The 142,091-nt window shown below is 41.9% G+C and overlaps 4 protein-coding genes across 5 annotated transcripts; all 4 read left to right on the top strand.

The window, feature by feature from the left end:
* Positions 1-10,680: 10,680 nt before the first annotated feature.
* Positions 10,681-30,438, top strand: LOC131592272 (patatin-like phospholipase domain-containing protein 2). Its single transcript, XM_058863677.1, has 9 exons — positions 10,681-10,933; positions 15,758-15,990; positions 16,376-16,441; positions 19,085-19,294; positions 20,349-20,409; positions 25,335-25,553; positions 25,879-26,011; positions 27,193-27,309; positions 28,197-30,438. Exons 1-9 carry the CDS (start codon positions 10,747-10,749, stop codon positions 28,486-28,488), a joined length of 1,518 nt encoding a protein of 505 aa, XP_058719660.1. The 5' UTR covers positions 10,681-10,746; the 3' UTR covers positions 28,489-30,438.
* A 932-nt stretch (positions 30,439-31,370) lies between these two features.
* Positions 31,371-45,060, top strand: LOC131592273 (sorting and assembly machinery component 50 homolog). Its single transcript, XM_058863678.1, has 15 exons — positions 31,371-31,507; positions 32,864-32,974; positions 34,027-34,128; positions 34,573-34,660; positions 35,222-35,328; positions 37,231-37,361; positions 37,565-37,652; positions 38,114-38,242; positions 38,881-38,952; positions 39,980-40,066; positions 41,394-41,464; positions 41,860-41,927; positions 42,753-42,899; positions 43,978-44,119; positions 44,846-45,060. Exons 1-15 carry the CDS (start codon positions 31,487-31,489, stop codon positions 44,889-44,891), a joined length of 1,410 nt encoding a protein of 469 aa, XP_058719661.1. The 5' UTR covers positions 31,371-31,486; the 3' UTR covers positions 44,892-45,060.
* Positions 45,061-51,761: 6,701 nt separating this feature from the next.
* LOC131592274 (beta-parvin) lies at positions 51,762-103,480 on the top strand. 2 transcript variants are annotated; one of them, XM_058863679.1, is made up of 13 exons: positions 51,762-51,927; positions 72,096-72,185; positions 73,956-74,026; positions 80,588-80,690; positions 84,127-84,267; positions 84,620-84,735; positions 89,804-89,862; positions 91,465-91,484; positions 92,696-92,757; positions 93,971-94,039; positions 94,945-95,046; positions 96,625-96,697; positions 100,464-103,480. In XM_058863679.1, the coding sequence occupies exons 1-13, from the start codon at positions 51,813-51,815 to the stop codon at positions 100,538-100,540; spliced, it is 1,098 nt and encodes a 365-aa protein (XP_058719662.1). In that variant the 5' UTR covers positions 51,762-51,812; the 3' UTR covers positions 100,541-103,480. The 2 variants fall into 2 exon arrangements, with proteins under 2 accessions (XP_058719662.1, XP_058719663.1); XM_058863680.1 differs by lacking the exon at positions 51,762-51,927 and adding an exon at positions 69,594-69,736.
* Positions 103,481-104,706: 1,226 nt separating this feature from the next.
* On the top strand, positions 104,707-126,355 carry LOC131592275 (gamma-parvin-like). The gene is made up of 13 exons (XM_058863681.1): positions 104,707-104,842; positions 109,591-109,684; positions 110,190-110,254; positions 113,087-113,189; positions 114,126-114,266; positions 114,612-114,727; positions 115,553-115,608; positions 116,494-116,516; positions 118,451-118,512; positions 118,614-118,682; positions 119,524-119,625; positions 123,448-123,520; positions 125,532-126,355. Exons 2-13 carry the CDS (start codon positions 109,606-109,608, stop codon positions 125,609-125,611), a joined length of 969 nt encoding a protein of 322 aa, XP_058719664.1. The 5' UTR covers positions 104,707-104,842; positions 109,591-109,605; the 3' UTR covers positions 125,612-126,355.
* Positions 126,356-142,091: the final 15,736 nt, after the last annotated feature.

The following is a 142,091-nucleotide window of genomic DNA, read 5'->3' as shown; positions in this document are numbered from 1 at the left end:
CCTTTCTGAGATGGCAAAGAAGGGGTTGATCTGCTGGCAGTCAGAACATCATCTTTTGCTGAAAGCAGGAGCACAGTTCAGTTAAATGTAACAGGGACTGCTCTTTGGGTGTGTGCACATTTAGGAGGTCTCAGTGGAAATCACTGGGCAGCAGGCAGGCAGTGACAGTGTTCTCTGGAAAAGGAGTGAATCAAATTAGGAAGTTTTCTTTTTCAGAACTTGTTCAGTGAGATCAAACTTCATGCTTTGCTTTTGAAATGGACTGAAGCAAATAACCTTGTTTCTTCAGCTGACCAAAGCCAGTATTTAGTTAGGGAAAGTATATCAATTCTAAAATGGTATTTACTCCTATTTTTGGAGTATTATTCATTCCACAGGGGTCAAGTCAGGACAGACATATCACTATGGGTAAATGTGAAGTTAAGAGTTTCTCTGCCTTTACCAGCTAGGAATTAAGATCAGAGTCTGGCTGTTTCACAACATAACTGACATCATGCCACAACCAAATTCCCAACAGCAAGCCAACATTCAGCAGCTGGGAAAGAAGTGGGGGGAATGGTGGCCTAGATTCCTAAATTAGAAGGGGCTAGGGAAGGAAAGTTATTTTGTGCCTTTCCAGTGCATGAACAAAAACTTAAGGCCTGAGGAGATGACAATTACTGTTTTGTACATAATTTAAGATGGTTAAAAGTATAACCAGCATGGCCTTCAACAGCATTTCTCAGAAGGCAGATGTACAGACATCAGGGGCATCTCTCTGGGTTATACAGAGAACAGACTGGGTGGGTAAGAATGGCCAGGGCAAAAAGCCCCTGTCCCTTGGTCACTCTTGTCACAGCACAGCCAGAAACTGCAAAAGGCTCTGGACTTCTGAAAGAACAGGCGCAGCAGCAGCCTGGTTCCCATGGCCATTTCTGGGGAGTGGCAGAGGACAGAGGTGGAGGTCAGTCCCTCTCCACGTCAGAACCAGCTCCCTGACCCACTAAGCAGCTTTAGCTGGCACGCTGTTGTGCTCTCTCTCTTGCACACCCAGGAGAGGGAAGCAGGGGCTGCCCGCAAGTCACAAAATATTTGAAAATGTGCTTCAGCACCCACAGCCTGTGCTTACCCCGCTGTAAGGCTACAGACAGAACCAAGCCACTATGCTGGCTCATGCCAAGGAGGCAGACCCTCCCTCTGGTACCTGCTTACCCTCTCCAATTCAGCTTTCTAACCCAGCTACCTGTTCACTTTTATCTTTCTGAAGTTAGCTAATAGTGTTGGATAAGCCTAAAATCAGAGAAGTGGAAGGAGAAGGAAAGGAAGACAGGGATCATACAAACATGGAAGCAGAGGAGGAAGGAGCAGAGCAATTGAGAGCAGGACAAAGGACAAAAGAGATGAAATATAAAGTAACAGGAAGTGAAAAGTCCTTGGTCTTCCAGCAGAGCAGAGCAGAGCTGGGAAGGATGTCAGGACTCTTGTACAAATTTTATACTGTTTTTCTTACTGGAAAACATCGCTGAAGTAAAAGGGAACCCCTCCAAATAAAAGTATTATTCAAGCAGAACAGTGTTGTAAACCAATTCACCAGGACATTTGAAAAGTGAATGCAATGATTCACAGCAGTTGAAAATCTGGACCTGGAAATTATTTTTAAATCCTAATACCAGTAGATAGGGAGTTGTTGGCATTTCAACAACTGGTGATACTGGGAGTCCCCAGGAGCTTTCTTGCTGATTGTAAATGACTGAATCATTGAGGTTGGAAAAGACCTCCAAGGTCATTGAGTCCAACCTGTAACCAATTCCCACTTTGTGACCCAGCCCAGACCACTGACTGGCATGTCCAGTCTTTTCTTGGATGGGGACTCAACCACCTCCCTGAGCATCTCCTTCCAATGCCTGACCACCCTTGCCATGAAGAAATTCCTCCTGATGTCCAACCTGAACCTCCCCTGGCACAGCTTGAGGACATTTCATCTTGTCTTGTCCCTTGTTCTCTGGGAGCAGAGCCCCAGCTGTCCCCTCCTGTCAGGGAGTTGTGCAGAGCCAGAAGGTTCCCCCTGAGCCTCCTCTTCTCCAGGCTGAGCCTCCCCAGCTCCCTCAGCCCCTCCTGGTGCTCCAAACACTTCCCCAGCTCCATTCCCTTCTCTGGACACGCTCCAGCCCCTCAATGTCCATCTTGTCCTGAGGTTCCCAAGCTGCCCCAGGATCTGAGGTGTGGCCCCAGCAGTGCCCAGCACAGGGACAGTCACTGCCCTGGCCCTGCTGCCACACCACGGCTGGCACAGCCCAGGTGCCTTTGGCCTCTTGCCCCCCTGGGCTCCTGTCCAGCCGCTGTCCCCAGCACCCCCAGGGCCTTTCCCAGCTTTCCAGCCCCTCTGCCCCAGCCTGGAGCTGCAGGGGTTGGTGTGAGCCAAGGGCAGCACCCAGGACCTGGCCTTGTTGACCCTCATACCACTGGCCTGGGCCCATGGATCCAGCCTGTCCAGATCTCTCTGCAGAGTCCTCATATTCTCCTTAAACTTCTTAGGATTCCTGGTTAAGTGGGGAGTTGAACAGGTTATTGGTTTCTGCTGTACTGATTGTTTGCCTAGTAAAAAATTGGATCATATTTACATGACAATGAAACCAATCAATCCAGGTGAAAATTTGACCAACCAAAGAAGTTGAGTATTGTTGCCTTCACCATTTCATCAGCTCTCTTGAAATGCTTGATCCCTTGGCATAAAGTTTACCTATTTTTAAGGTTGTGTCTAAATTTCCTATGCAACATTTGGGTACAATGGTGAATTCTTCAAAATTTACAGCAGCCAGGGCCTTGCACAGGTGGCTGCTTACCTGCAGCCACAGGAGGATGAGGAGAACAGATGTTTACTTTGACCCAGTGAGAGATGCATAGCTTACATGTCTTCCTCATTGGACTTGTACAACATCCTTCCTCTACAAAGAAAGAGAAAAAGATCTCTATTCCTCTTAGAGCAGAGCTACAGGACAAAGAGCCTTCCTCAAATCCTCCTTCTTGAGCTATAATTTAATTATTAAAACAGGTCCAGGCTGAGAAAGGTCACTTAGGACAACTCCTGGAACACAGTGGTGAAACTGTAGCCAGCTCTAATGACTTTAGCCACTCTCCTCAAGCTGTATTCTGGAATAGCTTCTCCAAACTTCCATCTCCACAAACAAGAGCTTTGGAGACTTTCAGGGAAAAGGCAGGCTTCCTAAATTGTCTCTTCTTTCTTTTCTCATAAATTTTTGGAAGCTTGGTGGCTACAGAATGAATTTAGTATAATGGGCCACAATGGGCAGTAGGCAGTTGTCCAACACCTTCACAACATAAGGTTACCTTGAACTAAGTCCCTCAATCCTGCAGCACAGCTGAGTGAGCAGTGAGTGAGTGAGCTGTGCAGCACACAGGGACATCACCCCTGCTGAGGCTGCCTCCCCTCCTACCTCACGTCCCCTCTGCTACGTGCCAGGGAATGACTTTCCCCAGGTCACCTGGCTTACATAAGCCCCAAGGAAGCTTTTCCATGCTGAGGCCACAGGTGGTTTGCTGTTCAGCAGCAGAAAGTTTTAAGTAGACAAACACAGAGGGAAACAGAGGGGGAAAAAGCTATTTCCTGGCACTGCAGTTCTCCCACCCAGTCCACTGCACACTGATGCTCATACAAGCACAGCCAAGGGTGGCAGAGGGCTGTCACTGACTGCCTAGGTTGGTATTGTTGCCCAAAAACTCACTAGAATTTTTTGCTATCCAAGCCAAACTGCATGAAGTCCTTTGGGCAACTTTCTGTGGCAAAGGAAAAGTAAAGTCACTGTCCCTTTTGTGCTGACCTGCGGTTCTGTCAACCAGCCTATGGTTTGGCTTAGCCATCTGCAAGGTGCGATGGGCTTCATACAACTTCCTTCCCTTTTCCAACTGGAAGGGAAAAAACACAGGAATTTCAAATCCCTGGTATTTAAAGAATTAAGAGAACCAGGAACAGAGGCCTACATTTATGCACAGCCTGTATGTTTACATCCCACCCACACACTCTGTTGACAATATCTTTGTCTATGTTCAGCTCCATAATCTCCTCTCTAGAATTTCTTAACGCATTTTCTGATGTTAAGAAGGTGCTAATGCATGCTAAGTGGCTTACTGGTCTCTGTTTACACAAACAATCATTTCATTTTATTACAAATATAAGTTTCATATTTTTCTCATGAACTTTACCTCTCAGGGGTGCTGAATGAAGGACCAGCTATTTCTCTGCAGAATGAGAACCTCTGTAAAGAGGTCTGTATGAAATAATCATGTACATTTCCTGGATAATGGGTCACTGTGCACAAGACAAGATTCGAATGCACCACAACTCTTGGGAAATATTCTGCCAGAGAAAGTATTCCTTATGTACATATCTATATCTAGAATAATTCCCTAAATATTATTGTCTTAGAGTTGGGAAAACAAACATCTAGTCTTCACAGCAATTACAGGTTTGAAGTACTTTCTTAGGTCAAGGCCAAAAGTAATTAATAAAAAAAAGTTTGCAAGTCAGCACTGGGCATGGTCATTGCTGTATCTCATTAGCAGGATGTATAAAGCTACATTGGATCTTTTGTAAGAAACTGTTGTGACATGCATACCAGTCCACAAAGTTATGAAATAAAAATACAGTGAAAATCTTTTTTAAAAAATGGGCCATGTTCCTCTGCAATGGTATTTGGACTACGTTCATGTGAAATAGTTCTACGCTATTTGTTTCATGCAAGAGTTTTGAAATGATGAAGACTACAGGCAATGGCTTTTGATATCAGACCTAAGAAGCAAATTTTAATTCTCAGGATTTTTCTGTTTGGCTTTGAGAAGGACAAACATAGCTCACACCAAGGAATTCAAGATATTAAAATTCTTTGTTTCTCCTATGTGAACCAGTTACACTGGTTTCCAGCCACCCTCAGATATGAAAATGTGCTGAGTGCTGGAGGCTTTTTCCAATAAGTTAACAGAGTAAGTTTACAGTAAGTGCCAGCACTCAGTCATTGTTGTCAGTCCTTTAGCATGAGGTGGAAGCTCTTGATGATTAGTGAGCATGTTACATGCACTGTAATTAAGCAGACTCTGGCCAGTGACACTCAACATGTGCCCTTTGTATGGTGCTCTTCTCTGCCCACTGTCACAGCATGCTCTTGAGAAAGACCTGATTGCAAACAAGTTGGCCAAAGGCAAATGTGCTCTGTATGTTTTTTTTTTAGTTAACACATCCTTTGGATTATCATTTCTAAATTTGCTTTACTGTGTTTCTCCCTCCCACATCACCTAGAGGAAGAAAGGGCTGGCAGTAGAATTTGCATTTCAACGGCTAGAATTTTTAGGGCATTGGGTGCACCTAGATCTGAGAACCTCCCCTATATTTTAAGGTTCAGCAATAGTCACAAAATGGTTTGTGCAAGTAAACTACAAGCCAGGTAGTATTACACTAAGTACTAAACACAAAGCAATCAGAGAAAGTACAATACAGTTTCCAAAATGAAGATCCTCGTTTTGTAGGAGCATACAGCTTGAAACAAGACCTGTAAAGAGATTTTTTCAAAAGCTACCTCTACAATTCCCATGCTTCAGCCACAGAGAGCACAGGGCTCTGCCCCTACTGAATGACTTAGCGTGGGTTCCTAGCAAAAGGTATGTGAAATGGATGCTTGATTTTTGATTTTCTTGTCCTTTGGAAAAGATCATGGCAGAAACCTCTGGAAAATACCAGAGGTTGCTTTATCTATCTGGTTTTAGATTTTGTACTGTCCTTTTCAAACAGATCTTCACAGCTGATTTCCCTTTGCTCAGAGTCTGTTAGTCCACAGTCACAACTGCAAGTCAGAGAAGAAAACTCTTGGCTTAGTTCAAAGGGTTATGCTGTGAAGTTTGGAATCTGCACTAAAACTGCTCAAACTGTCACCATCTACCCTATCAGACATGTACAAACCAATTTTTGAGCTCATACTCTCAAGTTTCTTCAGCTTTACTATACACAAAAATTATGACCTAGAAATAGTCACCAGAACCTGAACTCCCAAATCCATACTCAGATGTTAGAAGATCAGGCCCAAGGGAAAAACAGCTCAGCAGCTTTCATATAAACAATCTCTTGCCAAGGTAACCTGAGAGTAGTTAATCTGAGACCTTTGCAAGCTTAATGGGCCACAAAACACGCAAAGAGAAAAAAATCCCCACCAAGTGCCTGAGTCTTTGCTGTTCCATATGGTTTGAACAGACCTGGAAGCCAATAATGGAACAGGAAGGATGCTTGTGCCAAGTGTAGTTTCTCTGTGAGGTTTACAATAGAGTGTAGTGAAGGGATTTCAGTTGCTGCAAATGGACTAAAAACCACTGAAACTTAACTTGGCAGGACAATTTCAATGTCCCTTCTTCGTCTCTGCTTCCCAGTGTACAGCCCTGCCAGTGGTGAGTGTGCATGTGGGGCCTTGGCACCAGGAATGTAATGACTTCCTTGTCCAGGTTATGGTCTGTATTTGTCCTCAGCTTGCCTCCCTCTTAACTCAACACTTCTCCATTCCTGCCCTGTGGTTCCTCATGCATTTTAAAGAGGAAAAGCTGTTTAACAGTCTCCTGGCCATTGATCTAGTAGAATTTATCTTATTTTATCCAGCCCTGGTGGGATGATCCCATAAAAGAAGTAGAATTAGTATCTGTTATTGATTATAATTTTTGTGACAAGGTAGCATCTTCAGAGGAGCATAAACAGCAGTTACCTGAATAAAAAGGCATATCTCATATTCTTTCTCCCCTGCATGCACTGAAACAAGAGGAGTAAACTTGCAGTATCCCACATAAGAGATCTCAAAGGGAGTGTAAAGCAATCCTTTGGTTTTGCTTTTTGGCAGAGGAGAATAAGGCTTTCTATCATGAACCAAGGCTGCATTGCTCACCAAAGGCACTTAAACTTTGCCAACAAATGCTTTGTGTTTCTGCAGAAAATTTTCACAGCAGAGCATTCCCAGAAAAGTGTTAGGCAGAGATGAGGCTTTGATATTTTTAGATTAGGTAGATGATCACTTGACAAGGTCTCTTGACAAGGACACACACACATGACAGACTGCACTGGCAAGCGTCCTGGGCTCCAGAAATTCTAGCAGGTACTTTGTTATCCTTCTGGAGAAGTTCTAGGCTGTAGATCTGGCTTAGTACTCAGTAAATCAGACTTCCCCTCCAACTTTGAAACTAGACTTGCTGAGTGATACTGGGACAGTTTCATTACTGTACACTTCCCCCATGAAAAAGGCTATTGTGATACATCAATCTCTTTTGAAATGCTTTATTAATGAATCCCTGAAAGTAAAAATAAGAAAAAAAAATCATAAAAAACATTTGCTATTTCCAACCAGGGCTTGATTTCTTGGACTTCTTTCTCTGTCTGATGACAGAAATTGTTGTCAGATTTACACAGCTAGCCAAGATCTCAGACCTGATAATTTGTCACCTGTCCAGTGACTGCTTGCCACCTCCTGCTGGTTCTCCATCCTATGTGGTTCCTTTTCCTATAAATGATGTGCCTTCAGCTACCTGCAGGTACCTAAATGGTACCTTTCTTCTAAGGAGTTAAAGGCACCTTACAAGTGCACTATCAGTTTCTCTCTTTTTGCATGAAAGATTTTATTTAGTCCACATTTTAGGAAAGTGGCCTGCCTGTATCATAATTAACATAGCTGCTAAATGGAAAGGATGAAGGGTGATTAAATGACAAACAGAAGGTGTATCTGTTGAGTTTATGTGCCAGACATTGGGTTGGGTCAGTGTCTGCTTACAGAAGTTTGCAAGCTACGTGCAAGTTTCGTGGTAGGTTATAACACCACTGAAATATATTTGATTTTCCTCAGGAGTTATTTCAGGCCTTACTTCATATTCTTGGAATTATGGGAAAGTTATTATGGCCTTGATTCAGTAAAAGATTTAAGATGTGTCTGCAACACAGATTGCAGCATATAGTACATGAAGTGATACTTGATAAGACCAGGACTTGATACTTGTCAACAATACTTGATATAAACTATAAACTTGATCAAAAACTTGATATAAATCTTGAAACTGCATCTTGTACAATTGCAGTAGGGTTAGCAGTACTTTTGACAAGGTTTTATCACCTTTCTTAGATGGGATCCATCCTGTCGTGCACCTCAGCTTAAATATTTTTGTTGGTTGCCTTTCTCTTTTTTTTTTTTTCTTTTTTTTTTTTTTTTCAGGATGTTATATGCTAAACTAGAGATGATGCAGTGGAGAAATCACACTATCTGTTAGAAGCAGCCCAAGAAGACACAGATACTGAACAAGGCTGGGCATATGTGGGACACCAGTGTTGGAAATAAATTTGGTATTGTGTACTGGGGGAATTGCAATACATTTAAAAATATTGATGTAAATTGAGATAAGGAAGGACCTGGATTTGCCAGTTCATTACAGTAGAAGTAATCAGAATCTGTGATTCAGCTTCCCTAGCAAGGACTGTGTAGAGCTCTAGAGAAGCCCCATCTCTAGAGGAAGGACCAGTTGCTTTACTGGTTGGGGAGCATTTGTAGTACCTGTGTCATGAGAGAAAGCCAGAGGAGCTCAGCTCCCTGAGTGTCATGGAATGGAGAATGAAGGGAATAAAACTCAGCATCCTTACCATTGTCAGAATTATACAGAAGATACTAATGTCAAAGGACCCAAAGCAGAGGAGCAGATAGTTATGAACTGGCCATTTTACAGGAGAAATAAGACTCCTCCTGACTGTTTGGGAAACGTGGTTCAGGAACAGCCTTCTAGTGACAGTTTAGGGACTAAAAAACATTTTCAAACAGAGTTGATATCTACCAGCAAAACTGAACTTAGTCCAGAAAAATCTATTAATGTGATAATGTTCCGAAAATCCCCTGCTTGCCTGCCATTTAATTGGCTCTGTCAGATATCTGTAGATGTCCAGAAATGTCCTTCTCTGAACACCTTGGTGTCCGTTTTCCAAAACATGGATTAAGAAACGATACTCTCCGATACATAAGATCTAAGTAAATAGCGTGAGAGCACACATGAAGCTCTCATTTTGAAATACAAAATACAGCACAGCTGGGTCTTTCCTTTAGAAGAAAATGGAAAAGTTACAGGAGTCACAATCACATTTTTAATGAATGAGGAGTCTCATAGGAAGTGTGAGATGTAGTTTCATCTCTCTTTTCAGATTCTACCTTCCCTGTGAACTGAAGGGGGTTCAATCTCACGCTTTCCTTTTCCCTAAATAAGATGGAGCACTTTAAAGACAGGCAGGATTTGGATTAGGATACTCCCTGCTCTGCTCATTGAAATGGTGAATGAATGAAGCTGTATGGCCCAGCAAGACAAAAGTGGCTACAGAGCTAACTTAGAAGTGGGAAAACTGGAAATATGGCCCAGTGCTTTTGCTGCTCACTTGGAAGCAGAATTACAGCTTCAAGTCCACTCAGATTGAAAAAGAGCTTGAATTCTGCTCTCTTCATGGCAGTGCTTTCTATAAAAAAAAAGGTCTTAAAACATAAGGTGTACTCCTAGGTGTATTTGGAAAGCATTAATTCCTCTTGGACTCTTCCTGAGATAACATCCCATTGTTATGATACAATGTTGCATGCAGGTAGCTAAAGCAGATTTCTGCAGTCCTGAGTGAGGCAATTAAATACTGGAGGATTTCAGACATGCTATTCTCTGATTTATTTTCATAGTCGAGTTTTGGGAAGCTCCCTGCTGGGCAAGGTAACTGTTGTGAATTCACTTCTGAGCTACTCAGTCGCTACCAGCATTGCAGGGTGAGCCTAATGGGAGCTCAGGGATTTGTGGTGACAGAGTCACATATAAATGACAGCTCTTAAAAAAGGAAACCTGCCTCTTTTACAGGGAGCTAAGCCCTACCCAGATGTGTTCAGATGCATTTAAAATGATTATTCTATCATCTTCCCGTTATTAGCCTAGTGTTGTTATCATCACGAATTTCTGTAAGTTTCAGGAGTATTAAACGGAGAAGCTCATGCAGTATGAATGCTTGCACACGCTGGCGCAGTGGATTCCTCTGAGCCGTGGATAATCGGGGTGATTGCTAAGCCCGCACCTCCCACGGCCCGCATAGGCCGGGGGAGCGGTGCCTCCTCCCGCTGCCCTCCGCGCCTGGCAGATGCCGGATCCCCTCCTTTCCTACCTGCGGATCACAGGGCGCGATCCGCCCGGCCGGCTGCCGGCACCCCAGCTCACCGACCCGGACCGCACTGTGCCTCAGGGATCCCAGTCCCCATGTGCCTTGGTGACCCCGGACCCCACCGCTCGCCGTGCGGCTTTGGAAGCGCGGAGGGTGGGCCGCTTCCCTCCGGATCGCTTCGCTCGGGGCGGGAATTCAGAGACAGGGGAGCTGGGGGGCCGGCGGCGGCTGCCCGAGGCAAGGGCTCCGAGTGATCCGAAGGGCCCAAGGGAACCGAGGGGAACGAACGACGGGCGGCTCGGGGCGCGGACCGCATCCGCGGGGGCGCGCCGTGCTCAGGGCGGGGGACGAGGAGGCGGGGCCTTATTTGCATGTGCTCTCTGGTTGGCTGGGACGGCTTGTGCCACCGAGAGGCGGCGTGGGATTGGCTGCGGCGCGGCCGGCGGCGGGGGCGCGGCCGCCGTGTAACACGCAGGCCGGCCCCGCTGAGCGCGCACAGTCGCCGGATAGCGGCCAGCGCCGGCGGAGCGCTCCTGTCCTCGCTGGCCTCAGCGCGCGTCCCGCCGGCCACCATGCTGGACCGCGAGAGCGGCTGGAGCGTGTCCTTCGCCGGCTGCGGCTTCCTGGGTGTCTACCACATCGGCGCCGCCACCTGCCTGCAGGAGCGCGCCCCGCACGTCATCCGCGACGCGCGGCACATCTACGGCGCCTCCGCCGGGGCGCTCGCCGGCGCCGTCCTCGTCGGGGGCGGCTCTCTGGGTCAGCGGCGGGGCCGGGGGGAGCGGGGCCAGGCGGGCGGCGGGGCGAGCCCCAGGGAAGGGGCAGGTGCGGCGGGCAGGGCCCGGTGCGGCGCGTGAGGGTGGGCGCGGCCCCGGGCAGCGTTTGGACCACGGGGTCCCTCGGGCCGGGACGGGCTGCCTTCGATTCTGTGTTTCTCTTCACCCCTAAAACGTGTGCCCGTGGGTGGAATTAAATCCGAACGGGGCCCTTGGCGCAGGGAATGGTGTTGGCGATGCTCTATCCGATTCCCACACTTGAGTAGCTGAGGGGTCGGAGTTTCTCCCGTGCGTGTCCCTCTGGGGGGCTGCTCTCACCGCCGCAGTCCAAAGTCCAGGAATTACCTGGGAGAGTGGGAGGCAGCCGAGCACTAACACTCTCCAGAGCGAGTCAGGCAGCCCTGTCATCAGCTGTAAACAAAGTGTTTGCGCGTCGTTGGGAAATAGAGCATCTCTTTGCACGTTAAGTGCCGGGTAGCTTTATCCGGCTTCCTCCAAAGCTTCTCCTTTCTGGGGTACGGCTAAGAGAGTTAAGGTCAGGGCTTTGGTTAGCTTTAACGTGCTTTTCCTCTAGTCTGAGCGCAGTGAATGTTGCAAAGGTTGCTTAGGTGTATGATCAGAAACAGTGGATTGATTAGAATCACTGATTTTAATTGTCGTTTGAATAATAGAGGTAATCTTGTGTTTGTGCTGGATGTTAATTTGAAACTAAATGTAGTGTGCTTTGTGAAATACACACTTATTTTCTAGCAGTAGGAAAAATACACCTTTTACCTATTTAGGGTTCACAAATATACATTTTTCTAATGAAGTAAGCTCGATAAAAGCTATCAAAATATCAAGGTGTTTAGGATAGGGATTTGATTGTAGTTTAAAAGACTGTATGGAATATCTGGAAATCTGAAAGTGGTTTACTCTTTATACTAAAGAAATCCACTAGGTAACACTTGTCTAGTTCATGACTTCACATCGATTGTTTTTGCTAGCAGCACCCTTGACTGGTTTAGAACTAGAGGATTTTATAAACTCAGATTTCCTCTTAAAGGAGGTGGAGAACAATGAGCACCTGTTTTGAATTTGGAAAGGTTTGTTGGTTTTGCTTTTAAATTTCTGAGCAAGAAATCCACTGACTAAAACAAGCAGAAGTTCTCTATAAGTACAGGAAAGCAATGCTTGTCCCTGCTGCTTTAGCCCCTGAGCTCTAGTACATAAGATTAATTTCGTCAAAGCTTTAGCAGTAAACATATACTACTTAATTTAAGTTTGCTGTAATATCCAAACGTGACACACTTGAGTTATCGTGAGCCTGCCATCAGCTTTTAAAACAAATCATATTTTTCCCCAATAGCTGGTATTTTTAGAACATACCCAATTTTAAGTCTTAAGTCATTGTAAATTATTTGCAAAGGAAGCTGTCTTAAATATTTGAAGCACTCTTAAGCCCAGAAAATGTATATTGTTTATTTGGTAGTATGAGTTAATAACAGCTTTTAAATGACTTAGCACTTTTATAATTAAGTATTATTATTTAATAATTGTAGAATTCAAACTAATGCCTTTCCCAGTTATTACCAATCTCATATGCCAACTGAGTTTTTTTGATTTTCTCTAATAGACTATGCGTGTGGTCACTGTCCAAGGTAGCAGATTCCATGGGCAAGTGTGTTTCTACTGGGAAAAACAAAAGGCATCCCTTGGGAATGTTGAAAGACAATTCAAAACCACCCATATTCTAAAAACTGTGAATTGCTGTAAATTGACGAAACTAATAAGGTATTCCCATGCCAGTTCTCTGAATTTCTGTCTGTGGTATTTTGTGAGTTTGTGTGAAAGCAGAGGATGGTAAATAAGCTCTAAAGAAACACTGTTTTGCAATGACAGGATATATTTTGTGAGTTTGTATGGTATGCCTCTCTTACTCTGATATACTTAAATGTGCAGTATTTGTCATTCCTGCAGTTGGAGGTGTTAGAAAGTCCCATGTTTTTTAACACAGTTGCATTTTACTGTGGGTAGACAGAGCCCAGCTTTTCCCAGAAGTGAGCGGAAGGATGAGAGGCAGCAGGCACAAGCTGGAACCTGGTAAATTCAGATGAGGTGTAAGGAAAAGACAGTTGCTATGAGAGTGGTAAAATAATAGAGCAGGTTCTCAGAGACGTTGTGGGATTTCCACACTTGGAGATGTTTGGGGCTTCCCAGGACCCTGCCCTGAACTGGTCTGTGTGTTGGTGCACGCAAAACAGGGTGTGCAAATCTGTGAGCAGGGGTTGTGGCTGTAATTGAAGAGCATATTCCATTTCTTGCAGCCTTGTAGCCAGATGTTTTAGGTGAAGGGTTTTCTCTTTGATTCAGATTACCTGCTGGATAGGGGGGGAGTCTGTTGAACATCAAGTGTGGATAAATATGATCATTAGCCATTGAATGGGGAAGAAAAGTGTACTTTTGTAGACTGACAAAGAGGTTTCTGTCATTAAATCTGGGGGAGGTTGGGGAGCTTAGCCATGAGTATTGTTTTGAGGATGAAGTGCATTCCAGGCTGTTCCAAACTGGAATGTTAAAGTTGCACTCCTTGGATGTCCTGGAGATCTGGTATTTTGGTGGTCATCCATTCCAGTGAGGCACTTAAAGAGAGCAGGTTTAGTGGAGGCTGCAAATATAAATGTCAAGTTTTAGGGGCAAATGTCTCGGGTTTTACTCTGTGAAACAAATGAATAGTTAACAAACAATTAAAAATAGGAATGCAGAACTATAACAAGGAACAGTTTGAATTTATTAGGAAGATTAATTTCTTTAGCTTTTCTGGGTTTCAAAGCTAAAACAGATGGACCAAGAACTGCCTAAAATCCCAGTTTGACTTAAGCTCTAGCCCTTAGTCCCTTTTGGAGAAGTTCCCGTTTTGGAATACACCAGCCTAAGAGGTAACTGCATTTTAGTCCTGTTGGGAAAGGAAAGGAGAAGGAGGATAAGTTGGACTACTTTGAAGTCTGTTGAATTAATAACAAAAAGCTATGTAAATTTTCAATGTTTTAATATCACATACTCTTAGAACTTTTTTTGGGTTTTTTTTCCCTTCATTTGGAGCCCTTCCTGGGTTTAAAATAGGTAACAATAAATAAAATATGTCAGCTTTTTATTTTTTTTTCCTATAAACTACTTCGAGCATAGAAATTCTTGTATGTGGAGGCGATGGGTAACTGTTAAATCAAATTGCATGTATTTGTTTGCTGTTGGTTTGTATTTTAAAGCAGGCAAATGACTTGCTTGGTGCATAAACTGTCAAAATTGTATTTCTTTTGGGAAAGGTAATTATTGCATATGCTCCAAGACTGCTCTTCCTGGCCAGAGTTCTGGTAGTTCAGTATCTCAGACTCCTGCAACACATCTATTTTTAGAAAGTTTAGAAGACTGAGCACTGCTAAATTAAAAAAAAGGGAGTTGGTAATGAGTATCTGGATGCAGGAAAAATTAGAACTTCTAGAACTGCCTGATTCTGCTTTTGGAAGTAACTTTGTCACTTGTCAGAATGTGACTTGCGCAATTTTTTTATTTGCCTGTAAAATGTGTTTACTAAGATAAACATATATTTGACCATGAGCAGTGAGCTGTGTCTAAATTGTTTGCTGTTGTCTGGGGTGGGTGGTGGTGTCAGGCTACTGGTGTCTGTGGATTTGTGGCCCAAAATTTCCCTCTATGAGGATGGAATGAAAGAATTGAAGTGGTAAAGATAGTGTGTGTCCAATAACCTCAGATTTTTTAGAGATGCTCTTTTGGACATAGACTCTTGGTTGAGAATGATAAATGTTTAGTTATTACTAATTGAGCTGGGGAATAACATTGTAGAAAGGTAATAGTTTTGGAAATTAATCTGAGCTCAAAGGCTTAGGCAGAGTTGATGCCAGTGCAGTGCTCACGTGTAACCTGATAAATTGAATTTTAGCTGTTCTAGTAAGTTCAAGTATGTAAGTTCTGAAAATATTTTTAGAAGACCTTGTAGCCTATCACTCAGATTGATAAGGTGTTACTTTGACCTTTCCTCCCCTCTCGTCTAACAAACAAGCAATTTCCTCAAAGTGTGCCCTGGAGAAATGTGACATTCGAAGTTCAAAAACATTGCAGGTGGATGAGCTGTTCTTCATCCTGTAACAAAATGTTGAAAGGATTTTAGTGTTCTTCAGGAGCAGTCCTGTCTTCTGTAGTGGTTTGAAGTTCCCAAACATAGATTTAATTGGAGATTAAATAGGATTAATAGAGATTAATAAAATAAATAAGATTATTGTGTCTGCTGCTGTAAAAATGCACCTATTTAGGTGGAGATCTGTGTGGTGTATTATGGATCTCCTCCACATTCCTTTCCCATTGCTTTCAAAACTTCCCTCCAGGCATTCCTACTAGATCACACCTCATGCTCCCTTTAGTGTCTTTATGTATCAATGAGGAGAAATGGTGCCCTGAAACCTTAACTTTGGTTCATCTTTTTTGCAAAAAATGCATTTCTGGAATGAGTAATTCCTAATGCAAGTATCTCATATGGGTATTTTACACTTAGAATCTACATCTTAATGACATAGCTTTAATCTTAACTAGCTTTAATCTTTACCAGCAGATCTTTTTGAACATTTTAGGTGAGTTTTTTTCTCTCAGAAACCTCCTAAACTCCTTAACACGTTGGACAGTTACTTAATCGGTTAAAAAGCTCTTGCATTTTCATTCTAGCAATAAGAGAGATAAGTTGGAGCTCTAGATATGCTTTATCAATCCAAGCGTGGGTTGTGGTTCTGCTGTTAAATGCAATGCGTTTTCTTTCCAGCTCAGGCTTGTGCAGATGTTCTGGCATTAGCCAAAGAAGCTAGAAAGCGAAACCTTGGTCCTCTTCATCCTTCCTTTAATGTGATAAAGATAATAAGAGATGGGCTGATGAGAAATCTTCCAGAAAACACGCACCAGTTGTCATCGGGCAGACTGTGTATTTCACTAACCAGAGTATCAGATGGAAAAAATGCCTTGATATCTAATTTTAACTCTAAAGAAGAAGTTATACAGGTATGTTTCTTTTTGGCAACTTTTAGAAATTTCTATAATCCTAGGTACCGTTAACATATACTGTTAGATTTCTGCTTTAAGCACTTCAGGTATTGTTACTCTGACAGTGTAACTTTAAACTCTTCAAAAAAACGCTTAAAAAAAGAGGAATTCAAGCTTTTATACACCAGATTCACGTACTGGTTTTCCCAGTCAATGTTTCTGTGAAGTGTTTTAGGGAGGAGGTGCAAGGGATCAGTCATAAAAAAGGATAAATGCCTTTAAAGTCCAATGGATCTAATGAAACTACAGCCTTAGTGAATAAGAATTTATTTTATAAGGAGAAGTGTTTATGTCAGTAATGGAACAATTAACATTTATTTTTTATGGTCTCGTTTTCTTATAGGCTTTAATCTGTAGTTCATTTGTCCCTATTTATTGTGGCCTCATTCCACCATCGTTTAGAGGTGTGGTAAGTCTCTATTGTTAAGTTCTGAAAATAGTTCTATTCTGAAAATACTAAGAATGCTTGTGGGATTTTTTGTTATCCTACTGTAAAATAAATACCTTCATCATAGTTTCTAGTACTGTAGCTATAACAACGTTCCAAAAAAATTAAGGAACACTGAATATGTGGAAGATACTATGTGTATCTTAACACACATATATTGTCTCTCTGTTCCTCCTCTGTCCCCTGAAATTCATTAATAAAAGAAAAAGATATGATAAGATAATGAGTATGTAACCTATGGGTAAATATTTATTGAGGGAAGTGATGCTCTTTCACCTGCACAAATTTACAGGAAGAGTCATCTATAATTGTTAAAAAAAAATCTTGTTATATATATTATTGTATATCTTTGTGTTCTGGCTGTAGGAAGATCTGCCTTACAACTGGATTAAAGTCCTGGGTTCAGTTAGATGCAAACAAAGCTTTTTAATGCCTTTTGTCATTTGTATGCAGTGTAAGAAAGCTTACTTTTTAGAGGTAAAATATCAGCCTATTCGTATGTTCTATTGCTTCCCAGGAACTGCTGGTTACAAAGCCTCTTAATACTTCATGGCTGTACTGGGCTCTCTGAAATCCACCCTTAAAGAGACAAAAACTGCAGGAAGTTGGCATGGTTTGTTGTAGGTGTTATAATTACAGGTCTGGAAGCAGATCTGCATTTCAAATCAAGGCAGTGACATCGGTGGCTTTTTGTTACCGTGTTTTATTCACTTGAATTTGCATCCCTTCCAACTGTGGTGCTTTTTGCACAAGGAGAAGGGAAAGAAGAAAGAAAACTTTAAACGTCTTTAACAGTGATTACACCCTGTTCTCAAGGCAATTTGCAAGTATTAAAAGGTCAAGAATACACGTGAAATGTATTTTTTTTCCTTCATGCTGAAATTTAAGCAAAAGTGATTAGAACTTTATAGGGATTTTCTTTATCTGTACTTCTAAACCTTGTATGTCTCTTTAAACTCTTCCAGATTAAAGGTGTTATGGAAACAGGCTGTTGGACTGAATCCAAGGTTTCAGTGGATTCAGGCTAATGTGGCAGTTCAGTTCTTGTCACAAGACCACAATGTTATTTTAAAGGGCTTCAGAGTACACAAACATACAAATGATGCTTTATTTGGCCATATTTTGAGGAAAGGAAGGCATCATTCTATTCTATTAATCTTTACAATGATTTTGATATTATTTTAATGCTTAGGAGGCATTTTTGAATGTAACTTGGTAAGAATACCACAGTTACTATGCTTGGCGTGATTCCTGTAGGCTTAAGCACAATAGAATGTCAAAAATGTAAACTTTGTGGCATCTTGCTGTTGACTGCTTGGCATTCCTGCCTGTATACTGTATAACAAAGGCTTAAGGATAACATTTAAAAGGTGTATCTGTCAGTCCAAAAGCTTTTGGGTGTGATGGCTTTTGTTTGGCTTTTTTACTCCTTTCAAACACAGCAGTGGTTTTAGATTTAAAAAATGACTTGGAGAAAGAGCTGAGCAGATACACCAAATCATGAAAATCATTTAGATCAGTAAAACAGTGACTCAGATATGTACTTTCACCTTTTAATAATTTCATGAGGTCTCTTCCAGACCTGTTGTATTTTATTTGTGTCACAAAGGACTTGGAGATTTTACTTGTACTTTAGTGATTGCATTACACACCTAAAGTTTGGCAGGAGCTGCGTGCTGCTGGGTCCAGAGGGTATCCTGGGAAGCTGACAGGTCATGAGCTGCCCTCTTCCTAATTCCTAATGTGCTTCCTAATAATGGTTAGGGCCTGAGTATCAGGGCAGCTGAAACTGATAATCCACATTGCTCCTGCTCAAATCACTGCTCTGTTACATTTATGTTTGACAAGGAGCTACAGTTTGGGTTTGCTGCCCTTTTAGGAAGAAGGAAAAAGCAGCCTCTGAAGCAGCAAAGCTGGTGTTGTGGAACAAACCAGTTCCCTGTGGCCCACTGGAGAGCTGGGTGCTGTGAGTTGTGGAGGGGCTGTCTGTATCCACTGCAGCTGTTGCACTAGGCAGTAGTTACCCCAAGACAGAGCACTTTGGGGCTTGGATCTTAAAATGCCTGAGGTGGTGATGCACTAAAATACAGAAATGGGTGATTCAGTAGGAGGGAGACAAAAGCATAACCTGGAACTTGCACACAAAGAACAGTAGATGTCTGTGACTTGGAAAAGTTCCTGAAGCACTGTCCATTTTTACTCACACTTTCCTTATGTCCAGATCTCTTTTTTGACTCTCTTCTATCAAATTCTAATTATGAAGAGTACTTTTAAGTTAGAATAGCTTACTATATTGGAACTTGAACTTGGAACCGTGGAGCTGCTTTTCTCTGCATGTTATGTAGGATTATTATCTTATCATGATATCTTATTATTATCAGAAAAATCCCAAATGGAATATGCTTGCACTGCCTATGGAACTATAGGTAGAAATGTTTATTGGCGTTAGAGAACAGATCATGTTCTCTACTCACTCAGAATGTTTAGCTTGGGAACACAAGGCTTAAGTTACTGCCTTAAGTAGTGTTGCATTCTTGTGTGGGGGACTCTGCTGGTCAGACATTGTCAGCCCTTGAGATGTGTTGTTTCTGTTCCTTTTGGTAGCGCTACGTGGATGGAGGAATCAGTGACAACTTGCCTCACTATGAGTGTAAGAACACCATCACAGTGTCCCCTTTTGCTGGGGAGTGTGACATCTGTCCCAAGGGGAAGTCAGCTAACTTCCATGAGATGAATGTGACCAACACCAGCATTCAGTTCAGCCTGGGCAACCTTTATCGCTTAACACAAGCGCTCTTTCCACCTGAACCCAAGGTCAGCCCCTGCCTTCCTTTGCTTCATCTCTCCACATGAAAGCTTTTGCAGAAAGTTGCACTGTTTTAGCATTTCATCTAGTCACACAAACTTCTCTGGTGGTGTATCTTATTTCTATTTTTTCATGTTTGTCTGTGTCCTCCTCAATTTTAGTCTCTCTTGGACTAAAAATGCTTATCCTGCTATTGACTTTCAGTATTTATTTGGGAATCATCACAGGTTTCTGTCATAATACCAACACTGAGAAATTAACTACTGTCAATTTGTAGTCCTTTCCTGCTTACCTGCTAAGAAATTGGAAGTTCTAAAGCTTCCTGGTTTTGTAAAGGTCTTAATTAGTACTTGGCACAGGCAAGTTGCCTTTAGACTTTGCTCAGTCTAGATTGCAGATCTGAAGAGGGAATGTTCTTGAATTGCTGTTGTAGAATTGGAAAAAATAAATAAAAGCAGACCTTTTCAATTGGCTTGGGGTATAGTACAGCAAAGGAGCAAATTTTCTGACTGCTACAGATATATTTTAACTGAGTGCTTTTTGATCACTTCAAGACAAGTCTTTAATTCTAATTATGCAGGGGTTTTTTGGGTTTTTTTTAACCTCTGTGTAGGTGAGCTGGTGTTGCATCTGGTAAAACATATTTTCATAGGGAAGATAAATCTGAGCCTGAGCATAAGAATTGCACTGATTTTTGCAAAGCTTTGTAAAGTGATAAGCATTGGGAGGGAAGGAAGGGAATTGGCATACTTTAAACACTGTTTCATTGCTGCAAGCAGCTCCTGATGAGCTAATCAAGGAAACAGGAGGAGACAATCTTCCAAACTGTTTGAAAGCCATCATTCAGTGCATGTGTAATAAATGAAAGATAAGTTGATGTACATGATCATGTATTCATCATCACTAACCATATTAACGTGAATCTGTTGAATTCCAGGAATTATTAAGGTGGCTTTTTTCTTACAAGAGTGGAAAGTGGATGAAAGTGGATTTTCATTCTGCAAACTGTTGATCTGAAGTTGAAACTCTTTTTTGTCTGACTCATTTACTCTATATTTGCAGGTACTTGGAGAGATCTGTGAGCAGGGATATTTGGATGCTCTTAAATTCTTGAAGGAGAATGGTATGTTAAACTTTTAGATAATTATTGATTATATGGTCTTAACCTGAGTTTAAAAAACAAACAAAAAACCCCCAGATCAAAACAAACAAAAATGGTGAGGAGGTTTTGTGTAGCTAAGAAGGGGGTTGGTCTTTGAGAATTTTGGAGGGATCATGATAGTTTCATTCTTGTAGAAATGCCATGGTTGTTGTTCACCTGAGGTGAACTGTGCCACACAAAAATTGAACTTTTGGAGTTTTGTCAAATCTGTGTGAAGTAAATGTTAAGTGAAATTTCCGAAGAATTCCAGGTCTAGGCAAATCATATTATTACTTGACTTTGTCTTAATTGTGCAGGATGAGAATAGGCTACTGCTTTCCACTCCTCTGAAACCTGTATCTTTTATTGCCTCCTCTCTGCTGTCATCCAAGTGATTTTCTAGTAGTCTAGAAGTGGCTAACACCAATAAAAACTCAGTCACAGACAAACTCTCTGTGTGAGAAAAGACTTTGGAAGATGACAATTTACAATGGAGCAGTTGTTGACACCCAGATAAGTTTAGGAAGAAGAATGAGTTCAACCCTACTCCTAGAATTCTAATAGCATGTTTTATATTGATAAATATTACTGTTCTACAATCTTTGAGACAAACAAGTTGAAAACAGTAACTTGATATGATTAATATGTGTTAAATGTGCCTCGGACGTGTAGTTTTTGGATGAAGAAGCAAAGTGGTCCTGGGTCAGATCAGAGGAATGGGAATGGAAACGGGACTTTTGCACTGTTACAGATAGTACCAGCTGCAGGATGTAATGCAGTCATTGATGTACTCTGCTGATGCCTTGTTACTGAATATTCAAGTTGTCTTGAAACAATTCACTGAAGAAACTCACAGTTCTGCTTAAGAGCTTGATTTTCTATAATGTTATTATTAAGTATTATTATTTAATAAGAGAGTCTTGCATTGTAGCTTTTTTGTGATTAAAAGCACAAGCTCTACAAAGAACCTCTGGTTTGTGGCTGTCTGTGCTAAACTGGGTTCTGTTGCTGCCCTGCACCCACAGGTTTGCTGTATGCAGGATTCCATCTGACACTAGTATCTGACATTTCTTGCAGTTTTTCCTTGGTCTCTCTGTTCCATGTTCTCTCTGTATTGCACTATTGTCCTCCTTTTCACACTGCTAATCCTGTGAGCAACTTTGTTTTTATTCTGTCACAGGGTTGTTTTGTTTCAAGCTTAATGAGTGATAATTATAACCTTTCCAGGGTCATTCATTATGCATCACCTTTCTTACTATTTCAGCTGTAGGAATTAATTCTCCCCCTCCACTTCAAATACTTTTCTTTGCTAAATTCACTGTATATTCTTTTGATATTTGTCTTTTACTAGTACTTGCAAGTAGGATATAGCTTGTGTTGTGTTGTCTTTTAAGCAAGGCAAACACCCTGGTTCAAGGAACAGCTCGGTGGCCTCCCCTGGCCACTCGGTCCATTGCCCACAGACACCAATATGATGGATGGCGAAATGGCCTTTATTGCTGGAGAATTTGACATTTTATAACCTAGGTTCACTGTGCTACTCCCATCTGCTTTCATCGCAGCTAGGTGCTATTGGCTAATTGCAGGGGTCATTACCATACTAAAGGGGGGGGGGTTTACCATCTTTCCATTACATTCCGCTATCTTCCGAGCGCTGGGCCTTACTTCTACATATTCCCCCCTCTTTATGCATAATCAAATTTGCTAGAATATAAGGTGTATTAGTCTTAAAAAGTTCTAACGTTATTTTCTATATATCTATCTCTAAACATTTTGTCTAACTTATCTATATTATAAAAAGTTTTAAAAGTAGATATTATAAACTTGAGTAAAATATAGGGTACACTATACTTAACTGAAAGGCTAAAAACTTATAAAATAGATACTGCAGTTTTTCATTAGTAAGCATAAGGCATATGCGGTGACTAAGTGTATTTTTAGAGCATCTGTTGCCTTTCTATAAACAGAATGTTAACTCTTTCTAGTCGGCTCTTAACAAAGGACACAAGCTTATTTAAAATACACAGTCCAAAGATTAACACAAGTAAGATAATCACAACTGGCCCAGTCAGGGTAGACACCAGGGTGGTCAGCCACAGAGATTGGTTGAACCAAGATTGGAACCAGCTTTGCTGGACCTCTCTCTCCGCCTTCCGTTGAGACAGCCTGTCTCGTAGCTCTGCCGTGGTGTCTCTCACTACTCCAGTGTGGTCTGCGTAGAAGCAGCACTCCTCTTTCAGGGCGATGCAGAGGCCTCCTTGCTGCATGAACAGAAGGTCGAGACCTCACCTGTTCTGCAAAACAACTTCAGAGAGTGAGGAGACTGACTTTTCTAGAAAGGATATGGATTTCTCAATTCTCTGTAGATCTTCAATCATCTGTAGCTGAGAGAGACTCTGACTCTGGGTTACCAGAGCGGAAACACCAGTGGCTGCACCGGTCGCTCCCAAGCCGAGCAGCATTGCTATGGTTACACTTGTCACCAGTTCTCTTTTCTGAAGTCAGGTGAGTCTCTCTGCTTGCAGGCTCAACTCCTCACCAGGTGGTACAGGACCCTGGGAACAATCACAACTTGCACACAAAAATCGTTAGAAACACTGAAGTTATAAACTGATAGGCATAGGGTAATCATTGGCTCGTCTGTGCTTATCACCTGGTGCAGGCTGGAGCCTTGCAGTTTAGGATTTATTGGTGAGTGGATCCTCTGTCTCCCCTCTGTTACCTGGACTGGGAACACTAATGCAGCTGAAGGGACCCAGCTGGCACATGTTGCTTTTATTTCTCCCCAGTCTGTGAGAGGGGTATCCTCTCTCAGTTCTTTTTTAATGTGGAGGGGGGTATTTTTGTTTATCTTTGTTGCTTCCTCTTCTAAGGACTCAGCCTCCGACCATTTGTCTTTGCTAGTATCTCTGTCAGAGTTGGAACTTGACTGGCTGGCCATTTCTTGTTTCCCGTACCTTTTTGTTGCACTCCAGCCCCACCTACCACCCTTGTGGGCAGGCTGTTCCCTCCCTCCTGGCTCTCCCTGCCCTTCACTCCGCCTTTCACCCCACCTTTCACTCCGCCCTTCACCCCACCTTTCACCCCACCCTTCACGCTGCCTTTCACTCCACCTTTTACTCCGCCTTTCACTCCACTCTCTGTTCCTCCCTCTGCTCCACCCTCCTCTCCTTTCCCCCTCCCTCACATTCCATTCCTTCTCCCTCTGACTACTTCCCCCGCATCTTATCTCCTTCACTTCAGTTTCTCTTTCTTCTTCACATTCCTTTTCTCTCCCATCCCCCCGACTATGTTCATCTCTCAAAGCCAGTGTTTGTTCTTTGTTCTCACTAAGGACATTCCTTTCCCGCTCTCTGTCTTTTTGCTCAGTGCCATCTTGGGGTACATCTTGGGGCAGTGGTTCCCCCCGGGCTTTTCCCATGGCACCCCTGGCTTTTTCTTTTAACTTTCTTCAAAAATCTTCTGCTCTCTGTTGTTTCTCTGAGAGCAGATAAGGATTCAGGGATTGAGGGGACGTATCGCCCTCTTATGTCCCCTTCGGCTCAGCCGATCCGCTCTCATCTGGGAGCTGTGAAATCTGAGTGGCCGCTCTGACCCCAAATTTCGGGGTGGCCAACAAACAGTTTTTTGCCGCCCTCCAGGTCTCTTTGGCAAGGGTTTTAGTACATCTGTCCCTCACCTTAGGGTGGGTAAACTTTACTAGCTGATTTATGACCCCAATATACAAAAGCCATGCAATAGCAAGAGTAAAAGAATTAGGTTTACAATTTAATTGCAATCCAACCTTTATCAGGGCTTCCATCTTCCTTCTGGTCGCAGGGACGTCTCCCTCGCCAGGACTAGTCCAGCTGTCCTGACCGCTGCTCCCGTTTTCCAGGTAATCCTCGCTTTCTGGGTTTGAATCCCACTTCTTCCCGGGTTTTCGGCACCTAATGTTGTCTTTTAAGCAAGGCAAACACCCTGGTTCAAGGAACAGCACGGTGGCCTCCCCTGGCCACTCGGTCCATTGCCCACAGACACCAATGTGATGGATGGCGAAATGGCCTTTATTGCTGGAGAATTTGACATTTTATAACCTAGGTTCACTGTGCTACTCCCATCTGCTTTCATCACAGCTAAGTGCTATTGGCTAATTGCAGGGGTCATTACCATACTAAAGGGGGGGGGGGGGGTTACCATCTTTCCGTTACATTCTGCTATCTTCCGAACGCCGGGCCTTACTTCTACAGTGTTGTATGCAGGTATAGATTCTAGTCTTTTTTCATATGTAATTTTATAATGATTTTCTGGACACCAAGTGTAAATACACTTCTTGTATTTTTCTCTTTGTACTTATGATCTAGTGCTTGTTTCTAAGGTAGTTATTGTGCTATTTCTTAATTGGCACCAGTTTTGCAATGCAGTCCATGTTGATTTGGATCTGTACTTTGGATACAACTGAAAAAAATATTGTAACCTAGTTACTTTCCCTTTTCAACCCTGTTGTAGTAATACCTCAAAGTATTCTTGTGATACCTGCCATGTCAAATTTTTCATGTATCTGATGTGTTTTAGGTATTCTTTCAAATACATATTAAATCAGTTTTCTTCCTCTCCTTTAAATCCTTTACTTTCTTGCAGGAAAACAACTTTGGTAAATGACTGTATGTTTCCAGGGCAGTTTCACTTAATTGTTCACTTTTTTCCTTTTCTTTAGAACCTGTTTTAAAGTAAGACCTAAACCTTCAGAAGAGCCATCACAGTGGTTAAACATTTGTGGGATCCTAAGAGCCAGGTGCATTTGATGTGGGGTAGAAGATGACGTTCCCTCAGGACAGGTCTTTGTTCAGACACACAGACCTCAGATGCTGTCAGGTACTCAGGAGTCTTGTGGATCAAAGCTAAGTGAAAGCTCTTGACTCTTTCAGGTATTCTGAATGACTCAATTTATATCCACTTGTCCTACACGAAAAGAATCCCTCATGAGGCTGCACAACAACATGTTGACCATGTGAAGAGAAGAAAATTGACAGAAAGTAACAGAGTGGAAACTTTGAAAATGACCAGCTTAAATGACCAGCTAAAGCAAAATTCATGGCCTTTGGAGAAGAGCATATTTGAGAGTCTACCTCCCAGACTTCGTAAAGGTGCATGCTTCAGTCTGCTTACTGTAAATCTGAGTGGCAAATTTTGGTTTTTTGGGTTTTTTTTCCACATTAATTCTTAGATCTATTGCTTAGAAGTTCTGGATAATGTGTATTGTCCCTGTGGCATGAGTCTGTGTTCCCATATTTTAAAATATCATAGAGAAAGTTTGTGGTAAGAGTGCCTTGAGATGAATTCATTCGTTTTCTAACTGAGCCTTATTCAGTAACACTTGATAATGTTGACTGGATATTATAAAACTCTGAGAAAATGATCAAAACTGTTTTCAGACAGTGTAACATCTTTTCCCTAATATTTATTCTTAAGCTCTGCAGGAAGCTTGTAAAGAACAGAATGGATTCTATGCTCAGTTCTCTAAACTCTTCCCCATGCGGGTGATATCCTACCTGATGCTGCCATACACACTCCCAGTGGAGTCCGCTTACTCGGTTGCTTTACGGTAAGGAACTTGTAAAGAACTCTTCTGGAATTATCATCATCTTGGAAATGTACTCATTGAGAGCTTATTCAGCGTTGGCATTCTGGGACTCTACAATTCAAGTGGTAACTGTCAAAAGACCCATTATTTCTACCTACGTGATGCATCCTCCTAAAGCCTATCTAATCCAAAGCTGGATAAACATATTAGGAGATTCTTAAATAACACACTTATTTTACTAATAGCTATCTTATAATTGCTCGAAAGAAGCACCTTTAGTTGTGCTTTCCAGGAGTACGTTCTTCATTGCTATATTCTGCAGGGGTATCTGAACTCTCTCCACATCCTTCTTATGCTTCTTTCTGAAATCAGGAGTGAAATCCACTGTTCACTCACCACGTAAAGTCTCTTACCAGTTCTGTTTAGGTTGACTGAAAGTTATGCTCTTGAAACAGGGCTTAATTTCGTAAGTTTCAATTCTTGTCAAGAAGTTATGCTCAATGAATGCACCATGAATCATAAGCTTTGTGCTTGCTTAAGGGAATTCCAGTCCTTGAGCAGAGGATGTCATGACTATCTTTAGAAAATCTTGAAAAATCAATTCTGGCAATCAAACCATATACAACTCCAGTGAAGTATTTTGTTTATGTGCTGCTGAGTGTAGCACTTCTGTGCCATTTTGTTGGATGGGGAAGAAGCAAGTTTCCCTAGATTCCTGGGTGGGGTTTTCCTCCTTATCCCACTCTGATGTAGCTGACTCCTGTTAAAGGTACCACAAGGAAAAAAAGTATATTTGGGACATTGTTCTTGTTTTGCCTTCTCTTTGTTCTTCCATTGTGCTTTTCTTTTATTTTTCCTTCCTCTTCCACCTTGCTTTAAACTGAGCAGAAAGTTCCTACCACAAAGGTCTTGGAGACAGGAATATTTTGCAGGATCCCTATGCTGGTCACTGGGTGTGGAATGCACACACTGGTCAACCACTCAGAGATGCAGTGATTTGTGCTGCCCCTTTTCATAGCTTATAGAAGAGAGATGAGAGGGCTAGATGGGAATTCAGGGAGGTTGGGAAGAAATGGACACCCTGGTTAGGGGAGTTGATTTGGGGAGAAAAAAGCTGTTTTGGATGTGGGAAAGGGTGTGTAAAAATACAACTCTGATTAAAGCTCTTGCTTACAAAAGCTGTGTTTTGGTTTTGCCTGCAGGTTGGTGAACTGGTTTCCTGACATGCCTGCTGACGTTCGATGGATGCAGGAACAGCTTTTCCGGATTGCTGCCACAGTTTATGCCCAGGCTAAAAGCAAGCTGTTCTGTGCAGCCAGGTAAAGTGGAGTGCTGCTGCATGCAAATGATGCAGTTTTAGAAATTCTCTCTTGCTGAAATGATTTAAGGCCTTTTCTTGAATATCACTAATTGGCTTTTGAGGCATCTCTCTGAGCAAAAATGTAGTTCTTGGTATATATTTGCTATTCATCCTACTATCCTCTCTTCAGTTATTTGACACCACATGTAATGAAGTGTCTTTTCTTCTTTCTTTTCTTAATGATACTTCTGATTCCTTTTTACAATTAATTTGGGGTTCGTCACCTTCCTGCTTTTACCGTTATTTAGCAGTTTCTCATATTCCAGACTTACCAATTGTGAGTCTCATCATCTGAGACAGGCTTTGGGAAGACACAGAATCACAAATTTGTCTCAGAAATAACTTCTAAGAGGGGTTCTTTGGTCATTGCATCATGATTAAACACACTGTTTTTCTTTTTGTGGAAAATCAGCTTAAACACTGTTTAAGTGTCTGTGGATGGCAAGTTGAGGTATTTTTATTTGTGAGAGGTATCATGGCATGTTGGGATTTTGTTGTTTGGGGTTGTTTTTGTTTTGTTTTTTTTCCCCAAAAGCACTGCAAGAGAGAAGAGGAAACTTAAAAAAAATAGGGGATTCTTGGATAAAACATCGGTTTCCTGTGTCTCAGATTGGTAAAGGCTAACCTGGTGATTCAGGTGCTGGTTTAGAGTGTAGCCAAGTTCTGTTCCAGTTGTTCAGGTTGGTGATAACAAACTGATTGTAAAGCGGAATGCAGAGATGGCCTTTGGGAAGGTGAACAACTGTATTTGCTACTTGTAAACATGACAAAAATGCCATTGAAACACTAATAATTTTCCTTCCTTATTTTTAAACTTTCCAATTTTCCTTCCTTCTTTTTAAACAGGAAAGACAATTATGCATCACTAAGAAAATGCCAAACTGTCCCATCTACTGTGGAGTTTCGTTCCTCATACTGCCACCTTAAAATGCCTCACTCTGCTGCACACATTGAGAGCTGGCTCTGGGAATCTTCATGCTTTATGCACTCAACTATGAAAAACGCTTCTGCTGATATCCACGAGCAGTCAGACTTAAAGTCCTATCCTAATTTCCTCACAAAACCTGAGGAGTCTGCATTGGAAATAGATGTTGACTCTTCCTCAGAGACAAGTTTCCAAACTGCTCCAGAGTATTAATTGGGAAGTAGATTCCACAGTTTCCAAAACTTAAATTTGGCACAGAAAATTAAAACCTAGACTAGGGATCACTTTGTTTGTTGCCAATAAGTCTTGGGAAATTACTTGTTTACATCTTCCTGGCAAATCTGCTTTGGGAATTTTACTGTTTCAAGGATTATAAAAACAGTGGCTGCTACACTAAGTAACAGATTATAGCTCTGTTGAAGCACCAGCTCAATGAACTCTACTAAGACTTGTAGTTAAATACTGTCTCTCTGGAAATAAATCTTTTTAAAAATTACTTTCAGCATAAAAATGTAAATTCTGTAAACAGATTGTTAGACAAACAAGCATAGATAACAGAACATTTTTTAAAATGTAATTCTTAACAGTATCAAGTGTTAGGATTACTTTTATAGCACTTAAATGAGATTGAACTTTTACTCCCTTAAGAGGAATACACAAGTGAGTTTCTTAGTGGCCTCCAGTGTCCATTTGCCTTATATTTAAGATTTAAGTACTGTTGTGTTTATGGAAAGTTGTCTCCACAAAACATTGTAGGAACAGTATTATTCTAGGTTGTTGTATGTACTCTGCAGTTCCTAATACCTTTCCTCTATGTCTATTTGCCTCCTGAAATACTTCAGGTGAAAATGACTTGAGAAATGGGGCACCTTCCCCCATAGTATAAACAAGTACACTTTCAATGACTTCAGAGGATTTTTTTTTTTTTTTTTTTTTTTTGGGAACTTAGTATAAAGGCTTAATACTTGCTCAAGTATTGAAAAAGTATTGAAAAGTAGATAAAATAGTGATTGTGGTTAGTAGCAAACAGTATGTGGAGAAGGTGTTAAACTTTACAGAAGATGTTAGATGTTAGTAGGAATCATTGTATAACAAGTGGTGAATGATGTTTAGGTTGTCTCTCTAATTGTTGCCGGATCATTTTTTTATTTTTTCCCCCTCCAGTTTCAGGTTTTTCTTTCCTTCTTTCATTTCCCTGTTGCTAAAGAAAGAAAGGTATTCCTCCTGTCTCAATAAGGTAGGATAACCCAAAGGAAGTTTCCCAAGATTGTCAGGGGCTGCAAAAGTGTAAGACTTGGTGGAAGTATCAATATTCAGGGATCTCTGCAGCTATCTCAAATAACAGGTTGAAAATTTAGCCAAATCATACCTCTATTGAGAGCTGGAAGTTTAAACCATTTCCACTACAAAGATTCTGCATGATTTTAACAACAACAGTGCATCAGTAGATGAGGGCATCTGGGAAGGAAAGTGGTGTTAGGGTTTATTACTGTTCTGATGGTTTTCCAGGTCTTGTACAATTTTTAAGTAGAAGGAAACAATAATGGCTTTAAAGTTGATTTGCACATATGTTTGCGGGTAGCATGTGAAGCTTCCCAGTCAAGAGAGGGAATTCTGTGCAACCCAGGGAAGAGCTGCTTGAAGGCCTCTTGTCCAGGGAAAGGGGTTGGACTGTGATGCTCAGGAGCTGGGGCCATGAGAGTGTGAGCTTTGGGCAAAATGTAGCGCTTGAATTGGGCCTGCCTGTCAAACAGTTGTTTGATTTCCCTAAGCTTGGAGTGCTGCATTTTACAATATTCAGATGGATTTTAGGTTGGGGAGGAAGTGCTGTGCTCTCTATTTCCATGCTCTACAAGGCTGGTGCTACTTAATTTCAACACTTCTGTTCATTCCTGGGGTGTAGATATCCTCAGACTTGCAAAAAAAAGTTGGAATTGTTACTCTAACTACAGTTAAAATATACAAGATCTGTTTTAATTTGTCTTCACTCATTAGTTTACTATTATGTATTAGAATTGAAGCAGGAATGTCAAGTCTTGCTTCTGGTCTTTATTGGAATACTTCTATTAACTACATTTAAATCAACCTTAACCACTTTTTCTGTTAGGCACAGCTCCCATTTTGTCTCCCTTTTCTAAAATAAAAGCACAATCTCTTCTGTTAGCAAGGTCTCTGAGCTTTCTTGAGTGTAATTCACCCTAGTGCATATTATATCAGAATGTGTTGACATCATTGATGGCTCAAAGGTGGTTTTTTTTAAGGGTACTAGTCTCAAGTTGGAGCAATGCTTGTTTATACTCCAGCTGGACATGAATGTCACCTCAATTTAAAATTTTATGGGTTTGGGTTTTTTTGAGTTTTGATAGGATTTTTTGTTTTTTTTCTGCAATCAGTTATTTTACAAATACCTTGTTGCATTTAAACAGAAAAAAAAAAAAACCAGACAAAGTTGGGTCTGAAGGGAGGAAACAAAGGGTGTGTTGTTTCTGAACTAAAATTAACTTAGCAGATAACTAAATAGAAATAATACAATAATAACCTATTAAATAATTTGTTCTGTGAATAATAGAAGATACACTAAAAATAGGTATTTATATTTAATAGAGATATTTAAGAACACATAAAATATATCAGTAATGTAAAATATAACTATAATACGTAACTTTTAAAAGTTATATATAATAACTATATTATCTATAAATATATAATACAAATATAAAAATGAAATATAGAACTATCTAGAGACAACAATTTAATGCAATGTAAAATAATAGTAGTAATAATAATTTACAATACGAGCTTTCAGTTTAAAGTGCCCGATATGATTCCCAGGGTTTGGGACGAATCCCGTGGGCTTGGGATGAAACACGTGCTTTTGGAGGAATCCCCTGGGTTTGGGGTGAATCCCCCGGGTTGGGTGAATCCCCCGGGGTTGGGGTGAATCCCCCGGGGTTGGGTGAATCCCCCGGGGCTGGAGTGAATCCCCCGGGGCTGGAGTGAATCCCCCGCGTTGGGGATGACCCCTGCGTTTGGGTGAATCCCCTTTGGGTGGGTTTGGGGACCCAGCGTTCTCCCTGGTCCCGCCCCTTCCGCCGTCCTGGCCAATGGGCGCTGGGCGGGGCCGCCTGTCATGGCCGCCCCCGTGCTGCGGCCCTGAGCGCCCTGAGCTCGCCAGAGTCGCCGAGGCCGCGCCCGCGCCGCAGCCGCCGCCATGGGCACCGTGCACGCCCGGGTGAGCGCCGGGGCCCTGGGGATCCGCCGTGACGGGACCCGCCGGGGGTGGGACCCAGGCACCCGCCCCGAGGCTCCCCGAAGGTCGCACGGGCCCGCGCTCCCCACCGCGACCTTCGGGCCGGGCACAGCACGACCGGGGCTGCGATCGGGCGCCGTGTCCCGCCTCTGCCGCTCCGAGCCCGCTGCTGCTGCCACAGTCGGGCCGGGGCAGGGAGAAGGGGTCGGAGCCCATGCCTGTGCTCGGAAGTGCCTTCCCAGCTCATTTCTAGGTGTTTTTATAGAGTCATAGATACTGACGGCTTAGAAGCGACCTTTACGGTCATTTGGTCACACGTCCCCCCTGCTGTGGGCAGGGATACCTTCCGCTGTCTCAGGTTGCTCCAAGCCCCGTCCAACCTGACCTTGGTCACTGCCAGGGATGGGGCAGCCGCAGCTCCTCTGGGCAACCTGTGCCAGGGCCTCCCCACCCTCACAAGGGAGAAAAATTTCTTAGTAAGTACAAAATTTCTTCCTAGCCTGGGTCTTTTTCACATCTTTCCTGAAGCTTTCCCAGAGCTGACCTCCCCAGAGGCGTGGGGTGGCAAGAACGAGACTGGGGAAGTGAAAACAGAATCAAAACGACCCAAACCTAACAAAACCCAAAACCAAGCAGCCGAAGAAACGCAGTGCAAAGAGCAGCGCCCCTGGTGAGAACTGGAGGCTGGAGCATTGCGTGACTTGGAGAGGGCTGAGGGGCCTCACCTGCCTGAAATCATTGTGAACAGACACACAAATCTCCAAATCCATCTACCAGTGCTTAAAGAAGAAACGCAAAGTTTCTTCATCCAAGTGTTCAGTTTTAAGGCAAAGAACAGCTGCAGGGAGCTGTCCCCAGTTAAGGCTCTGGAGTATATAAACATCATGACTAATGCAGATTGTGGTTAAAGATTTCTTGCTTGTATTCTCTGTGTCTATCTCTGGTGTGAACTGCTAGACAATATTGTGTGGATACAGAGTGTTTCACACTTGGCTGAAATTTGTGGCAGTCATAGAAGCTTCTGTCTTCCTTTAGATGGATTTTGATATTACACAGGAAGCTTGTCTTAAAAGTTAAGGCTGTTTTTTTGGAAGAGTACAGAGTGGTTTTCAGAAATCATTCAATATGGAAGCTACTTAGCTTTTGTTAAAAATTTTACCAAGCAGGTAGATGTCAAGTGTTCTGGTAATTCCTTTCATTTTAGTTCTCTTTTGCTTTTTTTTTTTTTTTTACCTTAGGATTTGATGAGTCCGCTGTTGAGAACCATGGGTTTTTCTCATTTACAAAAGGCGCAAATCCATGTATCCTATTAAATGCCGTTTTCTTTTATGCTTTCAGAGTTTGGAGCCTCTTCCAATGGCTGGGCCAGATTTTGGTGCTTTGGGAGAGGAAGCTGAGCTGGTTGAAGTTGAACCTGAGACCAAGCAGGAAATTCTTGAAAACAAAGATGTAAGTGCCTGAGCAACATTTTTTTAAATTTTTTTGTGGCGAGAAATAAACATTTGTCTTTTTTTTTTTAAACAATTGGCAGTAATAGTAGGTTGCCGTTGTCTTGCTGTTTTATTATACATGAATACATAGAGTCATACAGATATTTCTGACCGAGGTAGTATAATCTCCATAGTCTCTTTTACAAACTCTGATATAGAATCATAGAATTGTTTAGGTTGGAAAAGACCTCTAAGGTCACAGATTCTTAACTGTTAAGCCAGCACTGCCAAGTCCAGCACTAAACCACGTCCCAAGTGCCACATCTACATGGTTTTTAATCCCCTCAGCGGTGGTTACTGCCCTGGGCAGCCTGTTCCAATCCTTGACAACTATTTAAAGCAGATTTTTTTTTTACATTTACTCTTAAAATTATAATTCACTGAAAAGATTGGAAAAATAAGGGAAATGCAATCTCTGTAGCCCATTTGTTCTCTGGGTAGCGTGATAGGTGCTGTGATTTTTACAATAAAATTGTCTCAGGTGATTATCATGATGAAAGTATAAAACCTCATAATGGAAGTGATTTTCAGCTGCATTTAAAACTGCACTGCTTCTGTGGTGATGATTTTAATGGAGTTTAAATATTTGTGGCTTGTACACTTGTTTGATTTTATTCCTTTGATTCTTTGCTTATGTATAGCTGATAAAAGACATAGCAAACAGCTACAGATAGCTACATAAGTCTGTCTTATGTACTTAATACTTGTTTTCGGCAGTTGCTTCTTTGACCATACAACATTTACAATTAAAACCCCAGCAGCTGCAGTCTATCAGTGTTTCTTCTGCTACAACTATTGTTAGCTTGCTGTTAGAGATCTCTTTTCTCTCATTTTTGTGTTATGGGAACAATGTCCCAGAATCTTAGCACTGATTTCTGATAATGTAGGTTAGCAGGAATTAGCCCTAGGAATCATCAGGGTTTCTCACAATAATTCTTGTGCCTTGGTGACCTTGATCCTTGTTATTAGATGCAAATCCAGTACTTGTGTGTAAAGATTTGTTGTGTTTAGGTGGTGGTTCAGCATGTGCACTTCGATGGACTTGGAAGGACCAAAGATGACATCATCATGTACGAAATCTCTGATGTTTTCAAAGCAAAAAATCTCATTGATGTAAGTGCTGCAGTGCATAACAGACTTGCTGTTTAAAAGCTAATTAAAGCTTTTTCTCTCTTTTTACTGCTTTGGGCTACTGCCTTCAAACATGGGGCAACTCTGTCAAGAACAGGGGCCCTCTAAATAAATTGTAACTACTGGAACCTGTTTGAATAATTGTTTGAACTATTAAAGTAATTAAGAAGCAAACTAACAAAAGGTATGAAGGTTTTGAGCTGGATGCTCTGGTTTAAATTACTTCTGCAGATGCAAGTGTTAAAGTGGTTGTGTTATGTTTTGAAGGTGCACATGTGTGTCTTTATATGTAAAAATCTGTGAATATTTTACGTCTTGGCTCCTCATTGCTATTGTTAACCTCAAAGGGACTAGATTATCTTGAAAGCCCCTTCCAACCCAAATATCCTCTGATTCTATGACTGAACTACTTTTCTCATGCTGTAGGTGATGAGAAAATCTCATGAAGCTCGTGAGAAGTTGCTTCGTCTCGGAATCTTTAGGCAGGTAGACGTTCTGATTGATACCTGCCAAGGTGTGTATTCCCTCATTAATTCTCATTTTTTTATTCTCATGTATTCATACCTGTGAATATTTATTTCCTTGTGTAATAGGCTTGACATTTTTTATGTGTGTAACTTAGTTTTGTATACCTTAAGTATAATTTTAGATGAACACCTGGGTGTGCTGTGGATACAAATGTATCTACATCAGTTATCCCTATGAAGGAAATCTATTTGCATGTGTTTGCATATATGTGGATGTGTATTTAAATATTACTTGTCCATGAGTGAATTTTCAGCACTTAAAATAATTACAGTAAGCTTTCCTTAATCCATAGCTTCAAGGAACATGTGAGGGAAAGCTTGAAAATGTGTCCTGTACTTGTATCGCACCTTGCATGAAATTATTTAAGCCATTTATCCTATGATTGAATCAAATTGTTCCCTCACATCCAAACATTCTTTCCTCAAGTCATTATAACATAGACTCGTATTATGCCTTAACTCAGTTTTCCAATAATTCAAGTAACTTTCTGTCTGCAATTATTAAAATAACTCTTTTGAGATAACATGCACTTCATTTATTTCTTTAGGAGATGATGCCCTTCCAAATGGTTTAGATGTGACCTTTGAGGTAACAGAATTGAGAAGGTTAACTGGGAGCTATAACACCATGGTTGGCAACAATGAAGGCAGCATGGTATGGATTATTTCAAATTATTAGTAATGCCTTTTGATATTCCTCTTGCTTTCAGTTTCAAGGCTAGCAAGGAATTTGGTGATCCAGTCTTAATCTAGCCTTACTAAGACTTTATCAGGCCTTTGTGTCAGGCTTTCATTCAGCAAAAGCCTATTTTGAGCTGGGGGACAATGCTGTAGCTTCCAGCTCAGCATTAGTTCTTTAAGTTTTGAAACTTCTTGAATTATTTCTTGCTACTATTGAAGATGTTTCATCATCTGGAGAGATTAGTAAAGAATTTGGCATTTTGTTTCTATGAGATATACTTGAAGTATTTTTCTTCTCAGTCAAAATGCTTTATATTTGACTTAGAAATTGTTCTTGTTTTTCACTTTTAGCTCAGTAAAAGTTATTCTGGAATGTAGAACACAAGGTTTTCATTAATTCTACAAGCTTTGGAACTTGTTTTCGTATGACTCAATTAAGGATGCATCCGATTAAAATCTTGTGTGACCAGTATTTACCAATTGCCACAGGAAGTACCAGCTGTACTGCTGGTCTATGAATGTGCTTTTACCAGGAGTGCTGCTGTGAGCAGATTTTGCTTTCAGGTGCTCATCCTGCACTCTTTTTGCCTTCTCACTTGCACAGGGCAGCTGTGCCTGGAGCTGGTGGATAAGCCAGATCAAGGGATTCATCCTTTTCCTCTTAGGGGTATTTTTAACCTGTATAAGATCGCACATGTGTCAGGTGATGTTGTTTTGCATGTGGAAGAGGAGCTGGAACTGGGTGAGTTGAGAGTTGGCAGCTCCACTCCAGGACCCAGGTGCAGGGTGTTGTGGCCTGAAGGAAACCAGCAGGGAATTCTACCTGTTGCTTCTGGTGCTGCTCAGAGCTGACTGAAAGCTGCTTGGGTTTCTCTTTTTGTGCTCAGCTTCCTCTTCTATTTGATTTTAATTTATCAAAGAAGTAAAACTTGTGAATACTCTAAAAGCATGACTTGTATACACTGATATTGGCAACACGGATTATGTTCCCTTAAGAGCTGAATACATGTATTTATTCTAATCCCTTAAATTCAGCTGAAGCTTATACATCTAGTACATCATAGTAAAAGCTTTTTCTATTTATGGCATAATAACTATCATTACAAAGTTCAGGTTACTGGTTTGCTTCCAACAGCTGTTAGACAAAGGCAGAGAGGATTTGGGAGATTTTTAGTGTTCTTTTCCAATAGAACACACAACAATAGTACAATGGCAGTGTTTGTGTTGAGAGGAAACCTTCTCCATCTTTTCTGCCAGAGGGCCAAAAGCTGCCTGAGGGATGCAAGGAATTTGTGTCAGAATAGGCGGAAGTGTTTCAGTAGTTTCTGGAGAATTGTAGAATTGTGCTGTACCACCATCAGGTCCAGTTACAAAAGGATCTTGCTCAAAACAGAACTATAGGGAGGTGGCTCCATAATGATAATTCTTCCTTGCTTTGGTTCTGATGAACCCTCCCTGAGGAGTTTTTCCTGAGGATTAGTGGGAGAGTTTGCAGTTTTAGAACAACTGCTTGTTGTGCCGAAGATTTGTTCTCCAGGGCTTTGAGACAGGCTTGGAGATTTTGCTTGAAGTAACACCAGTACTGTTGGCTCAAGTCAGAGTGCAGATTAAGTCAGCAGCTACTTAACAGCAATAAAAGTTGGATGTTTGACTGTAACTTGCGCTGTTGGCTTTTGCTGCCAGTGCAGAGAGAAAACTGAGAAAAAAGCCACATTCAGTTACAAGTATTTTTAAATAACTTCTAATTCTTGTGATGTCCTTGTCTTCAGTGTGTGATTAAGAGGCAAGACAGCAAACAATATAATATGTTATGATGTGAGGAGGTTTTTGGTTGTTTGTCTAGTGTTTTGGGTTTTTTTTAATTTATCTTCTATAGGTGCTTGGGCTCAAGTTCCCAAACCTCTTTGGACGTGCAGAAAAGGTGACCTTCCAGTTCTCCTATGGAACAAAGGAAACTTCATATGGCCTGTCCTTCTTCAAACCACGGCCTGGAAACTTTGAAAGAAAGTAGGGGATGCATTTTTCACTACTTCTTTTTTAGTGAAGGAATATAAAACAGTTAATATCTTTCATAGAGCAAGAATTGCATTTATTCTTTCCTGAGGGTCTGGTAGTGATGTAGCAGAGCTGGTTTCTTAATTTTTGTTGTTATTCAGAGCTGTACCTTAAATAGTTTCTCTTTCAAAACTGCCAGTAATGTTGTGTTTCAGTTTTTCAGTTAATGTATACAAAGTAACTGGACAGTTCCCTTGGAGCTCTCTTCGAGAAACCGACAGAGGAGTATCGACAGAATTTAATGTGAGTGTAGCACAAGTGTAACACATGCTTCATTTACATTTCAGTTGAGCTCTTGGAAATATTTGGTTTACTTTTTGAATGATTGAGTCACTCCTGCACAGGGCTGACTTCTCTTTATTTGAAAGAGGTCAGTGATATGAAAATGACAGAGGTCATGCATCTTAGACTTTTTGTTACAATTCAATCTCATTTTTTTCTTCAATTTTTTTTTAATTATCATTTCACAGAGGCAACTGGCTGCCTAGTTTACTGTATCAGCCCAATTCAAGGTATTTTTCATATGGAATGGATTAGTGTGCATCTAGCTCTCTTGACTGGAGCAGAATTAACATAACTAAAATGGAAAAGGGTTTCTATATTTCAAGAAGTTTGGGAAGAAAGCCATAGACTTAAATATAAAAAAATATTTATTTTAATTTTGTAACAATTGTTTTCATTACTTTCTCAATTCTTTATTGTAGTTTCCTGTCTGGAAGACCAATCATACACTGAAGTGGGAAGGTGTGTGGAGAGAGCTTGGTTGCCTTGCTAGAACAGCATCCTTTTCTGTTCGAGAGGAAAGTGGACACTCTCTAAAATCTTCTCTCTCTGTAAGGCTTTTTCATAATAATATTTTAAAAAACTTGACTTTGAGTCATCTCATCTTAGGAGTGATACCAAAGGAGCTTTTTGTCTTTGGAGAGATTGTGTATTCCTTCAGACATCTTTTGCTGTGTTAGGTCATTGCCGTAGAGTAATCCAGGAGGCCCAAAGGGAGAACAGGGAGTCATAGTTGACTTTTAGGCTTTGGCTTGTTCTCCCTCTGTCTCACCTGCCACCTCTTTTTGCAAAAATGCTTTGTTTTGTAGCAGACAGGAAGAGTAAATTTCCTCATCCTAAGCCTTTGGTAAACATTCCAGTTTCTGGTCACTTGCCATCTTTCACTTGCAGCTTACAAAACTGTAGGAGATAAACTCTTTGCAGATTGGTGTGTTGCAGTTGGGCTGCTGTCCTGTTTCTGGTGCATGCCATGGGCAGAAGATACAAATGTATGGATTTCATGTGGCCTGTAAATGTCAAACAAAGCCAGTCTGTAGGGATATTGCCAAATCCATGTAGCTACACTAATCTTAGCTGGTGCTGTGGTTGTCTTCCACTGATCGCACATTTTGGAAGGAAAATATCGATGTCACTCTGAGGCATTCAACAGATATGAGAACCTAACCCAAATTTTTTTTGTTCTTTTAAGCATGCCATGGTAATTGATTCCCGGAACTCCTCAATCTTGCCAAAACGAGGTGCTTTGCTGAAAATTAATCAGGTAGCTTTAAATCACTTGTGCTGTTTTTGGGGTTTATTTGTGTGTTTGAATAAGTCTTAATTTATGTAATTGAGGTTCGTGTAAAAATGTCTAAAGTTAGAAATTAATCTAAAATTGACTAGGAGACAATGAGGACTGATAATGACATTTTCTGAGTGTGCCTTTTAACATCATGAACCTTTTTTTATGGTGGAAAATTTTCATTTGTGTGCCATTAGTCAGAGAGCACATCCTCTCCATCAGCATTAAATTACTTATTACCTTAGAGACACTATCCCTGGCAGTATTACCACTACACTTTCAGTGGGTATTAATTAGCCCTTCTTTTTTAACACTGTCATGCAGAGATTGCCAGGCTGTAGTCTGGCAAAAAATTTCTGAGACTTAAAAATGAAAGACTGGGTAAAAATAACTCTCCAAGGTATATGCATGTATCATTTTGGCACAGAAAATGATTTTCCTTCTTGTTACAGTCAGAGCTTTTCTAAAAGGTAGCTTTTCTGCTGTATGGATAATAGATCAGAAACATTAATTTCTCTAGTGCTTTAGAGGCAGATTTGAAATGCTACTGGAACTAAAAGTAAGCAGCAGTGAACTGTTGTGAGTGAGAAATTCGGGGTTTAGGTATGGTGTTGTTTGTTAGATCCTGCCCCTAACACTAAGTTAGTTCAGTCACTAAATGAGAACTGGAAATAACAAATAGTGTCATGCCCTTCTTCACCACACGAAGTCTTCTTAGATCTTGGGAAATACAGTCTTGATTTTGGATGCTGAATTTTCCAGCTCCATTCTATCTTCCCTTCATTTACAAAATGGCTTGGAAAGCAATGGAAAAGAAAAAAATGCAGCTCATTCTTTCGACGTTCATGCATGCCTCAGTCCAAAATTCAGCTGCCTCACCATGCCACTGTTTCTGTATTTCTTGTAAAGGAAAACACTGCCTGTGCTGATGCAGACATGCTGAGCTTTAAGAGGAAAGAAACAAATCTAATATCTGCTGCACTTCCATAAATTTATGTCTTTGCAGGAGTTGGCTGGCTATACAGGTGGAGATGTGAGCTTTCTGAAAGAGGATTTTGAGTTTCAGTTGAATAAACAACTTCTCTGGGATTCGGTAATTTTTTTTTAAGATATTTTAGTAATTAACCTGAGGTTTTTCTGGGGCTATTAAATTTCTGTCTTATGATTATTTTTCATTATGGATTAGGAAAAGATTGTGAAAAATGGATGGAGTAGATAAGCTGATTTTGTTTTCTGGAAAATGGACTATCATTATTTTTAACTTTATGTTCCTCCTGTGCACAATCACTTGAAAAGTGGGAATTTTGGAGAAAACTTGTTTCACAGTTAACTGTGAGAATAATTTTCCTTCTAGAAGTGATCTTGGTTATGTCTGTTCCTTGTGGTCCTCCTTAGGAGAGATTTTTCAAAAACCTTGGAAGTTCTTAAAAAACTTAAACATTTTAAAACCTTCATGAATATTCTGTATAATCTTGGTTTAATTTTCTTTTTAATTGAAATGATGAATATATTACTATTTATCTTGGTATCATAGCATATAATTATTTCTTGTGTGTAAGATTATTGGGAAAAATTGGGATGATTGATTTCAACAGCACTGATTTAGTATTAGGGGGAAATAGGATTTTTAATTGAAATACTGAAAAACTGAAATAAGAATTTCAACATATCCACGAATATTTCTAGCTGCATTTAGAAAGAAGTTTTTTATCACATGGAGATCATGCAATAAATTTTTCTCAGAGCTGAATGGGGAATTAAACAGCAACTTGCATCATGAAGATTTAAAAGTCAAGGGTTACAGTAATTTGTATCCCAAAAGTATTGATAATAGATTTCACTGTCTATCAGTAATACTTGTACCTGGCACTTCTACAAGCAGTGAGCAAATTATTAAATCCATTTGTTTCAGTGCTTTGAGTTGCAAGTATTACTTTTCATAGATAAAGAGGAACTCTGTATGTGTACTTGATGTCAGTATATTGAGTTGCAGAAGATGGTTTCGTGTAATTATAAGATTAATTTACAGACAGGTAATAATTGTACATTTTTGGCAGCTGCATGTGGAACTCAGTCTCCTGTGGGTTTCAAATTGCCAGTTAAGGAATAATTGATGGCAGCAGTGCTGTCTTAATTCAAGACATGAAAATTCTCAAGACAAGAGGTGGTGGATGAGGTTGAGTTCTCCCTTAAGCTGTTGTAGCATTTGGTTCAAATGTCCTATATTCACATTTTCAAGGCATAGCACTGCATAAAAGAAAGAGGGCAGCAGCCATCAAGAGTTTCCTGAAAATCCTGTTGCGACTCCAACATAGAGGGTGTGATATCTATGGGGTGTGAGCAGCTGTAACTCTGGGAGACTGATGGGAGCTGTGCTTGCGGAATAAGTACAAATAAACAACTTGTTTTTCTCTCCAAAGGTTATTTCAACATCACTCTGGGGTGGAATGCTGGTACCTATTGGAGACAAGCCATCCAGTATAGCTGATAGGCAAGCTTTTTAAATGTTTGGGGTTTTTTTTCCTGTCAACGTGGTATATATAGAAAAATCTGCACAAAACAGTAGTAGTTCTGAGGACAATAAAATGTTTGTACTTAGCTATAATTACATGTTCATACTCAAGCTCTTTTCATATTGGGCTGGTAAAAATTTGTGATTTGCCATGTAGTAGCTCTGCCTGCCCATATTTATGGTTGCAAAATGGTTTTTACCACCTGCAAAATTCTGTAGGAGGCAGAGGTTTAGACACAAAGCCATATTGTGACTCTGCTCACTCTATAGCCAATTTTGCCTTTTAATGCTGGTGTTTAAAGATCACATTACTAAACCTGTGACAAAGTTACCTCTAAGGGAAGCATTAAATTAAATTTATCTGTATTCACTAGGTTTTACCTTGGTGGACCAACAAGTGTGCGTGGATTCAGTATGTACAGCATTGGACCCCAAAGTGAAGGTCTGGCACTTTTAAATCCCCCTCCTCTGACAATATTGTAGATATTAGTGTGTCAGAAAGTCCTTAAATTTTGTATAACCTGAAAATAGTTACACTCATTCGGTATTTTGAGAAGTGTTACAGTTTTGATCTGTTATTACAGATTAGTGCTCAATGGGATAAAGCCAGGTGGTTCTTAGTTAAGCCATGATTAATTACTAATTTTGTAAACCGTGTGTGTGTTCAGACTTGCACACTTCCAGTGTGTCATTTTAATTAGTAAGTAACCTTCAAGCTAGAGAAGTTCCCAAAACATGTTTATAGCAACAGTTTGTTTGATACAGCCTATGTTCAGGTAGCTTAGAGGAAAGATAATCTGCTCAACAGAGGTGTTTGGAGAGCCAGGAGCTTCCTCAGTTCTATTCCTTACTCTGCTGTTACCAGTGGATTCAATATCCAGTATATTTTGAAGTTAATTATTCAATTATATTAATTGCCCACTTTTAAAACCAGGGGGTGTATTGCAGAGGTGGTGAGGAGGTAATTCTGATGAACTGCCATGAGTAGCTGCATGCCTCGGGCTGTTCTGGTGATGGAAGGCAGAAAAATGCACTTTCCTTGGAAGGTTTAAAGAAATGTGGAAGTGCTGATTTTTCAAACTGAGTTTGGGTAGTGGTGAGTTTGGAGAGAGTTGGAAGGAAATGGGAAGAGTTGTAAAAGGTAGAAGTGGAACATAAACTTATGGAATGTAAAACAACTTATGGATGTGGTTTTGTACCTTTAACAAGTGTTTCTTTTAATATGTTCCACAGTAACTGCCTTTATTCCAACATTTTGCCCAAACAGGTGATTATTTGGGAGGAGAAGCCTACTGGGCTGGAGGAGTGCATCTCTACACCCCTCTCCCTTTCCGTCCTGGCCGTGGAGGGTTTGGAGATCTTTTCCGAACACATTTTTTCCTTAATGCTGGAAATCTCTGCAATCTCAACTATGGTAAGACTCAACAGAATAAAAAGCCTCTCATTTCTTCATAGAAAAGCAGAAAGGAGAATTGTTCTGAGTCTGTTCACTCTGAAGCACTTTGTGTACTGCATATATTTTAGTGCCTTTCAAAAACCTGCTGCTTTTAGCTTATATATTTGAGAGATTGCCAGCAGTTAATTTAGCTCTCTCCATAGTTTCCAGCACAACTTATAGGAAAGAGAACAAGTATTACTTGTAGGGTATGGTAGTGTCTGTGAACAGGTGATGTTTGCAGACCAGTGTGTAACTAACACTTGCTATCTTACACCATTCTGAAGGGAGAATGAAAGATGATGTTTTAGTGGAGTTCTGGTGTTCACTGGGATGAGCAAAAGAAAAAGTGGTAGCATTAGAAGATGAGGGTGTGGTAGCTGGGGGCTCTTTTTCCTCCCATCCCTATCTCTATTCAGGATACATTTCAGTGTATTAATGTATGGCTTTTCAATGTGATTTCAGCCTGTTTTAGAATATAGTGATATTTGATGTCTGCCTCACTTGAGGGAAGAAAGGTGACATCCATTTGGGAGGGAGATACTTCAATCAACTTAAAAATAGCAGAGACCTATTAAATCATAGAACAGGATCCCAGAATGGTTTGGGTTGGAAGGGACCTTAAAGCTCATATTGTTCTCCCACATGTCATGGGCAGGGACACCTTTCACTATCCCAGGTTGCTCCAAGCCACATCCAGCCTGGCCTTGGACACTGCCAGGGATGGGGCAGCCACAGCTGCTCTGGGCAACCTGTGCCAGGGCCTCGCCACCCTCACATTAGGAAGAATTTCCAATCTAAACCTGCTCTCTGTCAATGTGAAGCCATTCCCCCTTGTTCTGTCAATCCAGGCCCTTGTCAGTAGTCTCTAAGTTCTCTTCAGGCACTGGAAGAGACCAATAAAGACATTGAAGTCTTTACTCATTTTCTCCTTCTTGCTGGCAGATGCCCTATAGCGGGACATAGGGACCAGCCAACAATCCAACTAAAATCACAGTATTTTTATTCTAGTTCTGCTCTCTTGCTCTGCTGCTCATCCCTTGGTGTTTGACTACAGGTGACGGTCCTAGGGCGCACTTGCAGAGGCTGGCAGAGTGCATCCGCTGGTCCTATGGCGCCGGAATAGTGCTGCGCCTGGGAAACATCGCCAGGCTGGAGCTCAACTACTGCTTCCCCATGGGAGTACAGGCTGGAGACAGGTTGGTTTAGTACACCTGTTTCTCTAGAGGTTCCTGCACTCCTGTCTGCTTTCTCAGAGAGAGTTCTGCCTTGTGGTTTTGTTTAGTCCATACCAACAGAGACATCTTGGTGATGCTTTCCAAGCCCACTTTATTCACCTTGGTTTCACAGCTGGGTTAAGACTTTGCTTCCCAAGTGCCAGAATTCGTTTATCATGAGAGTATCTGTTGAAATGTGCAAATAGCTGTGCAGAAGCTTCATTTCTTGTGGAGAAGTGATCACTCAAACCATTTGTGGAGTTTTCTTAAGCCTTCTAAATTGGATAAATACCTCATTTGATGTCTTTAATGTCTTTGCTTGAAAAATGGAAATAAGTTTATAGATAAAGAGAAAATAAGAACATTTGTTAGCAACCAATTATCCTGCATCAAGCAAATATCATAATATGCAATAAAAAAGCTTCAGGAGGCCCATTGTTGTCTGAGTATTGTGTGAAATATTCAGTCTTTCATACAGGAGTAGGATTGTGTTTCTATGGGCGATGCGAATGTATAATAGCAATTTCAAAATTATGGGCTTTATTTGGAAATGTAAATGCTCCATATGGATGACAGATTGTCAAAACATTTATTTTTAAAAGCCTTTGTCAGCTAAAACCTTTGGAATTTGTTGATGGGGAGAATTAATTTTCATTTCATCAGTACCTTATATGTCACTTACACTGTTTATTGTTTGTTTCTTTTCAGGATATGTGATGGTGTTCAGTTTGGAGCAGGAATAAGATTTCTATAATACAGAAATATTTTACATCGCTAAATGAAGTTGTGCTCTAGAAATGAAATCAAGACTATAACATACTTCAAAATGGTCTTTTTTCCTTGAAATGCAGATACACAGCTGAGTGATTTACCTCTTGGACTCCACAAGAAACTGCATTAAATAATTATGCTCTAAAGGTTCATTGTACCTCTGATTCTTATCAAACATGGGAGAGTGTTTGTAGAAGTCTATCTTACAGCTTTTAGTTGTTGGGTTTTTACTTGAAGTATTAGAGTTTTGTCAGATATTGGCTCTCGGATATGGTTCGTATCATTAGAGTTTTATTGGTCTGCACAGCCTTCCCTGTTACAACCACAAGTCCTCAAAAAAGCTGTTACATGTCAAAAATGGTGCCATTCTAATGGTTCTAAATGAATCAAAATTGTTTGATTTGAATATATTTCACTATTGTAAATCACCTCTGTTTAAATGCCTCCTACAATCTGAATTGCATACTGTAAAAATTCAAGTCATCTGTCTAGCATAGTAAATACTAAAATTATAATTTTGAAACGTTGAGGGCTCTGAACTTTGACTGTTCTAATGCTCTCAGCAAAGCTGTTGATTTAGGTCTTGCAAAAGCAGCTTTTTGTAGCAGTTGCAAAAAGTTACTCCAGAATATGTGGAACTACCTGGTTTTTCTTTGTGTCTCTCTCCTGACTTGTTGAGATGGTAATTTCACTTCAAAGTTATCTCTGGCTTTGTCACTTGAGGTATATTCCAGTTTATAAAGATGAATTTATTCACTATTTTGGTCCTAACATCTTTGGAGGTAATTGCATACTGATTATTTTTATATGTATCAATCCTGTGTGGTCATGCTGAGATAGTCTTTTTTTTGTTATTAAGTGTTGGAAAGCTTAAAATCACAATACAAAGAAGATTCTGGGGAAACAGAACAGAAATACATGAGCTGCTAAACTCCTGGTGTTTTCTGCGCAGCTAAAGACAGCTTTGGACATGCTGGTGCTCTTCTTTGCTGAATATGTCAGGTCTGCCATGAAAGCTCATTCCCAATCAAGTCAGCACTCAGACCCCTCTTTTTAAAGAGAACACAGTTTTATACATTGCTTTAAGCATTGTTATGAATTGCTGTTGGTGTAATACAGTAACTAAATCTGGTTTAGTTGATAATTCTCTTAAAACGTGAAGGCTAAAATCTGGACTGCCTGGATTTGCAGAGCTCTGTTTGATTAAACATCCTTCCCTCCTTATAAAGTAGCAGCAGTAGGGTTACAGATGTTCAAAATGGTGTGATTGATGGAAGTCAGCTGTTTCAAATAGCAAAATTTGATATTAAAAAAAAAATTCAGTGTTTATCTAACAGATGCTGTAGGAAGTACATATTTAACCAAGCATTTTTGATGATTCTTTCATTGTTATGAGATAAAATATAAAACTATGTTGAGAATGTCAACAAATGTTATTAGTTTTTTCCAGCACTATCAACATTTTGACATTCAAAAATATTTTTAATATGAATGTTTAGATACTAAAATACTGTTAGGGTTTTCTCCTAGGAGCTCAAAACTGTATTCTGCTGCCTTAAGAGTTCTATTTTGTGCACACTGTGTTTTACTCAAGGCTGCTCAAGTGCCATACTTTAGTATGACACCAGAGCCCAAGCTCAGCTGGCTGTTTGAGAGGACTCAGCAGTGTTCTGAGTTGAGCAGGCCTAGGGGAAGAGCCCCAGACTCAGTGTGCACACCACACAGCAGCCAGGCCACAACTGAGCTTCGAGAGAACTCTAAGAAAATCAAAGGAGGAATGGAAGAAACTACTGAAGGCTGAAAAGACTTTTTGAGCACATCTTCTGACAGACCTCACTGTGCCACTCGCCAGGGAATTGTCCAGTCAGATAAAGAGACCAAAATCATGTTCCATGAGGCTCCACCTGGGTCACTGTTTTCCTACTGGCATTGCACTAGGTTGAAAAGTAAAATTTTCTTACAGCATACCACAAGTGCACAAAAGCTATCCAGAACAGAAAGTAGTCTGAATTCCTCTGGAAGAAGCATCTCTATTATGTGGTTGCTTCTATGGAATATTGGTATAATTAATATATTTCCATTTAAATTTTGCTGCAGAGGTCCAGATACTTAAAATGGATAAGGTAGAAATCAGAATTCCAGTAGAAGCTGCCATAGTGCTCAGTGGGAGAACAGCTTTGGACAGATCTGAAGCCATCTTCTCGGTGATTGTGTGTCTGGTCAGAGTTTAAAGGATAAAAGGAGAAAGGCTGTCAGTCAGAACTGTGATTCAGAAGCTTGGTGTTTGTTTAAATGAAGAGTTTTGGTTATCAGTTTACTGTGGAGTACTGAAGATGCTCTTGCTTTTCAGACATGCCACTGTTAGAGACAGCAAGGGGGCAAAGAGTGCCCCCAGACTGCACACCTGGAATGTGCTTGTGGCCTCCTGATTTCATGTGAGCAGTGCTGAGGCTGTAAGTCCCACCAGGCTCACAGAGTCCCTTCAGCTGTGGTCTTAATTCACTGCTTGCAGCCCGTTCTGGGGGCTGAGGGAGGCCTGGGGAGGAGAGGACTGTTTTGGGACAAGGTTTGAAGTCTCAGTTTTGTGTCAGGGCACCTGCAAGCCTGCAAGAAGGTGGCAGTAGCATGTCAGAAATACAGCAAATATTTCCTTCACCACTTCTAAGACCATGGGTGGTTTCCAGCTGTTCTGCTTATATAAAAATGTTTAAATTGCTCTTCATATTTGGAAGATCTGATGTTTTCAGTTGCTGTTAATGAGTAAGTTTCTAGGGGGCTTAGGTGAAGGTGGAAGAGTAAACTGAGGTTGTGAGAATGTAAGGGTTAGGTTTGCTGCCATAGTAAGGGCATAACTGTATTTGATTTGAAAATATAAGCTTTACAAATAAATTACAATTCTGATCTCAATAATACAGAAGTGTGCTTCAACATAAGCACCTTTGCTCTCACTCTGTGCCTTTTTTCATACAGGTCTTGCTGCCAGTCTTTGCAGAGGTGTAGCAACTAAAGTTTAGTATTTCCTACCTACCTCTGTACAATACCTGCTGGTTTTGTGAAGAATCTGTGTAGAAACAATTGTCCCTGCTCTGCCCTTTAAGGGAAGTGTTCCAAGTCTTTCCCATGTGTGATCAAACAGGGAAAAGTGATGGGAGGTCAGGTTGGCTCTCCCTTCTCTGGGCTGGGTGAGCACTCACATGAAAAAGTGAATTTTTACTGTGGTGTTACAGGGAAAGAAAACACCATGAGTCCTATGTGGGACTATTAAGGAGCTGGTCAGATGTCTGGAAGATTATCCTAAATTCTGTATGGAAGAGCATAAGAAAATAATCCCAAAATTACAGAATTTGAGTGTACAGTACAGTTTGTTCTGCTGTTCTTGTTTTCAAGAGGGCTGGAGCCTGCAGCCACAGCTTCAATAGGAATCTTTTCCAGGAGAATTTTTGCACAGCTTCTCAACCATGGCAAACTTGTTGAGATAGTGGATGCATGTTTTGTGAGAGCAGTGCTAAATTGCTGTAAGCTACTGCAATGCTGTTGGATGATTTTACCATAATTGGGGTGAGACTTTGTGCTGAGTGTATCCTGTGCTTTCTTCTCTTGTTATGCAGAAAATACAACCCGGAGCCAATGTCTGCATGGAATAAATGATCTTTGTACAAGCTCTTCAGTTAAATAGAATGCATAATAGAAGGCACTCTGAAGCAAATCAGTGGCATCAGTTGGGCAGTACATTCCTACCTCAGTATTTAAAAAATAACATTATTAATGCTGCAACCCCCCTCAAAGAAAACAAAAAAAAACCCAACCAAACCAAACACCAGCAGTCATGCCCCCAACACATTTTCATTCATCTGGCAGACCAGGAAGAAAAATTGACTCTGTCTTGTGTTTTTAAAACTTCTATCCAAAGTCAGTACAGGTGGTGTTAGAAAAGACTGTAATGATTTGCTGGTTTAAGCAGTGACTAGGTTTGCCTTGCTTCAGTATCTGAGGAAGAGAGACCATATATAAAATGCCACTGTTACTTCGTGATACATCTAATTACAGTAACCTCAGGTAGTCTAAAATTTTGAAAGCAGTATACAGTGCTATGGGATTATAATAAAGGAAGAAACACCTCCATCAAAAAGAAGGTGAGCAATGTTTAAATGAGCAAATGTGGATTCAGGCTTTTAACTGTTCAGCTAAATATTAAAGCAGTAGTTCAGCACTGAAAATAAAAACAGATTTTAAACAAGGCTTAGTCTTTTCAGTGTAATTCTCTAAAATGATGTGTTTATGCTCTGGCAGTTTTCTTAATGAATATACACTCATTATTGGAATGAGTATATTCCAATTGGAATGTATTGAAATGAATATATTCTTACAGAAATGCATAGGAATCTCATCCCTAATGAGAGGAAGGTACCAGAGAGAATTTTCTGGCTGCAGGGGGCTGGTATCTCATTCATTATGGGGGATTTAAACCATGTAGCTGGGCATGCTCTGAGCTGCAGGCCACTGACGTGGTGCAGTGGCAGTTGTGTCCCTGTTAGTAGCCATTAGCAAGTTAAATTACTGCATACTAACACCGATCAAAGCAGCGGTGGAAGCTCTTCATTTCCTGTTTTGAAGAGCCCTATTTGTTTGATGAGTCTTACAAAGGCTCCAGGTTTTGTTTTGATTTTCTGAAGTGCAATTTGATTTTCTGTTACCATGGGCTCTCTCTTGTCTCAAATAACCCTGCCTCCTTTTTCTTTGCAATAGGCTGAATGTTTTTTTTTTACTTAGCTACACGTTGAAGCATTTTATAAATAGATAGGACATCAAAGTCAAAGGTGAATGGATCTATTTGTGTGGCTGTATTTCAATTATTGAAAGACACTTCCTTTTAAATGGGTACATCTTGAGTGCTGTGCTGGAGTCAGTGAAGTTTTATTTACCATTTGTTCTGTGTGTGTAAATTAACCAGTTTGTTTGCTTTTTTGCTCAAAGTTTGTAGTTACACATTTTCTGATTGCAATTTCATTCTAAAAAAATCTGATAGGACAACAGATCGATTTTTATGGGGCTTTTTCCCCCCAGAGGTTGGATAAAATGCTTTTTCCACACTGCCTTAAAGCTAAATGTAATCTCAGACTTCAGTATGCACTTTGTGAAATGAAAATATCCACTCTGCTAGTCCTGTTGCAGATCAACATTAATGTGTGGGTTTTATATGAATTCAGGTTATTGATGAACTGAAAATGAAGCTTGCACTTGTAAAAGGTCTCATGTGGTTTATGCCAGGAGAATGCAGTTGACATCCTTGCTAATTATTTAATTTCGCAAAGTAATTTTGTAACTGGTGTTGATCCCACCCCTGGTAAATTCTCATTTGCAGTGTAAAAGCCTCTGCTATGGGCAACACACTGTTGTTGCAGGAAATGAAACTCATTTGTTCTTCCAAAGAAGAAGTTTCAATAAAGTTCACAAAAGTCTGCACTGCCATTCAAAAGAGTCTTTCCAGCCTGGTCATGTGTGCCCTCCACTTCCCTTCTGCTGGCACTTGTCCTTGAGTGACTTCGTGCTCAGTCACACTGGAAAGCTTGGGCTGGGTGATTTTGGTTTTTGTTTGTTGGGTTGGGTTGAGTTTTTCTTTTAGTTGCCAAAGTGACTGTAGAAAAGCAGCTGGAGGTGAGGGACAACTGGGTCTGGGTGACAGAGGGTATTAGCTTGGGATAAATCTCGAATGAAGCTGACTCAGAAAATGATCGCTGCTACATTCTGCTCTGGATGTGTCCTGCGGTGTTGCTTCTGTGTCAGGTCAAGCCTGCAAATCTGTCCCATATAAGCTAGGTGTGCAGCTCCTGAGCCAAGCTTTGTTGGTTTGAATGTGGTCCTTTGTTTGGGCAAGGGCTGCTGACAGGGAGGCTGCTCACAGGAGCACTGACAAAGGTTGTGCCTGCCTTTGGGGACACAGCAGTCCCGTTAAAATCAGTGTGACCACTTTAGGGGCTAAAACAGGATCAGACCCTAACTCTATAAACTCATCAGGACCTGTCTTTAACGTGTATTCCACAAGGCCCTTATCGTGCTCCTAGCTGCTGTGAAATGATAAGGAATAAGAAATTCTCCCTGTGGGAGCGTCGGTTTGGGGCGTTTCTGCACCCACACACCGTGCTGATGGCAGCAGCAGTGCGGGAACTCCTGGGAGGTGGTGGCTTGGCAAACACAAAGCCTAATGCCCCCTTCTCGATCTTCCCACAAAGGAGATGTCAGACCTGACCGGCAACGTGCCAGGAGGAGAAGGCAGGCTGGTCTGACAGAAGAGGCGCGTGGCTGCAGAATTAAGAGGCGCGTGGCTGCAGAATTAAGAGGCACACCTGAATGAAGCCAGCAAGGAATTGCGGTGCCCTGACAAACGGCACATGCTGAGCGTTTGCCCCCAGTTGTGTCCAACTGTTGCAAAATGTGGAATATATAAAACTGTGCTTAAGAAAGGACGTCATTTCAAGTTGGACCTTCGTGTACTTTCAAGCCCAACACCACTCCGGTCCGGCTGTGGTGGGACCGGGGGTGTTACTTTGCCGCAATGCTTTTTAGCCACTTTTCCTGGCACCCCACGTGGGTCCGGCGCACCAGGTGCCCCCGAGGAGGGGCTAGCCCGCCTGGCCGCAGGTAATGCTCGGGTGGGCTCTGTGCCCGCCCCCGAGGGTGTCCGAGGCTCGTCCCGCCCCCGCCTCCCGCGGACTTCCCGGCCGTGGCAGGGCGCTGTGGTCGCGGCGGCTTCCAGCCCGCCCCCAGCGCTGCCAGCGCACATCGTGGGCTCGCCCCGCTCGCTCGGGCGAGTGATTCCCCGCTCCCGGACTCGGTTCGGCTCCTCGGGCCCCGCAGCCGCCGGGCAGGATCGGGCAGGGCCGGGCGGGCTTCCCCGGCAGAGCCGATGTCCGCCGCGCCCGTCCGGTCCCCGACGCTGCGGCCGCACAGGATGAAGAAAGAGGAGTCGTTCCTGGGCAAGCTCGGCGGGACCTTGGCCAGGAAGAAGAAAGCCAAGGAGGGTGAGTTCACCGGCGCGGAGGGAAGGAAGGAACGTGTTCGGGGCCGGCGTGACTTGCGGCGGCTCCAGCGTTCCGTCCCGCCCCATCCCGTCCCGTTCCTCCGCGGGAGCAGCAGCGGAGCCCCCGAGCCGCGCTTTGTTTGGCGGCACCGCGGAGGGGCTGTGCCCGCCCTCCGCCCTCGAGAGCCACAACACGGCTGGGCACGGGCATGGGGGGAAAATGGCAGGGATGGGGGAGTCTGGAGCGATGGGAGATGGGTGGCAGCGATGGCGGGCTGGCAGTGGGGGAAGGCTGGCAGCGATGGGAGGGACTGAAGTGATGGAGGGTGGGACATCAGCCCATGTCACATGTCTGGAAAGGTAAGTCCAGAACCCGTTTTGTGCTATAAAATGAATTCCTGGTGAGCAACGAGACCGTGACTGTCGTTTTCTTGTGGTCTGAGAGTCGAGGAAGCCACGAGGGAATGGTTAAGTCTGCCCGTGTTTCATTCCAGGTCCGCTTCATCCATAAGCTTTATGTTGGTGTAGGTACTGTGCCCAGATCCATCCATCCTATCCACCTCGCTCTGAAGGATTCCACATGGGTGGAATCCCCCACATACCCCAGGCTGTACGAGTGTGTCCACGTGGGATCTCACTGCTCCTGTAACCTGGGCAGGGAGGCAAGAGCCTTCCCTTTGCTGCAGAGAGCCTGGAGAAACTCCCCAGCCTGAGCCCAATGGACCAGCACCCACACTGGGGGGCTCAACCCCTGTTGCACAACCCAACCTGGGGCCGCCGGCTCTCACCAGGGGCTGTGCACAGATAGCAGCCTTGCTGCTGTTGTAGAAAGGGAGGTGTCTCATTGCTAGACTTGATAAAGCTGGCTCAGTCCCGAATGCTCAGTGTGCCCTTCCTCTGAGTGCAGTGTCCTTCGGGGATGGTGTGTGCTGTTCTCTTCAGCTTCCCCAACTCACCAGTACTGGTTTCTGTGGAGAAGCTGCCCCTGCGTTATCCCCAGATTCCTGCTATCTGCCAGCAGGAAATCTGTGTGTAGGGTAGGGATGTAATTCAAGTTTCAGCCTCCTTTCAGCTGGCTGTTGAGCATATTTTGCCCATATTGAGTCTATAAATTGCCAGCAACATTCAGGGAACAGTTCTTAATATTTAAAAACACAATATTAGGCCTTGAATCCTGGTTCAAGGAAATTATTTCTCTTTCCTTCTGCTGCCTGTTCTGGTGTGGCTTACTGGCATTTCCTTTATTATCTATTTTTAATCAAGTTTCCCTGATGTGGTTCTGTTGAGGAGCAGCAGAAGCTGTTGAGCCTTCCTGAAATGATCTCATTTGCTTCCAAAAGAAGATGGTGGAAAAAACTCATCTCTGGCAGGGAGGCTGAGCACATGCTTCAAAAAAGTGCATGTCTAAGGTGGCTTCTAAGCTGAAACAGGTTGGCAGCTTCCCTTCTTAGGCTTAGAGCATCTCTAAGTAGTGGTCTTGAGGTGACTACTTTCAGAAGGGGTCACCCACTGGTTTTGCTGAGTTTGCCTGTGGTTTTACCTACTTGTGGGGCCACAAGGAGCCCTTGTGGTAATGGGAGGGCCTCTTTTGGTTGCTGTGCCTGGTACTTAGTGGGGAACCACATAAAAGCCTCACAGCCCCGCTTCTGCTGGTGTGGTGGGGAGGAAGCAAGGGGCAGCTTTTCATGAGAATATTCCTTCCAGTCTGAAATGTGACTGTTTGCAAGCCTGAGGAGCCACTGGTGGGTGTGATATTCCCTGGTGCTTCAGGCACCTTTGTTATGAAGGGAAATGGCTTTTTTCCCTTTGTGGAGCAGCTCTGGGAGGCTGTCCCAGTCATAGCTGTGCAATGGGAGGGGGCCAAGGGGTAAGAGTTATGAGCTGGGGGGTCTGCACCAGGGAAGAGAGGCTGGAACATGGCTTGTGGTAGGGTCTGGGCAGCCCCAGGAGCAAATTTTAGGCCTAGAAACTAATTTTTTTTTTTTTTTTATTTTTTTTTATGTGAGTGTGGAGCAGAAGTAAACTGTAAAGTCGTCTGAGTGGCATTCCTTGAAGGAGTTGGTAGAAGCAGATGTGGTCAGTGTTTCCCCATGTGCTCAGCCCTTGGGAATTCCTGGCCTCCCTCCAGGTTTCTGCTGGGTTTGCCTGAGGGGACCAGCAGAGGTCAGAACGATCTTCCCAAAGTAAATCCTGCCCTCTACGGCAAATGAGAATGCTGGCTGCTCATTTGCCACAGCCTGAAATCATCCTTGCTTCTTCTGCCTCAGCACCAAAAGCTCCAGCCTGAGGGCTCTTTATACCTTCTGCTTGCTTTTCACCGCCTGTGTTTTTATTACAGCTGTCACTGTCTCAGCTGTGCTCATACAGCAACCTTTAATGGGGTCTGTGTGAGAGCTAAAATCCACTTACATCAGTCCTTTTTCTTTTTGTACACAACTTCTGAGCCACACAGCTCAAAGCTCCTTGTAACGATACTGAAAAAGTTTGGTTTTCATTTCTTTAATCACAGGTCATAAATAACCATGATGTGAGGCTGCATGATGTGAGCATCTACGTTTAAATTTATTTTTTGTTTTTGCTAATTACTTCATAACTTGCTGCAATATATTTTTGGAGAGGGTTTTTAGGCAGCCTTGACTCAAGAGAAAGAGCAGCTCATGGTGAAGCCGTTTTTACCCTGGTTTCCTATGGGAGGTGGGTGAGTGATCTCACTGTCTGTTTGGCTCCTCCCTTCCTTTTCCTTCCCAGGAATATTTTTAACCCCTAGTTTGGATAAAAATGCCCCAGGCAGAAATGTCTTGCTGATTATTAATGTCTGCAGGCTGTGTCAAAATGGGTGACCAGAGAGTACAGAAATACTTTAGTGAAGCTCTGCAGCAGGAAAACCAGCAGATGAGCTCAACCCTACCATGCTAGTACTAGAGAGACCACAGAGGAGGGACTTGGCCAGAGAAAGGACAGGAAAGGCCATGGGATAGCATGGAGGGAGATGTGTGCTCCTAATCTTACAATCAGTCATGATGCACATCCTTAGAAAAGTGGCACGTGTCAGTTCCAGTGCTCTGCTACCGGTTTGGTTTTTTTGATTCTTTCCCTGTCCTCTATTTAGGCCATGTGGAAATCTTCAAATATCTATGTTTTCCTGATGTTACTGTTCCATGGCCCTGCCTTGGCATATCTGAGGTTTACATTAGTTATTAGGAAGAAATTTTTCACCATGAGTGTGCTGAGACCCTAGCACAGGTTGCCCAGAGCAGCTGTGGCTGCCCCATCCCTGGCAGTGTCCAAGGCCATGTTGGATAGGGCTGTGAGCAGCCTGGGATAGTGGAGGTGGGGATGGCAGGGAATGGAATGAGATGGGCTTTAAGATCCCTTGCAACTCAGACCATTCCATGATTCTGTGATTTTGGTCTCTCAAGATGTCCCACCTGTTCAAGAGTTCCAGAATCTGCTTTAAATACCTTAGAAAACTGTTGGGGTGCTGGCAGGGCTCATAGAGGATATATATTTTAAGCCAGATGATTCCTTAGCTTCTTTTCATATTTTGTAAAAAATACTGTTTCAGATAATGCTGTATTTCAACTTCATCTGTGAAAGGAAATTGAAAAAATCTGCCCCTTCCTGTTTGTCAGAGTGATGTTGCTGTACTGAAATAAAGGAGGAGTTTTGCTGCAAGCTTCACTCCCAGCCTCCTTGCAAAGCTTGTTTTTTCTTTTCCTCATAACACACTGTATGGAAGCAGGTGTTTGGCTAAATAGGCTTTCTATTTTTGTATCCATGTATGTGTATAGCTGATATGGGGGAGTCAGTGAGAGAAACAAAACAGAATCAATTGCTTAGCACTGTGTCCCTGTGACATGATTGCGGGTGGGCACAGGGGTAAGAAAACTGCTCTGGAAAAGTGCCATTTATTTGTGCCTGATGAAATCAGTAGGAGAGGGGAGTGAGAGAGGACAGCACTGCAGAGGGCAGGATTATTGCAACAGGAGCTGAATAAGGGGGAAGTTTTCTGCATATCAAGGGAGGCTGAAGTGCTGTTCTTGGGATCCGTGTCTCAGTGTTACAGTGGGATGTCCTGATGGTGTCTCACCCCCTTCTTAATTTACTTCCCGTACTCACAGGATGTGGCAGTGAATTTTTAGGCAGATGGAGAGACAAATACAAAATTTGTGGAGTCTAATTCTGTTGTCCTGCTTCACACAAGTACATTTGCTGCAGACTGAGAGGATGCTTGGCTGGAGAAGTGTGCCTGTGCATTGTGGTGTGCTACTGCTGCTGAAATATCCCCACAGAAGATGAGTCCTGGTTAAGTAGAATTACTTTCTCTTTAAGAAAGGAATTTGCAGTTCCTTTCCGCAGTAGTAGTAGTTATATTGAAGCTACATACTGTTCCAGATATGTGTGTAAATATAGAAAGTCTGTGCAAACACATCCAGATTCATATTTCAACCTCAGTTTATTATCCTTTCTGATTTAAATACTGGTTTAAACAGACCTAAATTTCCAGCTGGAACCTGTGTAGCCTAATTGCTGTTTCTCCTGTAGGGCTCAGGCCTGACCAGGTCTGGTTGTAGTCTTGGTAGAGCAATGGTGGTTTGGGTTCTGTGTTCTATTCTGGCAAAAGCTGTACTGGGAATATATTTTGTGTCAATGTCTCAGCGGAAATAAGCTTTGCATGAACAAGAATCCTGCTTTTAACAGTATCATAATCCCCACGTATTCTTCCTGTAGCTGTACTTAGTCTAGGGTGGTTCACCCAGTACAGCTTTAGGCACAGTCTCCTGGTGAGACAAGAGAGTTTGGAATTACAGCTTCAAGTTTTCTTCCAGACAGGATGCAGCAAGACACGCAAAACAGCTCTGTAGGTGTTCAGTAATGTTGAAGGATTGCCTTACTTTCCTTTAAGGAAAACAGACGTTTAAAAGTAATTTTTTTTCCAGAGTTGCAATCTTTAAAATAAGATTCATTGTAAGAATACTGTTAAGCTTCATCATAAAACCTTAGCAGGGTGGTTATCAACACTTCCAGTTTTCCAAAGCCAGAATTCCAATCCTTTTTTCTATAAAGTCTCCCATATTTCAAAGCACTTGTTCAATGATACCTGCTTTAGTTTATTCTAAAGGATTTATTAATTATGACAGCTGGAGAGAGACTTTTAGAAGGGGGCATCTGGCTGTGTCTGTTACAAGGAATGTGTGGAGTCTCTGCTGTGAGACTCTGATGTGTTGGAGAGGTGCACATGGACTTGATGGGAATGGGGGGAGCTGCAAAGCCACAACTCACAGAAAGTCTCTGCGAAGGTGGGACTCTTGATCTCACTGGTGAATCTGTGCAGGGACATCAGGCTGTCCTCTGCAGTGCATTACCATAAATACATTAATCCTACTGATCATGTGCTCGTGTTTGTAAGAGTTGGGATATTTAGATAATTTTATTAATATATATGCATCCTACTGATTTGCACATTGTCAGTCCAGAAGACAGATTATAGTTACTGATAACTGTGCTAAATGCTTTTTTATGTACTTCAAGGACTGTTACAGGCCAGTGGGTCTGAAAACAGACGGAGCTGATGGAGTTTTCCAATGCACTACTCTGAGCTTTGGATTGTACTTTGATGTTAGGAGATTTGGGAGATTAGCTGGCAAGTTTTTTCATTGCAAAAGCACGTCAGAACAACTTGCTGCTAAGGAGTCCAGCCTTATGTGGTCTGAGGGAAACCCAGGGCAAGACAGAGTCTGCTGGTTGCAGGAATTGGTGTTTCAGCAGCCACAGCTTTGCTGTTCATCTGGAAGGAACTTTGGTGTGTGTACCTTGTACACACAAGTTTCGTGGTCACAGCTGAGGAGATTCAGGTTTGTAGCTGTGGAAGTCCAGTAGAGCTGCTACTTTAGAGCTCCCCAAGTGGGATTTGGATGCCAAATTGCTGTCAGCTTTCAAATGCAGCCAGTCAAGTGCACAAATCTCTCAGGCATCACTAGAAATCTCAGCCTGTGAGATTCCTGAGGTTGTCTCTGTCAGGGTTCCTGGGATATGATGTCCCGTACTGACATGTTTCACAAGGAAAAGGACTTTTCTGCCTCACCTGTAACATCATTGTTTTGTGATCTTTGTCAGTCCTGCAGTGCAGGGGGGGCTATGTGTGCCTTTTCAACCCTGGACTCTTGTTCTCTTTTCAGCTCCAGGTCGTCTCAGTCATTTCAGGAGACCTGGGGGTTGGCAAGGAGGAAGGGAAATCAACCATGTCTCCGAAAGGCTCCTCCTTGTGCTGACCTCTGCTCATTAGAGCAATCTTCAGCACACCTCCAGATTCTTTGAACTAACAGAGTCTGGGCATTTTGTTAGAGAAGCCAGCTACCTGAAGGTCATTGAGGTGGCTCCAGATAATGATCTGACCTGTGCCAGTATCAGGATGTGGCTGATGGCACGGGCTCTGTTCTGCTCAACTCTCACAATATCCTTGTGATGTGCTTACTCTGCACAGCCCTGAGCTGTTCCACATGGTGACCTTGGTAGTTGCTTATCCCCACCCTTGTACACCCTCTGCCTGCTCTGTGAGATGTATTGTGGATATGCACTGTCACTGATGAAGCTCAGCTTTTCCTCTCAGGGCACAGCCCAACCAACCGAGTTGTTTACTCTCACTTACAAGGGATGTGCCTCTGTGGCAGGTTTTCCCTGGGATCTGTATGATGTGTGTGGACTGGCCCTTGCTTTGCCTGGTGGAGGCCTTATGCCCAGAAGAGGGCTAGGAGTGTCCAGAGGAGGCTACTAAGATGATGCAGGGCCTTGAGGGGAAGCCTTAGGAGGAGCAGCTGAGGGCACTGGTCTGTTCAGCTGGAGGAGACTGAGGTCAGAGCTCATCAGGGGCTGCAGCTCCTCCTTAAGGGCAGCAGAGGGGCAGATGGCCCCGATCTCTGCTCTGTGTGACCAGGGACAGGACCCAGGGAGCAGCTGGAGCTGTGTCAGGGGAGGGTTAGGGTGGATATCAGGGAAAAGTTCTTCCCCCAGAGGGTGTTGGGGCACTGAACAGGCTCCTCAGGGAATGGTCACAGCCCTAGGGCTGCCAGAGCTCCAGGAACGTTTGGACAACACTCTGAAGCACAGGATGGGATTGCTGGGGTGTGTGTGCAGGGCCAGAGTAAGACTTTGATGCTTTGTGGGTCCCTTCCAGCTCAAGATTTTCTGTGATTCTGTGGTGGCTGTAGCATACCTGTCTCTGGTGAGTGTCATAGGCTGCATCTTCTCTTCTGCCCTGCTGAGGAAGGTGTGAATTGTGAGGAGCATGGAGGTGGAAGGGGATGATGGGGAGTGTGATCAGTGGGACAGCACTGCTTATCAAGGGGTTCTGCCAGGCTGCCTCAGGAGGAGTTCTTGAACTTGGATGCTGGAACTCTGCTCAGGACAGGCTGTTCAGTGGCTGTGGGCAGGGAGTCTAAACCAGCAGTTGTGTGTGACCCTATTTGCCTTTGGGAGTGGGCACAGCACTGATGGGAAGTGGGAACAGAAGCATCTGTGTTGCACAGCTAATAGGCCAGTGGCCAAGTGATGTCTCCAGGATTACACATATTGTACTCAGGTGTAGATTTCCTAATTTGTACTCTTTTGATGGCCAAGTAGAAAGCTGCAACCTGAAATTCGTGCTGTCTGTTGTGTATGTCTAGTTTGGCTGGAACAGGATGATGGAAAACACATGATGTCAGCCTTTTGTAATTTGAATCCGGTGAAGTCCTGCTCTGAAAACCAGATGTGGAGAGAGAGCACACACCTGACAGTATGTACTGGGAGCAGTGGATCTTTGTGTTCTGGGCCCTTAAATCGCTGTCACTTCCTCTTGGAGGAGCAGTGGGGATCCTTATTACAAATCCTATACACCAATTTGTTTCCTTTCACTCTCTGCAAACTCCTTTCTTTCCAGAGGCCTTAGGCTGAGACGGGAGGCCATGGAATGAGATTCTGGTTTTGGCTTTTCTGGTGGTGAGCAGATTGGGAGTTCAGTTCTGCCTTTCAATGATTGTTTCGCCAGGTCAAAGAAGTTTTCTTTATAATCCCCAAGACCTGTCTGGCAATCAGATACAGACTTTTATAGAATCTTTTTTCAATGTATGCTGCATTTTGGTTATAAAACTAGCAAACTGTTCTGGCTCCTGGAATCCCAGTTCCTTCTTTAGCACTTCTTTCATTGTGTGGTTGAATCATAATGAAATCCACTGAAAAAAGAAATAGTGTATTTTCCATTACAGCTGCCATATAGTCTTACTGCTGATTTTTAATTAGCTGTGGGATGATTGAATACACAGTTTACTTGGAGTAAGGAAGGAGACTGAGAACTGGATGAAGAGATGTCTGTATAGAGGCATGGTGTTGTGTCTTTTTTAGTGTCTTAAAATAGAAGAATGTGTAATCCTCAGAAAGTGTTGTTCCTCTAGGTCTGTTTGGCAGATACATGCATTTGTGCCATTAAACAGATGCAGACACTTCTGTCATTTTAAAATAGAATAGTGTTGTTTACTCTCTGCCTTTCCTAGTCCAGCAGATGGATCTGGAGGCTCTGCAGAATTGACAGGATTTTCTTCAAAAATGATAGGAAAAAGTAACTGCTTGCACTTTCCACTTACCATTCTCCTACAGGAGCAGGGTTATGAAATTGTGCTTCAGGATTGTTGTTTGCCTTCTTCGCTGTGTATGGCTCCCAGTATTGTTACAGTGAACTGGTTCCAATGGAAATTTAGGCATGGTAACATTACAGAACTTGGGCTGATAGGAATCTTGATGCTCTACTTAGAATTCTGGAATTAAGTTGCAAAAGAAGATCATTGAGTCTGATTGTTCCCCAAGTCCATCCCTAAATCATGTCCCCAAGTGCCACATATAAGAGTCTTGTGGGTACCTCCAGCAATGATGACGCCAGCCCTTCCCTGGGGAGCCTGTTCCAGTACTTGACAGCTCTTTCAGTGAAGATGTTTTTCCTCATATCCAATCTGAACCTCCTCTGGCACAACCTGAGGCCATTTCTTCATTTCATTATTTGTTCCCTGGGAACAGAGCCTGGCCGCCCACCTGGCTGTCCCCTCCTGTCAGGGAGTTGTGCAGAACCAGAAGGTTCCCTCTGAGACTCCTTTTCTCCAGACTGAGCCCTCCTCAGCTGCTTCTGGTGCTCAAGATCCTTCCCCAGCTCCTTTCCCTTCTCTGGACACACTCAATATCTTTTCTGCCATGAGGGCCCAAAACTGATTCCAGTATTTGTTCTGCTCCCTGTCTTCCAGCTCAGGGGCTGGGTACAAGGAGAACAATTAGCCTGACTGTTAAAGAGTAAGGCAGGGAAGGCATTAAGTACCTCTGCCATTTCCTTAAGCTTTTTTCATTTTGTGTCCTCATTGCATCCAATAAAAAGTGGAGATTTTCCTTAGCACTGCTTTTGCCACAGATGCATTTGTAGAAACATTTTTTATTGTCCTTTATAGGAGGAACCAGATTAAGTTCTTGTTGGGTTTTGACCCCCTTAATTTTCTCCCTGCATAATTTTATGCCATCCTTGTAGTCCTCCTGAGTTGCTTGCTCTCCTTCCAAGGTGATAAACTTTTTTCCTGAAGAATGCCCAGCCTTCCTGGACCCCTTTCCCCTTCAGAGCTGCCTCCCAAGAGACTCTATCCCCCTTTGAAACAGATGTATTCCATCTGTCACCACCAGGCTTTGTGTCATGCAGACTGATCCGTGATCAAAAAAATCCAAAATTCCAGACCCTAACCAGACTTGGAGTCAGGTATTGATCTACTGGCTCTTCCTGCTACTTCTATCATTGTTCTCTGCAACTGGAAGGATAGGTAATTAAATATGCTTGTGTAATGGAGCCCTGTCATTGGGAAATTTTAATTGCATCCAGGGTATCATGCTGCAAAATGGCCCTGCCATGGCAGGAGTAAACAAGATGTGCTGGCTGTAAAGCAGATCTGATGCTGTCTACCACACAAACTGTGGTTGAGTTTTATTTTTGCATGTGGAAGAGAAGAAGCAGTCATGCCTGGCTTAGCATTAACCTAATGCAGCACCAGTCCAGCTTCAACCTAAATTTTTTAGGTCCTTCCAAGGGGGGTTTCTCCGATTGTATTCTCTTAGTTTCTGAGTTTCACTCTGAGTTTTTTGAGGGTCTCTTGTCAGGGAAAGAGACAGATGGTAACAGGAAGATGAAGGGGACTGGCCTTAGTGTCCATCCTGCTGTATGGTTGAAGGAGAAAGTTATATATTTGTTTCCATGTTTCCATATGGTAAAAGAAATTGTAACTTTTAGTGAGGGACTTTCTTCCTGTGAATGGCATTAAGTATAGGTGCCATGCTACCCAGAATCTCAGTGGAAGGCGTCCTCAGTGGAGTACTTCATTTGCTGTTGATCCAGTGGTTGGTACAAGGTTTCTCCAAGACTGCAGACACAATTTGAAACTGTCTGAGCTGGGGAATTTCACTATTGTGCTGAATGCACAGGAAGTGGGCACTATTGTTTCAGGGGGCTTGGTTGATTTAGCATGTTGGAGCATAGCTGGCCAGATGATTCTCTTTGGGGAATGTGAAAGATTCCATATCCATTGCAATCATGGATAGACTAAGAACACATGCAAGAAGAGGAGGGAAAAGGTCCTTCTGGCTACCCCTGTGTTGCATGAGCTCTTTGTCTTACATCTTGGGATGTGTTCTATTCCCTGGTTTGGGACTGACCTGTAACTGAGCTTGAAAGTCTTTGAGATGTCTAGCACCACAGAGACACCACCTTTTCTAGCTTACAGGACCTGACATTTCCAGTGCCAAGGCTTTGAAAAGGACCACAGAAAGTTAGAATTGCAAATCCTGTGCAAATTCATTGGTGTGCTGACTAAGTAAATGAACAAAAACAGGGGCAGGTCTTTTTGATACTTTGTGAAATGTGATGTTTTCTTGTGCTTTGGACTTGTTTTGATTTGATTCTTTGGCTGGCTCTCATTTCGTGATTGCATTTATATATATATATATATATATATATATATATATATATATATATATATATATATATATATATATATATATATCCCTTGAGGGCTGTGCTTGGGAGACTGGACTGGAAAGTCCATTGATTGGCTCCACTCTTCTACTTAGTTTTCAACAGCTCCATTGGGAAATGCTGGGGCTATTTCTTAAACCTAGCAGAGTTAAACATCTAAATGCTTTTATGGCAGCTGCTATCTCTACTGTACCTTCCCTTAATGGACTGGCTTTTGTCTGGCTGTAGGCTCTGAGTTCCAGGCTTTTACTGTGAGGTCTGTGGTACTTTTTCTGAAGTGCTGTCTTGACAGGCTTCTCTGGTGCTCAAAGAAACAAATTAAATAATTTCTCCCATATGACATGTTTGGAAGCCACTGAGGAAACTCCCTTGTATTTTGTAGTATTTCCTTACACAGATCTTTCATCTCAGTTTTAATACACTGCTTTACTGCCCTGAGTGCAGGCAGGACTTGGGAAAGGTGAAGCTGGGCATGAGCAACCTCAGGATATGATACACTGAAAACTGTGTGTTGAGTGTTTAGGGTAAAGCTTCTAGTTTGGAGCATGGCCTGTCCCTCCACTGGTCCTCTGGTATTTACTAGCAAACTCTCAATGTGTGTGTTGCAAGTAGAATTGTTGCATGTAAGTGTTTTTCAGGGTTTTTCTTGTCTCTCTGGGTGTGTCTTGGTTCTAGAAGACAGGTGTCTGCTAGGGAGAGCAGGAGCTTCCCTTGGGATGAAAGAATGTAGACCCCCTCCCTCCGAATTGTTATAATTTTGAAATCAAGGGGCTTTCAGGGAGAGATCTGGGGATAGGAATAACAGTTCTTTACTAGTATAACCAGGCAAACAAACAACAATAACTACAGCATTAACAAGAAAACAGAACCAGGGGCCCCGGGACAGCTTTCTCGGCTGAGACGGGATGGAGGAGAGGCTTTGTTTTCACAAACCCCTCGGGCAGTCAGTCCCGGTGCTCCTGCAGGGCTCTGAGGAACACTCAGCTGGAACAGCAGGGATGAGCTGAGATCCTGGGCTGGTGGATGAGGTGGATCAGCAGGGATGAGCTGAGATCCTGGGCTGGTGGATGAGGTGGATCAGCAGCTCCGCGGCGGTGCCTGGCACTGCCACACGTCCCGGCAGGACAGGGGGTGCGAGGCCACCAACGAAGAGGGAAGAAGGAGAAGAAGCAGCAGCTCCGTCTGGGTGATGGCGAAAATTCCCTTCTCTCCACCGCAGCAGCTCCGCGACCCAGCAAACGAATGTCTTTTCCCGAAGCCGAAGAAAACCGGCCAAAAACTGTCCCCACCCTCCTTTCCTGCCCCCTTCCCCCCCGGGCCCGGCCACTCTTTGTCCTTTCTCGAGCACCTGTCCTTTGTCTCCGCAGCTAATGGGTAAAAATTCCATGGGCAGGCCAGAACAACAAAACAAAAATAAAAAAAGGACACCTAACCCTCAACAGGGTGACATTTGGGAAACTGCAGCAATGAGGCATGTGCTCTTTTTGTGGTCTGCAGAACCATTTATCCTGGCCTGTTCTTCCTGTAGAGTCATGTTGCATGAGCAAAATAGTTGCTTTTTTTGGAAATGCAAGTCATATGTGTAGCCTCCTTTCCATTCTCCTGAAATTTGGCTGTTGAGCTCTGTACTGTCAGTGGCGGAAGATGGAGCCTTGCTGCTGCTCACCTACCATCAGCGCCTTCAGAAGTGAGTCTGATACTCTGTACTTCTCTTGACGTGTCCAGAAGAAGAAACAGCATAAAATATTCTCATATTTGCACAGTAGATTACTTCTGGCGGTGGTGGTGACCTCCTTCATCCCTCTCTGCAAAGCATATGGGGAGAGCAGGATATGGGGAGAGGTGAAACTGGCTTGGCAGATAACTAGGTGGGGTTCATTCATGTACCTACCTACAAATGAAGTGTCAAACCATGTGGAGGAGGTGAAAGGAAGTTGGTGGAGGAATGGAAAGCTGGTCACTTGTAAAATGTGTTAGCCTGAGCTGCAGTAGTGACTTTTTTGAAGCCAAGTGTTCTGTTTGATAAAGTTTGCAGGGTTAGATGTGTATGTGGGATCCAGAGGTAGAGCTTGTAGGAGGCTGTAACTGAAGTGCTGTTTTCTCCCATATTTCTTCATGGTGCAGAAGACAAGAGTTGGTTGAATGGGTTGGGTGTCTCTATTCCAGAGTAACGCTGTTAGCTCTGCTTCTGACAGCTTCTGTTGTCTCTCCCTTGGTGGTTTGCTTTCACTGGACCCATTAAATATGGGTACCTTAAGCAGTGAGTTGGTTCTGGTTTCTGGATTTGCTTTTGGCTAAAGGAGCCTTGTTGGTGCTTGGCATCTTGTGGAAATCAACCTGCTTAATTTGTGATCTTGGGCTGAGTTCCTAGACATGAAGGTGCTGTTCCTTTAGCTGCATGGTTGTAGGAGTACACCAAAGCCTGAGGGAGCACTAAGGACTTCCTAGGAGAACACAGCATTTCATGGAGAATGGATAGCAGTAAATTAAAAGTGCCTTGACAGTTTTCTATTGGGACTGGACACTAGCCCAAAATCTCCTTCAGTCCTTCCTTTTTCTTACCAGACCTTGTCTTTCCCTGTGCTCTCATACATCAGATTTGATTCCACATTCCCCTTTCTGTTGAAAATTGTTCTGGCGCTCATGCAGTATCCTTAGGAGAACATAACCCTCCACCATTTCTTCATGGGGAGAAATGACCCTTTCTGTGTTGAGAGGGAATTATACCTGGGGGCAGCTGAAAGAGTACATTTTCCCCATTTTCAAGTAGAACTTGTGTGCAGGGAGAGGAGTATAGCTTTCCCTGGCTGCTTTTAGGGTTCTCTTAAGCTTCAGTTCTTGTCTGGCTTTTCCCAGTCAAAAAACTTTGGGATTGAAGCATATTCAGGACAAAGCAAATGAATGTCCTGGAGTGTAGAAGTCCTGTTCTGTATCCTTGAGGGTATCCACCTATTATCTTTCTAAGTGTAACTTTACAAACACTTTAAAACACCATTCTTGTCCACAATAGTATTTCTGATGTCTGGGGGTGGAGTTGGTTGTGGGGTTTTTTTGTTTGTTTGTTTTTGTCTTGTGGGTTTTTTTTCTGGTGGTGAATTTTTGTTTGGTTTTTTTTGTTGTTGTTTCTGAGTGGGTTTTTTTGGTTTTGGGGGGGGGGCAGGGGGAGGGTTTGTGGTGTTTTGTTTTATTTTGAGTTTTTTTGGTTGGCTCTTTTAACTAATTTTGCCCAGCGTTAATGTTTGTGTGTCTACACAGTCAAAATTAACTTTATATTTTTTTTCCATTTCTTATCTGGCTAGTTTTCTGACACACAGTTTCCTCACTCTGTGACATAATGTGGCTTCTGGAACAGTAATGCCTACAAAAGGAAGGGGTGAGTTGGCAGGTCGGGCTCAAGATGAAGTCTGAGTGCCTCTTTGCCATAATGGATCCCTCTGCCTGATGAAGACAGCAACATAACACCAGCAAAAAATGGAAATCCTCTTTTCACAGACACCCCCCCAAGCAGCTCCCTAGAAAGATGAGAACATTCTTGTTTGTGAAAATATGAAATAAGTATTTCACTCTTGCAAAAAAAACCAACAAAGCCCAAACTTCTTAAAAACACTTCCAACTGGCTCAAGTGTTGAATATGCTGTTACTATGCTAGATACATATTTTACCTTTGGCAAAAATAAAGGGGAAATCTTTGTTCTGGCAGTCACAGAGTACACCACTTACCTGTGCAAATTTTAACACATCCATTTAAGCAGGTGTGGCCTGATCTTTGTAACTAAACCAAAAGCGTTATTACAGCCCTTTCCTAAAAGTTGCCTTAGGCTTTGCTTTTGCCTTTTCTTCTTACACCTTTTCATTTCTTTATGTACCAGAGTCTGGCCATTGCAAGTGCCTTGCCTCCTGAGGCATATAAATAATTAGCTTTATTACCACAGCTCTGCTTTGAATGCAGTCCCTCGATACAGTGCCTTTATGTGGATTTGGTCAAGTCTTTGCCTTTGATCAACCTGGGATTATTAATTCTCTTTTATAGTTAATGACTGGTTTGTCTTTCTCCCACAGTCTCTGGGAAAAGATTTTGGGGCCTTTTGTAAAAGTGCAGTGATCAGTAATCTGAGCTGTCTCTAGAAAAGAGGGCAGTGTAGCAGCATGTTTGGGCCTGGTTCTGAAGTTTGTCAGTTTTTTGTAGAAAATGTGAGATTTAGCAAAACTGCCTTTTCTTAAATGGGCCTAGAAAGCTTGTGGTTTTGAAGACAACCTTTTGTCAAATGGAAATTTAGTTGTAGGCAGTGTGTTAGCCTGTGATAGGCAGAGGAGCGAGTTAAGACACTGCAGAGTCTTCAGGGACTTACTGCCTTTGGGTCTGACCTCTCCCATGGAAAGCAGGAGCTCCAGCTGATACCTGATCTTTTATGCAAGGGTTTGCTGCTTAACCAGGGCATAACCTGTATCCATGTTCTCCTCTGACATGTGAGTGAATGAAGGTTGTGTCACTGCTCTGAAAGAGCTAAGAATGCTCTTGAATATGGGCTTTCTATTCTGCATGTGGTGGTCTAGACTATAAGGATATGAATGCAGGCAGGTCAGTCACTGTCTGAAAAAGAGCATCTGGTCACAGTTTTGTCTCTGGTGAGAAGGAAACTTGGGAAGCAGTAAGAACTTGGGGGCAGGAAGGGAGCTTCCCATGCAGTTGGAATTACCTGGGCATTGCACGTTTGCTGTCTGTGTGCTGCTCCCACCAGAGAGGAGGACAAAGTTACCTGAAAGTATCATCTGCAGTGGAGCCAAGGACATCAAAGCAGCCTGATAGCTTCCAAAGCTAGCATTGAATCATGAGATGGAAGAGCATCATGTAAAAGTTGTGGTCAGGCAGCATTACTGAGCCAGCTGGGCTGAATGGGATGAATGCAAAGAAAGCACAGAAACCCTGGGATCAGTGTCACAACAGCTGCTGCAGGGTGGGATTCAGCCTTGCAGTCAGAAATAACCAGAGCTAAAATTAAGTAGCATTTTCCATCTGTGATTGTAAGATGCAGAGGCTTACGGTCAGTTTTTAATTACAAGGCTGTGAATGGCAAAGACTGAAGTGACCTGTATTGTTGCTGATACCTTTTAAAATTACACTAAAATTAAGAGTGAAGGTAGAAAGCTGTTGATATCAGTTGGCTCTTTCTTTTAAAAAGGAGAAAGCTGGGGACATCTTTTTATAGTGCTGCTGCTGATCTTAAAGGCCGTCTACTGGCTTTTGAGAAATCCTTGACAGCTCTGGTGGCACTCCCAAGTTTCTGTAGCTAATTGCTTGTGCTGTGTGCAGTTTGTCTGTAATCCCATGTCTGAGGCAGCCTGCCTGGCTTGCAGATAAAGTGCTGTATTCCATGTGTGTGATCTGCTCATTCTATTAATTTGTTTCAAAGGCCAGCACAGCTTCCAATATGACTTAATCATGTTGACTGCTGGCACTGCCAGGATATTGTCAAAATATTGCAGAGCTGCCAAGAACCCTTGCTGTTTTCCTGGAGACTGGTAGAGAAGTGATCTTTTACATGTGAATTTGAATTTCTAGTTTAGGGGAAAACATAGGGTTTTTGCTGAAAGCCAGCCTGGACTAAGCCATGCTCTTTCAGCCTGTTCTCAATGTTCTACCCCTTCCTACTTTTCCCTGCTGCAGGTTTGCTGTGACTGGTCTCTGAAATGGAATCTGAGGCTTTAGTGAAAGCTGTTTTACAATCAGCATTGGGTAAGGAGCAAAAGACCACTGCTATTACCACAGGGGAAGCTGTTCCATGTCAGCAAGGGAAGGGGAAAAGGAGTCCTGTGACTGGACAGGCAAGGAGCAGTAATACCTCATGTGAGACCTATCATGGCTATAACTTGTTGTGCAAGCACAGCTCTGCTCTGCCAGTCTATGCCTCTTGCATGGACAGCTCTGGTAAACCTCACAGCAAAGCTGCTGCTGCCAGTATGAGGAAGCTGGCTCTTGCTAATCTGTTAATATCCATAATCTTCTACAGTACCTTTGAGTTTACAAAGGCACAGGCTGAAAGCCATTCTTTGTTGTAAATTTGCACTAAAATACCTGTTGGATTCTCAGAAATGTACCTGTTGCTCCATCCTGATTATTAGCTGCCTCCACTTGCTCCTTTGTGGGCTCCCTTTTCTTTCCAGCATTGTGGCTCTGTTTCCTGTTCCTGCTTCTCTTTCTTTGCTCAGCAGTATAAGTGAATAGTGGGAGCAGTGAGCAGGGAAAAAGTCCTCAGCATTGTTCCAGTGCAGCATGAAAGGAATGCTGCAGGTGTGGGCAATGCAAGGAAAAGTTCACATTCCTGAGTGCAGGTGCCTGTCTGCATGCTGCCTCTGTGAACCTGTGTGTCCCTTGGGGCAAGCTGTGGAAACCCAGCTGTGCCTTCACCACGAGGTGCGGGTAACTTTCTTGGGAAGCACAGAAAACCCCGTCCCTGAGGTGCCTGCCCTTAGACAGCCAGCGTGGGCCAAGTCAGGCACTAGGCTCTCTTGGGATGGGGAGGAATTCCTGGCTGGGACCATGGCCAAGTGCTGTGTCCTCCCTCCTGGCCCCCGTCCCCGGCAGCTGGGAGCTGATCTTAGTGCCTGCTCCTGTGTCACTGGGCCCAAATTAGGGGGGTTTGGCAGTCTGGAGGTGGCAGTGCCTTATCCAGTTGCTGCCACTCCATCAGTATTCAGACACCCCATGGGCTTTGTCTGTGACCTGTCCTTGCTGCTGGGGCCAGGATGGCCGGACTGCTATGTAGGAGGCACAAAAAAGGAGGTAGGAAACACTTCCTTTGTGAAAGGAATCTCTTCATAAGGACTGGTGTGCTGGTCTCTTCCTGGGAAGCAGCTTTGGGAAGCTTTCTGCTGGCAGAGCCTTGCTTTGCTGGTAGAGGTAGGAGAGGATGTTTTGGTCCCATGGGATTTGGCACATCTGCACATGGTCTGAAAATGAGCATGAAGGTTTTATGTGTCTCTTCATGTCATGAGGGATGGGGGCTTAATAATAACAAATTTGCATTAATGCTTTCTTTAGTAAATTGCTCAGAAACAACGTATTTTTGTTAGGAAGGGTAGAGATAAGTTCTATATTAAAATAAGAGAGTAAGTGCATCACCTTATTTGGACTTTTGGGAATAAATCTAGTTTAGCCGCATTTTGAAGTATTCTGGCTTGAAGTGTTTACATCATTTTTTTCATATACATACGCTGTATGCATTGTATGGCCATGCATTCATGTCCAAAGGAACTTAGCAGCTCTCCTCTGCATTTGCAGAGCACTGGGAATAGTGATGCCCTGAACTTACTGAACACTTGGCATTCCCAGAATGTCAGCACTGTTGTGATAATGAAGAGTGCTACATATAGAAATAAGGCTGGTAGTTCCTATACAAGTCTGACTTACTTGAAGTTTGGGCATTTATAGTCCTAGCAGGGTTTTAAAAATCAAGCTTCAGTTTCCAGATAAATTGTCTTGTGCCTCCTGGCAGCATCACAATGTAGGAGCTGTTGGGGTGAGAAAGCTCTAGTTGGGAGCAATGCAAACAGGGCTGGATAAGGCACATTGTTAGACCTGGTTTGATCTGTTGTATGAAGCCTTCTTGCTCCCTGACATTTTTGTGTGGACTTTTTCAAGAAAACGAGAAGGAATGCTGAAAAAGGGAACTTAAGAATTTGTTTATCAGCATCTTTATTCAGAAGGTTAAATCTCAGCCTGAGGACGTGTTTTGTTTGCAGGCAGGAACCATCAGGTGTCAAAATATGAGACTGAGGTTTGTTGCTTGCACTCCATAACGAGGATTTTAGTCGTGATCAGCATCATACTGTGAAGCAGAATTAACTAACCTCTTGGGACCGCAACTAAGAAATGTGAGAACTTGTTTCAATTTTTTGTGAGGGAAGCAGTGAGGATTGCTTCTTCCCCGTCCTCCACTGTGGCAGTAAGATCTCTGGCTTTTCCACTTCTATGAGGCAGGAAAACAGCAAGTCCTGATGCAGAATTTTGTAACCTTCACAGACTGCATCCTAATGTCAAGCCTGGTTTGTTTGGTAGGTGGTATGTTTTCCCAGTGGGAAAGGGGAATAATAACTGCTCTTGAAAGGGAGAGCTTGCAGGGATACTGTGACCATTATTTAACTGTTCCTCCTTTTCTTTCCTGAGAAAAGTTTGCCTAGCAAACCCTATTTATTTAGAAGTTCTTGCTTTCCCCTGAAAAGAGTGTGGGACCCCTCCCAAAGGAGACTGGACTACCACAAGTGCTGCCACAAGTCATTTTCCTTCATGCTTGCACAGAGCTATCACTGAAAATATGGGGCTCTTGTGGTTTCATGCCTTGTATTCAATGTCACCTGAGTTTAAGGGGAGATGAGCCTTGGAGAGTGTGTCACAGCAGTGCTGATGTTTTTCTTACGGATAAGCTCCGTGAAAATACTGAAGAACTGTTCAGTATTTGTCCTCAAGTTTAGTTCCTTCCTAATGGTAGGATGCAGGGAAGTATTTTAGCTTCCATTTTATTTATGAAGTGTGCTTTACTGAGTTTTCCAATGAGAGTGGTAAGTTTAGGACAGCTTGAGGTAAAAAAATTCAGATTTGTGTTCACCAGATCATGGCACATCTATTTTATGAAGTGGCAGCATTTGAATTAAATACATTTTCATCTTTATTTTGTAGGTCTCCCTGGGATTCTCTGAGGATTTAATAAGGACAATAGCAAGCTGCATGTTCTGCAGCTAGAAAGGGTGGGAGTGAGTGGTGGTCATGCTGTCAGAAAAATGGTTTGTTTTTACAGTTTGATGCCTGCTCTAGGTTGGGACCATCCTGCAGGCAAAGTTCACACCCCTTCCTTCTGGAGAAACAAGCACTCTGAGCTTGTTCTTACCACAGAATTGGGTTTCCTGCTAAAAGTTTCCAGCCACTTCTGTGGTAGCTCTGTTTAATAGGAAGCTATAAAAGGATGTTACTTTGATTTTATTTTCCACTGTGGCTGCAGTTCTTTATGCCATAAACTGTGGTCCTGTTCTGAAATGGATCTACCAGATGTTGCCTGTTATTATAAACACCATCCCCAACCCCTAGATATACCTCAGCTTTGCATTTATTACACTCTTTCTGTTTGCTTTTTTTTTCTTATATCCAGTGAGTGACCTCCAAGAAGAAGGTAAAAATGCCATCAATGCACCAATGAACCCAAGCACTGTGGACATCCATCCAGAAGACACACTATTAGGTAAAGTTTTGTCCTGCAGAGGTGGTTTGTGAAGGGGACCACTCTGACCCCCACATCATTGCTTCACTGCTGAATGTAGACTGCCCAGTTGGAACTGAGAGGATTGGAAGTGACAATTGAAAAAGGTTGCATGTTGCTCGTAGACTAGAAATTAATAAGGCTAAATGGAGTTTGAAGAGCAGTGCTGAGCGATGTAGTTTATGGACTCTCCCATGTCCATCCCCATTCCCTCACTCTGAGTCCCTGCAAGAGAAATAGCATAATTTAATAGCAAAAAATGTTAAGACTTGTTGAAATAAACCACTTTCGTCTTTCCTGTCCATGTGTCTCTTAATCTAGGGAATTAGTTGAAGCAAACTAATTATAAAACAGTAAATCAAACATCAGAACAAATAATAAAATAGTAAATTAAAACCAGAAACTGTTAGTCATTTGGATTTTCTGATTAGGTGAGTAGTAGGAAATGCAAAGTACTTTTTTCCTAAGATGTGGACAAAGTGTTGGTTGCTCTTGTGTTGATATGTCTGGACCAGGATAGTCTTCAGTGATTTCTTCTGGATACCACTAAAGCTGGGTATGTCATTAGAAGATGCAGGACTGCTGCTGAAGGCCTGTCCTGCAAAGACATGATCACCAGTGAATGTTTGACCAAGTTCTGGGGTAAATCATGCTCTGATTTGATGGGTCTTGTTCAGAGTTAGTGTTTTGGGTGTGTAGTGGGTGTCACTTCCTATGATGGACTGCCTGACTCACCCTAGGCAGTAATGAGGAAGTAAAGGAATGGGGAGGGGAAAAGGCAGCAAAAGAATGAATGTTTTTTTCACTGGTTTGTGGGAATTTTTCAAGTGTGTTTAGGTAGCACAATCTTATTTTTTTAATAAAAATGAAGAGCCCTGGGTGAGGTCTAAGGTGACCAGTTAGGTGCTGGTTACTAAATACTGTGTAGTCAGTCTCGTGTCCAGGATGTGTCATGTTTCCCATGTGACAGCTGTGAGGTCTGGCACTGCAATGGGAAGTCACTGTAGGCTGGTCACTGCATGTTTTTAAAGGTTTAACTGAGCAGTGTGGCAATGGCCTGACCAAAGGTGATACCAAAACCCTTCATTTGTTGTCCTGATAGAAAGAATTGAAAAATCAATAGGAAAATAGGATTGCATATGGCCTGCCTTCTGGTCATTAGAGAGCATTTCTCACACGTCAGCAGGAGAAATAGAAGACTTGACACCTGTGAAATCTATTTTATATTCTTCCCCCATGTACTAGCACAGCTGATACAAAGTGGGGTAATTTTATCTCGTAAGCTTAATCAAAGGTTGAGGAGTTCCTGCACTCAGGAGCACATGTGTGACCGAATTTTGGGGAACCAGAGGGTGGAGGCACAAACTCTCAGCCCAAATCTCAGCAGCTGTACTGGGTGTAGTGCATTAAGCTCACTATATTCTTCCAGGTGCTGCAATTTGGGACAGGTGTTTTCAGTGAGAAATTAAATTCAAACTGAGGAGCAGGAAAAAAGTAGCTCACTATGGTTTTGGTGTGTCATTATGAATGTGCCCCACATGAGGACAGGGATTTTCCTGAAGCATTCTGCATGGGGCAGGGGAAGGTCAGGGGAGACAGTCCTGGTTTAGGGAAGTGGGGCTGTGCTGTCTTTCTGAGTGTCTCTAAAATTGCCTGACACTTGGATCATCGGACATCCCCTGGCTAAGAGGATGAGTAGGCAGTGCACATCTGAAGTGGATCTCACTAAGGTTTCCTCTCTTACTTGAACAGAGGAGAATGAGGAACGCACGATGATCGATCCTAACTCAAAAGAAGACCCCAAGTTCAAGGAACTGATCAAGGTAGGAAATCAATGTTTTGTCCTTCTTCAAACCTTTAACTAGTGAACTGGAGTAATTTGCAAGCTGGTCACCCAAGAACACAGTTGAGGAATGGCAACTTGTTACTGGAGTATAGCTGTGGAAACTGAGATGAAGATCAACAGCAAGGTAAGGCTAAAAGCAGGAGTGACGGGGGGCAAGGAAAGGCTGAATGTCAGGGTGCTCGTGGAGTTATGGACCAAAGCTCCATTGTCTATTTCTGTCCTTGTGATTATTACAGCAAGGATCAGTGCTTGGCTTGAGTTTGGTTGCAGTCCCTACACATAAAATATAGGTACATTCTGTTTGGGAAAGCTGGGAAGGAGCTTTGCACAGCATAAGTGAGGTTTCAGGATAAGGAAGAGTAGGACTGAAATGTTAGGGGAAAAGGAGGGGACCTCTTGTGTCATGGGGAAGTTGGAACTGAGATTGTTCTTACCCTATGTTCTGCCCTCTGTTTACCTGTGTTGGGGACTGGTAGTTCTGAGTCTGTCTTGTCACTGGACACACCTGCCCAAGGTGTTGGTAAGGTGTGCCCAGATGTGCTGATGAGAAATGAGACTTCCCAACTCAGCAGTGCCCATAGTCCCTGCCTGGCACTACAGAGGACTTGCTCTTGAAGGACTCGTGTTAAGGAGAACCTTTTCCATGCAGAAAGTTGTTTGGGTTAACCTAGTACAAGCTTGAGCGTGAAGAGAAGGGATGGTGAGACTGAACAAGTGTGATCTCTTTCAAAAAGGTATTTGTGCTGGTGTTACACTTCCCACTACACTTTCTCTTTATTTCTTTAAAATAGTGGTAAAAATAATTTTTGTTGGAAATGACAATACAGCTATGTCTGTGTGGCTGTGAAAACTTTGGATAGTGTATACCATTTCCTGAGAGGGGGCTGAGCTTGGGCATATTCCCTGCTGGAAACTTGATGCACCGTGGCTGCTTCCCCAAATTAAACTGCTTCAGCAAATGCCTCAGCAAACTGCTCACCTGGTACATCTTTAGAACAGGCCCACTGTTCTGTTATTACCACTGCAACAATGTGTTAAGCATCACAACACCACATCAGACTGACTTTAGCAAGGAGCAGTGCTTAAATTTCTGTTGTTCTAAATCACCGTGGTTTTAAATTAAGTGACTGCACTTTCTTTCTTTGTTAGTACCTAAATCCATTAATTCTCTCAAAGGTGCAGTGGTCTTGCAACACCCTCTCAGGATGTAATGTGGTTTCTCTGCTACTGGAGCAGTGATATTGTCAGCTGAACAAGAGTCACTGCAGTGGAGGAACCAGATGCACTCTGTGATTCAGGAGACTTGATATGGAGATCGCAATTGCTTTTAAATTGTGAATTTTCCTGCTGAGTTTAATACAAATTTCTGAGTCTTCCCAGATGCTGTAGTCCAGCAATTATATTATATTTTATTTTTTCAAATTAAAAACATGAAAATTTCCAGGAGGAATGAAAACCAGGGCCAGAACAGTGCTTAAGGATAATGTCTGAGTGCATTGCAGAATCAGGTTCAGGGTCACTAGGCCAGTTCACACTTGCACAAGGAGAGAGATCCCAGTGGAACCAGATCACCTGGTGCAGGGAGCTGCATGGAACTGGAGGTTGTTTCCTTGGGATCATCCTTGAAGGAGAGATGTGTTCTGTAGAGTGCCTGTGTAGTTTAGGTAATGGCTAATAACTTTCATACCTCTCAGCAGTTAGATTTTTTACAGGGATTCAGTGACATGGATGTGAATTCACACTGTATTGGTGTGATTCTGTAAGCCAGGGAGAGGTCTGAATTATGCTGGCAAAACTTATTTTATACTACAGAGTTTGGATAATGAAAAAATGATTCCTCATTTTTCTGTTCTTTGGTGGTTAATAGCATTTTCCAAAGCCCCAGTGCTGAATGAGAATTGCTGTGCTTTAGAAACCTAGCCAGCAAAAAAGTGTCTGCCCCACAGAGCCTGAAAGGAAAGCTCTCCACGGACTAGTGAGGAGTGGGAACTTGAACAGATGGAGGTTTTTATAGTTCCAAGTGGTTCCTTCTCTCTCTTTCTGCTCAGAGAGGAATGCGCCAATAGCAGCAGCAGACCCTCTTGCCTTTCCAAAGCTGGCAGTGGGACTCAATTTCACTGGGACCAGCCCAGGTCTCTTTCAGCACCAGAGTTAGACGTGCCAGTGGTTTGCCATCACTGATGCTGAGTGTTTCTGTCCTGCCAGTCACATGCAGTGAGGTAAATGGATCTCAGTGCAAAGAAGCAGCAGAGATATCTGCTGCTGACACTGCTTTAGTACCTCTTTGTCTCCACCAAATGTTGGTTTAATTTCTGCTAACCTCACGCCATAGGAATTATATGCATTATGGATTAGGCATTTGGAAGTGATTTTGACAGAGCCTTTGTAACTCTAGAGGAACAGACTGTACAGCATTGTGGTAATACAGAGACCAGCAGATGAAAAACACAACAAAAAGCCTCATTCCTCCCTCTTAGTAAAGAAAATATACAGAGAATCTCCTTGTTGAAGGATGCTTTTAGTTGGGGATGTGAAAAGACCTGCTTTAAGTCTTTTTGCACATATGCCTGGAAGTGTTGTTTGTTATCACCATGGACAGTTTTCTAAAAATAGTCACAATTTGTCAGTATGAAGTGTTCAGCAAAGTTCTCCCTGGCCAGCAGCTTTTTAAAACTCACTTCATTTGCACTTTGTGCAATGAAAATTTGGTACATGGCTGAAGAGACCTAAAGCTGAAAATTCAGATCAGGGAAAGAGAGATGAGTTACTGACTTTATTTATATGTGTGTATAAATATTGCATTCACAAAACAGTCTATTTCCAGTGTCTGAAATATGTGAGCTTCTTTTACTTATTGTCCAATATTTGCTCATTTTGTGTATTTCAGTAGGAAAAATATGAAAAAGAGCTTCTGCTAATTTAATGCAAAATTTTAGGACATCAGCTTGCAAGAATTATGTCCTGTCTGAGAGTGTTGTGACCACAGGCAGCAAGCCACAGTTGTAAGGTGGTTTTCTTCCCTTCAAAGCCTTCTGTCAGATTGGCTTATAACTGCAGTAACTTCTGGCCTTTAAAAGACTCATCTAAATTTTATACAGATCTAGACACTACCTGAAAAGAGTAAACATTTTCATTTGTAGTAAAACATTCACTGTCCTGGAAGATACCAACTTTTCCCATGTCTGGTTTTATGGCTTTTTTAGATCTACTGAGGTGAAGAGAAAACCAAAATGAAGCCACTGTCCTTTGACATGTGGTTTGTCACATGTGAACAGATGAAACTGAGCTCCCTAAATGCTCTGTATCTGCTTTTGGCAACAAGAAGCCTTCCCCTTGGTTACAGGATGCCAGTGCTTTGTGCTTAGCCACGAGGCCTGAATATGAATTTTTGCTATTAATTTTCATGCTCAGCTCTGAAGCCAGTTTTATACCTTTGATCTCTGCTTCCTAATTCCCCCAGAAGCTGAGGGGAAGTGGGTCACTGAAGCCAAGGTTTTCTTTTTGTGCTGTTTTTGGTGGTTGGGCTTCCTGTTTTCCCATTGTGCCAGATGTGTTCATGTACTTTGTGTTGTTTGGCATTTTTTCCGCTGCTGTACAGCGGTGACTGTGGGGTCCTTATGCCCCTGAACTCGGAATTTTTACAGCTAGAAGTGCATGTGTCTGAGCACTTGGCCCAGTTCAAAAGTGCCTTAGATGAGTGCAGATATGCATGAAATGTCAGCCATGGTTGTGAGGACATCAGAATATCATATTCAATTTTTAAAACCCCACTACTAGTTCCAAACATTATGGAAGGCTGTAGAAAAGCAGCTTTTTATAAGCCAAAAATCTAATATTGAGCTGCAGCTGTATGAAGTGCAGGCACAGGAAGGAAGAAATGGGTAGAGGAGCAGGAGATCAAACATGTTGAGATTAAGCATCTTTTCATATAAAAAAGGAAAAAACAAAAAAGCTCTTGTCTGTTTCCCACTAAGCACCAACATGCCTGTGTCAGGCTGCTAAAATTTTGAGACATTCAGGTTATTGAATATTTCCTGCTTCTGCATTTTTATGAAGGAGAAGTCGCAAAGAACTGGAGAGAGCTTACTTTCCATGAGCAGAGTCAGAAAATATTTCTGCACATTCGTTGTTTCAGTAATCAATGTGGTGTTTCCTCTGTAAAAGTTTAAAAAAAAAAAAAATCTGTGCTGAAATTTTTTTCCATGTTTCTAATTAAGGCATAATCAAGAAAGGCTTGGGATTTTTTTTCACTACAGTTCTTTCGAGTCTTCAACAGCTGTTGAAAAAAACAACCTGGAATTTTTTTCCTTTGCACATCCATTTTTTCTAGTGGAGCTGGAATTGCAGTCTGAATAGTAGAGAAGTTAGAATGTTCTTTGGGATATTTTTCCTTGGTTTAGGTACTAAACTATTAAAATAATAAAATAATTATGGCAAGACCTGTTTAATTTCTGTCTTTTTTGTAGTTTTTTGCCTAAAATTTTTCAGTGCTAAATTTTTGTGAAACATTTAATTTGCACATAGTGGAAGTATTTTCCTTTTTTAAGACCCTGTACTGTGATTCTTGTGTATCTCCACTCTTGGATATGGGATGTTGGATCTTACATTTTTTTCTTTTATTTCTACTTCCTTGGCATTTTCTAAATTCTGAATTCAATACCATTCAGCACAGAACAAACAAAATAAAATGTTTACTAGTGGTTTCAAATAGTTTAGCATCCTGAGTCTTCCTTTAACAAAACTTTTGAGGACTTCTTGAAATCCAACCTCTTCTTATAGTGACTGTAATGGGATCTGGTTTTTAAATATCTTCTGCTGAGATTCAGATAATTTTTGAAAGTCTGTTCTGTAAATCTCACAGAAGATCTAAAACTTTTATGATTTTGATCTCTTTAAGTTGATTTTTTTAATGGATGTCTATGTGTTTCAAGTTTGTATAATTATGGAATGAGGCAGTCACCTTTGAAAATCTCTTTCTGGATGATGTCTTGTTATCTAGGACTGATTTTTCAGTATAACTGATGATATTTTTGAGGTGAAAGATAGTATTGTGCTTCTCATTGGCTTCCAGCTGTGGTAATCCTTTGCCAACTTGTCACAGGGGAGCAATGGGATGGTGGTAATGCTGCTGTTGCAGAGCTCATCCTTGTGTATCCATATGTCCTCAGTCACCTCCCCTCTTGTACCTGTGTGAGAGAAGACCACTTCTGACACAAGTTGCTGACATTGAATAGTGACTAACTTACCAGAAAACCTTTCTTTTCAAAGGCAGGTCTTTGGAAGAATGATTTTTATTATTGAGGTTTTAATCCCTCTGGACAGCTTAGAGGGCAAAGGTGATTTATACAGGTGAGCGTTGATGCTGATCCTTGTTTTCCATGGGTTGGGCACTTGCCAAATCACTCAGCTAAAACTTGCCACTTACATACTTTCTCTATTTTTAGAGCTGACTTTCAGCCTTGCGTATTTTCGCATGCTTTGGAAGTACTAAAGATGTGAATTTGATGTACATGAAGCATTAGTATTTCATTTTTGGATTGTGAACTTTTTCATGGTCAGTAAGCCTAGCCAAATTTGAGATTTCTAGGTTGAGTGAACATCCGTAGCCAGGTGGAATAACTTAAATGTTCTCATGACCAACATATTCAAATGCTCGTGTTCCTTAGGATTCCCAAAGTGGGTGTTTTCCTCTGCAAGCCTGCATGTATTTTATTTGCTTTTGTTTCATGATTTCTTGTACATTAAAACCCCAGAACTTTATTAGCCATTTCAACTGCCAAGAAGAGGCAGAAATATAAATTTCGCAGAAAGTGAATTTAAAGAATCCACAGCTTTACGTGATGCAAATTAAAGATTACAGAATCTTTAAATGAAGCTTATTGTTTTTAGGTGGCTCTGGTGAATGGATTTGTCATGTCTGTGATTGGTGGTACTCTTCTCCTCGTATAGAACTAAGGAAGTAGCAGGAATTAGCATTGTGTCTCTTCCCACATAACTGTTATTTTTGCAAAAATGATTTAATTTTCCAAGTAATAGTTTGGAGGAGAATGCTGCTACCAACTTCAAACAGTCAAGGCTTGTTTTTCTGTAACTGTTCTGAAATAATTGTCTTTGGCACCTGGAAAATTTAGCTCAGTTCTTTTTCTTTTTTCAAGATTCTTTATGCTCATTCCTGTTTTACAGGTGACTGAATGATTTTTGTAGTTACAGTAGTCAGCATATGGGAACTGTTGAAATTGTAAAATTATCATCAGACCCATTTGACCAAGATTTTAATTCTGGACTTTTGTATTCTGCAATAGCTGAAGATAAAATGCTTTTTCCTGTTGTTAGGACCCGAGATAAAAGCAATAGGGGACAATGAGATGCTTTTATTCTTTTTTTTTTTTTTTTTTTAATTCAGGTCTCATCTCTGCAACTTGGAAATACATAGACATGCTTATACTTCATCTGTTTTATAATCCTGATTACTGTCCTGAATGAAAGGAATGCATTTCAGTTGGGTTTAGACACTTGCCTCCTTTTTCTGTGCTCGCAGGTTCTCATTGACTGGATTAATGATGTGCTGGTGGAGGAGAGAATCATTGTCAAACAGCTTGAAGAAGACCTTTATGATGGGCAGGTGCTGCAAAAGCTGCTGGGTAAGTCCACACAAGAGAAGGTGACCCTTGACCTTCTCCTTAGGGAGAGCCTAAAATTAACCTCTTCCAAAGCTGAAGACTGTGCAGTAGCTCAGCATCTCAGGGAGATGATCGATTTCACTGAAAACTGCCTCAGCTTCTCCATCTGTTCTCCTCAGCCTGTCTGCTGAGAGGGAAAGAAATCAGATGATTCCTAGGTATCTGTTTCAGGGACTAACTGTAGCTGAAATAATAGGGTAGAAAAGGAGTGAAGATGTTCATGTTGATGGTGTCAAACAGAAGCTGTGTGGTCAAAAATTTTGTCAGTGTAGTTTGCTTTTGAAAGCTTTTGGTCTGAGAGCTGTTTTGAGATCCTGGTAATTTTACTTTTGGGGAGAAAAAGAGAATGCATGGCAGGAGTCATGTGCTCAAAATGTGCTCTTCTGTGTGAATGACACATGAGGGGACACTTAGTTGAGAATTTGGGGTTTTGCAGCCCCCGTCCATCTTTGCAATGTGTGTGTTGATGCAGGAAGCATGGTGGAGAAGACTCAGGTTAATGCAATGATTTATGGGGGTGCTTTTATAAAAGAAGGAGGCTTGAGGCTTCCAGTGCCATGTAAATCCACACTTTTTCTTAGCCAGACTGCCCTCAGCTCACTTCTGATGTGTTTTCAAGAGTGGGCCTGGGCTGTGGGGGGTGTGTGTGTGTGTCAGAGTGGGGCAGGAGGACCTAGTGCTGCTGGTTCCACTGGTTACTGCATTTTCTGCACAGGCTCCTTAAATGACAGGTGTTTTGATGAACATCCACAAGCTTTTAAAATTAGTTAATTAGCTTTGTGTGTAGTTAAAACCCCTCAAAAATAATAACTTGAGGAATGAAACAAGAGTACTTTTAGCACTTCTAGGTTAGCCTGCAGCCAGGACCCTCCAGATGTGGTATGGATCAGTATTGTACACAGGTAATTTTAGCTGGGGAGTATTTGCTTTAATCCAGTTGTTCTTCAAAACTGTGCCTCTGCAGCTGGCAGTGGGTTTCACTGTAGCTGTCTCAGGTGTCACTGCTTGCTTACACTCCCTATGGAGCCACAGCTGCAGCCTCAAGCCTGAAGACGTTTAGGAGGTCCTTAGTTGTACCTAAGTATGTGTGTATGTAAGACATTGAGGGGCTGGAGCGTGTCCAGAGAAGGGGATGGAGCTGGGGAAGGGTTTGGAGCACCAGGAGAGGCTGAGGGAGCTGGGAAAGGGGCTCAGGGGGAACCTTCTGGTTCTGCACAACTCCCGGACAGGAGGGGACAGTTGGGGCCCCAGGGAACAAGGGACAGGACAAGAGGAAGTTGTCCCAAGCTGTGCCAGGGAGGTTCAGGTTGGATAGTGAGAAAATTTTTGCACTGAAAGGGCAGTTAAATCTTGGCACAGGCTACCCAGGATGGTGCTGGTGTCACCATCCCTGGAGGTGTTCAGAAATCATGCAGATCTTGCACTTGGGGATGTGATTTAGTGATTTAGTGGTGGATTTGGCAGTGCTGGATTAGTCCTGTAACTCAGTGATCTTAAAGGATTTTTCCAACCCTCCAAATGGTTCTATGATTTCTGTGTAGATCAGTCAGACTTAGCATATCTTAGAGGAGGAAAGATGGACCTGGACATCTTGAAGCCTGAGATCTTTAACTGCACCAACTTGTACTTGTGTACTTCGTCCTGGGCCTCTGACTGGAGAGCCAGTGCATCTCCCCTGACCTGGAGCTACCACAACTCAGCCCCAGTCTTGTGCTGTTCTTCAGTAATGTCTTTGTTTCTTCCTTCACCTTCCTTCACCTTTCAGGAAAAACTAAGAAGGTGTGGTCATTAAACTTCAAGTAGTAGTTAACCATTCCTTGTGAGTGAGAGGTGTTTTGTCTTGATAGCCAGGCCCCACATAAAAGGGTGAAAAGCAACAGCTTTGTCACTGGGCTTATGCTGGAGCAGTTTGAAATAAGATGTTAAGACACGACTGATGGAGGTGGAGCTCCTTCTTTAGTTAATTTTATCAAGGTGCAAGCAGTGCCATTCAGAGAAGCTGGAATGGCCTGCTACACATGATGTTGGTGTGAAAGGAAATAAATTTGTTTGCTAACTGGGCTGAGAATAGGCAGGAGCCTTAACATGTGACTGAAAAATTAATTTGCTTGTTTTGATAATCTTGATAAAATAATTCCCTACTTTAGATTGATAGAAACAGTCAAGATGTTCAAAGTATTTGTTAGTCGATAACCTGCAAGTCTCTTCTCTTTGGGTTACTAGAGTACTTTTATATTGCTACCACTTAAAAAAAAAAGGTAAAATCTTCAGCTAGATAAAACATCCAGAAGAAGCATACTCTTGAACTTGAGAGCAGAAATATATCCAGTATTGGAATAAGAGGAATTTTGACAACTTTGAAACATTTCTGAAAGAGTCTTCAGATTCTTGAGAACCTCATTTTGTGAAAACAGTTTTGGTGAAGTATATCTTTTGCTTTAGAGAGTGGAATGGTATATAACTGGAATATGGCCAACCAGTCCTGACCTCCTGGACAGATCAGCACAGTGAGTTTGGCCACTTATTTCATGGGTGTGTAGAGAGAACAGAGATGAGCTGTTCCCATTGCTCTGATGGCTGGAGGACTCTACCCCACCTTCCTCAGCTCCCTGCTTTTTCTATTTTAGAGAATTTTAGCTCCTGTCTCTTTTGTGCGGGCCACAACAACAGAGGAAGAGAAGAATGAGTTGTTTATGACTTTGGCCACAAATAACTATATTATGTAAACAGAACTGAAATTTTAATGATGGAATTTTACACATTTTCCTGCATTATTTCATTTTGGCAACAATCAACTATGATGTGACAGTGTCAACAACATTACAAAATTGTACCAACTTACTTTTTAAATTAGTTCCACTAAGCTAATCCTGGGTCATATGAATCTTGAGGGTTTGAGGATGCAAAATGTGCTTTAGCTTAAATCCATACCTTCAGCTAACCTGAAATAAAGCATATCAAGCTGAAGTAAATGTTCACACAAAATAGTTCCCATTTATTTTCCTAAACTAACTTTAAAAATGTCCTTTACACCTGTGCAGATTCCTTGTGCAGTGAAGGCTGTGTTTTTGTTATGCTTTTCTGCAGTGAAAGAAATGGGAAGGTATCATTAACATTGCGGCTAGCTTGATGTCTAGCTGAAAGTTGTTACATATTTTGACACCTGACTAATGAGCATGTTCAGCCAGACTTTACTAGTTTTGTCACATTTTTGTTGGAACTGACACACTTTGGTGAAAGTTTTACTTTCAGCTATTTTACCTCCCAAGGAAAAGAATTCTTTTAGACAAGTTCTGGTGGACTCCAGTGGTCTGTGCTTGTTATCTCCACACAGTTTAATCTGGTTTTGTCCGTCCTTTTTATTTATTTATTTATTTTGTTTGTTTTTCAAATGCAGAAAAATTGGCTGACCGTAAATTGAATGTGGCAGAGGTGACACAATCTGAAATTGGTCAGAAGCAGAAGTTGCAGACGGTCTTGGAAGCTGTCCATGATTTACTCCGACCTCATGGCTGGACAATCAAGTGGAATGTTGACTGTAAGGACTCTTACTATGTTTTCTGTCTCAGAAAGTGTGTTGTCACTTGGGAAGTCTGCTAAGAGCACTTTTCCTGAGTTTCCTCCAGCCAAGTGAAAAGCAAGTGGTTGGGCCTGTCTGTGATCAGAGAGGGTTTGGACTCGTAAGTTAGGCTTAAAGGAAGGGCTGAATCTAGGCTTTTCTACCTGTGAAGTTGCACTGTAGGCTTTCCTGATTTGGGAAAAAGAGGAAGAAGGATAAAAAGACTGTGTTGACCAAAAGCATTTTTCACTGCCTTTTCCCCACAGAGCTGTTTATGTAAAATAACACCTCAGTATCCTTTCACTGGCTTCATTTCCTTTGTTCCCTGCAGCCATCCATGGCAAGAATTTGATTTCCATCCTTCACCTTCTGGTGGCTTTGGCCATGCATTTCCGAGCTCCCATCCGGCTGCCGGAGCACGTGTCTGTGCAAGTGGTGGTTGTTCGGGTAAGTACCAGCTCCTGGGAGGAGCAGAGGGGACTTTGCAGTGCTGGGCACTCCCTTCCATTGCCTCCCATCTCTTGTCATTCAGAAAATGTGTGTCCCAGTTGTTTAGTGAGTCCCATGCCCAGAAATGCATTTTTGGATTGCACATGCTTAAATGAGACCCCAAGAACAGCACATCCTTTGTAGGTTTAGTGCCACCTTTTGCTATTGCAATAGCAAGCTCAAAGTGTGCAATGGGATTTTGTATAAGGGAGCACTGGGCTTGTAATTTCTGTCACTCCAGTACAGTTGTTTTTTTTGCCCTGCATTTTTTGCAGAGAAGCCATTGTAACCCACACAGCACAGGAAGGAGTTTCAGCCCATAAAATCTCCCTTGTCTGGAATGCCTGTTAGCAGTGTTGTTTTTCCCCAATGACTTCATGTGCAGACTTAGACATGTTGTTTTTAGTTGTTTTCCTTGGCAGGCCTGATAGGCTTTCATAATTTCTTTTACATTCTTATGCTTTTGTTAGCTTTCCTTAGATATGCGGAAGAGATCTGACCTAAGGAACCCTGACTGTTTCCCCCCTGCCCTAGATACTGCTCTAGTTATTCCTTTCTCTGCTTGGTGTCAACCATTTACTTTCCCTCTACAAAGACTCTACTTTCAAGCATCATTTTGTTTTATATTTAAGCAATGGTGTTTTCCAGGTTGCCTGCCTGGATGCTCTAGATGTGCCAGGGTGTGATGTAAATGGGAAATTTATGGATGCTTCCTGGTTCACAATAAATGTGATTGTTGTGTATACGAGGCAATTTTGAACTGCTTTAGTTCTTTCAGAAATAAAGCCAGAATTTAAGAACAGTGAGTTAGTTATATAGCGACATGAAAATAAATCGGAGACTGATTTATTTTTAAGTTTTTTTGTCGGTCTTGGAAAGATAAGGAGGAATATGTAAATATAAGCTGGTCAGCAGCTCTCTTACACCTTGATGATAAAAACCTCCTTCTGCCCTTCAGTGAAGTATCTTCTGTTATGAATGCACTTCTGTAACTGATAAGGCAGAAAAAATATTAGGTAGAGAAGTAAAATCTCCCTTTCCTTGTCCTTAGTTCGAGCTTCACAGCCATCTACCTCTACAGCAGAGGGAAGGCTGTGGAGAAGGTTTTCACTTCTTTTCCTGTTGGAGGGACATAGAGGAGACACCACTTGTTTCACCAGAGTCCCTGGATCTTGACACTAGGATGACAGGATGACATAAAGGCTGACAAGAAACTAGGCAGGGGAGAGAGCAACACCTGTGTCCCCGAGGGAGTCAGGTATAGTCCCCTGAAGGTTTCAGATGTAGTGGGAGTTAAGTCAAATCCTAGAGGCCCTTGCTCTTGGATCTAGAGCCTGGAGTCCTGGAGTTGGGCATGGCTACAGCTGGCCCTGTGCAAGAGGAAGCTTCTCTCAGCCCTCAACCCACCACTAGGAAAAGCTTGCAACCCTTCATCTTTGTTTATTTAAATGGAAAGAGAGGGGTGGTATGAAACAGAGCATGTTTGTTCTGGAAAAAAACTTCTGCCATGTAGTTTGGTAAACTGAATTTTTGTAGTTCAGCATCCATAATCTAGTCTCAAAATACATGCTGGTTCAATAACATAGATCTCTTTAAATGGACTTTGTTTAGCCTTTGTTATACTAATGACAGAATGGTGATCAGGTGAATATTGTTCCTAATCTAAATAAGAAAGCTACTATTAAGATTATTGCCACTATTACCAATTTGGTTTTAAGTGATCTCTTGTTACGTATCCCAATAATGAACAGGATTCTGTCAAACCTGATCACAGTTAACATAAGGTGTTAACTGAGAGGTTTTTATTTAAATGCGTCTTTCTGCTTGACTATACATTTGAGGGGATAAATAAACAGTTTAAGTGACTTCTGTGCAAGTCTTTCAAAACTGACCCCACAGCCAGAAATATGTGCAAGATGCTGTGGGAGTATGGTGCAGGAACATGCCCACACTGAAATTTTCAAAACTAGCTAAGTCTCATTTTCATGGGTGGCTTTATCCAGTTATTGAGCTGTCCTCACACTGTGCAGATCCTGAGGTACTTCTTCCTCAAAAGGACTGTGCTTACACCATGAAAATAAAGTGATTTAGCAGTTACTGCTCAGCTAAGATGTGTGCATTTCCACAGCCCATCCCAGAGCAATGCAGAACACTTTATGAGCTTGTGTAAGTGCTGTGGACTCTTTTTTCTCTTACTTTCACTGTCCTGATCCATAAAGTAAGATAATACTATGACAGCACTGTGCAACATGGAAGGTATTTATCCAGATCTCCATAGTTCCATGGTGATTCTTCCCTTTCATTAAATTATTCTCTTCCTTTAGGATCTTGAGGTGACAGACTGAGACTTTCTTAAGGTGCTGGTTATTTTTTGTTTAATTATACAGAATTGATTTAGAGTCTGAGAAATATCTCAGTAGCTCAATCCGAGTCTGTCAAACAATGCACTATCCTTTTTTGGTCCTGCACTGTTAGTTTGCTCAGAAGCCCACAAGCATTTTGGAGACAACTTTCTGTTTTGTCTTCCTTGGCAGGAAGAGCCTTTAGCTATCTGTCTTTCCATATTATGTGGAACAACTACAAGACCAACCCAGCAGAAAACCACTTTTGTTTTTATTGTTTCATAATGGTCTCCATGATGTAGCCCCTCTCAAGAGCAGAGTTCCTGAAACAGTTATTTGGAAGTGACTTAAAAGCTTTTTTGAAATCAACCTCCAGAATTAGTTTTCTTGCTGTTTTCTTTGTGTGAAATAGGAAATTGGGTGACAATTGGTAATGTATGCACAAGTTATTCAAGAGGGGTCCTGGCAGAGCAAGGGTTTAGATGGGCCTTCTAGTTAAAATCCTGTGAGCAGCTACTCTAAGTGCTGAGTTGAGTCTAGGGTGATACATGCTTTAATGCTGGTGTCACTCAACAGGTGCCTGTCATTCCAGCCCTCCTTAGGGAGGGCAGGGAAGAGAGAAACTCTTGTTTTTGCTGGTGCTTCCAGTGAGAGCTGAAAATAGTGAGATTTTCCAGCTGACTCTACTGCCTGCTATTTGAAATGTAAGTTTGCATGGTGAAGAAATATTCTAATTCAGGAAAACAAAAAAGTTCTTAGAATTAAGTGTAAAAATTGTCCTTAAGGCTCATTGTGTTGGTTATTGTTGCAAGACTCAGGAATTGTCATCTTTTATACTTAACTTGCCTCAGCATTATTCTTAAAATTGCAGCATGTCCCACTGTGGTGCTGCTGGGAGATCTGGGGTATTTTTTACAATAATTCCCTTCTAGTCTGAGTTGCAGACTGAAAGGTCAGAGTCAAGGCAGAATGAAGAATAAATGTGTCTGGTGCCAGTGGTGGAAGGAATCAACATTTTATCAGGGAATGACATTTGCTTTTGGATTGCAAGGTCAGGAGACCTAGGTTTGCTGTAAGAGCAGCATGCTCAGCTGCCTGGGAGGGGGAGCACAGCTTCCTTTTCCACCAGCTGGGGAGCCAGTGTTGGAATCCATTCCTCTTTCTCATCAGGCACTTGGAGGCATTACTCATGAGTCATCACTTGCTGAGGTTTTGTTCACAGGTTACACCATCTTCTCCCTGGGGTTGAGGGTGCCTGGAAGGTCCTGAGCCTTGTGTTAATAAAGCAGAGGCATGGTGGGATGGAATAAAGACAGCATTGTTTTGTATGCAGGAAAATACTATTCTGTCAGATGCCTCCTCATTTTTTCATCCATGTTGTCATGCTGGCTTTTGCCCCAAACCTCCTGGTGCCATTCCTGTGGCTCCCTCATGGGAGCAGGATGAGATAGGAGTGTGATAGGGAAGTGAGGGCTGTGAAGATGTGGCCAGCTGGCAGCACAAAACCCAGGGCCTTATCAGGATTGGAGCTGTAACAGCTCCCCCCTTGCCTCCAGCCAGGCTCCCTCCCTTCCAGCAGCTCTGCCTGCCTTCATTTCTTCAGTAGGGAGTAGAGGGGCAGGAGTTCCTCTTACTGGCTTTTAGACTTCAATTCTCATTTGTCAAACTGCTTCTGGGGAAGGATGTGCTTCTCCTCAAAGCTGTTCTCCCTAATAAGTTCTTGCTTGATGTTCATATGGTGAAAACAATTCATATGGTAAAGGTGTACAGAGCTTGTGCTTGGGGGCGGGGGGGGGAAGGGGGTGTTTCCCTGCTTACCTGGGCTGGAAACCTCTATTGACCCTCCCCTAAGTCGTTCTGACAGACTTGGTTCCTAGATGGCTGCTGAGATTTGAGCTCTTTCTGTCAGCTTTTTGAGCACAGAAAAGGGAGGAAAGAAATTCCTCCTTTCAGGCATAGTTTTGAAAGGAACCCATGGAGATACAAAGCAAATTTTTTACTCAGGTGAAAGCACTTCCAGCCTCTGAGGTATTTTGAAACTGTCTCAACACATGCTATTTCTCTCAGGTAGAGACTCCTTATTCATGCAGAAAATTATGCCCAGGAGAGACAACCTGGTATCAGGGAAGTACTATTCCTTGTGAAATCATTAGCTAAGCTTTTTGTGCTCCCCTGTGTTTTCTTGGAGGATATATATCCCTGTCAGATGTGTGGCAGTGGCCCCAGTGCCATGCCTGCTCTAGGAGAGCTGTGCCAGCCCTCTGGAGCCCTGGCCTAGGAACAGCCATCCATGTCATTTCTGTCCCAGAAGAGTCAGGCTGCCAGATGTGGCAAACTGCTGGTTGATACCGTGACATGACCAGCTGCCCTGCAGGGATCTCAGATGGGGCTGACAAACTCTAAATTGTGTTCCAGGCATGATATTGACTGTAGTCTGAGGGGGAGAATTGTTAATGAGGCTGTTAGCTACAAATATAGATGTAAATATACATTTCCCAAACATTCCTTTGGCTGTCAGCCTGATCCTTGCCACTGTTCTGGGGGTGAATCCTCCTGTGTCGGCTGTTTCACCTCTGCTCCTGTGAAACTTGGTGAATTCATCTGTTATGTCCTCTGGTGCTCTAAAAAATGCTGAATGAACCCCTGATGAGCTTCTCCTTTGCTAATTCCATCTTCCTTTCCAGAAACGTGAAGGCCTCCTTCAGACCACTCATGTTTCAGAGGAGCTGACGACCACAACAGAGTAAGCACAAAATGCTTTGGTGCAGGATGTGAGAGCATTTCTAAGGATGAGGGAGAAGTTTAATTGTCCCCCATCCTTGCTAAATGAATGAAATCCCTTCATGTGATTTTTTTTTAACTACAAGGAAATTACTTAGTCTGTGAAAATAGGCTACAAGTGTCCTCTGGAAATTCTTGTATCTTAGAAGCTTTTAACTGACAGTGACTTCTGTGAGCCTTTTTTCCCCCCTGCCTACTGGATGTATGTATCATATATATCTGCTATATATACATATCTGCTTTCTGCTTAGTACTATTTTCTCTACTACGTGAAGGGCTAATGTAGATATTTTGGGGAAGAATTAGTTTGGAAAAAGGCAATCCTTTGACATAGCTCTCTAAACTGCAGTGATACAGTTCAAACTGTAAGGAGAGAAGAGGTCAGCAAAAATAAATAAATAAACCTCTTCCCTCTCCAATTTTTGTACCAGCTTACTTTGCTTTATGTTTTTACAGTCCTTTATATAAGGAGAAGGCTAGACATGTATTTTGGCTTCAACTGAAAGCTGAGGTTTTCCTTCACATGGCCTGAAGGCAGCTTTTCTAAGAGGGATTTATATGAGTCCTCCCTCAGTTTATCAATGTATTGTCTCCCTGTAGAGTTGGCTCAGCTTCCCATGGCTTTGAAGATAAATGAAGCACTTAGTGGGGAAGATCTTCAGATGGAAGTGCTCAGAAATGAGATCATAATGTCTCTGTGTGGACATTAAAAATCTCATAGTGTTTTTTGTAGATCAGAGCTCTGGCTCAGGTTTGTGGGCCAAAATTCCTCTCTTTCCTGTGCCCTTGAACAATGCAGTGAGCTTGTGCTCTACTCCAGATGTGGTTTGCAAGATGTGATCTGCAGGCTGGGGCTTGGACATTTTTTTAGCAAGAAAGATGTTTGGAGATTTGTATGTGTGTTTATACATATATTTTATGGAGCTAATTATTATTGCACAGTATTAAGAGGTTATTGCTTAATGTGTTGCATATCCAGATACAAGTACACCTATGGAAAATGCAGTGATCAGCAAAATCTAACGTTTACTGAATAATTTCAAATTTCTCTGTGCAAATCAGGGCCTGATTCTCAGCTGATAGACATCTGCATATGATTGGTGATGTCACTGGCTATGTATGTATTTCATATGTGGCAGTTTTATTTGCATAATATTCACATAGAATGTGTTTTCTTCAGAGAAAAGAGGTTAAAGTGAGGTAGATGGCTTTGCTTCTTGTAAGGTGTGTGGTTTAGATTATATTTGTGGAAATGCACACACAAACACATTTAGTCATTCACCCTTCATCATAAAAAGTATGGATAAGAAGTCATATTTGTGTATAATATATAGTTAAATATTTCCATTAATTTCAAGTGGATTTCCCTCACATCACTGGTGCTCTGCTGGGGGCATTCCTGCAGCATGTTGGGTCTGGTCTGTGATGTGCTCAGCCCCTGAGTTTGCACAAGTTGTTGGCCCTCTGCATATTGAAGGAAAACTGCTTTTAGGGCTATTGTCTTGTCTTCCCAAACTGATTATTCATGAACTAACTTAATGTTTTTGAATTCTCTGACTTGCAGGATGATGATGGGACGATTTGGTATGTAACAAACTTGACTCTGATTTTTTCTTTTTTCTTGATTTGTGTCAGGCACAGAAATCTGGTCATTTTTTTTCCGGCAGATCAAGACAATAGGTTGAGCAATTCCATGAGGTTGGAATGTGTTGTGGAAAGAGGTTTTGTTACTCCTTGCAGATGTGGAGCATACTGGGTAGGACTAGATCTAACTCCTTTGCATGGAGAATCTTACCTCCTCTCTGTTTACTACACTTTGAAGTTTAGGGCTTACCAACTGTATGTCTGGTCTAAGCAAAATCCATTTCTTTTGGTGCTGCTGCCAAGAGATTTCCCTTTTTGCATTTATTTTTTTAGTGGCATTAAGTCATTTCTCATTTTAAAGGTGTATGCTCCTGTAAAAGATGAAAAAAAGTAATTTATTTTTTTTCTTTGCCCATTGTAATATGTTAAAACTATCATTTCTCCCCTTGCAATATATCTACATTAAATATTAATAAGGCACTGGAGAATAAGTAATGTCAGTAAGCTATAAGGGCTAAATAATGTATCTTCAGATAACAAAAGAATTTAGATAATGTCTATTTGACATTAGAAAGCTATTAAAATGTGTTTTGTAAATAAAAAGTATTTGATCATGGAAAACAGATTGGATTATATATTGATAGACAATGCTTGGAAGGCAAAAACATAATTTAAATGTTTATATTGCCTGCAGGTTTTGCTCTTCATACACTGCTGAATTCACTAGAGTTCAGTTCTAAGCTTTACTGATGTTAGGGGTGCTACCAGTAATTTTAAATTAATCAAATTAAATTTGATTAATTTAAATCAAAAAATTAAATTTGATTGAATCAAATTTGATTATCTAAATGTCTGAATTTGACACTGAATGTGGATGCAAGCATAGTTATTTAAGTTAGGGTTGGGGTATTGTCAGAATTTGTGTTTCATTTTAATTTTTCTTTCACCCACATATATTCTGTACTAATTTTGAATAGCAGAAAAGTGAAAAAAAAAAGTGAGCATGTTTATTTTCAGTTACCTCTAAAATTCCCAGAGCAGTTTGCTCTGGCATGTAGCCAGACACCAAAACAGCGTGCTGACTTTTAGCTTGGGTCTCAGTTACATGACTTTCTGAAGAGAAAAACCTTTAAGCTTTGGATGGGAAACCTGCTTCCCACACTTGTGCTGTTGAAGGTGTTCTGATTTTAATTTTTTTCCCCCCAAACCAGAGCGTGATGCCTTTGACACGCTTTTTGATCACGCACCAGACAAGCTCAGCGTAGTCAAAAAGGTAAAAAGTAAAATCCTAGCTTTATTTTCCACATTGCATTTTTTTCTATGCTTTTGGGAAGATTTCAGGAACATCCAGCAAATAACAGAAGAGGAATCTGAAGTAGTGAAAAGGGTGTTTTTCCCAGGGATCACTGTCTCAAAGCCAGGTGATGTTTTCCACAGTATCCTAAAATGTTTCACCCATAAAGAAGTTTGCTAAATAAAAAGCTTTTACAAAAGAGCTGCTTTTGTCCGAGTGCTAAGCACATCTTCCTATAGTCCCTTGGTTTGTCCTTTAAAGCTAAGCATCACTGAATGTCACATCCATCCAGATATATTTTTGACATGGCTTTGTGTTAGACAGAGTAGAGGGGTAATGTAGCTGTTTATCTCTCTCTGCCAGCTCTTGCTGCTTTGGGGGAATATATAAGACTCTACATAGTTCCATCAGATAGTTCCAGCCTGGCTGTTAAGCTGCTTATTAGGAGAGCAGTATGTGAAGATCAGTGTTGTAAATTGTCCTTTCCCCTTGTGTGAAATAAAGGATGTGTGCTTTTAAAATAATGCTTTGAAATCTTGGTAAGATTTTTATCTTTCCAGCCTGAAATGTCTTCTAGAAAAGTGTTTTTAAGTGGATAAAGAACTAACTTAACTCCTTCCACACAATGAATGTGGTAGCACTCTACTCTGTGTCCCTTCTGGAAATGGTGCAAGTGGGCTGACAGACCTCTGTGCTTCAGTCCATTAGCACAGATCTGGTTTGTAATGGCAGGATTTGCATCTGGAATAGAAATCCCACCTGGGCTACATCCTGGCTGTACTCTGTGCTGACTGCACACATCCCTCCAGGAACAGAATTGTGTGCACAACACTATACTGTTGACACCTTCAAAAACCTGAAAAAATTAGTGGGGACAGTAAATGCACTTACTACTCACTTCACCTTCAGGCACCAATGTCATCACAGTGTTTTCCCAGGACACTAAAATTTGCTTGATGTGCTGGGAAAGCTGCATGTGCATGGGAAAGCTCAGCACCATCTGCTGAGTCCTGGCATCTGGTACAACAAAACTGGCACTTCTTTGTACTTACTTGTGCAAAAGCAGGCAATAAACATACATGTTGTGTTTTCAAAAATGTCTTTAAAGGTTATGTTAACCCTTTCACATCAGCACCGAGTGTAGTGTCTGACATCACTGTTTGTGCTCCTTTGGTTTGTTTTTTTTTAACAGTCTCTGATCACCTTTGTGAACAAACACTTGAATAAACTGAATTTGGAAGTAACGGAGTTGGAAACCCAGGTAGGGAGGCTTTGTCTTCTTGGATGTAATCTGTGTAAATTGCAAATTTTCAGACGTGGGCTTGGCTAAGCAGAAGCAGGTCTTGTTTCTGGAGTTTACTGAGCTGTGAGAGATGGTGATCTTATTGTCTTGACAAAAAGATAAGCCCAGCATCCAGAGAATTTTACCAGGAGTATAGGTAATTCATTTGATCCTGGCTTGGTATATAGCAGTCATTCATTCACTGCTATTTTACAGCTTTTCCGAAATGGGTGACCAGATCTGATCTGTCACAAGAAATTGTTGCTTCATGCCATAGAGATACCCAAGAATTTATTTTTAAAGGATGTCACATATACCATATCAGGATCACAAGTGGGAAGTCTTAGAACTGCTTAACATTGTCCCCTTAGCCAGTCAGTAGCCATCTGGTCTGGCAGGAACACTGCACAGGGTGGCTGAAAATATGTAGGATTTTATTTAGTATTTGCTGAAACCCTAAACAATCTATTTTGACTTGGGGGAAAAAAATACTTTTATGAAATTCAGCTTCTTACCTGTGACAGGAGAGACTTAATTTCAGATTTGATTAAGGGCAAAGATTCAAATGTCTAACACACACAATTTAAGAGGGGTTGTGGTTGAAATTACCAGATACTGTAGCACTAGGACTGGGGGTATATAATGTGCAAACATGTTTCCCCGGAAGTTTGGTATTTTTTAACTACTGCTGTGAAGTTGGCAGGATTCCTCAAGCAAATTAAATGAACAGGAGGAAAGCAAGAACAGACTCCTGAACAATCTCACACTTCTGTGCTAGTAAAAAAAAAAAAAAAAACAAACCATAATTTGGGCCAAACATTCTTTGTCCTTATTTATGAATGCTGATTTATAAACAGATGCTTTCTCCTCATACTTCTCTTCAGTTTGCAGATGGTGTTTACTTGGTTTTGCTCATGGGTCTCCTCGAGGACTATTTTGTTCCACTTCACAACTTCTATTTGACGCCTGAAAGTTTTGATCAAAAGGTGGGTAGAAACTCCAGGTTATGTTTTCTGCATTATTATCACAATTTTTTTTCCAATTATTTTATGCTTTCTCCTTGTGCCAGGTGAAACAGAACCTGATATATTCTCTACAGAAGATCTAGCAAAGAGGCTGTGGCACTTGATGGTTAAAACCACTAAAAAATTGTGAAATGAATGGGTAAATTCCCCATAGTTAAAGAAGAAAGGTATTCTGTTCCTGGCATCAGACAACACATGAAGCTCACAAATATCCAGGATGGATAAATACAATAATGAATGCTCTGTACTGTATTGCATAACCAAAGTAATTTTTTAGATTGTAGTATTGCCTGAAGCATTCTTGTGTGGATGTCTCTTGCCCTCATCCCCACACTTGCTCCATTGTCCTACGCCCCTCCTTGTGTTCACAATGAGAAAAGTGTTTAGGTTGTGTTTTAATGTCACAACCAAAAGTTTACTTCTGCCTGCAGCTGTTCCCAGACTTGCACATTCATCTGTGTGTGTTTGGTCTTGGTGTATCAGAATACCCTGAGCCAGTCCTGCATGTGCCCCTTGCTTTCTATTCTGCCAGGTTCTGCAATGCAGAGACAGGTTTTGTGTTGGCTGAGCTGCAGCAGGAGGGGGGCTAGGTCAGGAGTGGAAACACTGGCTAAAGTTAAAAGATGGAATGCTGTCTGAGTGCTGTTTAAAATGGGGTTTTCATAACAGCTTCCACACAGATTGTTGCCGTCAGCCCCTCACAAAGGTACATCTCTATTACATCTCACACATCTTGTATAGCTTTCTCTTGCTTCTTTATCCCATCATCTTCAATTTTTGCCCTTGTGGAAATGCAGGGTGCTGAGTTGCAGCCAGCATCTGTTAGGTTACAATTTTATTATTAATGGTTGAAATTCATAAAGATTACCTGGTATTCCTGAAGTCACAATGTGATTTTGTGTGGAGACTCAGCCTTGAGGAATGGGGATTTGTAAATTGAAGAAGGAGAGGCAGGCTCTGAGTTTTGGGGGAAGTGATTGGTTGAAAGTGATTGGTTTTGTCACAATGAATGAGGAAGAACTGGAGCAGGTAAAAGAGATTAATAAAGTCCTGAGACATAAGCAATGTATCCCCAGAACTGTCATGGGCAGTAACAAAGCTGCACAGAATTCATAATGCTAACTACCTGCCTAAATTTCAGTAAGCATGGACAAGAAATCTGCTATGCAAATCTCTTTAAACTGTAATTTTTATTCCTCAGAGGAGAGATTAAATGAAGATACCTACCTTCTTTTGCTTTCCCTTTTTGTCCATTTTCTTTCCTCTGAATTTATGCTCCTATGTGATCTGTGGGGGCTTGTTCAGAAGCTCTGTATGTACAGTTGGGCTTAGCTTGTTTTGTAGGTTCTCTGCATAGCCTGGCCAGGAACTGCCATCACCAAGCACTTTTTGGTTCTGCTATGCTTAAGCATGTAAATGTTTAATATTGATTTAAATAGAATTATCAAGTGCAGAGAGAATAAAGCATCTAAAAAAATTTGATTTAAGGCTTTTGATGCTTATATAACTCTGAGATTCTAAACCATTTACCTCTTTCAGGTGCACAATATTTCTTTTGCTTTTGAGTTGATGCAAGATGGAGGCCTGAAGAAGCCAAAAGCTCGCCCTGAAGGTATGGACATACCACATGGCTTTAAACTGTACAAAGTCATCACAGCAGGTGTATTTCAAGTGCAATTCCATTCAAAGTAGAAATAGTACCACAAAGTGGAGCTGTGAATGGGCCCCTTGAGAGTTTTCCAAAAGATTCACTATCTGTGCCTGGGGTGTATCCTGCCCATGCTTCTAGTCTGGAGCAGATTCACTGAGGTGTCCAAGTGGAGCTTTAGTGAGTCATTCAAGAGCTGCTCAGTGTACATTATAAGTTCAGCTGGTGTTTTCAATCCAAGCAGAAAGCTTTTCATGGTCTTAATTCTTGTAATTCTTACAGCTGGTGCTAGTCTGGACTCCTGTGATTAGATAACTGGAAGGCTTCAGGTTTTTTTTTTAGGAGAACCAGTAGCAAACAATCTTCTTGATTTATGTGGCTGTGGAAGCCAGAGCTAAAAAGTGTAAAACTCAAGTTTTCCCTTTAAGTTTCTTAACTTTTACATTAATTATTGATGAGGTCTGCTCTGTTCCTTGCACTAGGGATAAAAAGAGGAATTAAAACTTTATGACTGCTAAATGAGCAGTTTTTATTCCTGGTGTTAAGGACTACGTATGTGTTACAAGCTCCTGCAGAACAAAGAAAAATGAGGACGCCCCAAGAAATGTGTGGTCTGACTTAAAATGAGACAAAGTGGTGATAATAGCTAGATTAACAAACAGTGGAGATGGTTGTAAAGGGGGGAAAAGGCAAAAGACAGTATTGAATAGCGTATATATGCTGTCAGTACTGTTGTTGTAAACTGGGGGATGAAAAGTGCTCCTGAAGAATGCTGGAAAAAAAGGATGAAAACCAGAAGAGGTTACCTTTCCATAAGGCATTCTTTCATCCTTATGCTATAGTGAATGGTAATACATTACAGTAGATCTTGCTTGTGTAGATCCAATAAGAAGCAAAACATGCTTTTAAATGTTCTGCTGATTGAAAATTTAATTATTAATATAAGGTGGAGAGCCAAATTAGCTCATACAACATTCCTTTTTTGCTGTTTGCTTTTGCAGGATGTACTATCTCTTGTGTGTTTTCCTTCCTCTTCTCTGTGTGTAGCCATTCCTGGCAGCAGTTCCCAGCTGTTGGAGTCGTTGTGCTCCTGTGGTATCTGTGTGCCTGAAACTGACTGGCTCTTGAAAAACTTCTCCCTTGCAGAGGACAGTCACTTCTTGGGAATGGCTTTGTCACTGTAGCGTCATTTGTAAGGCCTTGCCAGTCATGTATTGCAATATGTGATTCACAGAACAATAATTCATTTGGACAGAGAATCTGAAGCTCTGCAAAAATATTCTGTGTGTAGTTACACTGTGTTAATGCCATACTCTGATACATTGTTTGTTCATCAATAGGCTGGGAAACCTATCAGGTGAATTCATGCTCTTTAGCATGAATTGGATAGTAAATACCTCTTGGATTAGAATCATAGAATTGTTAAGGCTGGAAAAGAGCTCTAAGACCATTGAGTTCAACAATTAACCCAGCACCATTGTGTTCACCATTAAGCCACATCCCCAAGTGCCACATCTATATAACTTCTAAATTCCTCTAGACATGGGGACTGCAACACTTCCCTGGGCAGCCTGTTTGGATGCTTGACAACCCTTTTTCTGAAGAAATTTCCCAACACCCAATTGGGAAAACATGCTCTGGTACAACTTGAGGCTGTTTCCTCTCATCCTGTCCCTTGTTCCCTGGAAGCAGAGCCTGTCACCCCCTGGCTGTCCCCTCCTGTCAGGGAGTTGTGCAGAGCCAGAAGGTTCCCCCTGAGCCTCCTTTTCTCCAGGCTGAGCCTCCCCAGCTCCCTCAGCCCCTCCTGGTGCTCCAAACCCTTCCCCAGCTCCATTCCTTTCTCTGGACACGCTCCAGCCCCTCAATGTCCATCTTGTCCTGAGGTTCCCAAGCTGCCCCAGGATCTGAGGTGGTGAGCCTGGCTGTCCAACCAGTCTAATTAGTTGTAGTTTTAAGGACATATTTAATTTTAAGGAAAAATGTTGTCTAGAGCAGATAATTTTTATCCCTAAAGCCCATTCTTTCTACAGTGCTTGCAAGAAAAAGGTCTTGTTAAATCTTGTAGTGTGTCTGTGTACAGGTGTAAACAAAAATAGGACCATACAGATAATCTCTTCTCTGTTCTTCAAGCCAAATTCAGTGGATTGACATTGTGCTGAATTAATTTAGTATCCTCTAATGAGGTTGTTACGGACTGTGAAAGTCTTAAATGAATGGAAACTACTTTTAGAGTGTAAGGCCACTTTCAGTTAACATTTTATTAGTTGTTGTTGGTAATATTATGGCTGTCTATATTTTATCTTATAAGAAGCAGGAGGCTGGGAATATGCTTATTCTTGGAAATACCTGTTAGACACATCAATAAAGAGCACAACAGTTGCCCACAGAGGGGGGATGCATTGCACACTGTACTCTTTAATGCAGCAGTCAAAGACATAACAAGTTAAGAAAATGGCAAACTGGAATTACAATATAACTTTTGCAATAGTGGTTATTAACCATTGGTCTTCATTGTCAAGGAATGGAGATGAAATTTCCACCACTGGAAGATGGAGAAAAGAAAACAAAAATTAAGAAAACATTCAATGTTAAGCTTGTGTTTTAATTTGGATTGGCTTGTTTTAATTTGGGTATCAACTTTCTATGATACCTAGAAAAATTAGAAGTTATGTATTTAAGGTATACAAATAGGACATTTCTTTTTTAAGGGTGCATGACTTCAGAGCAATTAGGATCTTTCTTTGGGGCAGGAGAAGATTCTTCTGCAAAAGTGAACTGAAAATCATAAATGAAATATGTAAAATAATACAGGAAAAAAGGGTAGAAAGAATTTGAGAGATTACTGAATGTATCAGATGAAGTGTGGGGTTTAGAGTGGTGTTTAGTGTGGGGTGAGAGGGAAGGGTGAAGAAGTCCTGGCAATGATTTTTCAAAGGAGACAGTGGGGATTTCCCTTGGATCTCTTATTAATTGTACTTGGTCTGTTAGCAGGTTGCTGTCTTCCTAGGACTTTTGATGATTTTTTAATTATCTGTTCTTCCTCACTTCTCTTTCCGTAATATATTGTTCACTGTATATTTTTTGCTTCTTACTACTAATATCTTACATGTTGTATCCAAACTTTCCTTCTACCTCTTCAGCCTTCTTATGCTATGCCTCCCCCCAGAATTCCTGCATTCTTGGCATTTTATTGCAGTATAGGTGGAGAAGTGCTAACAGGAAAGCTTTCTCTTGAGAGCTGCTTCTTTTCTCTGGTCTAGCATGATAAGAAGCGTTATTAAATAATAAAAAGCTTGAGTCTGCTAAGGATTCAGGCTTTGTTAATTCATGGACCATATCATTGAGAGCTGTGGATGTGGTTCAGTACCTAAGGATATGTGTGACTGCTTGTTCACTGCTTCTGTGGCCAGGAAAGTCATCAGGAGTATTTCCCAAAGCCTTTATCTCAGGTCTCTGACAGAAGTAGACTTTCTCTGTAGCAAATTTTAGCTGAGGAAGGGAATTACCTTCTGTTTCCCAGGGAGAAGTTAGCTGTGCTGTATGATTGTAAAGCTGCTTTGAAGAACATCATGCAGGACATTTAAAAGGCTTGAGGAGATCCAAACTCTGTGGATTTTTTTTTTTTTTATTCACAATTCCATCAGCTCAGAGATGTGGGGACTTCTGTTCCTGTCAGGACAAATGAGGGAAAACAAAATGCAAATTAAGGATTTATCCTTTTCTTCCACAGATGTTGTCAACTTGGACTTGAAGTCTACCCTCAGGGTTCTGTACAACCTTTTCACAAAGTACAAGAACATTGAGTGATCCTGGAAGCTGCTGAGGTCTCATCATCCTTCAACCTCCTCAGGCAGAAGTTACGATAAACACGCCCCGTGCATGCTCCCATTGTGCCTTATGCTATGTACTTCATGCATTCTTCCTACAGTTGATGTGTTCTCTCTGTAGCTGTTTGTAAGACAATCCCACTAAAAATTATGCATATGTATTCTCTAGGTCACTTGAAAATGTGTAGGTGCTTCACACTTTTGCCAAATGGATCTGTTGTTTGCTATAATCCATGAATGTTCTTTTGAGAAAGGAAAAATACCACTACTTTAATAAGCAGGGAAAACACGAGACCTTCCTCGTGGCTTGAGATTCTTTGCTTCTGCAGAAGACTTTCTTTTGCATACTCCTTGGTTGCAACAGGCATTTGATAATTTTCCAGACTTAGAGTGTTAACAGTAGAAAATCACCACTGGAATTTTTTTAGAAGCTGAGCCTTTTCTATTAAATAAGGGTTTGTGTGTTCTCTTGGTTGGGTTGGGCTGAGGGGAATTGCAGGCACTATGTGAAGCTAATGGCAAAAGCTTCAGTTTTTGTGTTCACCTCTTTCTACTCAGTGTTACTTCCATTCAGCGTTTACACAGAACAGTTTCAATGGGATGACCAACTAATCTTTTGATGTCTATTTTTTATTTAATCTATTTTCTAGGAGAAATTTGATTGCTAGGGCCACTGTCCACCTCTAAGCAGGAGGCTTCGGTCAGGTTGATCAGGAGCTGGTCACACAGGCACAGGCTGGATTAGTACATTTGCCCCAGTCCTTCCTGAAACTAACACAGGAAATGTGCTGGAACAGGAGCCATCTGAGTGGGTTTTTGAGGAGAGCTTTGTGGAGGAAATGGGGTTGGCATTTCCAGAGTATATGATATGTGGAATATGTGTTCAAAATCACCCTCTTCCTTCGAGCATGTAGAGGAGAGATTTCATTGCTGCTTTTATGTATCACAACAGCAACTTTTGTTTTATGGGCAGCCATTCCTTTCGGTGAAACACTAGGCAGAGTGACCTGAAGGAGAGGAGCAGGTAGAATTGCTCTGCTCCATGGGCTTACTTGAATCAGCATCTTCTTTCCCTAAAAATACTTTTTTTTTTACACCAAGCATTATTTGTCTTTGAGCTCAGGTTCAAGAGGAAACATGCTATTTGAATGGTATAATTTTACAATTGGGATTTTCTCCTTCCCTTCTTAAACATTTTTTTATCTCAAAGGGAGAGAAATGAGCTTCTGCTTCTTTACTTTGTATTTTTGGGTTCTAGTATTTGGATTACTTGGATCACCTCCCCTCACACTCTAAAAAAAAAGATGGAAGTTACCCTTCCTTTGCATGAAAATTCAGATCTCCTCTGTTCTGCCAGGCTCTCTGGGGAATCTTTGCATGCCTGTACTTTAGGAAGGAGCTAGCCTCTCACTGTTTATACTGAGTCTGGAATAAGTAGATGTGCTGTTCAGATGGGGCCTCTAAACTACACCACAACACCAACAGAGGAGACTTGCACAGCTGCCAAGGCTTGGTGGGACAGCTCTCCTGGCAGGTGAATGAAATTGGTCTAACTTTTGTTCTGAGAAATAAAGGTATCTTGAGGCTGGAAAGTCACTGAATGGAAAGGTCTCTCAAACTTTTAGTTCAATGCAGGGTTATTTCCAGGAATCAAGTCTGATTAAGAGTTGTTATTCCACTCCCCTTCCTTCAGGTGGGAGAGATGTGGAGATGCCAGCTCTGTTTATATTCTCTGAGTTGCTGGGAAAGCCCTCCAGAGACTGTCGTTTTTGAAACTGCAAGCAGTATTAATAACAAAAGCAAACAGAAGTTAGAAAGAATAGATGGGTGAGAGTGATTTGGCTTTAGAAAGGGGAATGGCTGTTTCTGAGCTGGGCATGTAAGCAGAGGTGAGCAGGTTGTAAAAGAGCATCTGTTTTGTTGAATTATGTGTTTCTGGTCCCCTTGCTACAACCATGGGTCTCCTTTAGCATTCCTTCTGTTAATATCCCTATCAGCCAGCACTGCTCCCTGGATCAGGTGTCACAGCCTGTTCTGTTGTGGCCTTGTTTGTTGGTAGATGTTGCACAGGGAAGATACTTTTTTCATTCCTTGGCTCCTGGCTGTCTGGCCAGCTCACTGATCTGTAGACACTGTATTTATTGTTAACTAGATTGTGAGCAGGGCAGATTGAACTGAAGTGTGGCTTCATCCCAGACAGCCCAGTTTCCAGGCTGAGCCATGTGGGTAAAGCTTCTCTGAATGCCTGCTTTTGTCATACCTTTCTGTGACACATGCACCAAAATTCTTTGCCTCTCAGAAAGTTGAGTCAGTGTTAAAAATGTGATTCATGGTATTTTTGTGTTACTGGGGTTTTACGTATGGGTACCAGTCTGAATCCTGTTGAGTTCATCTGGAATGCTGAATGCTCTGCAGCGTTAAAGCTCTTGCATTTGTAAGTATTTAATGAATGTCTGTCTTTTCCAGTCCATACAACTTGACTTTCAGGTGCGTTTACTTGACACACTCAGTTAGTGAGCTGTATTACCACAGAAGCAGCTCAGATAGTCCTCAGCTGCATTCTGTTTTTCAAGATGAAAACCCGACAGTAGCAGATTTTTTAGATCAATTTAAACCTTATAGAATTTCTTCCTCCTCTTCCCCACACCCCAGTGCTTTCAGTATTAATGTATTTTTTAAGAGCCTTTTCTACTGTTTTTAACAGCGTTTACTCTGGATTTCTAACTACTAAAAACCAGCCTTGCAGATAAAGTTCTGGACTTGTCATATGTTGGAGACATCCATCTTAGTGATAAGAGTTGTGTACTGTAAGCAAGTTACAATGCAATGCTATGTTTGCTAAAATTCACAACAGGAATGTTTATGCATGTTTTTTGACAATTGTACTATTTATTCAAATAAAAAAATAATTATCACTACATTTTCTACTTTTTTTTTTTTTCCTCAGTGGAAAAATCTGTGGGAAGAACTTATGAGTGGTGAGCTTCCCTTTGTTCTGGTGTGCAGAGTGTAGCGCGACTCTCCAATACAGCCAGGGCCATGTGGAAAAGTGGGAAAATGTATTGTCAGAACTTGTTATTGCTGTTGAATCCTTGAATTGTTCCTCAGTGGCTATTTTCACATGGAGGCCAGGTGTTTATGGTGGGGGTGTGTGCATGATGTGATGTGCTTTGAGGACTTTCAGAAACACCTGCCCTGGGTCAGCCCCTTGGAGCTGGTCCAGGGGCTTCTTTGCCTTTGTTTTCTTGTGATGTCTCCTTGGATTCTGGTTGCAAAACAAAATGTCTTTGTTAGAGGCTCTCTTCTTGAAAATAAGACTCGACTCAACAGAATTTCAGGAATGTTAAAAGGGTTTGCTTAGTACTCTAAAATCTAAGAGAAAGGGTAGGAAAACTATATAACCATGTATAACCATGTATTAACAGTGCAAAGCTACAAATACATGAAAAATATATAAAAAAAGTAAAAAACTTTAGGCATCATAGGCATGAAATCAAATGCAACTCATACAGGATTGGCTTCTGCTGTTCTGCAGAAGTCTGGATACTCCATGCACTGGTCACTATATCAGGTTTTGGAGGAAAAAAAGGTGTGTTAATAAATGCAATTCATACCTGGAAGAAATGTCCAGGGAAGGTGGTTTCTGTAGGAAGCTCTTCCTCTTTAATGAGTGATGTAAAAGGGGAGGAAGAGCAGCAGCATTGCCTGCTGGGGATAACTCTTGAGGGCCCTGGTGTGGCTAACTTCCTCTCTAAGGACAAATTAATTCATTTTCTAGGTTTCTCCTTCTGCCAGGTAGGTAGAGTGGTCCTGATCTGCTTTATAAAATACTTGAAGGAGCATGAGGAAAAGGTGTATTTGAACATGATCTTGTCTGCTCTTGGCTAGTTTTTTTGTCATATACAAACCAAAAGTGCTCTGGAATTGCCCTAGAGGCAGAGTAGCCCTGTCGTGCTGGGCAGTGCCATCCACGAACGATCATATCTTTTTAGTATTTTATGGTGTTTCAGGAGTTGCAGGGCTGCGTGTTTCCTGCTCCTGTATTCCTGTTTATTTCAGTCTCTGCAGCAGTGACCAGCACACAGACAATTAAGTTCCGGATGGGACCACAGTTTCGTTTTTAAGAGCAGAGCACTGCGGCACAACTTCCCCTTGTGTGCCTTGTGCTGCCCTGCGTGGGAGACCTCTGAGCCTGGGCTCAGCCCTCGGCCCCACAAACTGCATCCTGACTGCTGGGACAAGGTCTTAGAAGAGTTCTGGAGAGCTACTGAAGGAGAGAGTAGTAAGTTTGGAAAATGGGAGTCCTTTGGGTGCTTTTTTTCATAATTGGTGTTCTTAACTGGAAGATTTTCTGTGTCTGTGAGGATTGTTCTTACTAAGATAACATCTGGTGCTCATGAGCAAAGATGGCTTCTGAAAAGTCTGGCACTGCACAGGGAAGTGAAAATAAGTTTTAAACCGGGTGCACAATGTGCATTCTCTTATTAATCCTTACTTATTTTTTAATTCTGGTTACCCAAAGGTAGAAATATTACTATTAACTTCCCCATTTGGGTTTTTTTTCCCCGTCCTTTGTGTGACCTACTTAAGAAATGTGTTTGACCTAGGCAGAGTAGGGTTTTCATCTTTTCAAGCAGGAAATGAAACGGATGAAACAGTTTGGTAGCATAGGAAAGTGCCTTGTGAATATTCTACAGCTGATTTGTAAGCCAGAGACCCCCAGTAGTGCTTTGTGTGGTGCCTTGGGGACATCTGGGAGCCAGACCCTGTGAAGACTCATGGAGGAAAAGTCAGCTGTTCTGACCCAACTTGAGAGTTAGTTGTTTATCAGTAGTTGTGACATTGCGAGTTTGTGCAATAGCCTAGCTCCTGACCTAAGAACAATTAGCTTCTTGGCACCCCGGCAGTACACAAGAAATCAAACACCCCTTATCTTTAAAGCAAAGCCTGTACATCCATGGCATTCTCAGAGAATGAGCATTTCATTCAGAGAATGCAATTTCCTTTGAATAGCCCATAATTAAGCATCTATTTTATTTAAAGATGCCATAATGAAATGCCTGTACAGTCAGTATTTAAGCAGTTGTCTCTTACAATCTACTCCAAGTACTGATAAAAAACTTGTGCAGGAGGTATGGGGCCTGGAAAAAAAGGATGTCAACCACAGCTCTAAGCAGCAAATTTAACTGATGGGCTGCAGGGGCTGGTTGCAGCAAATATGGAAATTTGTGTGTGAGAACCAGCTCTTCTGACCTTTCCTGTTTAAACAGCTCACCCAAGGACTTGTCCCCAGCCCAACATAAAATGTTCCATTTTATGTTCCTGTAGTATGTTATTCTCTGAAAGGCCGTTGCCTGGGACCAAGCCTCACCAATATGCTGCACTGCCACATGAAAGACTGCCTGTGAATGCTAATTATGAGTAATAAACAATGAGTCTATTAAATGCTGAAGAACTGCAGTTGTCAGCTTCTGTGGGAGCCTCTGGGAAATGCCTGTGGGAAATCAATATTGATAAATGTGAGCTGAAATACAATAAATGATGGGCTCTTAATGGTGTGTTGCTATGTAGGAATAAGATCTTGGAGATTTAATAGATAATTCCCAATAAAGGGTCAACAGTGATGAAAAAGGAAACAGGACTTAGGAGGAGAGGGGCAGAGACCACTGTGAATGCTGCAGTGCGCCTTTCTAAATCTGGGCAGGTCTGGTTCCTAGCACTTCCAAAAGGCTGTGATCATGCTGGAGGAAGCTCAGAAAAAAGTACTGAGGCTGGTTTTCTAGGGAAGGATAAATGTGGGCTGTCTTTTCTTGGTTTTTGAAAGAGATGGACATGGAGGGTTTGGGGTAGTAGGGCAGGAGGGACACAGAGCATTAACACAGGGGTGTGAAAAATGTGGATCAGTTGATCTTTGCATGGTGCCTTCAGAGGAAGCTGGTGGGTCAGAGCAAGAAACAGGAGATGAAACTTCACATGATGTAGGGCCACACTCCACCTCTTCAATGCTGAGTGCTGAGACAGACACATGTTCAAGGGGTGAGTGGGGAGTTCATGGGAATAAATGTGTTGACAACTTCTAGTGACCAGGCCCCCAGCTTTGCTTTAGGAAGGCTGAACTGCAGACTGTTAAAAATGTTTTGGGGAAGTGTCTATGCATCCTTTCACTGCTTATAGTTCTGGCTTTTTTTCCCAGAAGGACTGGATACCAGGCAAATTAATATTACCCAGTGCCGCAGTTTTAACTCTGAGTTACACACAGGACTGAGGCCCTAGAGGGTATTATGATACATTAATGCAAATTCTGAATTTCAGGCCTTTCCTTACAGGTTTCCAAATTTTAGAGTGGCTTCTGATGTTCGGGTTCCTTGGCCAAAAAGAGCCTGAACGTGTGGCAGGCAGCACACACCACTTTGACAGTTGAAGGAATTAAGAGATACACAACTTGAATATTGCAAAGCTGGGTGAGAGTAAGTTGTAGTTTACACAGACCATTTCTGTTATGAGCTGGACTTCCCCAAGGCATCACAGCTGCCAGAAACTTAATTTAAAAGTAAGTTGTCCTCAGGTTGCTCTCTGTTAATTAACTTCTCTCAGTTCATTTCAACTGGGCAGTCTTAGTTCAGTTGTTCCTCAGGCACTACATCACTAAATTTCTCCCATCTGTTTTTATCAAGCACCTCAAGCATTCAGTTTTGCTGCCACGATAATGAAACAAATTCTCTTGTGACCCTTTCTCTTAGTGCCTTACTAGCAATTTTGTACCAATTTGTTTTACTACATTGATGTGCAAAAGCATCCAATTGCTATTTTCTACCAATATTGTCATCTTTGGCAAAATCTGTGTTAAAATACATGTTTGTAACATGCTTTGACTAGAGCCTGTAAGAAATATGTGAAAGCCTTCAGAGCAGCACTGTGTTATTTGGTGTATAAAACTAGAAGGCCAATTTGGAGATGTTTTGTGCCACAGCATTTTCAGCAGATGCCTTGCTCTGGGTCATGGGAGCATCTCTTCAGACACCTGCAGCAGCAACCAGGGCTATCTCTGGTAATAGAATGGAGGGAACTAATCCTAAAGCTAGGATTAGCCACTCATTTAAATCCTCTGGATTGCTCTTTAAAAGTGCTGTTCTCACTCATTTCACAGGAAGAGTTAGGAGAAAGGGCTCCCAATGTGGGCACCCTGGGTAGAGAGTGGGAAAACTCTCCTGTGGGACTCTCTAATATGGAACATCTTGTTTTCTTTTGTACTTTAAAAGAACCACAAACTAGTCAGCATCCCTTCTCCCATAGTGGCCCAGCAGTAAAAGTCTTCCTGGTCACATCTTCTCTGTGTGGACTTCTAGAGTATTTTGGACTGTTGAGAAGGATGAGTTCTGTTACTCATACTAGAACCATAGCCTGTTATAAGTGTCCAGAGCTCTCATCCTCTTGTAATTTCTTTCACCTCTTCAGACCACAGCACAGTTGCAGTTTGTGATTCTGGTTTCTGGCACTTGAATCAATGTGCATTTCATTTATGAAGCACCATCTTGCTTCTTGTGTGTCTGGAAGGCTGGGCCCAGATAGCGGTGGGGAATGAAGCCAAATCCAGATGGTGACCAGTCACAAGTGGAGTCCCCAGAGCTCAGCACTGGGGCCAGTCCTGTTTAATATCTTTATTTTTGATCAGGACAAGGGGATGGAGTATACCCTCAGTCATTTCTCAGATGACACCCAGCTAGGTACAAGTGTTGGTCTGCTGGGGGCAGGAAGGCTCTGCAGAGGGATCTGGACAGGCTGGATCCATGGGCCCAGGCCAGTGGTCTGAGGGTCAACAAGGCCAGGTCCTGGGTGCTGCCCTTGGCTCACACCAACCCCTGCAGCTCCAGGCTGGGGCAGAGGGGCTGGAAAGCTGGGAAAGGCCCTGGGGGTGCTGGGGACAGCGGCTGGACAGGAGCCCAGGGGGGCAAGAGGCCAAAGGCCCCTGGGCTGTGCCAGCCGTGGTGTGGCAGCAGGGCCAGGGCAGTGACTGTCCCTGTGCTGGGCACTGCTGGGGCCACACCTCAGATCCTGGGGCAGCTTGGGAACCTCAGGACAAGCTGGACATTGAGGGGCTGGAGCATGTCCAGAGAAAGGAATGGAGCTGGGGAAGGGTTTGGAGCACCAGGAGGGGCTGAGGGAGCTGGGGAGGCTCAGCCTGGAGAAAAGGAGGCTCAGGGGGAACCTTCTGGCTCTGCACAACTCCCTGACAGGAGGGGACAGCTGGGGCTCTGCTCTCAGGGAACAAGGGACAGGACAAGAGGAAACGGCCTCAAGTCATGCCAGGGGAGGTTCAGACTGGACATGAGGGAAAAGCTTTGCACTGAAAGGGCACTCAAGCACTAGAAGGAGCTACCCAGGAAAGTGTTGGAGTCACCATCCCTAGAGAGATTCGAAAACAATGCAGATGTGGCACTTTGGAACATGGTTTAGTGGTGGGTGAACAGTTGAGACCGAATGATCCCAGAGTTCTCTTCCAATATAAATGATTTCATGACTCTATACTAGACTTTGTAAAAGAGACTGTTCAGATGCCAATAGCTGTCCTTGTTTCCCCACAGCTGTACCAGCTGGTCTAATAAAGGAAGCTGCTTATTTTTACTAACTTGTCACAGTAATTTAACTACTGGGTTCTTGTTTTAATACTCCTTAAGTATTGGTAATTTTTATATTTTCTAGCACATATCCAACAATACCTAGGGACTGAAAGCTTCTTTTTCACTTCAGCTGAAATAGGATTTTACTTATCTAATACAGGGACAATAATTAGATGTAATTTAAGCAAGTTTTAGGTTAGGTCTTCAGGTCTTCTTTTCCTACACTTTGATGATTAACAGAAAAAAATGAAAATTGTTTTTAACTTTTTTTCTTTGCACACAAATAAATAGTGGTGAAATAATAACTGATAAAAAAACCTTTTGGTTTGTTTGTTTTCTTAACACTAATTTTGCTCTTTATGTGCCTTTACTCATGTTCACTTCCCCCAAATGTTTTTTACTACTTTGCCAGGAGTGATTAAAGACAATGGATCCAGACTTTTTAAATGTGTTTACACAGCCTTCTACACTTGATCGATTCCTAACTGAGGATGTTATCGCTAAAGGTATGTGCTTTATGAACTAGGACACAAAATAGGCCAAAGAACTACCTGAAGGGACAAACAGAAAATGTGCTGTACAAATGAATTTTGTATTTTTCAGCAGTGATCCCTTGACCATATCAGAAATGAATAAGTTCTGTGTGTGTAATTTGGCTGATGACTCTTTGGGGGCAGATCATGAAGAAGCAACACAAAGTCCAACTGATTCTTTAACTGAAATTTGAGTTTTACTCATGTGGATCTGACCAAGTGTGTTTTCCTCTTTCTAGAATTGTTCATCTAGATCTTACTGATTTAAAGTACACTGAAGCATAATTTCCAACAGCAGGCTTAGTAGTCTGCTATACCAGTTTTTTGCTCACATGGAATTAGTAAAAATGAAAAATAAATGTTTCTACATAGGGAAATTAGCCATATTGGGAATATCAAACTGATAGCAGATTTAGCTGCAAACTTGTTTTAGTAATATCTGATAATTGTGATGGATCTTGTTTGCTTCCTTTTGTAGGCGACAAGAGGAAACTCATAAAACCGACCTCAAGCAACAACCGCAAACTGGAAGAATTGAAACTGGTACCACTTCTTTTACTGTGTAGTTTAACCCTCACCTCAAGCTGAGTTAAAGCAAACAACCTAGTTCTAACCTCTTTCATCCTCTTTCATTAAACTGCCCAGTGCCCCACTCTCTACAGATGGGAATGAGCTCTGCTTTTGGCATTTGGGCTCCATACAAGTGAAGCGGAGCTTTTGTTTCTGCTCAGCATCAGGGTGGCTGGGCCATACAGGATCAAGCTTCTAATGAAGTGAGCTGTGCTGGGTTTGGAGTGCAGATACAAACCTGAGTGGCTTCTGATGTGACACCTCTCCAAACCTGGCCTGGCTTGTACTGATGTGGCTCACCTGTGGGTGAGACACATCAGAAGCACCCATTTACTCTTTCATTGTGATGATAAAGTAACTGCTGTGAGAATCCAGCCAGAACACTGGGCTTGGACCACAAGCAGACCCATGCCAGCATTTGCTGTGACTAAAGAGAGATATGGTGCAAGGTTGCTGCACTGATCCGATGGTAACTTATAGGATTGCTCTACTGATTTGCAGCAGCTTTCACCAGCAGCTGGCTTAGCTGGAAAGGTTAGCAGAGAGCAGAGGGAGAATGGGATGAAAAGTATGCAAGTCACCAGGAATTTGGAATGAAAGCTTTCAGGCCATTGTATGGTACATTGCCTGTTTGAGGTAACTGTGAAGGATGAATCTTATTCACAGGCAAGTACTTTGTTTCCATCTAATTTTGAAAGTCTTCCCAGTGAGTTCAATCACTGTTTCAATTTCTCTAATGGCATTACAGTCCATGTAATGAAACTTCCTGGAAGAAAAGTGGCATGTGTCTTATGAGACCAGCACTCCTTGCATTATGGAGGTGCTGAAATCGTTATAAATATTATAAAAAGCAGCTTAAGATATGTGCTGTTGTTTGTATTTTCTAGCATTTATAAACATGTAGGTAGGTGTGGTTTTTTATTAGGTTTTCATGCACATTTGATCAAAAAGATTTGATTTTGTGTCAGGCTTTCATGATGTTGTTATACAAAAGGGAAACTCTGAAAGGTGGTGCTGCAGAATGCAATTCTGTTGTCTACAGAAAGACCGTATTTGTTATTTTGAGGTTGCCAAAAATGAAGTTTTCCTCAGTTATGAAGATTTCTGTGAGCTTCAGTGCTTAATTCATTTCCTGTCAGAGATTCCTGAGATGATGTTCATCACTGTCTAGTGTCTTTTCTTTGGGTGATGAGGAGATGGAAATTATGTCCTGAGGGAGACAAAGTTCTCTGGGTGCCCATCGGTGCCCTTGACTGCCTTCTTAATCTAAAGATTTGATGGCTTCTCTAGAGAAACATTTGGGATGGAGACAGGGACAGGGAGGAATCTTCAAGGGAAGAACAAGGGAAGTGAAGAAACTCACTGGGGAGAGAGACTGTTTCACTGCATTTTCAGTTTGAGGTGACTTTGGAGAACTGAGAAATACAAAATGGCTCCCTGTAGTTGCTATAAATATCCGGTTGCATGTAAAATAGAAGATGGTTAAATTTGGAAGACAACAGCAAACTTCTCAAAGTATTCCTTTTCTCCTTTCCCTGTTTACTCATTTTTAGACATGAGGCTCTGCTCTGCAGCCGAGCCCCCATAGCTGGGCAGAACGGAGAATGGTGTGAGCTGCAGGCTGTACATGTGGCTGTCAAGTTGGGAGAGAAAAGGAGGGATGCTGTAGGTCTGTGCTCAGCAGTACTTGCTGCTTTTCTGACTTCCCTCTGGCTGTACTCTTGTGTTTGGGGTACTGCTCTACCCCTTGCACATCCAAAGTGTCCTCAAGAATTAGCTGAAGAGCAGAGCTTTCTGCTCTTGTTACTTCTCAGCAGAGGACATGTTTGACAGCTTCTCAGTTCAGGCTTTTTTAATTCTTGTGCAGTTCCAAGCATCTCAGAGACTTTTCTTTTCAAACCCTTCTTACATTTTTTGTTAATGTTGGCGAGCTTACAGGAATCTGCTATGAATTTTCTCCTCTTTTTAGAGCAAGTGAGAAGGATATTATCCACTCCAGACACTCACTCGTAACAATTAGAGCAATAAAAGCAATACCCTTCCCTCTCACAAGAGGGATGTTCAGGTTGGCAGCCAGCTGGGGCTACTACATTTCTGTTCTACTTCACCAGGTAATCTTCCATTTCTCTCAACACATGTGAATAAAGCACATGCTTGGAGAAGTGCTGAGGAACTGCTTTGTTCTCCTGACTAGGAGCACATGTGGTTCTTCTCCTTTTGTAGCCACACCTTGGCCTCCTGAGCAGCTTCCCCTTGGAAAGGCAGGAAGGATATTGGAAGGCCAGTGGGAGGACTGCCATGTAAAAAAGTTCCAAGGAGGTGTTTGGGGACTGAGTGGTACAATACTGCAGAAAGAAAAAGAAAACAAAACCAGGAGATGAGAGGGAGGAATGCTAATAGCATGGATGAGTACAAGAAACTACCCTCAGAATAAGCCTAGCTTCTTTTCTTACAAACTTCTGCCTGGCAGTTGAATTTGTGTGAATTATGCGATGTTTGATAAAGGTGGGGGATGGGAAGTGTTCTGTGCAGCCTTTTCCCTGGTGGAAGTGGGAAGAGTCTCTCTTCCTAGCTCTATAACAGAATTCCTCGGAATATAGGTAGTGAGATGTCTATCTCTCTTGAAAATTAGGAAGAATTTACCCTATAAAAAACAACCAAAAAGCACAAAGGAAGTGGAGATTGAAAGCAAACCAAGATCTGAGATAAGGGCCTGAAGAGAGAGGTGAAACAGAATGCAGCACTGAGTGCTGTATTGTCTAAACAACGGGAATGTAATTGCTTTGTTTCTACCCCTCCCCACAGTTCTTGACTGAGTGGATCAACAGAACTCTGAAAGAGGAGCACATAGTAGTTAAAAGTCTGGAGGAAGACCTGTATGATGGGCTGGTGCTTCATCATCTTCTGGGTGAGCTGCTCCTTTGAGTTTAGTTGTTGCAGACATCTTATGGAGGAACTTTCCAATCAGAGAATAAACCTCAGGAATCGCAGTAGCAGAGACCTGCCGTCACTTCTCACTGCACTGGGGGCCAGCTGTGATAATCACAATTCTGAACAAATTCTCACTATTGTTTTACATGGTTATTTTATTTCTAAGGAATTCTTATTAGCTGCTAGTTGACATAATAAAAAGGTTGACAATGAAGTGTGAAATTTAGTGCTTCTGAAATGAAGGAGGGCTTCATAAACTAGAACACAAAGGTGGCTTGTGGTGCTACCAGAAATACTGGAGGGAATCAGCACTGTAATATGTTTCCCTGTCTTTAAAAAAAAAAATAAAAAAAAAAAAAATTTAAAAGCTCTTGGTCCAAAGAACTGTTCTGAACTGGTACTGAAACTGGTAAGAATCTAAGAGGCTTTTGGCTCTATCTGGTGCTTGTATAAAGATGTGACCTCCTGGAGCAGCCTGTAATCTATTTCTCCATCTCTCCTGTCCCTACTACATTTGTCTTTCCCTTGTCAGTCTCTTTGGGGATGTCTTTTAAATCTATCTTCTTTCCACCAAGGCTGAGAGCAGCAGCATGAGCAGGACTGGCTGATTTTCATGGTTTACTTGCCTGAGCAATGACCTCATATTTCTTCTATATATGAGTTGATATTGACTTCATACATTGTCGACAGGAAAGATGCACTCCTTGAATTTCTGTTGAAGGAATGTAAAGAGCTAGGGCTGGGGGATGATGCTACAAGGAGTGCCTCTCCCTTTTGCAGAGTTCTGAAATGATATTGAACATTTAAAACAAGACTTCGTGTACTTCACTGTCATTTTATGTTTCTAATTATTTTCTTTTTCCCTACAATGGTGTTAAAATACATCCTTCTTCCTATGGACCTTCTGTAAAAGAAAACTTAGGTTCTCTCAAGCTGGATGTTGACAAGATTGCATTAACAGAAAAAAAACAGCGACAGAAACTCTCCGTGATTCTGGAAGCTGTGGCCAAGTGTTTGCAAGTGGAAGAAAGTCAGCTGAAATGGAGTGTGGAATGTAGGTGCAGAAGTGAAATTAGCAAAAATTATCCATCACAGGCTGAGCTGTAAGGCTGCTGTGGAGGCAGTGTGCTGCCAGAACAGTAATTAAACAACCTGTTTTCAATTACTAGTTGAATCAAAAGTGAGACAGACATTTCTGACCCCGCCTGGCTCTGTCTTCTCTAAGTGTGTGGCTTGTGGCTCACTTAAGAGCCCTCAGCATCCCTGTATGTCTCACTTCTAAGCTGTGCTATTGCTAGATTTTCATATTATATAAACCCCAATCTGGTGTCCCCCCCTGTGTTATGGCCCTCACATGTTTTCCACACTGACCATTGTTTTCTTCCCTTACATTCAATAGCTATCTTGGCAAAGGACTTACTGAGCACACTGCATCTTCTGGTTGCAATAGCAAAGCACTTCGAGCCTACCCTGGCTCTGCCTCCAAATATTCAAGTGGAGACAATCACCATTGAGGTATTTTTATTTTACTATTTGTTACAGTAGATCCTAGAGTCCTTCCACAAGGCTAACCTGCTTAGATTTAGGAGAAATGTCTTTGCAGCCGTGAAAGATATACTTGTATTTTCTGTGAACCACGCCTTTCAATTTCTGAGTTTGGTGGATTAGATTGAGTTTTCAGTTCAGATGGTCTGTCTTTAAAAGGGGAAAAGCACTATGCTGTTTTTCTTCCTCAGCCAAACAAGGGAAGGGTCCAAACTGAAAGCAGCTGTTGAGCTCTGTAAACAAGAAAATGAAGAAATTCTGCTGTTACTGTTTCTAAATGCTTTAAAATAGAAGCTTGTATTCATAAATCATGAAGTTTTTTTAAATGCTGAAGATTTCTTTCTTTAGGTGATGGGAGTTTTTACTCCCCTTCCATTGGGGTCACATTTTGGTACTGTTCTCTGCAAGCAGAGATCTACACACTTTCTTCCTCTATTTTGTTTCTTAAAGTCAATTCTGAGACTGTAGGGAAATATTGAATATCCCAGAATTTGGGATATAATTGTAAAAATTACCACCACCGGTGTATGTAAGCACAGTGTTTTTCACTACCTGAAAGGGAAGAACAGCAAACACCAAGGGCTTCCTCTGATGGGGAAGTAAGAGATTTCCTGCTGGAGACTGAAGAGAGTAGAAGGAAGCAGAAATCTCGTAAAATACTTGTACTAATTGTCCTGGAGTCATTGAATAAATGCCTTCTGATACTCATTTAAGGCAGCGAACAGGTTATGAAAGCTTGTTTAGGGAATATTTTTTGTGTAACAAACCCAACATTGTTTATTGTCCTTTCAACAGACCACATCCAGAGGATTAAAGACATCAAATGGTGTGGAAAATATCACAGAAAACAAGTAAGAGGGGATATATCTGTTTTTTACATTGTCAATTAGAAAAGAAACATTGTGGGTGTGCACCCCCTTACAAAAAGTAGCTGGGATCATGATGATGAAAAAGGTGTAAGCCTAGGCATGCATATGCATGTGAGTTGTTTATCTGTTTTCTTTGCTTTTTTTATTCTCCTCTTTACATTTGGCATTATGGTGCAATACCTTTATTTATTCAGTATATAAAATTCTCTAAACCAATATGCATGATTATTCCTGAGGCTTAGCATTTGTCATTGCCATGAAATTTCACAGCAAATATAGTAACAAAATTCTGGGACTGTAAATTTACCTATGCTGGACTAAACTGGAAATTTTCTAAATCCACAAAGGTTTAAATCTACTTTTAATTTGTTGCTGTTGTGTCTTTAAATAAAAAGGAAGGAGACAGTTCTTTTCTTATTTTACTGTGAATGAAATGTTTTAGCTTGCTGAGTGTGTGAAGTACTGTCATTATTAAAGGAGTTAAGCAGGATACCACTTATATACCAAAAAAATATGGACATCATTCTAAGAAATAGAAACAGGTTTTCCTATTATCATTTTTTATATGCCAAGAATGTCTTCAAGCTCTAATATCATGAGCAGCTTATTGGAAGAGGATATTGAGGATTGTGCTTGTAAAATAAATGTTCATTGGTGTGTGGGCCAGGTAAAATCTCATATGCTTCCAAGATCCCACACAGATATGCAGTACTGAAAAAGGTCTGTTGGAAGGTCACTCTGACATAAAGTTAATGCCACTTTGAACTCTATCTCCTGCTTTACAGGATAGCAGATAAGCAAAGCTTATGAATAAGATCAGCTCTGCTGAATCATTTTTCTAACTCTTGCTTATTATTGTACTTCCAGAGAGAATATAGAAGCACAGTCAAGTAAGTGCTGGCATTGCCAAGTTCAGTATTTCATTATGTGCTTTTATACATCATGTCCTGATCCATTTTTACCCCATGATAAAATCAGTATGCTCCCACTAAAGTTAATGGAGATTGATGGATTTTTTTTTCCTGGTGTTTTTCTCCAAATGTCTTCTGTTAATGCCTGCTCCTACCAACATAATACAGCTTGGAAACTGGGTGGTCACTTTGCCTGTGGACTGCAGGCAAGAGATGGGAGGGGAGACAGGACATGAAGGTGGGTTGATGACCCAAAAAAAAAAAAAACCTGGCTGGGGGCACAATGCAGCTTGGATTTGAGCATGGACCATGTTGAAACTATTTATAAAGGTTTCAGAACTGTGGTTCTCGTTGCTACCGGTTTTCACACTTTCCTTCCCACAGTTTGCAAATGGGATTTTAAAATCCACTGGAACTCAGTTGTGGATGGCAGCTCAGTTTAACCAACGTCCCCAGAGCTTTTGCCCTTAGGAATTTTGAGGGCTGGGAAACAGTTGAGGTGAAAAATGTCCCTGTTTGCGAAGCCTGCAGAAGGTCTGGGCACTGCTCAGGCTTCAATGTGAGCTGCTCTTCCCTGCTGCAAATGAGCACATTGCATCCCCAGAGAAGCAAGGCAACCATTTGAATTCTCTGCTGTGCCCTTTTTTTGGCATTTTCATCCTTTGCAGAGGTGCAAACTATATAATTTGATATGTATTTATGATTTATTCCACTGGGTGTTCTCTAGTGTGGGCTGAAATTGTGAAAAAACTCCAACACTCACCCTCCACCCCAAACAAAAAAAATATAAAAGAAAAAAAAAAAAAAAAAAGGAAAAAAAAAAAGAAAAAACCCGAACCCATAATTAGGTGTTTCTTGTAGTTGGCTGATTCTTCTGGGAAGAGAAATCTGCAATTCATTCTTCAAGATGTTCTCTCTCTATTTTTGACACAGCTTTCCTAGCAAAGAGAAATCCTAAAGCGTGGCTCCAGTAGAGGGCTCTCTCTGATTTGTTTGATTTACCTATTCCCTGACACTGCTCCTGAAGCAATCTCCAAACAGGCAGAACAGAGAAACCTGAGGAATCCCTTTCACAAAGGAAGATTCTCTTTTGGGAGGAAATTCCCTTAAGCAAAGCTGCCTTTCCTTTCCTATGCTGTAGAATCTAGTTCTCCATGTAATTGTGCTGCCAGAGTGCCTCTCGTTGCTCAGGGTGTTTCAAATATTTTGCTCATGCTTGAACCAGAGCTGTGTTGTGGCTGGGTAAGGAGATGGATCCTGCTTTTGCTGAACCTGGGCAGAAAGGGGAGGTGAGGATGGGATTTGGATCTCGTTTCTTTAGAAGTCTTTAGACTCCTGCTAGTTTTCTGGCACAGCTCTGCTGGCACCAAGCTCACTGCCGCTTTAAACTGGGTGGCAGAGCTGGCTGTTTTTGAGGTCTCCGAGTTTTCAGAAGAGAGGCAGAGTATCCATATCTTGTGGTTTTTTGAAGGAGGGAGACTGGTTTTTTTTTCTGCAAATTTGGTGTAATTGGTATTTCTGTTTGAGGACAGCAGTAAAACATACAGCTCTTCTGCTCCCTGCATTTTACCCCAGAGATTCAGGGTTAAAAAAAGTAAGTGAAAAGAGATAAACTGTAGTGATGTGAAATTTAGTTAGTGCTCAGACTGGTGGCAGCACAAACTGAGAACCTCTGCAGGTGAAAATTACAGAGGTGAATGAAGTAAATTGTTTTCTCTGATGTGGTCAGGCTGAAGGGAAGGCTGTCATCCGGTCCTCTGATAAATGTAAAAGCAGCATCTTTCTCTGCCTCCCTGCTACTCCTTTCCTTCTTGGATTGTAAGCTGCAAATACCTTTCTCCTTCTGGAGCCACATGAAAGCTCTGATCTCTCAGTTATTCAAAATAAAACCAATTAATGTTGTTTTGATACAGAAGAAGATGCCTTTGATGAATTATTTAACTGCGCTCCAGATAAACTGGGTGCTGTAAAAAAGGTAATTTACTTTTTTTAGTAGACATCAAAATCTGTTAGGCCAGACTTAAATACTGAAAAAATTAGTGTTTTTTTTCCTTTCCCCCTTTCTTTTTTCTTTAGGCACTCTTGCAATTTGTTGACCAGCATGTTGGAAAATTAGGGTTAAATGTGAAAGACATCGAATCTCAGGTAGTGTGCTCCAATCTGCATGTTATCCATGATTTGTCAGCCATTTGTGTGTTTCCTGTCACCATTAGGAACTCTCCTTTCTTATTACAGTAATTTGAAATTTGGCAACACAATGATTTCCAGGTTTAGGTTAAGACATTAAGCTTTGGTCTCTGAAGTTTCTGAAGCTAATAATTAAAGCAAAAGTACAGCCTTTGTATTGAATGCTGTCCTTATAATACTACAGGGAGTAATTTTCAGTCTGCCCAACTCCTAAGGGTGCTTTCTTTGTAAGGATGAAAATAAAGGTGTCCTGAACATTAAAATGAAAGCCAGGTTGATTGCTATATGCAGTGATTGTTGATTCTGCATTTACTTCATGGTATGAAAGCCTTATTTTCGCCACATTTCAAAGTCTCATCCTCTGAATGGAGAGCTTCTTTAGAGTATGAAGTTGCAAGAAAAGTTGGGCTGAGCACCCTGGGCTCTGGTGAACGGGGTGCTCTTCTGGATTTTTCCAGTGTGCAACTGTAAGAAAAGAAGGTTTTCAAGTATTTTTTCACACATAACTATGCACAATTTTCTATTATTTATAGTTATGTATTTGTGCTCATCTGAAGTATTTTCATATTTAGAATAGTTTTTTTTTAATAGCTGTCCTTTTACAAGGTTTTATTTTCACAAGTCTTAATTTGGGAGCCTTATCTAACTAAATATGAAGTTCACTGTGGAAGAGGTTGAGGGAACTGAGTCATTACACTGTCTGCTTGCCCAAGTAACATTTACATTCCTTTATTGCTAGAATGGCATTTACTGAAATAGTTTACTAAAGCCAAATAATTTTCAGGTAAATCTTATTTAGTTTTCAGATGGAGTTATCTTACTTCTTTTAATTGGACAACTAGAGGGTTACTTTCTGAATTTAAGGAATTTCTTCCTGACTCCGGCCAGCACCATGGAGATGGTATGTTGTTATGAAATTATTTAGAGCTTGAGCCATCAAATTGCTTCTTGTTCTGCCTCTTGCTTCCACTGCTGCAGTTGTGTGTGAAGTCCCATGCCCACAGTGTTTGCAGGAGAGGGTTTGGGGGCAGTGCCAACACAGGTGCTTGGGGCTGTCAAAATATCTCAGAACAGGTTGGTGTCCTCTTCAAAATTAGCATCTCATGGGAGGCAAACACCTGTTACTTGTGTTTGTTTGGCATGACCATGATTCTGCAGCCTTATGGTGAAATCCAGGGCTCTGTTTGGTGTGGAATGGGTGTGTTTTCTTCTACCAGTCTGTCCTGCAAACAGAATTTGAAAAGGATGACACCTCTTGCATAGCAGAACTTGGATCCCTGTGAGCTTCTTTATGCTGCCCTAAAAATATACTTTAATTCAAGACAGGGCTGGCACATTTTGAAGGCCCCTTCTGTTTTTGGGAAGCTCTTGAGAGTTTGTATCCTTTCCTCCCCCAAGGCTGGGGGCAGTAACATACTCAGCCAGACCTGCTTGGCACCTTTTTCCACCTCTACCAGGCAGATTTCATCTGTGCTTTAAAAGTAAAAGCTGTTACCAGCCAGAAGGAAGTGTGTGCTGGGCTGCCTCCTCCACAGGTCTGGAATGTTGATATATTTTGAGATATTTGAGGTATTTTCAGATTGTCTCTGGTGTGGGTAGGCTTTTTTTTTTTTTTTTTTTTTTTCATTTGGATCACTGAGTAGCTCTGAAAATCTTGAAACTGTAGATATTTTTCCTGGTTTGTGCTCAAGTCTCTGGAAGTGAAATGCGTCAGATCTTTTTTGCTTGAGAGCTGCCAGAGAAGAAACTCTCTTCTCTGGCATGGTTTGCATTACGGCTTTCCTGCACAGATGAAGCTTTCATCTTATTCCCAACCTTAGCAGAGTTAATGCCCCTGGGCAATATGTTGCCTTCAGCAAGGCAGACACCCTGGTTCAGGAGCAGCACGGTGACCTCACTCTGGTCACTCGGTTCATCTGCACACAACACCAATGTGATGGATGGCAGAAATGGCGTTTATTGCTGGAGAATTTGACGCTTTATAACCTAGGTTCACAGTGTTACTCCCATCTGCTTTCATCACAGCTAGGTGCTATTGGCTAATTACGGGGCAATTACCATACACTATGGAGGAGGGGGGGGTGATTCTATCTTTCTGTTACATCCCGATATCTTCCAAACACCGGGCCCTAGCTTCCCACAGCAATATTTATTTGTAATGAAAATTCTCAGAGGTCCTATATTAACAAATAAATATTCCCATGGAGCTTTTCAAAGTTTAAAAGCACAGTTGTCTGACACCTAGGTTCAAATGTTGTCAAAATTTCATTGCTGCCAGTTGGTAACTGTTTAAAGCATTAGGAAAAAAATGTGGGTTTTTTTAATCTAAGAACAGGGAAAACGTGTTTTGAAGGGTTGAATCAGACATAATATATGCATTTCCCCAGAGTTGTTTTTATTCCCTTTCTCTTCCACTGAGTTTACAAAATTATTTGGTCTGTTCCCATTGGATTGCACAGAAATTTTTAAAATTTGCATTAGCTTTATTTCGAGGAAGTCACTGGATAATTTCTTATTTAAAAATTCATCAATAACCATTTTCTTTTTGGTTCAGCCCTACTGTAGCCTCACAGATGTTTTTCTGGAAATGAGATAGCCCTAAAATTCTGGTACAAATCAAAGCTAAGACTTCCTAGCTCTTACCCTGCCCATCACTGGCATCAGAGATGAATAGAATGGGGTTGGGTACTGCTTCAGTACAAATATCTTTATCAAAGTTCTTGCCATAAAATGTACTACTTTTAGAAAACATAGTAATTTCATTTTAACAAAGTTACTCCCAAGGATTGGACTTGCTGTTGAACAGTTTTCCAAAGTGGTATTTCCCATTTGTTTCTCCTCTGATGCTCATTACAAAATGAAAAGCAGGATGACACTACAACTAAAAATATCGATCGACCATAGCTCAGCTGTCATTTGTACACAAAACATGTCTTTCAATTTCCCTGTGCTTTCTAACTTCCTGTCATTTTAGACATTAATTGGTGCAGTAAAGTATAAAGATGTAGCCTTTGCTGGGATTTAAAAGATCTCATTTGTTGTTGGAATGGTGACAACCATATGCACTGTTGGGATAAGTGTGGTGCATCCACCTTACAGTTCCTTCTAACCAAAACCATTCCCTGACTGAAATTCAGGAGGTGATCGATTTTGAGGTGCAAGAAGACAACACTGCACATGGGCAGGTTTGTTGCAGGGTTTTTTGGGGTGTTTATAGCAAAAAAAAAAGGTGTTTACAAGTAACCGTAAAGAAGTGCAGCTCTGGGAGCTCATGAATGTAGAAAGGTGTGTTTTTTCTGTCACAAAGAATACAAAATAGTTGAGGCTGAAACTAGGAGGGATATCTGTACAATCAGGAGAGGAAAATGATGATGATGGAGGGCTTGTGTGCTTATCAAAACTGTACTGAACTCAGTACTTTTGCCAAAACAGGCCCAGAGCTGAAATGCCCCAGATGTCCTGGCTGCTTTCCAGTTGTAAATTCTAGAAAACAGTCCAGGTCTTTTGAGTCAGAAAGCACAGCTGGACAAAGCACCTTATTTTTAAGGCTTCCCTTTCTTGGGTAATTATTGGTATTTCTGTCTGAAGATGCTTCTTGAAATGTGCATGTTGTCATTCCTTGAAAATCTCCAATGCATTACAGAGAGGGAAATGTGTCCTTTTTGCCTGTGCTGGTTTATTAAGGAAACATTTGATTTATTCATTCCCATCAGCAAATTGTGTAGAACTGCATGGTCTTAAGTTCTCCTCTCTGCTAACTATCAGAGGAAGAAAAGAAACCTGAATCCAAACAGGCAGTCTCAGCTACTTGTAAATCAGAGAAGCAGGTGAAACATAAATCTCTTGCTTCACTTCAGAGCCCAGGGGTTTTTCTTGGCTTATGCAGGGGGGACTCCTGTGCTTGTTGTCACAACATAACAGAGAACAGCAGCCTCCCAAAGGATAAACTGCCCAGTAGCTCATGGAAGGCAAGAAGAGGCAATCTGGAGTTCATTCAGGTCTTGTTACTCCTTTAGAGAAAAGGAATTTCCAAATTACCAGCCAAGTAAATAACCTTAAGCTGTTAGAAGGGGATATTCCTTTTAAAAAACTTGTTACCACTACTGATTATGTGTGCAATGCTGCTTTTATGTGGGGGAGAGAAAAAGCAGTGAGGAAAAATTAGAAAAAACCCCTCAGCCTTTATTCATAGATGTGTGTTTAATTTCTGATGAGTGTTATTGAGCATATCATCACTACTATTAATGTGAATAGACATTTTAGAAGTACAGCAGAAACTTCTAGCTAACAAGCATACCTGACCTTTGCAATCCTGAATGAAATATCGAGAACTTTTTCCTTTTTGTTTGTTCCAAGTGTGGTGAGCATACATGCATTGTTTAAAAATACCCAGAAATAGACTCCATGCATCCATTAGATCCAGTTAGGAATCTAGCCTGTTTTTCCCATTAACACAAGCCTTTCACATACAAGGTCTATTTTTAAATAAATGGATTCTTCTGCCCACCTCATGGGATATGTTTTGCTGGAGATGGATTTTACATCTAATTTTATATTATAATTGGTAAAAATTCTGAAGAGCACTTCATCAAAACTAAGGAGAGGAATATGAGTGTATATTTATGAATCAGTATCTTCAGCAACTAGAGAAATACTTTTTAAAGCCTTCTGTTGGTTAGAAAATATTGTCAGCTATATTAATATTTCTCTCTCTCTCCAACAGCTCCACAACATTAACCTGGCATTGGAGTTGCTAGCAGAGGGAGGTCTTCTGAATTTTCATGTGAACTCCGAAGGTGAGTCATGACATGCAAACTTACCTGGAATAGAATTACTAACATCCCAGCTTAGCAAAAGTATGGGTAATTGCAGAAAGCAGGTTCTGGAAATGACACTGACACATTTCATTATATGGCTGCCCTACAGCTCCTCATGTAGAATGAATGGTAGAGGTAATAAGATTTTTTTTTTTTTTTAAATCATTATTTCTATGTTAAAAAAGTTGGATTGTTATAAGTTTAGTAACTTTACACTAAACTTAAACTGTTTAGTAATTCAGTATTTGTTAAAGATTTAAATGAGTGACAGCTCCTAGGGAAATTACAGCAGTTGAGCTGGAGGCAAAGCTATTTTCCTGTCTCAGAAAAACTTTCAGTGCATTAAAAGCAAGCTTGTTTCTGTGGGAAGACACCTTGAAGAATTTCTCTGGAAAATCCAAAACACTGATCACTCTATTCAAACTCAGAATATGGTGGGTCAGTCCCCTGAATATGTAAGTCACAGTTTCTTAGTTGCTGTTATTCTTGGTTCAGACCTGGGAGCTGAATCTTGATTTTCATCCAAGTGAATGTTTCCATCACTGAATCAATGTATATGCATGCTCCTCTTTCTTTCTCCACCACAAAAACAAACAAACAAATAAGCTCCATTTGGGTGAGTCCAGTTTTCCAATTAAAAGACTCCAAAGAAAAATTTGGTGCCATATCCTGGTGGGATGAGGGATGTGGTTAATTAATGGGTGGTGCTGTGGCTGCAAAGTCTGACCTGTAGCAGGGCACATAATCCCAGCATTCCTCTACCAGTTTGCTGCTGAATAGGGAAGTCAAATCTTTATTAAAAATAAAAAGCATTATTCCAGTTCTAGCTCCCTGTTAGTTAGTCATGAATGGGTGCATGTGTTTGGTACGTAACAGATGGCATCATGGAGAGGGAAAGAGAGAATTTAGGGCTTCCTTTTTTTTTCCTTTTGTTCTCTTTTCCTGCTACTGCTTGGATGATGTCAGCAGTTTGCATGCTGGGCATTCATGAATTGTGAGCTTTTTGCTGTGCTGCACAGAGCTAGGAGCCTGGAGCTAAAGTGCTTTTATTTATGTTAAAATTCACAGAGTAATCAGTATGGGCTCAGGTCTCCATGCTGAGATCCACCTTTTGTGTGAAAAGAGAAATCTGTGCTTTCCTTCCTCCCCTCTGGCTATTCTGCACTGCTTCGAACACAGAGTTGATCAGTATAAGAAATATTGGTGTCAACATTTGCAAGTCTTTTAGCTTCACTGGGGAAATCCTCAGCTAGTGAGTGAATTGAATATGGTTTAGGGGTCCTAGTTTGTTACAGCTACACTATTTAGACTCTTCAAGGATCTCATTTTATTAGTGTTTCTTTGTAAGTCTTTCTCCCAGTGATTTACAGCACCATAAGAAAGGTAAGTCCTCTGAATCCTATTACCCTATTCTTCTGCAACTTTTAAATACAAAAGCAGTTTATATAGCCAAGAAAAAATAAACTGAAAACTAAAGAAAAAACCCAAAACAACAACAAAAAGCTCAACAAACAAAAGACCCCAAACAAAGAAAAAAAACAACCCAAAAAACCACCAAAAACCAATGCATCAAATGGCAGCAAAACATGATGGAAATATTACAACAAAAAATAAAGAAATAAAGTGTCAGGTAATTCCAACATGATTCCTGATACAGAATAATCATAGAAAACTTCAAGATATAAAGCCCTATTAAATTGTGTACTCTGTTCTTTGCTAGTGAATTTCTTACTCTGCATTATTTGCCCTCATTTGCCTTCCAGCAACAGAGTGCAGCAGAAGTCCCTTTTCTTCAAGTTAATTTAATAAATTATTAGCTTCTACCTCTGTAGTTTCTATTTTGCTTCCTGTCACAATTAGGTTGTCCAAGTTCACATTATAATTGGGGAAAGGTGGGAGATTGTCTTTGGGAGGTGCTGTCTCATCCTGTTCCAGGGATTGCTAATACTTCCCATCTGTTTTTTTTTGTCTCTGTTTTGTGTATCTACAGATATAGTGAACGGAGATATGAAGGCGATAATGCGAGTTCTGTATTGCTTGTATTCCAAATACAGAACCAAAGAAGCATGAAGAACAAGGCCAAGAGCTTGAGCTGCCTTTTTTTGGATTTTTTTTTTCCCCTAGCAGGCCATGATGTGATTTTTTTATTCCCAGCTCTGTTTGCCACTGTTTCTGGGCATGCACTGGTGTTTGACACCTGCTGTGTTAACATTGTATAGCAACTGTGCTGTTCATTCAAGGTTTCACAAACACAGCCTGAGCAACTGTAAATGTGTGTCCGCAGCTGTTGTGCTATGTAATTCTAGGGCTGTAGCTCTTGTTCCAGATCCTGCCTTCTGTTTTCTTTGAGCCCCCTCAATGCTGCAAAGAAATTAAATGTATGTTTATTCTGGGCTCTGCATTCTTTTCTCCTGAAGGTGACTTTGAAAGTTGTTGCATCCTCCCCATTTTCCTGCTTTGGGAAATCATTTGGGAAACTAGTGAGGAGAAAGACCCACCAGGGTGGGAAGGCTGAGACACACCTGAAGTTCAAAGCCTGCTTCAGAGAGGTGGCCAGTGCTGTCAGTCAAGAGGCTATGAATTGGATGCCAAATGAATAGGTAGCAAAAATGAAATCTGAATTTACCAAGTGTTTGATAAATGATTCAGTGCTCATTTGCTCAAATATGGAAAAGGCACTCAGAACAATACACTGGTGTGAGACTGTGCAGGAACAGGGGGTTCTCCTGCACAGCTGTAGAAAGATGCTCTTATTTTCCTTGCTAAGCCAGTGCCAAACTGTGTCCAGCTCCAATTGCAGCCCTGACACAAACTCTAATTAGCAGGGATGCCAATCCCTGTCAAGCATGTTGTGAGAGGGAGTCACATGTCTGCACTTTGTCTGCAGTAAGAGGTGGGCAGCTGCTGGCTGGGCTCTGCAGCTGCTGGAGGTAGAGCCACTACAGGTAAGAGCAGTGAAATTCCGTTTCCCACCACCTCTGACAGCTGAGTCATCTCAAACTCCTCAGGCACTCCTAGGTGAATTTGTTCAGCCTCCATCCTCAGCCTCCCAGCAGTTTCCTCTGTATGCATCAAGGTAGCCGTGATTTATTAACGGTCACCCTTGGTCATTCTTGGGGGATTTAAATCAGAACTCCTTTCAAAACCTTCATCTACTCTCTTGACCTTAAACTTACATCATGTTGCATAAAACTAGAGATATAACTAGGGAAAAAAAAAAAAAAAGCTTCAGGATTTTTTTTGCTTCCATCTAAACTGATTAAATTTCCTGCCATCAGTAACTCGTACATTTGATCTCTAGTCTGATCCTCCATCTGTGTGTTAACAGGAAACCAGAGCTCACCGAGTGCAAGTGCTGACATTTACAGAGGAGAATTTGTTGTGTCTACCTCTGGATCATGCAGCCCAGGGCTATCTAAGATCCTTAGATAGCAATTCTGATAAGTCTTTTGAAAATGGTAATACTGCACAGCTGCTGGGGGACAGTGTTAGCGTTCAGGAACACATAATCACGGAATGATTATATGAAGGTGCTTTATTGAAGAGCTCTGGGTGTCAGTGGTACACATACCGAAATCTGACCCAACTTGGTTTTGAGCTGAACATGTTTTTATACTCTATTGTTATATAACTTTCATATTAATTATTAAACTTATATTGTTCTATTGTATGCATTGTTTTTACCCAAGCATGGATTTCTTGTGATCCCCCCAAACCCCTAACATAGTTTCTCATGATTCTTTAAACAATAATTATATCTAATCACATCTAACACTTTATATAATTTATCATATGCTGACTACACAGGTGCAGTTTCACATGATTTTAGCAAGCACAAGGCCTAACATTTCCCAGGGCCTACTTTTAACACTTTTCCCAGGGCTTGCCAAGCCTAACTTTCTTTCTAACTCCCCGAATTTTCTGATTTTAAAATCTTTTACTATCAACAGAACTGTGCAAACTGCCTCGAGACAAATCCCTTCTGCACCAAGAATTAGCTTCTAACATTTTCACAGAGAAAAATACAATGTGTGGTGCCAATGACCTACCAAGATCACTTGATTCCCAAGCAAATGTTAGTTGTGTGTGCTGATCTGGACAATTTAAGTAAACACTTGTTTTTTTCATTTGCAAGTTGCCACAGGCACCTCGCATAATTCCTTAATGGGCTTCCAAGAATTAGCTGGGAGACATAAGAAGTTCATTCGTACTTTGCAGAATTTTAGGCTGCTGTAACACTGCACATAGAACATGCATTCATTGTAGAATGAGCTGCAATTGAACAGATCATAGCCAGGATGTAGCTTGTGGAGAGCAGGGGTGATGAGGCAGGAGGGGCTGGTCAGTGATTTGGTAGCAGTGTGGCCTTTTCCTCCTGGGAAGCCATCCTGAACCTCTTGCCCTGTGCTGGTGATCAGAATTCAGTTCCAGTGTGTGACTCCAGGCATATGGCCTGGACTAGCAAAAAGCCACCAGCGCTGGGAGGAGATTAGCTGGTGCTGCCCTGGTTAGGTGGTTATTATTGCTCAAGGAAACTGCTGGATTTTTCTGTGTGCTCTCAGTTTTGTGTTCCACTCCTCTGGCATAAATAAATCCAGTGTCTGTACTTTCAACAGGGGAAGTCTAGATCTTGATATTTAATAAAAGAAAGGGTCATATTTCCTTTCCAACACCAGCTTGCCTAAAACTGTTATAAGCAAGTCATTCTTTTGAAAACATACAGGGAATAAAAGATGTTTAATGTGCTTGTATCAAAAACATGGTGAGAACAAAAATTAATGTTTTAATCTACTTTTTATGCTGAGAGCAAATTTATAATTGACGTGTCTGGACACTGTGATAGAGCCTGTGTTTGATTATTAAAACATGCTGTGGAATTTTACAAATCCATCATACAGACACCCACTCCATAAACTGGTGTAATATACAATCGCACTATTTACATTTGAGAGATAGCCACAGTCTTGACACAGTTTTAATAATAAATATAAAGTGACAGAGCTAAAAAGGATATTCTAACACCTGGTTTAGTGGAAGGTGTCCCTTCCCACAGAAGGGGTGTGGGAACTGGACGATCTTTAAGGTCCCTTCCAAAGCCCTACAGTAGCTTCTGTTGCTTTTCCTGCCTCACAGGTGCGGTGCTTTGGGTTATATTAGTAGCTGAGAAGCGGGACAGATCTGAAGGGTTCCCAGCTCCTGCTTGCTGTAATCTTTCCATCGTCCACTCTTTCCAAAATACCAGACTCATCCATAAAAACACGTATTTCTGGAGGTGGAGTGGCAAGGCTGTGTGGAGAGAAGTGCAGGTGGAAGGGGTAGAGTTACCAGGGTGACTTTAACAGAATGCGGCTGCACAGAAGTCTTCATTAACAGGATCAAGCCATCAACTGAGATTGGTACTGCCTGTAAAGCCAGAGTCAGGAATTTGAGAGCTGTCCCTGCTGTCAAGCCTCCTCCACCTTGGGAACTGGTCCTGTCAGGATTACACTGACATTTTTGTCACCCTCCTGTCATGTGGCTGTAGCCCTGGAGCCAGGCCCTTGCTGCTTTGCAGTGGGGTAGGGGAACTCCAAATGGAAATTGCTGGCAGCTTCCACCTGCTGACAGGGGGGAGTGCCAATTCTTAGTGTTTGTCCTTTCCTTCTCATTTTTCCCTTTCCTTTTTTCCTTTCCAATGGTTTCTGTTGTGTTGTTTCTTGCAGGGAGCCATCCTCACAGTAGCTGCTGTAAGTCTCCTTGGCAATTCGTCTTTCAAACCATGAAAGCAACTCATTCAAATTCTTCCTCTCCATGAGCACTCCATGAGCTGTGTTTGTGTCTGTATGAAGGGACCTTGCTGTTCCTTCTCTTACAAGCTGCTAACATTTCCCCAAAGAGTAAAAGCCATTGTCAGTTTTTCATGAGTGACTTTTTTTTTTTCTAGTAAATTAATATTTTGATAAAGACTAGATGAATGTGTTACTTTGGAGGAAAAAAAATAGTGTAGATGGGCCTTTCTGCCCTCTGTGGAGATGGTTTCCTCTGCCATTCAAAATTTTCTATGAGTGTGAGACTGTCAACAGGATGTAAAGAGTGAGGTATGGAGAGATGAGTTTTGAGACAAGTGATAATGAAATCGAGACAGCAGTACTGCAGACTGGCATATCTTTGCTGTCCCATCTTCTCCATCAACCAACTCTACTATAAAGAACTTAAAAATGAGGAAAAAAGCCCCAAACACAATGAACCACCTCTGTTTTTTTTGCATTTTGATTAGTACAAAGTGCATTAGGGTACCTTTGGCATTTACTTCCCCACTTAGTTTTCTAAGCCTTTTCCTCTATGTCATTCCTTTACAACAAGAGTCCCCAAAGTCATTCTGCTCTAGCCACTGGCTACAATTGAAGTTACTAAGGATGTTTCCATTAATGTTCTCTCTCACGCTGCATGTAACTCATTTCACACACCTCAGCAAGGAGCCAGTAAAATAATACAGAATAGCAGCTAAATATTAGAGGAGAATGGAGTAGCTTGGTCAAAAACTGATTAGTTTTATCTATAGAACTGTAACTGGATGCTTGGATGGGAGCTCCCCAAATCTGCTGTCATAAAATGCTGGGGAATTGCAGTCAAGGTGCTTCATGCTGTTCCCTGCACTGTATTCCAGATGTCATTGGGATTTACTTGCTTCAGAGAGCTGCCGCCTGCACCAAGCTCATCCTTGGGCTGCAGGGAGCACACACCCTCTGACACTGGGGTGCTTCAGCTTCCTTTGGGGAATAGAGCCCACCTATAGGGTTATGCCCATATTGGTAAATAGGAAGTTGAAATATATTATCTGAAATGGCAGTGGTGTAATGAAAATGTTCTTTTTTTGTTGTTTAGTTAGTTTTTTGTTTGTTGGTGGTGGTGGTTGGGGTTTATTTTTTGTTGTTGTTGTTGGTTTTGTTTTGTTTTTTTTTGTTTTTTTCCTGGGAGTGATGAGGTCTAGTTTGTCCCTGGGGTTAGATGTCTTTCAAGACCACCTGTCACATAATCCATTTGCTAGCCCCAAGAGAACATAAGAAATATTTTAAAATCTGTAAACACAGCACTAGTCAGGCTTTCAAGGATAAAAAGCCAGCAAAAAGAAATGCACAGTGTTAAAAAACCACAAGTACCAAAGTAGTTCTTGTTGTGAATGTTTTTACTGGAAATACTATTGCAGGCATATAATCTGACCTTAAACACAATTGAAGAACACAATACTGTTATAAAATAGGAAAAAGTCTGGAGAGTTTGGGCCATATAAAATTATACTAGTGCCATAGTAAGATAAAGATTCCTAGTGAAGTCAAATATTTGTATTTTGTTATCTATTCTGCAGACACATCAACTAAAATTATGGAAGAAATTAATAAACTTCAATTTACAGCCTCATTCTAGCATCCAATTTTTCTGTGTTTCCCCCTACATATTTCAATATTTTGGCAATCTGACTCCTTGTCCACCCCAATTTTCCTCCCTTTTGTAACCCCCTTGCGCTGCAGACACAGGTGGTCCAACAGCTTCTTCCCCTCTCCATACTCAGAGCTGCCAGGGTGTCACTGGGAAGGTATCTGGTAGAGAAGCTGCATTTGAAATGCAGAAAAGCTGTGTAAAATCTTTGGAAACACCAGCTGGCTGCTGTGTATAAGAATTTAAATGTTTCTCAGTGGTGCAAGAAGAATTTCTTTATCCTTCCTCCAGCATTAAAAAAATATCATAGATAGCAGATAACATTTTGACTGAGCCAGTGTGTTAGGGATGCAGAAGTACAGCCAGATCCAGTAATGAGCTAATTTTCCTTCTCCCTTTTACCTTTTGATGCAAGGCAGCTGGGATATGTGTGTCTGTCTGTGTGCAGTTTTCCTGGCTGTGTTGCCTTTTTGGCAGGAAAATGTTGAATAGGGAGGGTTTGAAATTTTTGGAGTGTTTGGTCAGCCTCCTCTGGTGCAGCTGTATCCTGGGTTTTTTTTGTGGTTATAGGTTTATGGTTTTGTGGGTATAGGGGATTTCTGTATGCCCACAGGTAGGAACTGTGTGTGCAAAAGTGTAGCTTCTCCTGGGTGTGTCAGGTTGGCAGTGAACAGGTGGAAATAGGCTGGGGAAAGGGATTTTCCTGGATCTTGGACACCAAGCCAAGAGGGCAAGACCTGTTGACAGAATTTCTGGTAGGGTATCCCCACTGTCGAAATGCTGACTCTGGCTCACTGCTAAATTTAGAGCCATGTAAAACACGTACCCTGGACTTTATGCAGAGCAGATGGTCCAACAGGCTTTATTGGTTGGAGTGTGTCAAATAACAGATTGTCTAGAAAAGTTTGCTTACTTTTGGCAGACAATTTAATTCAGCTCATAGTGTGTTACTGAAGTTCACTGTGCATCTCTGCAGAAGTGGGCAGCTAAGACATTTTGTGTCATCTGCTATACCAAAAGTTTTTTAAATAATAAAAAAAAAATAAAGTAGAAGTTGTGTCCCTACTTGTTCTCTTGAGTGGAGGTGGAAAAAGGCAGCTCCAGTGTGTGAGTAGAAAATGAAATCCAGAAAATTGATTCATATGCCAAAGCCACAATCTCCTTCCAGTTGGTACAACACTTTTTTTTCATTCTCTTTTAATATGCCCTTTGAAATAATTCCTCCCTTTATTTTAGAATCAGGAAAACATAAAAGTCTCATGCTTTATTGCAAAAAATATATATATATATATATATATTCTGCAAACTTTTAACATCTACACAGAACAGGTTATTAATTGTAGTAGCAGCTATCACCAGGTTCAATAAACCTAGTGTTTAATTAGAAGTGAGCATACACAAACATGAATGTTAAAGTACTGATAAAGCTACCAGCTTGTTAATATTAAGAATTATCATCTTGTGAAAGGTTCCTTGGAAGAACTGGATTCTTTAGGTCCCTTTAGGTAAGTCATTGCATATTTTTCTCTTCTTTGAGCCAGTTTATTGAAAACATTGTAGTGTAATCCAGGCAAAAGTTCCCCACTGAGCTGTCTCACCTGGACTGGTCTGTCATGCTCAGCAGGCAGGGCAAGGCTTTACACCCAAGTGACTTTCTATTGCAATGCTCTTTTTGCTTTATCAGGTGTGTGACAGTGTGAAACTACTGCCCAGTCACCTCCTTGCTGTTTAGCTGAGCTCATGCATTGAGTACCCCTAAAGACCTGGCCTTGAGACAGTGTTTACAGGTGATACCTGAGGAGCGTAAAGTCCTGCAGACTGTGCTTGTATGTGATCCCAAGGCGTTTTTCCTTTAATAAATGTCATATCTGTAGCTATGAATCACTATGCATGTTTTATGTGTCAGTGCCTTGTTGTACACCTTGAATGTGAAATCCCTTTTCTGAGGTGTGTCTTCTGTGAATGCCCAACTCAGGGTGGGAGTCAGTAAGTTGGTAAGATCAGTGAGCTCTTCAACATGAGCCCTAAAACCCATTCTTTTTCCTTCTGCAGACCATTAATCCAGTGACTGCCTTGCCCAAATGGATGGCCAGCAGCGTGTCAGGTGCTGTGACTGGTCTGTAGGTGCAGGGTGGGACTTTTGTTGATAAGGATGAGGGTGGGGGATGCCCTCGCTCTCCACAATTCCTGCGGGGCTCTGCCTTTTTCCAAACCCAGACGACAGCAGGCTCCCTCTGTGCAAATCCAGCCCTGCTGACAGACAATGCTGTTGCCAGCTGGCACGGTTTTATTATGACTTTATTATTAATCAGGGTTTGTCAGTTTTCTATTGCTCAGCCTGTCTTGTTCTCAGCAGTGGAGCTGCCAGAGCTCCCATGGGGGTGAAGAGACTATACAAGAAGTACCTCTTCTTCCACAGTCATTTGCCACCTCCTGGGGAGACTAAAACCTGCCCAGAGCCTCCAGCTCCGTGGGTGAGGGGATGTGGTGGTATCTGGGGAAGTGGCCTGTGAGGAGAAGCAGCAAATACCCCATGACTGTTGTGAGTCGTGGCAGGGCAAGGAGGGAAGTGGATTTAAGTTTTACCTGGAGGAGGAGAACAAGCAGGCACAGGAAGCCTGGAGGAGGAAGAAACTTGGCTAGTTTTGCAGGGACAGCTGGAGGGTGCACAGGGAAGGCTTATATTTTCTCAACAGCCTCGCAGTTTTCTTTGTCTTGCCTTCCAAGAAGATGCTGACAGCAGAAAGACAGAGTAACACAGGCAAGAAAACACAATCCTGATGGATGGTTGGGAACCTGCAGGTGTGTGTCCCCTAGAGGAAAGGTGTCCTGGTTTTAAAGCATTAGCTAAAAAAAAATCACTAGAAAACGTGCTCATTTCTTGCCGTGAGATATGGATTAGGAGAAGGGAAAAAACAGGCTTAAAACTTAAAAGAAAGAAAGTTTATTAACAAACCTACAAGAATAAAAAAACAGAATAAAACCTCCAGAAACCCTTTTTCCCCACCACCCAACCATTCCCTTGTTTAATTTACAACATAGAGACAACAAAACCTGGTGGTTAAAATAGTCCTAACTTTGCTATAGTCTTTTCATCAGTCTTTGCATAGAAAAAGAGGTTCTCTTTTGTCAGTCTATGGAGTTTTTCACAAGAAAATAATTTTCTCATGGCTTTCTATTTCTCTGATGCCAGCCGCCTGGAAAACATTCCCATCAGTCCTTTCCTCCCATTTCACACTACTCTGAGGTGTGTTCGTGGGCCATGATTCAAAGGGGTGTCATTTTAAGGATGAGTTCTTCAAAGGCAAAAGTTCTCTTCATCTGTCTCTGTGATCATCCCTGGAAACAGAAGTTTTCTCTTTGTCTCTTAGGGACCACAAATCTTCAACAACTCTCACTTCCTTTTTCTGTTCCAGCATCTCATAGGATCACAACTACTTCACCATTTGCTTAGATCCACACTTTGAAATACTCCATTCCCCGCAAAATACTCTGTCATGAATTGAAGGAGTTTTTTTAGCACATTATTGTCCATCTCCATAGCTTTAACAAAAGAATATTTCAGCTTATTAAGGCATCTCCTTATTTCTCTTCCCATCTGAGGCTTAATTTCTTTCTTCACTGTCTTTGATAGTTTATGTTGTCTCTTTACATGTTGATCATTCTCTCTTGCCTTCTCTCTGGAAAAAGGATTAATCTGCAGGTCTCATTTGGGTAGTGAAAGGGTTAAAATCTGGCTCAAGCCACAGCAGGTATTCATGGTGCCCCGGGAAAAGCTTCAGCCATTCTGGAGGCTTCTCAGGAGGCTGCAGCAGAGCCCGGCTCGGGAGAAGCCCCGCAGGACCCATCTCCTGCCTGGCGACATCAGCAGGCCCAGCCCAGCCCCTGCCTGGTCCGCATGGCCTGGGGAGGGGATGGAAGCCAGCTGGAGTTCTGCAACCTTTCAAAACCAGAAACCAAAGAGAGAGAGAAATTCCCGGGTTTAGAGTTTAAAGGGGGGTGGTGGTCACAGGCTGATCTCACTTTTCAATGGTCAGAACTACTGTCAATTCTCAGAAATGGACAGTTAATGGCCAGGAGGAAAAACAACCTCCCATCAGCCTCCAGCAGCCTTAACTTCCTTAGCTGTTTCTCTTTGTTTCTTAAATGCCAGTCTATCACAAAAGGGCTCAGTGACCAGCAGGGTAAGTGTGGTGTGCTTTAATGCCAGCTCTGCAGTCCCTGCTTCTGCTGGTGCAGAGCCTGAGACAGGTGGCCTGAGTCTTTGCTGGAGCCCAGCTGCATATAATCTGTCACATAAATGCTCAGGACATACCCACTGGGGAAATGCTGATGGGAAGACAGTACTTAGAGATTAAAAAATCTCTACAAAGAGATTTTTTAATGGCTTGGTAATCAAGTTTCTCAAAATCCATCAGCAAACAACCTCACTGAGCATGCTGGAAAATTCTCTGTTCTCTGACTTCTCACTACCTTGTTCTTTGTGAGATTATTCCTAAAAAACTGGGTATGAAATGCTGCCAGCACTGGTGGTAATACACAGGTGGAAGTGACCACACATCTCTGAGGGCAGAAGAATAAAGGTCCCTCAGAGGTGACTGTGTGTGAAGAGAGGTGCAGTGCGTGCCAGGCAGGCAATGCCTTCCCTCCTACCTCCTCTACCCAGAGGAGGTACTGTCCAGAAATGGTGCTTTCTCTGGCCTGTGGGTGTCCTTTTTTCAAGACTCCCACCATTGACTTAGCTGTGAATTCAGTGGGAGTTAAACCAAATTAGAGCATGTTGGAAAATCCTTTTCAAAATACATAGTCTGCTGTTGTGGGGATGCTGCATGGATGCCTTCCAGAGCAGCTCCTAGACCAAGCAGGATCATCACAGAGTGCTTGTAAGAGTGACAGACTCCACCCATGGGACACAAACGGAAGGTAAGGTGGGAGGAGTGTGGGCACCTGGGTGTTGACCCGTTACAGGGAGAACCACAGACACGTCTGGGAGGTGATTCCCACCTCCCCCTCCTCACAACTTGCCTCTGGAACAAAATCTATCACAAACTTGGTGGCTCCAGAAAATCCATTTGTTGCTGGCTTGGAACCAGTCCAGTTGAGAAACGATCCTTTGCAATCCTAGTAGCAGCATGAAATACTCACTCTGGTTTTGTTCATAAGCTATTTTGGATTAGCTGCAGATAATTGTGCTGACTGTTCAGTGGTAGCCTCTCTGCATACTTAGCCATATTTGCATGTAGCAAAGAGTACTGGACCATGAACAAGGATATTTCTGTATTACTTGTCAATATCTCTGATTTCTTCTCACTCAAGCACTGAAGCAAATTCAGCATGAGTGATTCAAGAATTAATTGTCTATAGGGAAGCTGAAGTAAGCAGATTATGTAAATCCTGCTTCCATTATCTCTGAAGAAATGGCTGTGGACAACCAGTGGTTTCCAAGCAAGGGGTTTGGTTTTTAACTGATTGATAATCAGACATGGCAAACTCCATCTCAAATAGCCTGAATTATTGTATTGGAAAATTAGCTAATAGCTGGAGATATGCACTTCTCTAAAATTATTCTTTCTGTGATTTGACAGCTCTAGTAATCCAATTGCTGAGAGTTTAATTTAATATTTATCTTTCTGTGAGGTTGTGTTCTAATGCTTGTTTTAGCTTGATGCGTTCTAATGAAGATTATTTATTAAAAAAAAAAATAAATGGGAGGGTGTTGCCGCTGAAGATGAATAGATCACACGGACACAGGTCGAGGTGTGGTGAAAGAAAGGGAAAGTTTATTTTTCCCCCCAGGATTTATAGGCTTCTGACCACGGCCAGGGATTGGATGGTCAGGATAACACTTTCTCACTGCACTGGCCATGAGAGATGCCCATCACAAGACGTGTAACAGAAAGAATGTACACGTATCTATGTTTACAGTTACTGTCCTGGGAAAGTCTTTAGAAAACCATGTCAGCAAGCTCAGAAGCTGAGTTTTCAGGGCGACAGGAGGGTGCTTTGTGTTATAAACGGGATGGCAAAATACAATTAATATAAAAAGCAATTTATTATAAAACAATTTCAATCACCAGCAACACGAGAAAAAAACCACAATAAAATAAATCAGCGCAGCGCCGGGTGGACAGGGGTCTATACCCAGAGGTACAGATTTCCCAAATCCACGAAGTAAGAACTGCAGTCCAGGGTTCTTATAGGGGTTTTCGTATCCTGAGGCAAAATCCGGAGTAAGCACTGTCCAACAAAGAGTCTAGATGTGCGGCTGAATAGATTTCCCGGATCGTCGAGCTGAGTCAATAGTCCACTGGGCAGAGTCCTTTCTCATGCGAATAGTCCTGGGTGCCTTCTGATTGCATCTTCTGGGTGGACTCCCGGAGTGGAGTGTCCAGGTCCAGTGCGAAGCCGATGGGTATCTCAGTTGGGCTATTCTCATTGTCTGACTTGATTGCTCGTGTCTTGCTCTTTATCTCGGGCTGCTAAGTGTCCCCGTGGATCGTTACTGCTTGAGTGGATCGTTACCGCTTGCCTCGGGAAAGAGTCTTTAGACTACACGTTATATCTTTACATTAAAATATAACATATATTTCTTTATTTTCCTTCACGAATTTTTATCCAACGCCATATTTATCACATTTGCAAACTAGACTGATTACATAGCAAGGAAAGCCAGGGTGAGGTGCTCCTCATGCCAAGCACTGGAAACAGGGGTGGCCAAGGGTGGTCTCCACAGAAAAGCATCCCACCACATAGGCATGGCAGGGGCAGGCACTGCTCCTGCAGAGGGACCGGGACTCTGGGGAGATGCTGCTGCATAACCTGTTTTTCAGGATTTTTTAGGCCCTGTTATTTTTAATTTTATAATGCTGTTTCTCAGCTCTATAGTTTCTGACAGTGTGTATGGAGGAGGGGTGTGTGTGTACTCATCTGCCTTCCTGCAAGAGAAAATCTGTGTAAAATTCCTTTTGGAGGTGCCCAAATGAACATAATGACTAAATGGTGAATAATCCAGTAAATGAGACATTTCAGGAACTATTTTATGATATGAGAAGTTGAAAATCTGAAGAAGCACATGTTGAATTAAAGAACTTTCCATGAGGGTGAAGGTTTGCCAGAAAGACTATAGTTACAAATCTGTATTTCTCTGTGATTACAAATCAATGCAAAGACATCATTTAATTTGCAAAGGGAAAGAAAAAAGCACTGATGAAAACCAGCACCTCTGACAGAGCTCTGTGCTAGAGACTTGGAGGATGGCTCTGATTGGGTAGAATCTCCTGCCTGACAGTGATGGGGTGGCTGTGCATTGGGGCATGAGACCACCTTATGAAGATTATTTTTCTTTAATAGAGTTGTTGAGGGTTAGGTGTCCTTTTTTTGTTTGTTTTTTTTGTTGTTCTGGCCTGCCTGTAGAATTTTTACCCATTAGTTGCTGGGACAACCTAACTGTGGGTACTTAGGGGGTGCTCGACAGAAGACAAAGAGTGGCCGGGCCCGGGTGGGGGGGGGGGGGGGGGGAGGGGGCAGGAAAGGAGGGTGAGGACAGTTTTTGGCTGGTTTTCTTCGGTTTGGGGAGAGACATTTCATTTTCTGGGTCACGGAGCTGCTGCGGGAAAGAGAAGGGAATTTCACCCTTTCTTCCCTCTTTGTTGGTGTCCTCGCACCCCCTCTCCTGCCGGGACGTGTGGCAGTGCCAGGCACCCCCGTGGAGCTGCTGATCCACCTCATCCACCAGCCCAGGATCTCAGCTCATTCCTGCTGTTCCAGCCGACTGTTCCTCGGAGCCCTGCAGGAGCACCGGGACTGACTGCCCGAGGGGGTTTGTGAAAACAAAGCCTCTCCTCCATCCCGTCTCAGCCAAGAAAGCTGTCACGGGGTGCCTGGTTCTGTTTTCTTGTTAATGCTGTAATTATTGTTGTTTACCTGGTTATACTAGTAAAGAACTGTTATTCCTATCCCCAGATCTTTGCCTAAAGGCCCCTTGATTTCAAAATTATAATAATTGGGAGGGAGGGGGTCTACATTCTTTCATCCCAAGGGAGGCTCCTGCTCTCCCTAGCAGACACCTGTCTTCTAGAACCAAGACAAGAGTGGTCACACTTCCAGCCCTTTTCTTCTGTTTTCTGGATTGCAGTGTCTAAAGTATGTACCCGATAATTACCATGGGAAGAGCCACTGTGATAGTGGTACCTTTTTTTTTACCTTGGGGAAAAAAAGTAGCCAAAAAACAGCCTTTAAAGTGGTGACTTTAAGCGGTGATTCTTCAACGATTGTCTCAAGTAAGTGAGAGCAAATCTCAGATAATGGGTCTAGAAAAATAATACCATTAAGGGTGTGCTCTCTATAATTCCTGATAGAAATATCCAGGCTCATCTGCTTTCAAAAGATACTCCACTGTCTTGCTATTTAAACAAAGAAAGAAAATAAAAAAAGAGTTGTGGAGTTGCTAACCTTTCTTTCCCACTCAGATTCCAATGCCATTTTCAGTTATTTGTATGCGATTTTTCTCCTTTCTTCTGGGCTTTGTTTTTCCCCCCCCTTAATCCTACACCACGTCAATAAATACACTAAGATGCAGAATCTGGCTGCAGATTTACACATTTTTCCTAGTGTCAGGAAAATTAATCCACAAACACCAGAGGTTTATGTCCAAAAAGGAGACAGAGGAGTCCTTTTTCTTTATTCGAATAAAGGGAGAGGCCATGGGGCATTCCCCTGGGGTCTCTCAAATTCTTGGAGGGCGCAGCCTCCTTTTTATCCTAATTCCCGGCCGCTTGTCCCTTCTCTCTTTCCCCATAGGCTGAGGTACTTGAGAGGTACAGGCTTCCCGGAACGCCTGATACCGGCGGTGATACCTTCCCCCCCCCCCCCCATGCATAATCCTTTCTTAACTTTTATAGAATTCATAGTGTTCTTTTAGTGCCCCTTTGATCTTCTACTGGAATCCATCCCATTGTTTCTGTCGTCTCTCACTGATAGTACATCTTATCAACTGACCCACAGCTTGTTTGTAAAGACAAACCTATCATTCCTCTCACTAGCTTTGCCTTGTCCTTTCTCTCTCTGGTGCTCTCGGGAGGCTGGGGCAAGGGAAGAGAGAAAAGTGGGAATGTGTAAGAGGCATCTCTGGCACTACTGCCCTTGTGAACTTCTGGAGCTTATGTGGAGCTGAAGAGAAGCAGGTGCCTTCTTCATGCCTCTGTCAGTATTTTAAAGGAAGAATCATCCCTCCCTCCAAGTCTTTTAACCCCAGGTACTGTGGTGTCACTGGAATGAAGGGTTCTGTCCCTCTGCTCTCATCCTGGCTGATAATAACATGCCAATATAGGTGCTAGAACATGTTGAGAAGACATGAGGACTCCCTGAGACTTTCTGCCTTTAGTGGTAATCCTTGTGTAATGCTACATAAAATAATTTGATGGAAGGACTCAGTAGTGTTGCCCTCCTTAGTGGGCATAGGGTGAAGTTCAGGTGCTGGCGTTGAGCCCTGGAGCTGTGCATGGAAGGGTCTTGGTGAGACGACAGAAACCCAAGCTGTTCTTGTCTGGTATTCATCTTTCAGGTGGGTGAATCCTGGCCTGTAGCACTGCTGACATGGCATCAGGAAGCAGACAGCCTATGGCTTCAGCTGAGTGTGTCACCACAAGTGTAGGACAGGGCTGGCCCACACTGGCTGCTTCTGTGTTCTTTCCAGCTCTATAAAACTCCTAAAATGCTGTTGCCTGTCCTAAGATTTTGCCATCAATTTGTCCTTTGGGTCAGCAAAAGGTGGCTTGAAAACAATTGGCTTTTTCAGACCTGTGCATAAGTCATAGGGCAGGAGTATTGTGTTATTATTGCTTTTCCACAAATGTCTTCCTTCAGGTGGAAGATGCTCTGCCACTTTGCCTTCTTAAAGCTGAAGGAGTGAGAAGATTCAGCTGCAAGAATTTTGAACTTTATTACTGTCATGGGGTGACTGTGTTGCTTGTATCCCAAATCGCCTGGTTTATGTTACATATTAAGTTCTGCACCTTTAAGTCTGGCTCTGAGAGCGAAGAAGGGGAAGAATAAGCCACAGTTTGTGTTGAGAAAGAGCACTCACTGCCCCAAATCCTCCTCCTGGACTGTGTTGTCTGCAGCACAGACAGACAGCAGGACAGAGCTCTCTCCTTTGCTTTTAGTTAGTTTTTAGCTAGCTGAGGCAAAGAAGTTCCCTGGATTTTTTTTTTCCCTTTTTCCTTGGATCTGTTCAAACCTTCTCTGGACTGAAAACCCAGAAAAACACCAGGAGCTCACGCCTGTGGCCCACTGGGGCCTGAGTCTCAGCACTTTCCAGCGATAAGAACCTGAGCGAGCCCAGCTACACTACATGAAAAGGACTTTTCTGGATGTGCCATCTCTTTGAAGAGCAAGAGCTTTTATTGTTTAATATTATTCAATTTTCTGTTAAATAAACAGTTTTTTTCCATTTTCTCTAAGGAAATATTTTCCTGAACCAGCTGGGAGAGGGGCTGCTTGAATTTGCTTTCTGGAGGGACCTCATTTGGAGGTTTTCTCCCAGATTTGCCCTAAATCAGGACAATTACCCGGGAACAACACTTGTAATTTAATCTAATTACGGTCTATTTAATAACTCCTAAAGGTACTGATTTCCTTGAGCTGGGCCCTGTTTTCAAGTGTTTTTCCAGGAACCAACTATGTAGTTAAATTATTTAACTCTGTTGGCCACGTATTGCCAAAGCAGGATATGGTTCTTTGGGGTTTTTTTCTGTTTCAGTTCATATCCTATAGGAATATTTCCACTGCACTTAATACAAGAACGCCTGACTGTGTTTCCCAAACTCCTTGCAATGAGATCAAAATGATATCAGGGCTGATATTTCTTTCTTCTGCCAAACTGAAGTTGATTAAAACAGGCAAAGACATCTTAAAAAGAAACAGTCTTTGTGAGAGGGAAATGCATATTAAGGTTAATTTCCTTGCCCCATCCTGAACATACACAGAGAAGAGGACAGTGCCCAACACTTTATGCATACCCCCAGAGACAGACTTTGTTGCTGCTGCTATTTTCCTGGGAGGCAGTTGGATAACAACTGTGAGAAATAAAAACCCTTAAAGAGAGAGTTCAGTGTGGGATTAATGATTCCCTCTA

Source organism: Poecile atricapillus, chromosome W, assembly GCF_030490865.1.
Source record: "Poecile atricapillus isolate bPoeAtr1 chromosome W, bPoeAtr1.hap1, whole genome shotgun sequence".
NCBI classification, from domain to species: domain Eukaryota; kingdom Metazoa; phylum Chordata; class Aves; order Passeriformes; family Paridae; genus Poecile; species Poecile atricapillus.
The sequence above is the reverse complement of the archived record's forward strand: the minus strand, read 5'-3'. Positions and strand labels throughout refer to the sequence as shown.

What these genes read in the sequence shown, in the direction of transcription:
- LOC131592272 (XM_058863677.1), top strand. Translation starts at nt 10,747, where the DNA reads ATGCTGGACCGCGAGAGCGGCTGGAGCGTGTCCTTCGCCGGCTGCGGC. An exon ending in TCTTTCCACCTGAACCCAAG is followed by an intron (nt 19,295 to 20,348) that starts GTCAGCCCCTGC and finishes CTATATTTGCAG; the next exon opens with GTACTTGGAGAGATCTGTGA. An exon ending in ACCTCCCAGACTTCGTAAAG is followed by an intron (nt 25,554 to 25,878) that starts GTGCATGCTTCA and finishes TTTATTCTTAAG; the next exon opens with CTCTGCAGGAAGCTTGTAAA.
- LOC131592273 (XM_058863678.1), top strand. Translation starts at nt 31,487, where the DNA reads ATGGGCACCGTGCACGCCCGG. An exon ending in CTTTGCTGAAAATTAATCAG is followed by an intron (nt 38,953 to 39,979) that starts GTAGCTTTAAAT and finishes ATGTCTTTGCAG; the next exon opens with GAGTTGGCTGGCTATACAGG. An exon ending in GGAGTACAGGCTGGAGACAG is followed by an intron (nt 44,120 to 44,845) that starts GTTGGTTTAGTA and finishes GTTTCTTTTCAG; the next exon opens with GATATGTGATGGTGTTCAGT.
- LOC131592274 (XM_058863679.1), top strand. Translation starts at nt 51,813, where the DNA reads ATGTCCGCCGCGCCCGTCCGGTCCCCGACGCTGCGGCCGCACAGGATG. An exon ending in GAAGAAGAAAGCCAAGGAGG is followed by an intron (nt 51,928 to 72,095) that starts GTGAGTTCACCG and finishes TCTTATATCCAG; the next exon opens with TGAGTGACCTCCAAGAAGAA. An exon ending in TCCAGAAGACACACTATTAG is followed by an intron (nt 72,186 to 73,955) that starts GTAAAGTTTTGT and finishes TTACTTGAACAG; the next exon opens with AGGAGAATGAGGAACGCACG.
- LOC131592275 (XM_058863681.1), top strand. Translation starts at nt 109,606, where the DNA reads ATGGATCCAGACTTTTTAAATGTGTTTACACAGCCTTCTACACTTGAT. An exon ending in TGAAAGACATCGAATCTCAG is followed by an intron (nt 118,683 to 119,523) that starts GTAGTGTGCTCC and finishes AATCTTATTTAG; the next exon opens with TTTTCAGATGGAGTTATCTT. An exon ending in TTTTCATGTGAACTCCGAAG is followed by an intron (nt 123,521 to 125,531) that starts GTGAGTCATGAC and finishes GTGTATCTACAG; the next exon opens with ATATAGTGAACGGAGATATG.